Source organism: Biomphalaria glabrata, chromosome 4 (genome assembly GCF_947242115.1).
Source record: "Biomphalaria glabrata chromosome 4, xgBioGlab47.1, whole genome shotgun sequence".
Taxonomy (NCBI): domain Eukaryota; kingdom Metazoa; phylum Mollusca; class Gastropoda; family Planorbidae; genus Biomphalaria; species Biomphalaria glabrata.
In genome coordinates, this window is record NC_074714.1 from 47618270 (window position 1) to 47762448 (window position 144179).

The following is a 144179-nucleotide window of genomic DNA, read 5'->3' on the forward strand; positions in this document are numbered from 1 at the left end:
CTCCTCTTATTAGCTTGCAAACTCTTCATTGGGTTAACATGAAAACTGGACACTAGACGAGAATTTCGAAAGGGGTTCTAACAATCATCTAGATGTCCATATAATGTAAATATCAAGAAATAATCGCTAACTAATTGCCCGCATTGAACGACATATGTTCACTAAACTGGCGGTGTCAAAATCACGAGGTTTGATACCTAGTTTAAACCATATATTTTTTAAATTAATTATTGTAAAATAATTTATTACATATCTACCTGGAACATAAAGACACTGTCATTTACAAAAAAAAGTTATTTTTTAAATGTTTTTCTTCTTGTTTTTTTTTTGTTTTTGTCATTGTTATTTTGAAACAAACAAAAAGGCATATTTTATGCACATAGCCTAAACCTTTATGAAAACAAGATTTAAAAGGCAGCTTGAGTTCAACAACTGTAGCTACAGTCCGAATACATTAAAAGTGCATTAAATTAGTAAAACAGACCCGCAGAGTCCCCCTAAATGTTTGCGTGTGGCACAAACTCCCTTTAATATTTTGGTAATATGGCTAGATCTTATTTTATTAGTTCTTATCTACGTGAGTCAGCCAATGTGCTCATTTTCGAAAGACGTCTGAGTTAGTGCAGGCCTGACTTGCAAAAAAAAAATTTAACTCCATTTTGCAATGTTCAAATAAACCTAGATCCCGCTGCTTTAACCATAGTATCCAACTAAAAGCATGGACATTTTTTTTACCCGTGACGTCAAAATGTAATTTTGATCTTTACGTTTCTTGTGTGTGTGTGTGTGTGTCTCTCTCTCACACACACACACTTTTTTCTTCTATCCAACGTCAGTCGGTCCCAAACAATTTGTCTGACAACGTCAGTCGGTCCCAAACAATTTGTCTGACGGGTACTTTCATGGTACAAGGACATTTCAGCTATGTCCCAGGTCGTGACCTCTATTTTTCAACTGACCCGAGGGAAGAAACTGTTATAGCCAGTAAATCAACCCCGCACTATTTCATGGACCATTGTCCTTGACGTCAGTGGGCCAGCTTCCAAATATCTGTAATAACGACGAATGAAATCTTTTGTAGTCCTCCCAGAGTTTGCATTCAATTTCCGTTCGATATATGTAAACTACTGGCGACACTGTTGGAATACATTAGACTCTATATAATCTTTCTATCTGTCTCACTGTCTCTCTCTCTGTCTTTCTATGTCTCTCTATATATAGGCCTATATCAATCTCTCTGTCTCTGTCTCCCCGTCTTTCATCTCTCTCTGTCTCTCTCTGTCGATCTCTCTCTCTCTCTCTCTATGTCTCTCTCTCTCTGTCAATCTCTCTCTGTCTCTATAACTGACTTCTAAAATGCGTCTTAGCCATCTTTGTTGAGCCACATTTAGTCTTTTTCTATTTCGGCAGATGACTATTTACTTTATTAATGGAGGCCAGCCACTGGCGGAAATTTGTAACCTCTCTTGGTTACGCTCTTGGAATTAGGTGACTGTAGTTTGCTTTAGATTTTATATCGAAAAGGAAAGTTTTATCGTCAAAATCATTTTGGGGGGGGGGGGGTTAAACTAAAATATCTGTGTTGTTTGTTTTTTTTAATTCAAAAAACCCCTAAGCTAGGCTCATAGAATTTGGTGACAGTAGTTTGCTTTAGAATAAAATTGAAGAGAGAGGTTTTCAACCTCAAAACTCTCTGTATGGAAGTATTTAAACTCAAAATCATCAAGAGGGTTTTTTAACTTTAAAAAAAGACCTCTGGAGGAGGGGGTTTAACCCCTCCCCCTTTTGGCTTGGTTACGCTCATAGCATTTTGAGTGTGTAATTTGCTTTTTTTAAAATATTTTTTTAGCTTCCAACCCTGCAGGAGGGGGGGGGGGGGGTTAAACTCACAAACCCATATGGTAACGCTCATAGAATCTGGTGACTGATGTATGGATAGTCTTATATTGAAGAGGGGGGTTAATCGTAAATTTCTGAGGTTTTTTTTTAAATCAAAATCTTCATAAGCCATGCTCTTGGAATTTGGGATTGTCGTTAGCATTGTTTTTTGTTGTTTTTTTTTTGGTTTTGTTTTATAGAAGAGGGGGATTTCACTGCAAAACCCCCTGGTAAGGGGTTTTAAACTCAAAACCCCCTTGGCTGAGCTGGGGCAAGTGATGGTTTAGTATTAAAATCTCACCTAAAATAAACAGAATCAAAGCAAAAAATCATTCACTAAATTCCGATCTGAACCCCCCCCCCCCCCGGCTGCACCCATGGTTCTGAATATAATTGTTCATATATATGAAATATATTCTCATATTTATGGATGTATTTGTTCATTTTCAGAAAGAATCAGTGGCTTTAAAATAATTATTAAAAAACAACAACAAAAAAAACTAAAAAAATATTTAAAAGGATGAATGGGATAGCGCTACACTGTGAAACATGTTGAATAGTAGGCTATAACCATTTAGGCTACTATATCTTCTATGTCTTACCCTCCCCACCTCCTTACTTCTCTCGACCCTCTCTCTCTCTCTCCTCCATCTGTCTCACCCTCACTCTCTCCCGCTCTTTCTCTCGATCCTCATTATTTATCTCTCCAACCGCTCTATCGCCTTTTTTTTTGTGTGTGTGAAATCTGACAAAACATTTGTTGGAAGGCGTCAATGACACCCGGGCGTCAATAGAATTTGTTTCTTTTTTCTTTCTGAGTATTCAATTATGTATCTAGTTTCTTCCAGTGGCCAGATTTCTGGGTACAGACTATCACGTACGCAGCTCACATTCAGATGGCTCCTGTCTGAGAATAGCCTGTTTGTTACGTGTAGCGAACATCATTAAACACAATAGAGGGAACATTGGCACATAACTTGATTACCTCATACAGTTCGTTTAGGAATTTGGCTATAATTTGATTAAGAAGTTATATCAAATGATCTAAAAAAAAAAAAAGGTGGATCCAATGTATTTATACAGACATATTGCCAGAGAGATAGCAACGTAATCTTTCACTTAGATAGTCCGTTGTTAGAAACGTCTAAAGATTTTATATATATCTTTTTATTGCATCTTTTTTATTTATATATGTCAATGTATTTATCTTTTTGAAATCATCATTATCTTATCTTGTCTTATCTTAATATTTACAGAAGTTTGCCTTCACCTATGAACCGTTGGGGAACCAAACCTGATCTGTTGATCTCCATTCCTCTCCCTTTTGCCTTAGATAGAGCCTCTTTCACTGACAGGCCTGTCCACTCTTTTATTGTGTCCTCCCATCGCTGTTTCTGTCTGCCTCTTCATCTTTTTCCTGGTACTGTTCTTGAAGGAAGGTCTTTGCAAGCCCCGAGGACCTTGCAATATGGCCATAGAATTATAGTTTGCGTTTTTTATTTTGACAGTGGTCAGCGGGTCATCATGGGGCCCAGTTGCCTTTGTGATCCTGTTTCGAATCTCCTCATTGGTGATGTGGTCTTTACAGAGGATGTTTTATTTATTTATCTATAGAATTTGCTCATATTTCTGTACGTATTCGTTAAAAAGAAAATAACTTAGATAAAAAACGCATTCATTAAATGTAGATTAGCTGTCTTAGATAATACTTCTGTATTATTATGGCGCTTGACGCCCTATGTCTTCTCCTCATTCTTAAGAAAATATTTGATGGTCTAATTTGGTTTAAGGTATAATTTAACTGGTAATATAGAATTTTTTAAAAGTCTAAACCAAATACCCATCTTCTAGCTAAAGAGCTTTTCTTTGAAAATAGCGCATCCATAAAAAAAAATACTTACATAAGTTTGATAATCAAGAACAAATGAAGCACAAAAACCTATTAAAGAAGGTCAGAATGTTGTTTTTTTTTAAATCTAATTTTAGTTACTTTTGAATTACAGCGACGGAAGAAGCGGAGGCGAACTTAGCACGTATTGCGCAAGACTGAAACTGCGTTCTCAACAAACTATCGGAAGACACAAACGGAGTATCAAATGGGTGTCTTTATTTGAATGGCCTGTACTTATCTTCAATATTTCTGACAGTCTTGGTATGGATTTTACAGGGGCGGACTTGCCATGTGGGTAAACGCCTTTTGAGCCAGCGCCCAAATAGGTTGGTTGGATTTTCTACCGATTAAATTATGAAGTTTGCATGGAAAGCATGCGATGTGTGGCCCGATAGTGGGGTATTGCCATGGCGGATTTTGAGACCCAGTCCGCCCCTTGGATTATTGTACATTTCATATTGATATTCATTAGAAATAAAATTCTAACAATTTTAATGACAAAGGCGGCCCCAGCCAGTCCACTAGTGTCAGTATTAGATTGTATGCTTGGCAGATTCTACCTAATAAATGTTATAGTCAACACTTGGGCATGTGCAGTTTCCAATAGCCGCCCCTAATAATGACACACTATAAATTCGAATAAGTGACTGTTCCGTGATATGCAAATAAGCGATAAGCTGTTTACGTTTTGTTTGTTCGTTCGTATCTTCTAGGATAGAAGAGTTCCACAGTTATCTCTGTAATTTAGTTCATGAAAATAAACAAAGATTAAAAAGATATCCCACAAACTCTTAGTCGGCCCCCGAAGTGGTCCACTCAGGCAGGTAAAAAGACATGTTCCAATATTTTCAGCATGACTATCAGAGGCAATGAACTACAAACTACCAAGAAACATTGGAATGGGGGAAAAAATGCATAGTTAATTTAAACAAAAGTAAACTTTTCAATTTCAAAAAAGAAAAAAAGTAGCCGTTGCATCAAAACTTAGAAAGATCTAAAAATCATCATGTTTTCTAATCTCTTTTCTAGTTTTTGTGATCTAAACGTTTTCAAGGCCGGAGTTAGACCTGATAAGGCCCTAAGCTTCATGAGCTTGTTTTGTGTTATCAGCCTAAGGCCATTTATTCTTTGCTCCTTTTTCAAAATGATTGAAAATCTCCCTGGAACCTTTTTTTTTTGGGGTGGGGGGGGGGGCAAACAAGTGAGGATCCTATGCTATAGCTTCTGCTTCCAACAGGTAAATCCAGCAATCATTGTTTTCCGTTTGAAGTTGGTCGTGACATATTTCTTCCAATATGACCAAGCCATAACGTCTGCAGGCCTTTGACTCTCCGGACATTTTATCAGTTTCTTCGACCTGAGAAACCTTTTTTTTTTCCAGTTAACTTGACCTTCCGGGCCTTGACCAAATATTAATGTTAATTGAAGTCTGCGTGACCGGCTAAACTATGTGCCGACTCATGCCTTGACATTTTTGCCATTACACCCAGATCAAAAGAAGAGGAAGCATTAAGGCAGAGTTTCCCTGACTTTCTCTTTAACAGAACACTTCGCACATTCTAAGTATTTACTGGAACATTTTGCTTATTTTTTTTTAAGAGAGATAAATTCACCTGTCGGCCTACTAGTTAACTATCCCAGTAGTTCACCTAGTCAGGCCTCGCATAACACTAGGGTACCGCGGAACACAGTTTGGGAAACATTGAATTAAGGAAAGAGTTGAATGCAGCTAGTATTGAAACAAGGCAAGCGAAACATCTAAAATGATAGGCCTCTTCTCTAGCATAACAAAAGAAGGAAGTGCTGGGCTTTCAGGGACATTTCGACCCCGTGCTGTCCTATGTACCAGTCAACAAAAATAGCATGAGCGCAAGAGAAACATCTGGGTTTTTTTTTCGTTCACAACTTAAGTGAATGTATTTTATGTATTTTAAAAGCTAGATCAAGTTTAAACTGGATTATATTGGCTAAATGTTGCAATCCTACGCATAAGTCGGAAGTCGTGAAAAGAGAAGCGGGTCGTTAATGTGGGTCAAGATTAGTGTGTGTGACTAGATCCTTCCGGAAGTTATACAGAGGCCCATCTGAACTTGCAAACAGCACGTGACTTTGTAAGATAAAAAGTGTAAATGATAGCGTGAACAACACCACGTGACAATTAACAAACTGAAAGTTGCAGGTCATTTTTTTTTCGTTTGGTACAATGTTTTGTTTGGGTTCAGGTTGATTGAAAGAGACAGACAGAGAGAGAGAGAGAGAGAGAGAGAGAGAGAGAGAGAGAGAGAGAGAGAGAAAAGGAAGGAATAAAAATGAAAAAGAAAAAGACAGAGAATGAAAGAGAGAAAGAAAGAGTAAATAAAAGACAGAGAGAGAGATTGTAAGAAAGAGAAAGAGAGAGAGAGAAAGAAAGAAGGAATAAAAGAGAAAAGGAGAGAGGATGAAAGAGAGAAAGAAAGAGTAAATGAAAAACAGAGAGAGAGCAAAGGTGAAAGAGAGAGAGAGTGAATAAAAAAGAGAAGTAAAACGTGAATGAAAGTGAAAAAATAAGGGTGAAAAGTTAAACAAGACAAACATACCAGGAAAATGAGGCTGTCAACATGTGCCTCTTCCGAGTGATTTAAAGCCCCGGCGATCGATTCGTCTCCCAACTTGTAGTGTTATTAACTCTTTAACTCTTTGTAAAGAATTTGTCTTAATAGACATCTTAATAGTGCTCGTGTTGGCCTGGTGCCTGGCTAAGGAAGAAAAAGGTTAGGGTTAAAATCATCCAAAGTAATGATGTTTGGGGAAGGGGCGCTGAAACGACCACAGGAGGTTGTGAAGTGCTCGCATGAACTCTGTTCAAAAGTGTGTTGTAACTTTTTAAGTTGATTTTGTTTTTTAAGAAAAAGAAACCAGCGATAATAACGGTTTCGTTTGACTGTGCGCGCGCTACGAATAAACCTTACCGCCAGAACAGGCTCATACAAACTAGTTGCGTTCTATTATTAATCATGATCAGTGTCGTACATCAGTCAAACTCATCCTGCGGTCCACGGGCCATACCCAGCCCGCTGAAGCTTTAGTCTACACGGCAATGAATAGAATGTTAAAAAGAAAACAAAATGAAAAAAAAAGAGTGTTGAATCGAGGCCGTGATACTGTGTCGGAAAGTGATAGAGTCCCGTGCTGAAAAAAGGTTTGACATCTTTGCCGTTGATCTGTATGGAAATCTTTTCGCCTTGTCTGATAAAAGAAGTTTACTTCCCTCGCTGTTCACAAACTTGACCAACTCCAATTCCACAGGTCAAGGGAAGCCACTTGCACTTGTATGCAAACATACAGCACCAGTGTATTTTTATCCAGAGGGTTTGAGTTTGAGCCTCTTGAGCCGTAACTCAAGACTAGTTTGGTGAGGATTACGAAATAATGAAGTCAGCAATAAGGATGGCTGCCTGGTTGTGCGGTTTGTGCGCTGGACTGTCGTTCAGATTTATCGATGGTCCAGGGTTCAAACCCTGCCCGCTCCCATCCTCCGTCGTCCTGAGGGAGGTTTGGACTAGGAAGTAATTATCTTCAACTCCTAAGGAACATCCGAAACATGTAAAACATTTTACAAACAAACAATAATCTACGTCAAAATGAGTTGTTATTGCAATAGTCATTAGCGTCAATATTGAAAAAAAAAAAAGATTGCCCCAGACTAAACGACAAATTAGCGCTCGCATACACAAACACAAATCTGAGTTGATTGTGCACAAGTTCCATTCATTTTTTCACACCTGCATATTGAGACGCAAAAAAAAATAAAATAATAATAATCTCTTTCCGCCGACAGACGCTGAGGACGAAATGAAAACTTAAATTGAACCCCGGTGATATTTTGGAAGATTTATCTTCTCTAAATTTAAGGGGAAAAAATGCACTTTTCCAGACATAATTGAGAACCACTGAAGGAAATTACTGGAGGGTAAACAAAAAATTTGGGAATCAATTAAAACCTGCTTTTGGTTGTCATAGTTACCAGTCCAGTAATATATTTGCTGTTAACCGCCCCTTCCATGGGCGTAGCCAGGGGGGGGGTTGGGGTTCAAACACCCCCCCCCCGAAATGAAATCCCCTCCCTGGGGGGGGGGGATCGGAATTTAGTGAGTGATTTTTTCCTTTGATTTTGTTTATTTAAGGTGAGATTTTAATACTAAACCATCAATTGCCCCAGCACAACCAATGGGGTTTTTAGTTTAAAACCCCTTACCAGGGGGTTTTGAGTTTAAAACCCCCTACCATGGGGGTTCGAGTTTAAAAACCCCTAACAGGGGTTTTGAGTTTAAAACCCCCTACTAGGGGTTTTGAGTTTTAAACCCCCTACTTGGGGTTTTCGCAGTTACCCCCCCCCCTTCTATAAAACAAAACAAAACAAAAATGCAAACGAAAATCCCCCAATTCCAAGAGCACAGTTAAGGGAGATTTTGATTTTAAACCCCCCTCCGAAATTTACAATTAACCCCTCTCTTCAATATAAAAAAAAGTTAATTACGCACTCAAAATGTTATGAGCGTAGCTAAATGCATTTTGACTTAGTTTTTAGTTTAAACCCCACTTCAGCGGGGTTTGAAGGTAAAAAATACCTCTTTAATAATAAAAACAAAGCAAATTATACACTCAAAATGTTTTGAGTGTAGTCAAAGGGGTTTTGAGTTTAAACTCCCCTCCAGTGGAGTTTGAAGCTTAAAAGTACCTCTTCAATATAAATAAAAGCAAATTACTCACACTAACATCTATGAACGCAGCCAAAGGGGTTTTGAGTTTAAACCCCCCGCCAGGGGGGTTTGAGGCTAAAAAATACATCTTCAGTGTAAGAAAAAAAGCAAATTACGCACTCAAAATGCTATGAGCGTTGCCAAAAGGGGTTTTGAGTTTAAACCCCCATTCAGAGGGGTTTAAAGCTAAAAATACCTCTTCAATATAAAAAAAAAGCAAATTACACACCAAAATTATTTGAGCGTAGCCAATCCATTCGGGGGTTTTGAGTTTAAACCCCTCTTCTACAGATGGCGTTATTTTAAAGTTTAAAACCCCTCCAGGTGGTTTTGAGTTTATGATCCCCCTACAGAGCATTTTGAGGTGGAAAACCCCCAACAGATGATTTTGACGATAAAACTTCTCTTTTCGATATAAAATCTAAAGCAAACTACAGTCACTTAATTCCAGAGCGTATTCAAGAGTGGTTACACATTTTTACCAGTGGCAGGGCTCCCTTAATAAACTGCAGTGAATAGTCATCTGCCGAAATTGAAAAACACTAAATGTGGCTCAACAAAGATGGCTAAGACAGATTTTAGGATTCAGTTATAGAGATCGGGTTTAAATCAAGGAAATCCTATGCCGAACTGGGAGTCGACCCTTTAGTAAGATTGTGAGAGAGCGACGCATGAGGTTTGCGGAACATGTTCTCCGACAAAATGAATTACGCATAAGAAGAGTTGCAATGATATCCTAGTACAACTTGACGCCACTCATTCATTGAGGTCCTCATGGCAGGTGGGAAGAGGCTTCAGACATTACCAGTGACAGATTTTATGGAAACAGCTTGACGTCAAATGCTCCGAACGGCGCGGTAGGGTCTAAGTCAGTAAGAATAGCACATTAGGTTTTGGAAATAAAACTTTTTAATAGCAGGAAAATGCACTGTAGATACCTCAGAATATGCATTTTGTTGGCTTTCAATACCAGAAATAGTGCTTGGAGGCGGGGCTTCGCCCCGCGCTGGGGGAGCTCCTAGCGCTCCCCCAGACCCCCTTGCTAATATTGGCGCGGACAATTTTATCACTAACTCATGGAAGAACCTATTCTAGGGCACAATAAACGTCTTCCGAAAGAATGAAGGGTCAGAATGCAATAAAGATTATGTACACACACACACATAAATACATATTAAAAAAAAAATTCGGGGGGGGGGGGGGGAGAAAACACCCCCCCCAACCCCCCCCCCCCCCGAAATAAAATCCTGGCTTCCCCCCTGGCCCCTTCCCCTTTTCCACACATCACCATTTTTTTTTAAAACTTTAGACATATCATTAGCTCCTCATCTCCCCTCATAGGACTCACACGTGACATCCCAACTCTCCCGAGACAGCCTCTCCTTTACCTCCCTTGACTATACTGGTACTTCCTTATCTCCTATAACAATAAACTCTGCGCGTGACTCTCCCAGGGAACAGATAAACGGAGGCGAGATGTTCTTTCTGCTCTTCTAGCCACGGTCACATAGTATGTCTTTTGAAAATAGATGAGTTCGTCTTCATTCGGCATTAGGGCCTAACCTAACTCAAATTCAGGGACGGATTCGCTGAGTATGATCATTTTGTTTGCAGATCTTGACCTAATGCCCTACTCGGCCACTTCTTATTGAGTCTACTATAGCCCAAATTAATTCTTTAGGACTCCAAGGATTTCATTATTTCTAAAGCAGCAGTATTGAGTTCAAATAACCAAGGGGAAATAACTGGCTTAAGAAAGTTTATCGAAAAGTCATATTAAATTGCAAGAAAAAAATTAATTGTTCCCTGCTTTGTGTAAAATCTACCACTAGAAACTAGTTTGACTTATCTGTTGATGAACTCTGGGATCAACGTTAATCAATAAAATAAACTATGGGTTAGACAGTAAAGGAATAGTTTTAAAAACTGATGGCCGAAATCTTGCAGAAACCTCAAAAACTCATTTATCCACTTTGTTAGTTTCTTTGGCATTGGATAAGTAGGAGAATGAATGTAGCTGGTCAAAGGAGTGAGAGTGTATGTAGATGGTCAAAGGAGTGAGAGTGTATGTAGCTGGTCGAAGAATATTATGTACAAATGGCCATTGTTCACCAGAGCTGTGTTTTGTTTTCAAAGTCTGTGGTAGCCACTCATCCCAAATGTTTAATTTCATGCAAACCAAAGATCTTTGGTATTCTTTGGCAAAGGATATACTTCATTTTTTCTCCCCCATCAAGCGAAGCGGACTATCTCTTCAAAAAAAAGCTTTCCATTGTTTGATATCTACATACCTCCATGTCCAAGTCATTATTGAATAGTTCTCTATGAACAGAGAGACCAACACAAACCTGATTGGTACAATTTGAAATCAAGTTTTAATTTAATACATAGGTATTTACAGCAAAACAAGGGAAATAAGATGTAAAACGTACAATGATATATTGATCTCTGACAGTGTACTACATAGAGGACATTAGTCACAGCCTACTTGAACACACACACACACACACAGTTTGATGACCAAGAAATGAAGACCACCACCAACTACAATCACAGAGAAAAGACAAAAGTTGCTGCCTCGAGTATCACACTAAGTAGTAGAGTACAAACAATGCTCTGTACTTCCAGACACACTCACAGAAAAGAGTCAAAAGATTGTCACTGGGAGCCAAAGGGGCCAGGTCACACAGTTTGTTTTTTTAAGAGTAGAAAACAAAAGAAGGTTTAGAGCTTTGGTCTCTAAGGAAATCAGAAGACAACTCCTCATCTAGAAATCAGAAGATTCTACCTCTAACATGTATGGAGAATATAATACAAAATAATTTAACATATAGATTATTCATATATAGATTGTTTAAAAGCTTACTTGAATCATAACAGCACTAATTAAAATACATATATATATACTGTTTGTAAATAAACATTTTTATTTAGTATCAGAAAATGCAAAGATTCTTACAGCTATTTATTTTTTATTGTTTAATGCTGAAAATGTTTGCATGTCTGTCTGAGTGTAATTGTCCAGAAAGAAAAAAAAACAAGACTGTAAAAGCTCAAGTTTATAAAAAGAATAAAAGAACACATTCTTCTAGATCAATGACAAGGAAACAGTATCAAATGGTACTTTCTGTCATCAAATGTATCAACCAATGAAGAGACAACACAAAAACAGTACACACACACATTTTGAAATGAAGTTAAACTAACTGAAGAGAATAAGAAATTCTTTCTAAAAAAAGAGACCAGTGGCATAGCCTGGGTGGGTGGGAAGTCCAAATTCGTAAATCCCCCCCCCCCCAGATCCCCAAATGAATGTCCTAACTTTATTTTACATTAAATATTCAAGATTACACCACTGCCATGTAATCTTGCTATGCACCTTGATTCAAAAAAATACTAGACAGCATTGATCTAGATGTTATAGATGACCTTTGCTGCACAGAAAGCACCACGTGAGGCGATATGAATGGACCTCATTCACCAATCGTAAACAAACAACATTTAGTCACGTGATCTTATTGATAAAACAACGAAAAAAACTGTCACGTGACAACCATCATGAATTAAACATGAGATCGTAAATTATATAGAAGAGATAGAGCACCACGTGGCTAAATGTTGTTTGTTTACAATTGGTGAATGAGGTCCATTGAGATTTGTCACTTGTGCATCATCTCACCACTTAACAATGGTATTACTTATTAAGAGTCTTAATGATTATTTCTTGTTAATTTTGCTTTCATCTTGTAGCAATTGGAATTTAGATGCATATTTATTAAGTATATTATTTCCTGTCATGATGCTGAATGCCAAAATGCAAGGATGCCTAAAAAGGTAAACTCCTGAGCTACGCCACTGAAAGAGACTAACATTTTGTAACATTTCATAAACCCACACATATACTTCTGTTGTGCATACAATAATTTCAACGGTATAGAAACAGAACAGGAATGCCACTAACAAAAAGATTGAAATGTCAAAAAAAAAAAAAAAAAAAAAAAAAAAAAGGGGGGGGGGGGCAGTAGAATTGAGATACATCTCTTCAAGAATTTGTCTTGCTGTTCAAAAGATCTGAAGACAAACTAGTGAGAGCCAAACAGGTGGACACACACACTGGTCAAACTTTAACAACACACAAGTCTACACTTCAATGCCTTATAGTCACTTAATTGTGATTTTTCTACTCAACTGAGGCCTAAGCCTTATACATGCTTTAATGTTTCCAGGTCAAAACTGTTAATTTCACAGCCTTTGAGAAAAGAAAAAAAAACTTTTCTTATAACGATTTATTTCTAATTCACTTTTTAATGTTATTTTAAAATCTATTTCTGACACCTTACAATAAAATTTACATGTACTTTTGATACATACATTTTTAAAATCTTTGCTAAGGTTTTCGAAGAAGAATGAATTTGAATCAAGATCCAGTCTAATTTAGAATTCAAGGCAAAAATCATGCTTGTGTAGCAAACTGCCAAGAAATGTAACAATTCATGGCAAATTCAAAGGAAAGACAATCCATCACTCCTACTTGAATCAAGCATTTTATGGTCCTTTGAAGCCTAGGTGGTCAGATAGATACTGCCAAGACAGAGTGACAGTTTCAGCCTCATTGCAGAAGTTTTAAGGTAAACCAACATTTTCATTTAGAAGTACGACAATAAAAGTAAAAAATAGAACAAACATTAAAAAAAAAAAATAACAACATGGGAAACAACCATCAAAAAAAAAAAAAATTGCACTGGTGTCTGGCCTGTGTGCTCCTGACACCTATAAACTAAATATCTAACAGCTTGACTCACCAAAACAAGAAAGTCAAGTATGCATATAATTTGGGGATCAAGTCAAACTACATCAACTTCAAATCAAAATAGATCTCTATTTACAAAATTTGTAAAATATACATGAAACATTTCTGGCACTAAATAGAAACAAGTCTTGCAATTAATTGTGGATTTGAGAACAAAGTTGGCAATAGAAAAACAAACATTTCACATCAATTGAGAAAATAGGTAACAAACAAAGCAGATTGATTGATAAACTATTGAACAACTTGAAATACAATGTACAATAAATAGAAGTAATGAAACAAATATGTACAGTGGGGGTTCAAGTCCTTGGCTGGGTACACATTTTCATTAGACAGAAGCTCTGATTCAATACAAGAGTGCACAGTGTGTATATTTTTTTTTTCTGTGTCATTCTTTATATAGTTCAGGGACCAAAGTTGTGGACTAATTTTAATATGTGGGTTTGGCTTTAAAAAGGACAAAATTAAATTTTACAATGCATAAACAAAAAAACTCCTAAAGAAAGTCATAATAAATAAAGAGAGTTTTTAATTTAATGAGCATATAGATTTTCCAATTTCTACAACAAACTAACTTTCAATTGTAGGTTTGAGATAAATAAAAAGATGCTACTAAACTTCTTCCACACTTGAAGAAATAACATTAAAATAGTCTGATTGTTGTTAAATTTAGAAAATCTTTTAAGAATCGAATACAAATGATGATTCATTCCTAATGACTAGAAAATTATATACTATTATCACTGCTATGTACATGTGGTGGTTAGTAAATGAAGACCCACAAAACTTAACTCTAAGATAATCAAATGTTTTTTTTTTAATTTGTAAAATTTGTTATCCATTTGTCAATACATTTTAAAATCTTTTTTTCTCTCAGAAATTACTGTATAATTTTATTAATTTTATGCATAAAATCTATTACCAATTAATTCGATTTTAGATGTTTTCAACAATTGAAAGATTACTGAAATCATTTCATGAAATTACATGTTCTTCCTTCTGGTGACTTCAGTATCATCCTAAGGGGTATATGTATCAAACGTCTATGTTTTTTTCTTGAAAACCATTTCTTAATGTTAGAATGACTTTTAATAATAGCATCAACGTATTGGTATGTCAATGTAGATAAGATAATAATACAAAGTGTAACAAAAAAAAAGTCAACAAGTCTATTGCCCAATGCTATACATACACAACAAATAGTAGATACAGTTGACATAGCTGTGGCCATCAAGAGAGCGTCTACAACACATAACATATGGCCAGATGTAACAGAGTGTGCATAATAGTTCCATAACAAATGACAAGTTCAACCTTACAATGATGAATGTGGGGTCATGTTGACCTCATCGGAGGTCATCTGAGGGATAAGGCTGTCTTGTGATTTTGATATTTTATAAGGAATGCCTTCATCACAAGGGTCCTCTGGCAAATGCTTCCGTTTTTTAGTTTCAGCTGAATCTGCCTCGTTGACTGTCTTTTCAGCTATGGTCTCACTATCACATCTGATTGGGTCACCTGATCCATATGTAGTGGGAGGCACAAAACTAGCTTTACAATCCAGAATGACCGTGCTGGGTGGGGAGATGCCTTCACCTGGCTGCATAGCAACAGAGTTTGGGAGTGAGCCAGGTTCAGAGGTGGACATGACAACATCAACCTTCTCATTAGAAGGCTGACTTACATGAGCTATTCTATGCACAGGTGTAACCTCAGCACTAGTTTCTGTTTCTTTGTCTAGAGGTAAGTTACAGCCATTAGTGATGCTTGGTTTTTCATCTATATTTTTGGGGGATAAGTTATCTTTGTCTCCAAGTGAGAGGTCATTTTTGTTTCTCTGTGATGTATCATCATTGTCTTTACATGAGGGTTCATCTTTACTTTCTTTGGCCTGACCATGATGCAATGACTTAGTGTGATCCTTTGAATGGCATGAGATTCTATGCTTATCAGATCTATGTTTATCAGATGAGGACGATGGCTTGGTTTTATGATCAGAACTGGACTTCACTGAATTGTGCTCACTCTTCTTTCTGTCACTAGACTTTGAAGAAGTGCTGGAAGTCTTACTAAATTTATCACTTGAATGTTTGTCTTTCTTGGCTGGACTTTCTGGCTTGGTCGTCTTACTGGAGGAGTCTTTCTTGGAGTCACTTCTGATAAGTGTCTTATCACTGCTGCAGTTAGTTTTTATAACCTTCTGGGTTTCCCGGTCTTGGCAGTTTTGTTTATCATCACTGCCCAATTTTATTTTAACATGCCCAGAAGATTTGTGATCTTTGATTAAGTCTGGCAGTTTGTGCTTGGCTGATTTGTCTGATAAAGACGTACTCTCGCCGTTGGTCAGCGTCTTTTTCTTGTCAGAATCAGATGAAGTTTTGGATTTGGATGAGCTATGCACCTTATCTGATCTAGATGATTGTTTATCTTTCCTGCTAGACTCTTTGTCAGTCTCCTTGCTGCTTTTTGAAACAGCTTTCAACTTGTCTTCATTAGAGACTTTCTGCTTTTCAAGATGACTGACTTTAGGCTGCTCTTCCTTAGTGAAGTTCAACTTATCATCAGGACGAGGTCTATCACTTTGATCTGATTTCTTGGTGACACCATGGTTTTTGTGTTTATCTGGGGTCTTTAAGTCAGATAAAATAGCTTGTGAGTTGATTACAGAGCTTGCTCCTTTATCTTTAACTGGTGAGGAATGGCTACGAGCAATGTCTTCCTCAAGTTCACATTTAACAGGTCTGTCTAGTGTATCCTCACTGACCTTGGTCTCCTCAGACTGTAGCAAATGTTTGTAGTAGGTTTTCAGTCTGAAGGAAGACAAAAAAAAAATGTCGTAAACAAAAATAAAAAAAAAAAAAAAAAAAAAAATTCTCACCTATCTAAGCCAAGAGCGGAGAACTTTATATTTTAGTTCACTACAATGTATGTATACAAATATAAGTCGTATAAAAAAGGGTTTCATTTTTCCCAAAGGCTTCTTTGCATTGACTTTGTTTACTTATCAAATACAGGTAGTAGTAATTAGCATTTACTTAATAAGTTTACCACAAGTGTTAACAAACAGCATGGAACAAAATGTTGAAATGATGGGCTTCTGACTCAAATTTGGACTGGCAACACATAGCATAGTGAAAAAAGTAGAAACAACAAAGCCAACAATAACAAGTAAATATGTAGGGAACTACTTTTATTGCCAAGTGTCCTGGGCTTAACCACTGTTCATGAAATCTTCTATCAATGAACAATTTCATTTTCAAGACCAGAAAAAAAATATTTGAAAGTTACCTAATGTGCCAAGCAATACTGGTGACGGCCGAGACAGATCTAAACTGGTGTATGACATTGCGGGGAATAAAATAGATGTCATTGTCTCTCAACTGTATGCGTGCATAACGAATCCCATCACGGCTTAACTGGTTAAGCTTCGCTTCTTCTACCCAAGTCACACACTGCAACAAAGTAAAACAGAAACTAAATGACTTTGACTCGTCTATTTCAAATTTATTATCAATTTGTACAATCCATAAAATAGCCATAAATTCTATACAGAAAATATAGCATACACAAAATATATATATTGTATAACACAAATTAACTCGCTTTGAAAAATAAAACCAACAACAAAGCAATTGGCTTGTGTGTAAAGAAAGATTATGTTGAAGATATATTAAACTATGTCTACTAAAGTTTTACACAAAAACAACAACAGACTAGCGTGAAACCAACCTGTGAAACTGGAGGCTCATGGAGGTCAAGTTGGAGAAGGTCAGACAGCTGGAGAAAGTCCCCCGGATGAAAACAGATGACATCCTTGACAACGCGACCTTCTGGAGGATGAAACTCATCACTTGAAGAGGAAAAAAAAAATGAAATAAACCAATTGATGTTAACTTTAGTCGAATAAATATTTAATGTTATTAATGTTAGGAAATTTTTTCATTAACATTAACCTTCCTCAACAAGAAAACAAAAATCAGGGAAAAACACACCAATTAAAACAATAACTGTTGTGTCATCAATGGATAGCAAAACCAGAATACTTGTGTTATAATTGTATCAATGACAGACCAGATGGGTGTGGGGAAGAGAAAAAGTGACTGGTCATTGTTCTTGTCTTAATAAAGGGATGATACCAACTAACAGCCCAGAATAGCCTCTACTCCTATGTTTGCTCTACCATTTGACCACATATCCCATTCAGTGTGTGACCATCATGAAAAGTAGCTTGGCATTAAGAAATTTTCTGTTTTCTGCAATGAGTGAAAGTGTTTTTAAAATTCTCCAATAGAATGTTTGAATTTAAAATGTCAATATAGTGTCACTTTGTAGCTGACTTCCAATGTACTCCATCACTGTGGTACAACTAGTTCATTGGGGTAATGTTAAAAGGTCAACAGAGTTCTGAAGAGCAAAGAGCATTTACTGTTGTTTCTTTGAGGGGGATAACTACCTAGCTAAAATTGAATTTTTTGCCCAGTTCTTACTCTGCCTGGCAACGCCTCATCTAAACTATTGCAACGTCTTGAAAACATCATTAAAAAAGCATCAACAATTACACTCACAACATTACCACATTTAAAGGATCTTTTTGAACAAAAGTGCCTAAGAAAAATTGAAAAATCTTGGAAGACAATGGCCACCTGCTACATCAGAACTATGTCAGGTCGCCGCAAAGTGGGCAACTGCTGTCAATCAAAACAAGAACAGGGCGGTACAAAAACTCGTTTGTCCCTCACTCGGTCAGACTCTATCACCGCCACTCATCTTATCTTATCTTATATAATACAGACGTTACTTCAAAAAAGAAGATGATTACGTCCTACGCGTCATGCATTTAGTCATGCATATTAACCAATGACTTAAATTCTGCCAAGTCACTGGTTTTCCTGGCTAGCTCAGGCAACCCATTCCATGCTCTAATAGCACTAGGGAAGAAGGAGTATTTGTACAAATTTGTCCTAGCATATGGGACGAGGAATGTGCCTTTATCTTTGTGTCTTTCAGAGTATTTTATTAAATTTTGTTTTTGTATTTGAAGATTATGGTTCAGTGTTTTATGTATGATTGCTACTTTACTTTTGAGCCTTCTGTCCTGAAGGCTTTCTAAATTTAGTGATTTTACTAAAGGTGTTACTCTAGTCAAATGTGAATATTCGTTTGTTATGAATCTCACTGCTCTATTTTGTGTCTGTTCCAGTTTCTTAATGTTTTCTTGAGTTGAGGGGTCCCAAACGGAGGATGCATATTCTATTATTGGCCTAACCAAGGTTAAGTAACATTTTAGTTTTATGTTCTTATTTGATTTATAGAAATTTCTTTTAATAAATCCTAATGCTTTGTTTGATTTTTTTGTAGTTTCATCAATATGTGGATTCCATGATAGTTTTTCATTTATTATAACACCTAGGTATTTTGCGTTTTTAGTCTGTGATACTGGTTTGCCATGAATAAGATAAGTGGAATTAATTTGTTTTAGTTTTTTTGTTACTCTTAACAACTGACATTTTTCTGGGTGGAAAGACATGCTCCAATTTGATTCCCATTTCTGTAATTCATCTAATTCTCTTTGTAAAATATCTGTGTCTTGTGTTGTTTTTATTGTTCTATATATTATGCAATCGTCTGCAAATAATCTGACTTTTGTTCCTGAACTAATGCAATTTGGTAAATCATTTATGTAAATTAAAAATAGTAGTGGACCCAAGACTGTACCTTGAGGTACACCTGAGTTTACTGTTATCGGTGTTGATTTAGAGCCATTTATTATTACAGTTTGTTCTCTCCCTATCAGAAAGTCTTTAATCCACTGATGCAGTGGACCATTAATGCCGAAATATTTTAATTTTTTAAGCAAACTATGGTGGTGAACTTTGTCAAAAGCCTTAGAAAAATCTAGTAAGATAGCATCTATTTGTTCACTATTATCTAAACCTTTTGAAAAATCATCAATTAGTCCTATTAGTTGTGTTTCACATGATCTATATTTCCTAAAGCCATGTTGGTATGGTGTGAGGACATTATGTTTGTCTAAGTGGTTTATGATGTTGCTACATATTATGTGTTCTAGGATTTTACATGTGATGCTGGTAAGTGATACTGGTCTGTAGTTCCCTGGGTCAGATTTTTCTCCTTTTTTAAATAGGGGGGTGACATTAGCTTCTTTCCAGTCCTTTGGTACTCTGCCCTGGTTAAATGAAGCCTGAAAGAGTATTTTGAACACTGGGGCTAGCTCATTACTTAGTTCTTTGAGTAATCTAGCTGGAATACCATCAGGTCCAGAAGCTTTATTTGGTTTGGTGTTGGCTAATAGTTTCTGAATTCCATTTTCTTGTACTACTATATCTTCTATGTTGTCTACTTGGTTCAAATTCAGTAATATGTCTTTGTCTCCTGGGGCTGAGAATGCTGATGCAAAGTATTTGTTTAGAATGTTTGCTTTAGTTTCATTATCATTATGTATTATGTTATGTTCATCTTTTAATGGCGCTACGCCTGTTGTTTCCATTTTCTTAGACTTAATGTATGACCATAGGTTTTTGTTGTTATCTTTAGATATTACATTGTTTATGTATTCACTCTGCAGCTGTCTGCTTACTTTTTGGGTTAAGTGTTTAATTTTTATATACTTTTTGTAAACTCTTTCTGCATTAGTTTCTTTAAATTTTCTATAGAGGTTTTCCTTCTGTTTACAAAGCTTCTTTAGTCTATTATTAAACCAGCATTTATTTATTTTGTTTGATGTGTATTTAGTTGGTATATGATTTTCTATTATGCTTTTAAGATGGTTTTTAATGAAATTCCAGAGGTCATCGACTGGTTGGTTAATGTCTTTTTCTAATAAGAATGTTTGTTGAAAGTTTAGTGCAGCTTGGTGTAGTTGTGTTAGGTTACATTTATTCCAGAGTAAGATTTTTCTTTTGAGTTTTGTATTGGCTACTGCTTTTATCTGACTGTGTATTTTTATGATCTCATGGTCTGATAGACCAGGGATAATTTCATAATCAACTACTAATCCAGGTCTGTTGGTTAAGAAGAGATCTAATGTGTTGTTTAATCTAGTTGGCTTTTTAATGATTTGATCTAAACTTAGGTTGTGTAAAGTTTCTATGAAAAGCTCATTTATGTCCTTAAGGTTTTGGTGTTTATCTATGGTTAGTGTTTTCCAATTTATATCAGGTAGGTTGAAATCACCCATAATCCAAAAAACTGCATTTTTATTTGTCTCTTTAAGTGTAGTAATCTGATTACATAGTTCCTGCATGTATTCTAAACTAGAATTTGGTGGTCTGTAAATGCTGCCTATTATTAGGGATGTTGAGGTGGTATTAATTTTACAAAATGTTGATTCTACATTTTTTGAGTTAGGTAAGGTAATTTCTTCTGCTATAAGAGTGTTTTTTATTGCTAAAAGAACTCCTCCATGATTATCAGCCCTATCTTTTCTAAAAATTTCATAATTACTATTGAAAATTTCTGCATTATAAATTTCAGGATGCAGCCAAGTTTCTGTTCCTGCAATTATGTCTGGTTTCTCACATTCTAATAAAATTTCTAAGTCTGCTGTTTTGTTCCTAATGCTTTGAAAATTTATAACTAAGGTTTTAAGGTATTTTGGTATTACTTCTTTAGTAGGTTTGTTTAGTGAGGCTGTTGTATTAATTTTAGTAGATTTAGGTTTAACAGGAGTGGATCTGGCTAGTGGTTGGTGAGTTTGGTTCGGGATGGTGTTTAGGATGTTGTATGGGTTAGAAGTGTCCGCATCAAAGGAATCAAACAGTCCTGATGTAAACTGAGGTAACCCACACGGTACACAGTGCCATGATGCGTCTTTGTTGCCTAAGGCATAATACACAGGTGTATTCATATGGAGACATGATGCATGATACCATTCATCGCACGTGTCACATTGAATGGCTTTCTGTTTCAGGGTGCATATTTTTTTGCAGATGTTGCATCTATCTTTAGATCTAGGCCCTGGATTTGACTCTACATCTCCTGCCATTAATATTAACAGTGATAGGTATTTATTTCTGCTGTGTCTGATTGAGAACTTCCATTTGTGATGGGTAATCTTCTTTAATGTTATAGATGTGTATGTTAGGTTATTTTTGAAGTTGCATTGTTCTAAAGTGTGATGATTGATTATGACTGTTGTTTCCTTTTTAAGTTTAGTGTTGACAAAGGTAGATCTAGTTCTGTGTTCAGCTAGTGTGCATTTGGTGATTATTAGGATAAATAGCCAGAGCAATTTCATGATGACTGTTCTTGATTTTAGTTTTTAAAGGAGTCTAGTCTAAATCTAGTTTAAGGTTTACAATGCCTAAGTTAAGTCTAAATCTAAAGTGAAAGCTAGTTTACAATGACAATTAAATCAAATCAAATGGTTTATTAAATTCAAAATGTGGACCTAGACTAGATTCTAGATCTAATTCTAGATCAATATATTTACGTGTATAACTAACTACATAGAATATTACTATTAGTTATTATTAGTAGTATTAGTAGATGATTAGTAGATCTAAAGCCTTAATTAAAGTCTAAGTCTAACACTAGACAGACTAGATCTAAAATCTAAGGATATAATAATAATAAATTTTTATATATAGACTAGATTCTAGATCTAATAAATTATAAGGATTAGTGAGGATTAGTGAGACAAAATAGTCCTAAGCTAAGAATTGTTAATTTGAATTAATTAGTAGAAAAAATGCTGAATTAAGTTAAATATATAATTTAAAGATATTAGTTTATTAGTTAAATAGCTCATGAACATGAAATGCACCAAGATACATGTGTGTGTAGTCGCTGAATGAACTCTTTATGTTGTCTGTTGTATTTATGTGTATTTTTCTGTTGTGTTGTCTTTATATGAGAAAAGAGTCCTTGTAATCACAACAAATTTCCGTAAGGATCAATAAAGCAATCTTAGTCTTAGTCAACAGAAATGTTATTCACTGTAAAAAACACTATCTCTTTTGAGTTATATAACACAGATTTTGATGTTAGCATAGTGACACAACATAATTGAAAGCTTTTTATCTAGGATTTTTAAAATGGAAGAATAGAGCGTTTCAAGCCAAAATTCGTATGATGATTAGGATAAAGTACTTACTTATCTCCCCTTTTATAAACTGCTTTTAACATGCCAACAGCAGCTGTGGTTCTTCTCTCTGGTCCATGATCAACATGATCAGCGTGACATCTAGTGCGATCTTCAAAGAGAAACTCACGAGGTTCAGATGCACGTGGTAAATAATGCAAATTTTTTAATTCGTTAGCTCCCCTGGAATGTAGAAACAACATTTTTAAAAAAATGTTTAATAAAATGTGTGAACAATCATTTCTCTCTTCATTTTAGTGTCCAAACATTTAATGCAAGTTGGAGTTTAATGACTAAACATCTCTACTAGATTTTAATCCCCAAAACCACATTCTCTCCATATACCAGAGTTCAATAGGGACAAGCCCCCCACTTTCATTTCTTTTTAAATTACATTTGTTTAATAAAAAGCCAACACAAAAGAAAATTAAAACTAGCGCTGTGTACCAATTGCTATTGCTATAAACCATACCTTTTCCTTTTCAAGGGGGATTTGGACATTTCAGCAGGTGGTATCATCTGTTCACCAGGTCTGGTCCATAAAATGGGACCATCATCACTTTCCTTACGAGATGCCATCTTTACTTTAGAAAGACGACCCCAAGGTGTCACAGCTCTAATGAAAGCATCTGATTCAAGTGTGTCAAGTAGCTCAGGGAAAAAGTCACCAGCTTCTTCATTGACTTTCCCGACAAGACTGACCTGGTCAAGGCCACCACCACGAAACACACCTCCCTTGTAAGTTTGATCAATCTGGAAAAACAGATGCAGATGTATCAAAACTTTTAGATCAACAATTTCTTCATATTGCTGTAAAGTTGTTACTTTTCAACCAACAAAATGAGTTACCAAGTACTAACTCTGAATGCGCATGAATGTAGAATATCAACATTTTGGGTTTTAGTGAACTGTCATACATTATATTATACATAAGTCTGGATTTTAGATTTTTAAAAAGGATTTTCCAATGTTGCAATCAACATTTATATTCATAGTCCTAAAGCTTAAATGATCCATAGGTGTAATAAAACTGGAAGAAAGACTATTGGCAGAAACAATAATTAAAAGAAATTTAATAAAAAGGAAATTAAATGTTTTTTGGGGGGTTAACCTCATCAATCATTCCATTATACTGTCTTGACTGGCTCTGTGTGTGTGTTAATCAAAATCAGAAAATTAATTTTGGTTTAGTAAAGGGATCCCAATGAATGTATTGTATAGTTAGCTCCAGACTGACAATAAGGCCCATTTATGTACTTCCGAAAATAGGCACTACATGGACTTTAGTATTTGTTTCAATCATAGTCGAAGAACAACATTATTTAAATACAGTTGACTCTTGAGAATTGGATGGTTATGGGACCAGAAGGGTGTTGGTTAGAAGGGTTGGCTGTACTTCAAAGAATTTAACCATAATATATAATATATATATGTCAAGAAAATTCTATTTAAGATGAAATAATATATTCTCTTATAAATATATTTATCACTTACAAGACTATAGAACAGGGGTCTTCAACCTGTTTTGGCCTACTGCTCCCTTTTCATCTTTTTTCTTTAAAAAAAATTCCCCCAGCACCCCCCTCTAAGAAAAACACTTATGAAGAAGCATGAGAAGGCAAAGTTGAACAAAATGTCATTTATTTATTAATTTTTTTGCTGTCAATAACACTTATCCAGCACGGGAGACGACCGCATACCTGAGGCGATCTTCTTTGGCGAGCTTAGAGCAGGGCAGAGTTACAGAGGTGCCCCCCGTAAGCACTAAAATGATGCCCTCACTGGCATAGAGGAAAAGTAATTGGCAGCATTATCAGGCAGCAGATGGTCTCTCAGAGAGACAGAGAGCTCTCACAAAAGCTGCGAGACAAACATTTGAGACTCAAAGAAAAGCCATTATTGAAGACAGGATAGAAAACTTAAATAGACTGCAAGCAGACAACGGCTTTGTCTGCACACGATTCGGGAAAATATGAAGGTCGCAACTGGGTTTATGTAAATATGTGAAACACTGCACTCAGCCATAATCTTCGGAATCTAAGGCATTGCAAATATTATCATTATACAAAAATTATGTCAAATAATTTGCAGTGATTACACGCAAAAATTATTCTGATTTTCATGACTTTCTTTCAAATCCTAAGAATAGACCCCTTTTAAATTTTGGAATATTAGGGCCTACTGTTTTCAGGTTTGATTGTAAATTTAGTTTTATTTTTAATATACACATTATTATTGCTGAATTCACTACAAAATGAAATTAAGCTAATGGGAACCATTGTGCCTCCTGCAGTCTGACATTATTAGAAATTTCAAAGCTTTAAATTAGTCAAAGATAGGCGAAGGTCTAACCTCTAGTAGCTACATCCAATTTATTTCTTTGCTTATTCATTAAGTTTGTTATGCATTAAATCTAGGAAAAGCTAAACCATAATTCCATTTTCGACCGCAGTTTTGGAATTTTACTGATAGCGATAGCGCCCCCGTTGAAGACCACTGCTATAGAATTATAAACAATAGATGAAAAAGAAAAATACTTTAAAAGACATTTTTAAGCTTTCACACACTGTACTACTTTACAATTTAAGCATACATTGAAATTAATTTCATTTATGTCAGCACTGCATGGGATTACTGAGTATGTTGGATTATCAAGTGTCAGGCTATTAAGAGTCAGCTTTATTTCCAAATTTACCTTGATTAAAATATAATAATCTTTGATTTTCTGACATTTATGATTAACTTTTATTTTTGTAAAAATGATAAGAACAATTAAAAATTAGAAACAGACACTTTTATATGAGTTAGTCCCTGTCCTGTCAATAAAAGTTTTAAATCCAAAATCTCCTAGTCTTAGATTATAAAATAATATTTTTTTTTTACAGATTGCACTTGTATATTCAAAGACTGGCCTCTTTAGTCACAAGAGAGGTTGCAATGGGAAAAAAATCATAAATTGCCTAAAAAAAAATAGTTTGCTATCAAACCACATTTTTTGTATAAAAATAGTTCAAAGATCATGATGCTTTTTGGTTTCAAGAGATGGCATCAGACATACATGCTTATTATTTATATTTAAAATGTCTAATTACCAGAATATAAAACAAATTGTTAATCTTATAAAAAAAAATGTGAAGATGCATACTTGGTGAAAACTAATTTATAAATGGGTTATGAATCAATAGAAGAGAAAACCATTCTAAGGTCTCAGTAGAATGAGATGGTGAACCTGGCTTTTAAAAGTCTAAAGAGAATATATAGAATAAGTGGGATTTTAAATGTTAGATGTTAAATTATTTTAAATTTTATATAATATTCAATTTAAGTTAAATTGAATAGTTTCAAAAATAATGTGTTTTGATATCACAATAATTTTATATAGACCTACATCTGTCTATAGATAAATATGTTGTGTGTGTATGTTTATATAGAGAACTTGTCAATATTTAAGAAATATATGTTAAACTGAGTAAACAATGGTTTATGAACATTTTCTGGATTATGCTCTATTTTTTAGTTTGTGCACTAAATATTTGACATACAAACCTTAATAAAAATTCTTTTTCAAGTTAATTTTTAAGCACTAAAAAATTTTAACCAAATGATTTTTATCATTAAACTTGTGAGTTGTGTTTTAATAAGCTTTTGTTTTAAAGGAGTATTTTTTTAATGTTCTTTAAGTTGCATTAATTTTCAATACAAAAGAAAAGTTGGATTTTAAATATATATCACTGAGTTTGTAAAAATCAACATTTAATGTAAATTTCATAAATAAGAGACTTAGGAAATGCTGTTTATATAAGATCTGACAGTGTTATTTGGTGCATGAATCATATTTCTGTTCTACTTTTCTTAATACCTTAATTTTACTTGCTTCTTTATACTTGTGTATATATTCATCAAATATACATTAAAAAAAATAAAGACATAAAAAAACAAAAACAAATGTTAGCTTCACTTTAAAAAAGAATTAAAAAAAAAAGAAACAACTTACTTGTTCTCTGAATTTTTCTAAAGTTGTTGTCTCTATATCAGACTTTCCTTTATTTCCAGTTTTGACTGAAAGATGTGGATAATGATCCACCAAATAATCCAAGAAATCAGGCATAGGCCTAGAAGCACTGTGAACGATTCCCATGACAAATCTGCTTTCTCCTTCTACCACTTCTCCAAATACAAGATCAAAATAATGATCTACAAATTCTTCTAAAGTTTTGCTGTCCATTTCGGCAAGCTCATCGTGATAAGCATGAAGCACAAAAGCACCTCCATTAGTGTGCCTTTCAACGTATATATACTTTCTAAAACGTGGTTGAATAATGTCAAGAAAATAGTCTGTGCTCGAGTTGAGGCGATAGAGCGACTGGGAGTAGGTCATTGGACCTTCTTTAGGCATAACTGGATCATGTGCTAAATATGAGTCTGTCTGAACACCTCTGCTCTCCCTTGACCTTGAAGATCTATAGTTTGAATGCTTATGATCTTTAGAGGTCTTTGACGAGTGTGACCTGGATGAAGACGAGGAGGATTTCGTAGAGCTATGCTCTCTGCTTAAATTAGATTTGTGCTTGTCACTGTGGTGGCTGCCAGATTCACATTTGGACTGTTCTGATTTGGATGATAAATGTTTATGCTGCTTTTCTTTATTTGAAGAATCAACAGGTTTGTTGCAAACATGTTTTGAATCACCGTTCGACATTGATGCTTTCATTTTCTTATCATCTGGTTTTTTGTTCATTTCACTTGAGTGCTGTTCTATTGCTGTGGTATTGCTTAATGAATTTTTACAATGGCTGGCTAGCTGCTTGCTAGCAAATGTATCACATTTTATCTCAGCAGTTAAACTACTATTTTGAGAATCTTGTACTTCTAGCTTAACTAAAGTCTTTTGTTCATTATTGAATACATCTGTTTTAATTGCATGGGAGTGTAATTTATTTAAGGAATTAGAAGTGATGTCACTTACTGGTTCTTCTTTAAAGAACAGTTCTGTTTTAGTTTCTATGATATGTCCACTGGTTTCAAGTGGGATCATTTTCTGTTCCTGGCTCTCATCAAGTGAAACCTTCATTCCTTCTTGTGAGCCCAGTGGATTGTGAAGGCTAAGCTGTATGGGATTCTCTACCTGATTTTTATTCTCTTCTGAAGGTAGTGATTTTGGAGTTTCTACTTCTGCTGTGGAATTTGAAACTATACTGTGGCTGTCTATATGCAAAGCACAATCTGCATTTACATTACTGTCTGCAGCAGGTGCATTATCACTTATCCTGCTGGCAGCACTCGATGTGCAACTATTGCTTGAGGTATGATTCGATGAGTTTTTCCCCTTGTCATCCACTAAGCAAGCACCAGCTGATTTTGAAGCTGCTTTCAAAGGATCCCGAATCAATATTTTTAAAGGTGAGAGCTGCAACAGTTCACGCTCTCCATCCAAGTTATCACCTGGAGATTCTTGCTTTTTAGCTGAGTGCTTCTTATGATTTCCTTGATGATGGTGATGGCTGTGATGATGATGATGGTGGTGGTGTTTCTTGTTGTTTATGGGTAGCTCTGATAAAGTCTTGTCTCGTAGATCACTATTGCTAATAGGTAGCTTGTGTGCCTGAAGACTGATTGCTTTAGTCTCTATTTCTTTAACTTTCTCAGCCTTGTTTATAGCTATAGAAAGAAAAGAAAAATTGTAATTTTAAAACTTCACTTATTAAAATTTTCTACAATAGCTAATTATACATTTACCAGATGAATTTTTATCCTTTTTGAAGTTCCGCCAAAACAAATTCCTCCCAAATAAAAGATGCATAGATACAAATACGATAATGTGCTGTAAGCAGTGTAAAACAAGGGTGTGCAGTAGCAGTGTTTCCTCTAGTTTTTTTTGATATACTAGATTTACAGTATACATATATATTATATAAAATAATAATAATCGCGCACCATACTACCACAATTATCAATTTTAAAAACCATCAAAATAAAGACTAATTGATAAAAATAAGGTGAGGTGTTCAATATGGGAGGCAAAAGAGGGATGTTCCACCATAAAGCAGCTTTACTCCAGTAAAATCTAGCCTCAAATGCAGCTTTACATCCAATTTAAATTTAGATTTAATTAGGAAAAAAATTAAAGTATTGTCAATTTTAGAATTTAATTAGGCTAATAATAGAAAGCCTACCTATTTGCTCTGATGAATGTAATGAAATTTTTAAGCTTTGCACTGGGGATTTTGTCCTAGGTGAGACACTTTTGCTTCTTCCTGGAGAAATCGGTAAGATGTCAGCATCTGTGGGTGATGTAAAGCGGGTATCTTTACCCTTTTCATAATCATCAACATAACCAGAACTTGACAATCTACGATAATCATGTTGAATACGCTTTCGTTTACCTTCTGGGCTTGGGTTTTCACAAGTTTGGGGAGATACTGCATGAATAGCATGAAATGAATTGTTATTACTATTGTTATAGAAACATATTTGAGGTATTTGCAGTTTTAAACGTTTTGAGTTCTGCCCTGAGAGTATATTGTTATCCTCTTCATTATTGTCACTGGTGAAAAATGTCTCCAATTGACTTCTTTCGTCACCTACGTGACTAAACACATGTCTCACTTTGGAGGAATCGCCGGAGGTTTCGGAGTCTACTGCCAGTGTTTTTGGTACACATTCTGCAGTATTATTGACAATAAATTCACCTCCTTTTGATAAATAGTGAGTGTCTTTTACATTATCCAAAGTAAATGAAAGGTCATCATTTTGTAAACTGAAATCTTTTTGTGAAATCGTGACACTATCAAATGTTGTTTTATCGTTTTGTAAACAAATTTTTTGATCGTCGGCCATTTTGATTAGGCCTGCCAAATGTTGGTCAATAAACACAATAAGAGACATTTTTTGATTGGTCAAAATATTTTTTTTCTGGGAGGATTCCCCAACCTGGTAACCAATGAAAGAGGTTATCATAAATAATCCACTTTAAAAGATACACTGAAATGCGCAGGCGCAATATTTTTATTTCATCCGCCGCGGAAGCTTAAAAGTTTTTCATCTCTAAGCCTACCGACAAATTTTAAAGTGCCAGACAAGAGTCCACACTGACAGTGGTTTAGACTCAACTGGCGCAAATAAATTAGATCTAAACTTTCTACGTACCAAATGAATTTTAAAAATTCTCCTTATTAAAAATTTTTATGCAGCAAAAAATATATAGGATTAATTAAGCTATTTTCATTGGCATGACTTATAAAGCATTTATAAAATTCTAGAACTATATATATTATAGCCGATATTATTTCAATAAGCGAATAATTTTTCATGAAATAACTGAGCCTATGCTTGTAACTAGAAAATTAAAAATAAAAATGAAAAAAAAATAATGTTTTGTTTTTAGCTATATACTAAACAATGTAATTAAATAAAAACTTGTGGGGGGGGGTATATTAAATCATTAGCATTTTAATGAACTTTACGATATGATGATTACAGAAAAACTTTTTCTTTAAAAAAGTAAAATAAATAAATAAATATATGCAAACAAGTCAACACATTTCAATGATAAGATAAGATACATGTATTAAGAATTCAAATACGTTTCCTCTGATCGTACCTGGCAAGCTTTTGTTGCCGCACTACTTCAGTCTACAATTTGGCGTATGAAAACTAACGAGGAAAAAGTAACGAAAGACGAGAAAAAAGGAAGTGTAGATAGCATTGTTTGTGCTTTCCTTTTTTCCATTGTTTTTGTAGTGTACATTGTAACTTGGAGTCTAGAATTTAGATCGAGACTAGCCTAATTTGCATACTATCATAATTTTAAATAAGTCATTAAAATGCCCGCATCTAAAGCGAAAGAAGCCAAACTGGAAACAAATGAAAATAGTTTAGATGTCAGCGTAACCCAAACCGCACTTGAGGATATTGACGCTTGTCAGACAGACATCGACACGCTGAATGAAAAAGCAAGTGAAGAAATCCTCAGCGTCGAACAAAAGTATAACAAACTGAGAAGGCCACACTACAGCAAAAGAAATGAAATGATTCAGAAGATACCAAATTTCTGGTGGACTGCAGTATCCTTTTTAAAATGCTAGATCATTTGAATTTTGATTATTATCTGGATTGTACATAAAAATTCTGATTTTTATTAGCCTATAATTAGGCTAGGTCATTGATTGAATAGTATTGATTGTCATATTTCAATTTGTAATATATCTCATGGCATGATATATAGATCTAGAATCTAGAGTAATCTAGACTCAATATGACTATGTACAATCTGTCCTTTTTTATTGCTAGATCTAGATAATCTAGATTTGTAATTTTAAGGTATAACAATCTAGTCTAGTAAATCTAATCTATTGACAAGTATTGGTTATTGCCATTGGGCTGAAGGAACAATGTCACTAACAGAGGTGGCAAGGGCAAGTAGCTAGCAGCATCTTTGGACAGGATAGAAGTTCTTAGCATTGGCTGACTAACCAACCTGTAGAGAAGGAAAGCTGTATATCGGAAAAGCTTTAGGAGTCAACCATGAGGAAAAATCGACCCAGTGACCCTTCATCATCATCACTCCTTTGAGTTCCTCATAGAACATAGGGCCTCGACAAAAACATGCCACTCTCCATGGTCTGTTGCTAGTTTTTTTATGGTTTCCCAGTCCTCTCGGCTTCTTCAAGTACACTGCGTCGCTGTGTTCTTTTTGGTCTTCCTCTGCATATTGTTCCCTGGGGGTTCCACTCTAAGGCCTGCCTAGCTCTGTTGCTGGTATCTTTTCTAAGGGTGTGACCAATCCATCTCCACTTCCTCTCTAAAATCTGCACTTCTATATTTTTCTGTCCACTTATCTCCCAGTTTCAGTGACCCTTAGCCTGCCTAAAAGATACAGCTTGCAGTACACAGTGCTACACCCTGGCAGAATGTAGCTGATTCCAAACTGTATTAGCACTCACAATTATTTTATCTTTCTACAGGGTTCGTAGCCACCTTGAAAACCTAGAAAACACCTTGAATTTCATTATTAAATTCAAGGCCTTGAAAAAGCCTTGAATTTAGAAAAAAAAAACGCAGCAAAAACCTTGAATTTTAAAACTGGACCTTGAGTTTGTTCTCTCCTGATAAAATGTGTTTATTTTCGCTATTTATCACTGCGGTAACCTTCGTTTTTTCTGTTACATTGAGCTGACCAGTGATGACATATCTACACCGCCTTTCACCCACTTGTGAAGCGCGACCTTGTGATAGAAAACGGCCTTAGCCTTGGCTCGAGTAAGCATTTCCCTAATGTGTAGGCTACACCACTCTGGGCCCTCTCTCACCTAAAATCTTCTTGTTGTAACAGAGTGACTTCACGTGGAAAGTCTGTATATCATCTTATTACGCCCTACGTGTCATGCATCTAGTCTTGCATGTTAGTCAACAACTTAAATTTTAAAAGTCACTGGTTTTCCTGGCTGGCTCAGGCAACCCACTCCATGCTCTAATAGCACTGGGGAAGAAGGAGCACTGGTACCAATTTGTACTAGTCCATGGAACGAGGAATGTGCCTTTATCTTTGTGTCTTTCTTAATATTTTATTAGATTTTGTATTTGGAGATTATGGTTCAGTGTTTAAGTATAATTGCTACTTTACTTTTGAGTCCTCTCGATTCTTCTCATCTAGCTAGAAATAGTATCTAGATTTAGATCTAGTGAAGATAATTCGCGCTTAACCTGAAAACTCTGTGAATTTTGGTCAATTTAAGGATATATCGAGAGATACATCTAATGTCTAGATTTCTCTAGAAATATGCTAAATCTAGATTTACGCTAAATCACTAGAATCTAGTGAAGAAATCTAAAATTCTACCTTCAATACCTGGAAAATCATTCATGAAATTGGATATGGACCCTGTTTCTAGGTTTCTGTCTACTGTAACTTGGTATTCAGTGTCATCATGTGGGAAATGCTGAGGCAAGCTTATCATGTAATTTAATCTGGTCATGGAAATTATTTAGATTAATAGAAGTTAAAACTATTTCTATTTTAATTTATGTTTGTCCAACCTAGTCAGATTGGAATACTTTCATACAATAATAACTATATTATTTAAAATATTCTTTTATTTTATTCTCTTAAATAACCCATAGATTTGTGAATATTAGTATGCTTGTCTTCTATTATTATTACTAAGTTGGTTATGTTTCTTGACTGTGAATTAGTTCACCAATCATCCACAAATATCAGCCATCTTGACCAATGAAGAAGTAGACTGTATCCAGAGCTTAACAAATGTAAGTAACGATATTCAATGATTATAGAATGAACACAAGGGACAGATAGGGCAAGATATTTTATATCTACATTTAATGTCTAATTTATTACATTTGCGAAATAAAAAAAAAAAGCTTATCTAAGGGAAAGAACTCTGCACCTACAACTCTATCTATAAAAAAATGTAGATATATCCCTTATTCTATGCATAACACAAAATTTATTACTAATAATTAATAGACTAATTGGTTAATTTTTTAATTGATTTAATGTTTTGTTTTGTAAAATAAATAATTGTTTGCAGCTTCAACTTGATCCGAGAATGTGTGTGAGAAATAAAGGGTTTAATTATCTTAAGGGAGAGTCAAAACCCTTCATATTTAGCAGTATCTGTTAATACAGAAGGATTAATTTCCCTTGTTGGCATAAAAAAAAATTAATTACCAGTAATTCATTGACTTGTTTTTTTTTATTTTTTATTGATTCATATCTTGTCTATACCAATGAATAATTGTTTCAACTTGATCTGAGAATGGGTGTGGGAGAAATAATGTGTACAAACGTTTTACCTTTACCAAACAGCCTAGTTCAACTTTTGGAACTAGGGTGTGCTTGCTGTATAAAATAGTCTTAGAAGTTGGTTATGATTTCAGTCATCACATCATAGCTTACTCGATTGTGCTCTACCTTAAAGCATTTTATTTTATGATTATATTCTTTTACAGGTGGATGTTGAGGAGTTTGAAGATATAAAGTCGGGCTACAAAGTAACATTTACATTTAAACAAAACCCATATTTCACTAATGAGAAACTTGTCAAGGAGTTTCACCTAGCCAGTTCAGGGGAACCACAGTCTAAATCAACTGAAATTCAATGGAAAGAAGGGAAAGATCTTACTAAGGGAAGTGCATCTGAAACCAATGGGCGCAAAAGAAAGATTGAGCCAGCTCTGAGTTTTTTCACTTGGTTTACTAACAATACAGATCCTAATGCTGATGAGATAGCCGAGGTAAAATTGATAAAAATAGAGCTATAGCTAATAAGTTATTTTTATTGTCTTTGCCAAGCTTCGTGGATCTCTCATTTAACTCCGTAACTATGAGCCCATGGTTGATTTTACCCAGCTGTAAAGCTTGGATCAGCACTGGCAATGTGGGTGTTTTAAAATTTTTTTATTCGTTTTTTTTTTTTTTTTTGTACCATGTTTTTCTGTGCTTAAAACATTATCTTGGATAGTTTCCCTTTGCTAAACATCTGAAATTCCCTTCTTTGAATGTTTTTTTTTTTTACAGAGAAAGATTTTTTTTAAAGAGAGGTCTTAGATTTATGTTCTGGGGGATAGTGATGTAGAATAAAGAGCTCAGAACAATCATTTTATATGTTTCATTGGTTTTTATATAAAGTTATGTCGAAATATGAATAAGTATCAAATAATAATTTTTTTTTCTACTTTGGCTCATAATATATTTCCTAGATTATATCTAATCTAGACTTGACTTGTCCATAGTGATCAGTTTTCATTTTTCCAATAGTAGTGATATGGATAATTAGCACAAAATGTCCATTTTATGTGGTTTTGGATGAGTTATCTCTATAAAGTTTTGTAACAACATAGATAAATATGATAAAAAAAAACTATTTATATTTCCAATATGGATCATAAAATTTGTCTAAGAACAGGTCTAGATCTATATCATGGCTTTTTTGCAGTCATTAAGTTTTTATTTTAAAATTTCAAAAATTAATACCGGTATGAAATAATTATTTATTTTTTTATTACTTTGTGCTATATAAAAATGACATGCATTCCCCCCTTTAATTCTATACCAAATATAATAATATCATTTTCTAATAAAACAACAAAAAAGTTATACAAGTTTAATCAAAGCATTCTTCACACTCCAAAAGGGTGAAAACATTAATTTCACCCAAGTGTGGAAAATAATTCAAAAAGAGTTAAGTACCCCAGTATTTAGGTAGTTACTGACCTAACATTCTTTTCCATTGATGAGAATAAAATCTTACTATTTTTGTTTCTGGTTGTAGAGATTTATCTTTAGCTGAATAGGTCGGTGAAGTGCTCTACCAGGTAACTAAATAGTAGTTTCAAAATGTATCTTATAGGTGATTAAAGATGACATGTGGCCCAACCCCTTACAGTATTACTTAGCCTCTGAAGGTGGAGCAAGCAGTGATCATGGAGAGAGGTGAGAGTTTGTTTGTTTTCTATTTATGTTGCTTTAATTTTGCAAAAAAATTATCAATATGCTCAATATGAACTGGATATTGTTTCATTGACATAAATAGTGATGAAGAAGATGAGGATGATGAAGAGGATGATGAACAAGATGGATCAGCTGTTGTTATTGGAGATGAGAGTGAGGAGGATCAAGGTATGTTTAAAATACATTTTCTCAGTTTTTGGTTACCAGTAGTATCTTGAGGTAAATGCTCTTAAGACTTCTGTTGCTGACTAACCCTAACCTTCTGTTTCTGATTGCAGATGTTTTAATTGATGTACACATTCTGATAGTCCACGCACTAGTGTAATAGTAAAGTTCATTCTTTGTTTGCATCAAAATTTATTTTTTCTGGGTGTTTTAATCCTAATTTCTATTTTGCATTATTAAAAATAAATTGTACTTATGTGATACAAAAGGATGGTAAAAAGAGTTCTTGATGTAGTTTTGTTTCATTCCAGAAGTCTACGTTGATGAAAAAGATGATGATGATGATCCAGAAGGAGAGGAAGAAGGTAAGATTTGCTTGTCATTAGACAAACTTTAGTGCGATGTGCTTCCTTTACTTGACAACTTCAGGTCTATATGGGAGTTAATAAGTCAAACGCCTTGTTTGTGTTGTTATTGCAAATGTATTCACTCCACATTACTAAATGCTACTTACAAGGTATATTTTTCTTTGTCATTACTTTGAGTACAATTTGATATTGTGACAAGTAGGCTTTGATCTTACTGTAATACAATTAAAACTAAAAAATGTATGAGCAGAAGTGAAAAATTCAGTTAATATTTTAACAGAAATTAAAGTTAAAATCTGTACACATTTTACTGAGGAAATAATGTTCACTAGATTTAATTCTCTCAGTTCTCTCCCTTTTCCTTTTTAAGATTCAGTGTATGGATTCCTTACAGAATTTGATAATTTGAAAGACCTAAGACAGAAGAAATTATTCTGTATAGGTTATAGGAGAAAAAGTTAAAGTTCCTCTTTCAGACCTTGCGATCTATAGGGAAGATGATGTAAAGGTTATCCCTTTCTGTGGCCAACGGTTAACGAGGATGTCATGTGGCCAGCGCTACAACCAACCACCTTAACTTTTCCTCAACTTATGTCAGGTACCCGTTAGAGCTGGATGGACTCAGGCATCCAAAGATCCCGAAATTAAAACTCCCAGTCTTCAGAGGGCAAGCTCTTTACCGCTCAGCCAGAGCACCTCCATATAGGTTATAAACTAAGTCACAATAACGTTCTTGTAGTCTAGTTGTTTTTTTTTAACAGGCCTTCTTTGGTTTTAATTGTTAAAATATGTAAAAGTGCTTTTCAGTTCCTGCTATACAGATATTTTTTTTCCCATAACTCTCGATAGGTCATTGAATTTGCTAAGTAATGTTGACCAAACAGCCAAAGCTTTTTTTTTTTTTTTTAATGAGGCTTGGTCCTAGAAATCTTTTTATTTTAATAGCCAGAAAAATACTTTATAAATGATAGGTTTGATATTAACTTTTTTAAAGCAAATTAATACGCTAGTATAATATAAAAATAATAATAAAAACAACAAAGCTTATATGAGTGAAACTGTATCAATTATTTTGAATCAGTCATGCAATTAATTTTTAATAAATCTAGACTAACAATAATAAATGTATGCGATTGGAAATATTTTAGTTTTTGTTTAAGGCAACATTTATGCTTTTAGCATGCTCACTTTTGTGGGGGGGGGGGGGGGAGTATAAAGGGAGTATCTCCCCAAAGCTTCGTACATTTCCAATAGTTAAAAAAAATTAAGTAATTACTACTATTAGCTGAACAAGCTTTTTAAAAGAACGTTTTAAAAATTATTAACTGTATTCTCTCATACATTAGTAACATTACAAATCATTGTTTTTTTTTTATGTTTACAGATGAAGAGGAGGATGGAGAATAAGCATGCTTTGAGAATGTTTGATCTGTATGGAGATTCTGGTGTAGCTACTGTTGTTGTGTATGTACATTTGAGGCTGAGGCTGTAACACATTGACTGTGTATGTCTACAATGTTGGGAAGAATTTTTAATGATCAAGTCAGGCAGCAGAAAGTGTTTGAATTGTACGAACACGCAAATGAAATTTGTAAAAGCACTTGTCAATGTTTAAGAAACCATTGGTATTATTTTTATTTTGAATTCATTTCATCTTTATATTTTGATCATCTTTGTATTTTTATAGCTAAACCATTGTGTCTCAAGTGGTGTGTTTATAGACAAAGTGCTTTGTTGTTGGCTTTATTATTTTTTTTTTAAATATCAACATGTCATTGGTAGAAATATGAATAAAACAAAAAATAAAAACCCAGCTAAACCTAGATGTGTCTGGCGCTTATACTTTTATTACACAAAATGTTCTGCTGTTTGCTTTAGACTAGAACTAATCACAGGGTGCCTAATTGATATATTTCAAATATCATTTAACAGCATTCATCTTTAAAAATCATTAGGTTTTTTTTTTTTGTTTTACAATTTATCTATTTTCTCCAGAAAATTAATAAATTATGTTAATTAAATTGCATCGCCCCTCCCTAATTTTATTGGTCCAAACTATTGTCCACCTCAGCATTACTACTAAAGCAATAACAATACAGTTGCAGATACACACTAATAAACAACATTCCCACAACCAGTGCTTCATGAATTGAGAGCCTGTGTATTTCTTGACTGAAAAATAACCTTGAAACTTTCCGGCTGAAAGTGGAATACAAGCGTTGTTCTGCCAACTGTCCACGTTAAATGGAATGCTCTTTCTCGCCTCTATCAAATTTAAACTGCATACATGTTTTCATTACACTACCTGGTAAAGGGATCCATTTGGATGTATGGGCAGCCTACAAGGGAATCATCTATTACAGGGGTGGGCAACCTTTTTGTATCGAGAGCCGTATAAAAAAAATTAGGAATGGGAGGCCACATATATATATATATATATTCTGGTACGGTAGCTAACTTTGTATAATGTCTTGTAATTGACATGTATACTGTATTACACATTTACATTTCATTTTCTTACACTCTCGATTACAAGAGTTAGCAGTTTCTGAAACTGAAATATTTGTTTGAATTTCGTTATTGCCTTTTTTTACATCACACAAAATTTCTGTTGTGTAGTTGTACCTAATGTGAAGTGTTTGATTACTATCGCGTATAATGTTGGAACTATCTTACTAGTTGTTATCCGTGTAACTGGTGTCAAACTACACTCAGTCAGCATTGACCTGTTCTTACAATAAAAAAAACAACATTTTCATAGTTGTTTGTGGACCCAAATAATAAGTAAATTTAGCATCAGCCTTTTTTTTAAAGTGTGGAAATACAGTTTCTGGTACCCATAAAATTCCTGTGGAAAGACTGGAGCATCTCAGGTCATAATTTGCTTGGAGGTTTGTCCTCTGGAGCTGAATCAGCTTCTGCATTAAATGGTGAGCCAAGGGTTTTGAAAATTGGTTACAAGTTCTGGACGATTTAAAATTCGCTAATTCCACAATCCAACCATTTCACTAGAAATAGTTTCACCATTCAGAAAAGGGAAAGGACAAAATCTGTTTTCACTTGCTTGCCCAGAGAAATGGGGGAGGGGGGTAGCTTTGCTTGAACAGATGTCACATGCACGTGTTTCCTGTGCAACCAACCCACTGCAATACTTCCGATGAAAAAGATAAAAGTGTCTTTCACTCTTCATTAGAAATATTAGTAACAAAGTGTGTCCTTCAAGGAACATAATTTCTTCCCGTATTCTTCCCAATGCCTTGTCCATGCTAAGCCACCTGATACTACTGTGTTACCGAACATCAGAATGTTTTGTTTCCAACTCTTCAAGTACTTTTCGGAACTGCCTGTGCTTAAAACCCCTGGCTCTGATAGGTTTGATCACTGAGATACTTGGGTCAACAATATGTTCGATTTTCAATGCAGCTTGGCGGAAACTTTCCCGTTTACTCCATTTCGAGTTTATGGTTGGAATAAGTAGGCCTACTCTTTTATTTAGTACAAAAAAAAAACTCTCAGTAAAGCTCGTGTTCCATCGGTTGTTACACTTGTTCCAAGCCAACACTTTCAACACAGTTCTTCAAAGCATTAAATATATAATGGCTTGAGTTTGTGTCTTTGACTGAATGTTTCGACATATTGCCAATAAGAATAATCTTCAATTACTTTCAACTTTTTAGAATGACATGACATTTAGCCCCTTCATCAGAAGTGATAAGAAGTTTCAATAATTTATATAGACATTTAAAATTATTTATTTTTAATATGTGTAATATGTGGGCTGTTTCTGAAGGTGTCCGCGGGTCGCAATTTGCCCACCCCCTGATCTATTAGGATGTTTTGCCCCCATAGCAACGATGTTGTCAACTATTTGAAATCTTCTGTATATAATTCTCTACGTCGCCCAACCGTGCAGGATACCACGCAGACTCTCTAACCCTCGATGAAAAAGTCATGGAAAGATAACTCTTTTATTTCTTAAAGTCGGACTAGAGTTACCGGTACCCCATGTAACTTTCGCAACGACAGAAAGCCCGGCTCAGATAAAAAGAGGGGGGGGGGAGGAGAATAAGTAGTCTCTGTTTGTAACCGTACGGGACACCACACACACGATGTTTGCCCAAACCCACCCCATTTGGACAACTGTGTCTTTCAAGAAGTGTTCACCAGTCACTAAATAGCGGCATTTGCTACGCTGCGGGTTGGCTACTAAATTTAATTTCATCACATTCTTTATGATGCAAAACTGTTGAGTCCACAGCAATTAATTTATGAGAAAAATAAAGCCAAATTGTTTAAATCTATGTTTTATTGATAAGTTGCAAAACATCCACAAATAAACCAAACAACAACACATGGCTTGAATTATATAGAACTGCTTCAATCCTATTGCATCAGCTGAGGAGCCCTTTAGGTGGAATGATTGGATTTTGACTAGACATCTACTAGACACACAGCCACTGATGGCAACATATTAAACACAAGTTCTAAGTTGAAAATGATTTGATGACATTGAGAGTCCGTAGAAAAAAACAATTGACAGTTATTTAAAATAATGATCTATCTATACTTGAAAATGTCATGCTGACACTTCAGAGCTTAAACATTTGATGATGGATGAATGAGAAAACATTTAGTGTGGACTCATCAACTCTGAATTATTTCTTTAGACAATAAACAAAAATAAACTCTGTGCAAATAATAATGATGCAGAGGATGAATTAAAAAAACAACTCTTTATATAGTAACATATACATAAATGGTATAATGGTATGTATTTTATATATGCAAGTGATTTAAATGAATTTTAAAAAAGTGTTTTTTGTATATTCCCGCTTTAAAACAATTACACCATATTTCAATGTGTCAAGCAATTTTTTTGAATGATGTCACTTTCTGATTGAGTTCATTAATTCTAAATTTATTATTTTTTGAGTATAAATAAACATGTAGAGCATAGACACATGTAATGGTGGTCTGAGGGACAATAGCTCTGTATTTGAAACCTAGAATCAGCTTCTGATTGTGGATTGACATTATTATTCCTAACACTGTAAAGTTGAACTCAAAAATATAATAATGAATACATGTATATCAAAATTACAGGGTAATAGCCCACAGGTCCCAACACCCATGATTCAAATAAAATTTCTCCCCTATTGAATCTAGATAAGTTAATTAGTAGCTGCATATTTCAAAAGAAGATTTAAAAAAAAAAAAATAGATGAAGACATTCCAAATATCTGGCAAATATACAAATGGTTTAATCAATGACATTTACTAGTTTCACCACAACTTACAATGACAAATATTGGTTGACATATATACATATAGTTATCCATACACTTTACATATATACTCTAAACCATACTTAAACGATGACTCTATAAGCTACAATAGTTTGGGATCATGTTAACATGAAAGAGACGCCCAGGTTTACAGTACACTAAATAACTGAGTGGTTTATTTCCTTCAGAACAAAAAGTTGTCTACAAAATGATAACAAAACACCCCTTTAGAAAAAAAAACACACACACAAAACAAATACCTAGAAAACAAATCCATTAAATGTTGCAGTTCTAGATATACTTGCAAGTAACAAAAAAAAATGTAAGCAAAGATAAATGTCTTGTGTTACTTGAAACAAATCACAGCATCAAGAATCAAACTTTCTCAAAATTTAGTTTTACTTGTTCATAAATATAATTTTGGTTTGCAATTAATAATAAATTTGTTTATTTAAAAATGTACATTTATAAGCTTGTCATGAAGACCTAAATGTATTCATACAAATTTAGATTTAAAATTCAAGAATAAGCTGTTGTTTCCTGCTAGTGATGGTAATCTTCTCAACTTAAAAAAAAAAAATCTATTCTTGTTGTCTTCAAAGTTGGCAGGGACAATGAAAAGCTCAAAGTTGGTATCAAGCGGTACAATGAAAAGCTCAATGATAACCTGGAACAATGTATAGGAACAGCCAATGAGAGAAACAGCTTATTTCTAGCAATAAGAACATAAAATTTTATTTAATTCGACATCAAAAACAATATATTCTGGTGTTAGCAATTTTTAATTCAAGTAGGTCTAGTCATTACATAATAGTGAAAAGTGGAAACATAGAAGCACTATTCAGCTAACATTAACTAGATTATAGATTCTACCTGTTCATTACAAAATTAAAGCTTCTAAATTCAATAACTTGATCTTTTTAATCTAAGCAGTTCAATTAGAAGAAATGTCTTAATAAATGCAGCACCATTCTTACCTGAATAAAGCCACACCCAAAAAAAAAATTTAATGCAGTAAATTCATGTTAATACAAAATATCATTCTGTAAGGACAATGCAATATGCAAATAAGCTGATAGTGTAAAAGCGTGCCTTTCGAATAGTCAGAGTCTAGAAAAACATTGGTCCACTGAGTGTGATCAGCAAAAAGTTTGCCACATTTTGTATTATGTATGCACTATCAAGGGGTCCATCACATACGGTGACACTAAGCAGCCAAAATCAAAGATGTCTGTCCTCGGCAATCGCTAAACAGGTTTTATGGGAAAAAATGTTAATTTCTCTTTAGATTTGTTGTACTGCAAGTTCAGAAACATTGGCCTGCAATCTAAATGTAATGCAATAAAACCTTCAAACTTTAAAATGCATTTGTTTCTGTGTTAGTAATCATCCACTTTAGTGTACATAAAAACAAAATGACTAAAACAGTATAAGTCACAATAGTTCAGCTTTTCATGGTAAATGCTGTGTAGGGAATAGATGGTGAATTTCTGTGCATTTTTTGTAACAAGGGCCTTTCAAAATAAAAAAATATATGTACGATTCCTTTATGATTAAAAATAAAACTCTAAATAGTGTCTCAATATTTGAAATCAATAATTGAAAATTCAACCAAAAAAAAAAAAATTAAATTAAAAGACTCTTTCACGTACCATTACTTCAAACTTAAAAAGAACTACATTTGCCCCCTAAAAAGGGTATATCTATGTAGAATAGTAGTTTTAAAAGATCTTTTTGTCATAAATTATAAGTTCTCTAATTAAATTGACTATATCGGCTAATACAAATGTAACATGACTATAGGGGAGCAATATAATGCCCAGATGGTTCAAATATTAAAAAAAACAAAACTTTTTTAATGGGTTATATAATTTAACTTCTCAAATTAATATATTTATTGAGACTCCTAAGTGGTAATTCATTCAAAACTATAGGTTGGAAAAGAAAAGAAAATGAAGAATTGCTCAATTTGTTACTTGCAATGTCCATAGGTTACGTAGATCTATACTTTAATTTTAAGAATACATTTACAAGCAATAGAGTTTTTTGTTTTTTTTTGTAATATAAGCTATAAACCAATTCCTTTTTTAAACTCAATAAACCAACCTTTTAACCATGTAAGAAACATTTAAAAATGAACTGTTTTTGACTTGAATAACAATAAAATATTACAGACTTTAGTCCAGTACTTATTTTGGAAGTAGGAACTGGTCCAGACCAACAAACACAAGTGGAGGACAACCAAAAGACAAACTCTACACAGAAAAACAAACACAAGTGGAGGACAACCAAAAGATAAAAACCAACAACTAGACATAGTTCAGAAATAAATACAAGTTCTCTTTAATCTGTTTTGTTTACACACACTAAATCAAATATGTTGAACATTGCTATGTAGTTAATACTTGACATTAGCCTTTCTAAACATGACATTACATAAGCAATAGCAATAGTATAAGTTGTATACATTAGTAACATAGAATATGAATTGGACTGTGTTAAAACAAGGAATGGTAGAGGTAACAGAAACAAAACAAAATTTGAAGCCCATCTTCAACAAAAGCTCCAAATGAGTAATGAAGCAATCACACAATGCTAACAGTGGATCATGATGAGGCAGACATGCAGACACATGCACAGCATCGGAGAGTATCAGTATCTAATAGTTCTAAAACTAAAAGACAATAAATACAAACAGGTTTCCTTAAAACAAATAAATTAGCCACTAAATTGATCTCCTTTCATTCCTTTGTTATTTTCACAATTCTTTGGAAAGATTTACTGAAAAGTATGCTCTTAAGAAAGAATGAATTCACTATTTTCTTAAATACCATTTTAAAGTGCATACATCTGTTAATTAAATATTATTAGAATTTAGTATTTAAAGACTTGCTTCTCAGGTCAACAAACTAGCAGAATTTTTTTTATTTCTACAAGAACTCTAACATACAATAACAAGAAATCACATCTGAGGAAATATGCAACATTTGTTGCAAATCAAAATCTAATAATTATTGTAATAATAATAAATCAAACCACATAAAACTAAATTTAAATAATAACAACCCAAAAATACAAAAAAAAAAACACTTTTTAGCCTGAAAAAACTTTCAAAAAACAAAATAAAACACAACCAATCACCAAAAAAAAAAAAATCAGAAAAAACAAAATTCAACAAAAGCAGGAAATGTCATGCAACAAGATCCAAAAAGCACTGAAGCAAATTTTGATGTTTTGAAACAAAATTGAACTATAATAGTCTTTAAAGTTTGTTGTATTTTGTTTTGCTTAAACAGAAAAAAAAGTGAGTGTTTGCAATTATAAAGATGATATAGATTTATATTAAGTTATTTTATCTTAATCTTGTAATGGCAATAAATTCTTGAAATGGTATTTTAAACAAAAACTGAAGGAAGGTGGGGTGAGTAGAGTTGGCAACAAGTGGTTTACTTACACAAGATATGGGACGTCTGCTGACAGTTGACTTTACTTAGTAGTTATTTCCAGAGATAGGACTATGTTGGTCTGAGGGGGGAAATATAACATCATACATCATAGCATTGTCACAGTCAAATAAAGGGACAGCATCATACATGCTGCACGAGAGCGTTGAGCCCAAGTGGGACAGAGTTCAAGGCGGAAAAAAAAATATTTAAAAAACGCAAACAAAATTCCACACTTACCAGCAATTTAATGTTAGCACGAATACAAAGTAACATTTCAAAGGGTTCTCAAAAAAAAGATACATCCCAACACCTAGATGTTAGTTTAGAATAGTGCTGTTCAGAAATTGAATGCCTTTAATACCTTTCAATCTTAGGACCAAAATTTCCAGAATAGATCCCTTCCCTGACATTGCATTTAAGTTTTTAAACCAAAAAACTCTAGTTGGATTTCCAAATGACTGTGTGCATGCCCAAGATAAACAGAGTTGAGGAGGATCTATGTCTTAAAGGAAGGGGGAGGGGGGCTCAGCTGCATCTAACGACGTTTTTCAACAAAAAAAAACTTTATTTAAAAAGTCAAACTTCCTTAGAAACAATCAACTAGTTTTTTTTATATGCCTTTTTTTTTATTAGCTCATGGAGTGAGTATATCAGCAGTTGATTAAAATAAAATAAAAATTACTAATTAAAAAGACTAATAACTAGGTGTTGATCAGATCATGAAATACATTGAAAGAATTGTTGCAATAAATCAGCAACGTAAGAACGTGGAGAGAAAAATAATTCATTGAAATTTTCGGTCAAATGTAAAATCTCAACTGTTGAACCTTTGAAATGTTAGCAATCAATTTTAAAAATAAAACAAATCTTTGCATTACAATCAAAATGAAATTCATAATTTAGTGATGATGTATTTATAATGTAACAGACAAACAGTAGTATTCTGTGGAGACACAAACACACAAAGACTAGTCTAGTGCACACATGCCTAAGTCCTCCTCAAAGATCGTAAAAAAAAGGGTTGTCTCAGATGTGATTGATGCTGCTGTCTACAGACTGGGGGGTGCTGGCTGATGTAAAACAGAAGAAAAAGGGGTGAGTCCACAGTTTTACGATTTTATATGTTAAAGTACAATGTACAATGTAACTCATGATCTTTCAACTGGGTCAATGTCCTGTCTTGGGCCTGGTTAGTTTCATTTCACCATAAACTTAAAGCATCATCAACAATAAGCAAAACATAAAATGCATTTCCATTAATTCTATGAAAGAATGCAAGTCTTTGTATATCCATAATGAAAGAGCTACTTATCACAGCCAACTTAAAACTTTGATTGGTCGTAAAGAATTTGCCTATGAATATGTATTTCTATATCTCACTGTTTAAATAAAAAAAAAGAACTCAAATAATGGACTAAAATTAAAACTTATCCAAACTTCTGTTTAATCTATGTATATGAGCGGGAAAAAAAATTCAAATTTATGGGAAAATTTGTTATGGACAAGAGTAAGAAGACTTCAAATTCAAATGTTTCAAGCCATCTTATTAGTTTCCTCATATTGTTTCCTATCAGTAGCAGCTTATACAGAAAGAGAGTAGCACCACATGTTACAATGACAACATTCAGAAAGCAAAATTTTGCTAAGCTCAGAAATATCTTTTGGCACTCCTTCCCACCCCACATGACATGCAGTGATGATTTCAGAGTTCTATGTGCCAGTGATCACAATTTATAGCTCAGAGAAAGAAAATCTATTCACTAGACTGTTACATCTAATAAAAAATATTTAATTTCCTGAGTATGATACAGAAAAAAACAAAACATAGCTAGTTCAATGAAATAATAGTCAAATATTGCCGGTGGATTTCTTTCTAGGAATATGAATGATCTGTTAACAGTCTTAGTAAGTGCCAAAGAGAACTAAAAAAAATTAAGAAATGAGGTTTAAAGCTGTGGAATTATGCCATTTCTTCGGAGCAAGGACAAGTCCTTGTAAAGTCCATAAACATATAATCTAAATCTGCACACACACACACATATTTGTAAGTGAATCAGTTGCAAAATAAAGCTGAAGACTGATAAACAATATTATGAGCATACTTAAAACCATCTAGATGCTATTACTGCTTTATTCATTATATTCAAAGCTTTTTAAACCTTTCATCTATCACTGACATTAACTATTTAAAGACTAAAGCCTAAGTAATTGGGATACTGCAACTGAATGTGCATAATCAACTGCACTTTGCATTATTATGTATCATTAGATATAAGAAGTAGTGAGTATGTTTTTGTCTTTTAATGTGTATATCTTTTGTATAACTTTAATTGTTTTTAAAATAAAGAAAAAGGAAATAAGAGACACATAGATGCATTTTGTCTAATTAAATCTCAAGAGATTGTATTTTTGCTGGAGTTTAAAGATATTTAAAGATATCTTTAAACATTAGCCAAAATTTCAGTTCTGTTCAATTATAAAACGTTCTTGTTATTTCTCTATTTCATTTACTGAAAGATAAGCTTTAAAAAAAAACTGCTTCATTTACAAATAATTCAGCCGCTGGTGCTATCTATTCCTGAAGTCGAGTGGTTTTCTTGCAAAGCTATAGAAAGAGGAATGTGCCAAGACAATGATAATATATTAATAGTATTAGCATAGCAAGATTCAGTGACATACTGAGAAACAGCTATCATTTGCTGATTTGACCTGACTCACACAATCATTCAAAAGCTAGTCTATCCATAGAACAAATCACACATATCAACATCACAGAAACAAGTTCAATGCTCACCTACCCACCTTACCTACATCACACAAAAAAAACCCACAGTCAACAGCAATGCAAACAAACTAAATTAGAAGTTAGTATGACCACTGTCCTCAGTACACATGCGTTTTCAGTGGCTCAAGTCAGCAGAGCAGCAGAAGAAAAGGACAGGCGTTAGACCTTTTGTGGGTCATAGTCGGACACAGTACCTGGCTCTGTAGGTGGTTTGCTTGTCAGTTTAAACCATGGAGTCTCCTTGTAGATGAACCACAGGTTCCCAATCCAAACTCCAAAGTTAAGAAAACCAAAGATCTAGAAGCAGAAAAAATTGGTAATTGAAATAATCTACATATCTACCCAAAATGTTTAAAAATAGAAAATAAAACTTCGACAAAAACATAAAACTAGCAACATGAGAAAAGAAGACTGATGTGTAAAGCATGGGGAATGATGGACCACTAATCAGTAATAAATGATATAGCTTCTAATCTGAGCCAGATTTCAGTTAATGCTGTGGTAAGGATTTGGGATTTTAAAGAGATATCTATTTGAAAAAGTAAAACCAGTCCATCATACTGATGAAAATGATGACTTCATCCTCTGGCCCATAGACCACTAGGTCTGAAAGCAAACTTTACTAATGGCAGATCTGACGACATCTCAGGACATGGTCCGCAGGTTCTAACTTTTTATTATGTCCTGTAATCAGCCAAGCTAAATAAATAAATAAACATTGAGTCTAGTGCTAATCTATCTAACGTTTGTAATATAGGTCAGTGAGACTGTTTTCCACAACATGATTTTAAAACATAACTTCTCACTTTAGGTACATATTTGCCTTAAAGTGATTGTAGACAATTTTTTAGATTTCTCCTACGTTGGTACTCCAAATCTCTAAATTATGTACCATGTGTGTCGGTGCCGGTACTCAGTGATTAGGTGCGGTACTCAGTGATGAATTGCCTAACTTTTTAATTACTAATATATTAATAATAAATGTTAAAATATAAGAAACGTAATAATTTTTTCTCTACATTGAAAAAGGTGCCGGTACACCATACCGGTGTGTACGTCACAAAAAAAAAAGTCCTGATCTATGGTACATACCTATTTCTGGTGTACAGAATATAGGAAATGTAAATAAGCTAGGTATTTTAATAGGTATGTAATTTTTGTAAAACTTTTTAGTAACTTTTATTATTTAGTTGGCAAGAGGGATCTTTTAATACCAAATCCTTGACATTGTTTAGTGTAACTATTTTATTCTAAATTTCCACCCATCTTCCTCTTTATATTTTCTTATATTTTTTTCTCTCTTTAGGTTAACTTATCTCCTCCTTCCCACATTTCTTCTCCATCTATTTGACTGTATTTTATTGCCTAAATAGTATACACTGGGATAGTTAAAATGATTAAAAGTAAAGTTAAGTTCCCCCTTTCAGACTTTGTAATCTATAGGGCAGATGACGTAAAGATCATCTGTTTCTGTGGCCTACGGTTAACGAGGGTGTCAAGTGACCAGCACAATGACCAACCGCCTTTACTTTTCCCCAACTAATGTCAGGTATCTTTTAGAGCTGTGTAATCTCAGGGGCGACCAAAGATCCCGAAGTATAAAAATCCCAGTCGTCATCAGGATTCAAACAAAGGACCGCCAGTTCAGATGCCAAGCGCTTTACCCCTCAGCCACTACTTATTGAAATGCGTTCATTTATTATGTAAATCATCAATGAAAATATTTTGTAAAAAAGTAGAATTTATACAGAAATTTTGTTAGTCCTTGAGTCAAGAAAGAACTTAGAGACATTATACATTTTAGAATTGCATTTAATTGAAGCAGTTTTTGGAATAATATTATTCAAGTAGATTTACATGCCAAGTAACATTTATATATAAGTAATATAACAGCAAAGTTCTAACAAAGTGAAAATATCTTCACCAGTCTGTTGATTGTGTAAGAGGGAAATTGCATTATGATATATTAGTGAAACCAAAATCTCATATGCAGATATAAAAAATAAAAATCAAGCATATTTAAAAATACACAAAAAAAACAAAGCTTATCTAAGGGACACCTCTGTCAAATATCTCAATACTGCAGGTAATAGCTCCATTTTTCTCTATAAAACAAAATTAATTAATAAACACAAATTTTTTTATTGATTCAAGTCTTGTCATTGACTATCAATAATTGAGCAAAATTTGAACTTGATCAGAAAATGGGAAGTGGGAGAAAAAGCTTGAACAAAATGTAATAATAGAAATAACTGAACAAATACGGCCACAAAAAGTAGCATTTATTTCCCTTTTTTGATACCAAACACAATAATAAATTACCAATAAATAATTAGCTAATTGGGATTTTTTTTCATTGATTCACATTAAGTTGGGTACAACAAATACATGTGTAAAGTTTGAACTTGATCTGAAAATGGGTGTGGGAGAAATAACCTGTACAAAATTGTACCAGACAGACAGAATGAGATGATATAAGCTTTGAAACAAAAAAAAAGCATTAGAATGTCAAGCAATGGTAAATTACTTACTAAGGAAACATTAAGGCTAGCAAAGTTGCCTAAACTCTTGACCTTACAGAGGTCCTTTTGGCATTGGCCAGTACCAAAAATACCTCCTTCCTCTGGGTCAGTGTATGTTTTCACATCACTCACTCCTGCTGCCCAAGCAGAGGAGGCAATAATCCATAATAGGGTCAGAACAACAGAAATGATGAAGTCCTGCAATAGGTATTGTTCAGGTTAATAAAGGTGATGGTAACAATAACACAAGTAATAACACAATTTAGTAGCTCAAAGCATAGACATTTACTTTTCAAGATTCAGTATTTCAAAAATAAAAAGAAGAAAAAAAAAAAAATTTTTTATTTCTTTTAAACATTTAATAGAAGTAATTAAATGGCCTCCTCAAAATAAAAATTTAAACTAAATTCTACAAGCCATTTCTCCTTCCCTTCTAAACACTACTTTCTTCAATTAATTCTTCATTATCACCACAATTAATTCTTTTGAGTCTGTATAAACGAAAATAAAGAAATAAGGACTAAGAACTTTCATTCAACTACTATCAATCTCCAGCAGCTAACAACAAGCAGGACTTACCACAATGACCAGCCTCGTGTTACGTCTGTACAAGTCATCAAAGAATATGTAGAGGACTAGTGCTGCCAGACAATACAAGAAGACTATCACACCCACAAACACATAGAATTCAGCTGATGACTTGGAGCCAGACAACAGGCAGAACTGTTTGGCATCAGTGTCACAAAGCTTGAAGCATTCACTCTCTAGACTGAAAATACACAAATTGACAGACATTAGTAATGAAACTGAGTACATTCACAATAACTTCAAGACCAAGTATGGAGGAATAGAATCTTCAATAACCACTGAACATACCATAGTGTTCCCTACCTAAAGTTAGGTGAAAGTCAAGATATTTGTAGGGACTACAATTAAGGTGGTCATAACAAATCAAAGGGCTCTGACTCCTTGACACCTGACACCTATCACTTAGTCTGTTGGACCGTTGGGGCACCACACAAGATTTGTCTACCCTCCTCCTCCATTCCTCCTGTCTTTTGCTTTGGATAGAACCACTTTTAATGGCTTTTATTTTGTCTTCCCATTGTTTTCTCTGTCTGCTTCTTCTTTTTTTTCCAGGTACTGCTCCCTGAAGGAAGGTCTTTGTGAGCCCTAAAGACCTTGTTATATCATCTCAAATGAGAGAACCCATTGGTTCTGCTTTCCACAAAAGATGTCACATAACCATTATAACAGCATGGGCTAGGTGTAGGTATAGGTCTCAAAGACTAAAATCACTTCCTTCATCTCAGCATATAATAAGCATTCTATTTCCCTAAATTTTTATAACTAAATATGCATTATTGGTACAGTTTTCTATGTTTGCCAAAAAAGGCACACAATTAAAGACTTTTAGGTTTCAAAAACTTTGTATATGAAATTTGACTGAAAATTTTCCTCAAAATTTATACAGAAAAAATATTCAGAAAAAAAATGTTCTGAACAAAAGCTTAAGAAACAAACATTAACAAGTTTACAAAGACAGTTTGTGTGGAAACACAAACTCAAAATCGGCCCCCGAAGTGGTCCACCTAGAGTCTTCACCAGGATTCGAACACAGGACTTCCAGTTCCAAGTGCTTTACCCCTCAGCCACAGCATCTCCACATATTCATTTAGAGTACACTTATATTTTTTAAAATAATTATTATTAACCTTATCCATGCATTCAAAATTATTAACGTTACATGTAATAAAGAGAAACTAAAAAGATTTATTCTTCTTACAAAATGAGATAAATTGGCAACATGAAAAAAAAAAAATCTTGACCTACTTTAGCACTTTAGGTAGAGTACAGATGTATACAAATGACTTGACAAGCAAGATTTTCCCCTCACAAATAAAAATTAATATCTCCATTGTCATTTGTCATACAAACTAGACATAGATCTAGCTAGATCTAGACCTAGACTTAGATCTAAATCTAGATTCAAGATCTAAGTCTAGGTCTAGAACTAGATTTTTACTATATAACTATAATCTATATCGAAGTCTAGATTTAGAAATAGATCTAAGTCTAGATCTAGAGTTAGATCTAAGTCTATAGACCACTATAGTCTATATCTAGATCTAAGTCTAGATTTAATTATCTAGATCTAGAAATAGATATAGAAGCTTGATATAGAATCTACTATATCTAGACTAGAACTCGTATGAATTTACACATTTAATCTTAAAATTACTAGACCTAGGCCAATGTTATGACTTATGATCATGAATAGATAGTAGGCCTTTTGAGTTAGTTAATAAATGGAAAATCTATTTTATAATGATCCATTGATACTTTTTTCCATTGTGACCTTAGATGCAAATTTTCTGTACCAACGTGCGAATCTATGAATGAAGCTTGAATTATTAATGAAGAAGTCTGTGACCTTTTTAAAAGACTTACCTCCCCTGAAGTTATTTATTAAAAAGTGGTGTAATGTTTTGAAAAATCTGCTTGCATAGATCATTTTAAAATTTAGATAGTTCACTTTCAGAAAGAAAAAAGTAGCAGCTGCATCAGAACTTTGAATGATCTAAAATATCAAGATGTTCGATTTTCATTTTCTCTTCTAGTTTCTGAGATCTAAATGGGATGGACAGACGGACGGACAGACAGACAGGCCAAACAAAACTAACAGCTGTCTTTTCCCTTTTCAGGGGCCGCTAAAAATTAAAAAAAATACTTATAATAAAAGAGATAATATAAGTAACACACATACACAGACAAATATGTTTGTAGGAAGTAAGATACTAAACATAAACTACAAGACTCAAAGAAAAAATGAAAAATAAAAGTCATAAATCACAAGGGCTAGAAAGTAAAGAAAAGACAGATCAGATATTTTTAAAAAGCAAGAGCTATAAAAAAAAAAAATTGACCCCTTTTTTTTTCCCCAAGATGTCAGACACCTTTCTTTTTTATAACATATATATCCTTGCATCTAGTCAATGATTCCTGTTACAAAAAGAAAAAAAAAATCTTGCATGAGCACAAGATAGAATATTGCCAAAGCAACTTCTGTCTTTTGTTGTATATTTGAATGCAGACTTGATTCAATAACAATGTCTGGCCCAGGGTGGTAATTTGGTTTCCCCTTTCAGAAAGGTTTGTGATAACAGAATGTACAGGAAAGGGATGGGGGTTGGGTGATGTGCATTATGTCAGGGGAAACGCAGTTTTTTTCTGAGTTTCTAATGCGAACACTTGTTTTGCATGTTTTGTTAGACCTAATGATAATAAATAATAATAATAATAATATTTATTATCCATGAGAAAATGTGTCTTACAATTGTGCATTACACATAACAAATCACTATAAGAGCAAATGAATTATATTATAGCACAAACATATGCGCACAAACTATATATTCATACCACAGTTTCTCTTAAACATTACATTGGACATTTGCATCAGAAATCAGTGTTTCATTCTATGATTTAATTGCCAAGGGAACACAAAAAGAGTTCCTGTATTTGTTTTTGTCATCGGTCTCTTTGTATTAAAATCTTGACCCAAATTATGCATAAAATCATTTTAGCTTTCTTAACAATGTTTTTCTTGAGTAGGTGACCGAATGCGATTTTTTTTTGTTGCAAATGATCTTACTAGTAGCATTTAGGATTTTGTGAAATTTGTTATGATTTTTAATGTTCAGATTGTCAAAACAGGCCGACAAGTTAAAACTTAAAATACTGTAGATGTGATTATTCAACTGCCTCAAAAAAAAAAAAAAATTACAGCTTTCCAAGTCCTAACTTAGTCAACAACTTGTATATATCTATTAAATTTACAACAAAATAGAGCATTTTCTATATTTCTGGTCATGTAAAACTTAATAAAAGGCTTGTGAGTCAATAATAAAATTTACATTAAAAGTATGAGTAGATATATAAACATATATATGGCCAAATGAGATGAATGTTTGTGCAGCATTAACATTATTAAACATAATGACTATAAATCAGATCTTGAGTGTCAATGTTGTTTTGTAAGGTGTGCCAATGTCTATGATTTAAGACTCAAACTTTGAGCTATCATTTTGATTTATAATAGAAAATATGAATAGCTCAAAGGCTGGTCTGACATTTTTCTAATCAGTAATAGCTGGAGATCTAACAAAAAAAAAACATAAAGATATGTTTGAGTGGGAAGTTTGGTTTTAACAGAGCAATAGAGAGAACTGGTGAAGAAAACACTCGTGATTCCAAAACAGTTGGAATGACTTAAGAGGTTATTTCCCCAAGTGTCAGGTATCAGTTGCCCTTTTCAACTGGTCAAGAAAACACTCATTATTCCAAAACAATCCAAATGACTTAAAAGGTTATTTCCCCAAGTGTCAGGTATCAGTTGCCCTTTTCAACTGGTCAAGAAAACTCTCGTGATTCCAAAACAGTCCGAATGACTTAGGTTATTTCCCCAAGTGTCAGGTATGAGTTGCCCTTAGGCAATTATTTTGTAAGTATTCAAATTCACACTTAAGCTCTTTGAATCTATTTTGATTATTGTGCTGAAATTCTCTTAGTACTAAAACAGGTGAGCTGTAGGCACTTAAAAAGAATGGACTTGCCTCAGTGGCTGACAAGGAAAAGTGGAGGGATTCGGATATGCGAACTTTGAAAGCATCCCAACAGCGTAAGTCAAGGGACAGAAGATGATACTCTGTACAAACACCGTGCTGAAGCATACTGACTCCATCGCCATCAACAGTGCATAGGGATAAATAGTTCTTAAGTTTTATAACTTACTCATAGGGGTAGCTGTAATAGAAGGTGCGGTCTTCAGGTTGTGTTGCATTTGCACATAAGATGCTGAAGGTGGTGGAACTCTTATGGCTAGTGGTTGTAGCAAAGGCAAATATTGACAAGACCTGAGGAAATAGTAAAAGGAATAATGACATTAGTATACCCTCACACAGTACCACAATATCTATTACAGAGATTATCAACAATATGCACACACAATTTTGCAGCATTCATATGGTGACACTAAGAAATTCTGGCTTATCATTAGTATTTGATTAGCGAGGAACTACTATACTTTCTTAAATGTTTTATAATGTAATATGTGTAATAAAAAAAATAGGTCAGGTGATCTACACATTTTGAGATGTTTTTTTTTAAAGTCCTCAAAATAGAAGCAGCTAAGGCTAATTCATGATATATCACTAGCACTCTTCACACAAGAAGACATAAAATGAATGCAGCTATAAAAGCTAATGCAAATCAAGGCATGGGACATTTATTCCTTTTTTTTTATCTTCATTTCGATGACCACAAATAAAAGTGTAGAACTAAGAAATAACAAAACAATGCATTAAAGTGAAGGGGACCCAGATTGAGGAACAAACTAATTATGTCCAACGAATAAAGATTTTTAAAAATAACAACAACATACATTTTGATGTTTAGAATAGTATTTGTGAACAAATCAAAACCTGAATGATTGAACTGTATATTAGTTCTTAAGTACCAAACACTTGATTCAAAAGACTGGAAATAATAGTACATCTTCTCCACTATGAAGAGATGGCATGCATTAGCAATGACAGGAGAAAACCAGATGCAAGGGGAAAAAAAACAACAACAACAAGCCTGCATGTCTTGGTTATTAAATCAGAAATAGAAATTCTCATTTTTAATATCATTTCATTTCCCACCCCTAACACACACACACACACACACACACTGTGACACACTCACTCACAAGCCCAGGAAATAAATGAAAGCCAAAATAATGCTCACGTCTATTTAAAACCATGAAAGGGTCACATGACAGTGGACAAAAATATTTTGACATGTATTTCTTTTTTTTTTTCAAAAGGAACTGATAAAAAAAAAATTGTGTTCCGTTTCATTAAGTTGAAAACTAGAGCTCAGAAAATTAAAGAAACAAAATATGAAATATTTTTACTGGCACAAAAACTGAAGACAGACAAAGAACTAGTTAGAAGTAGAGAGAGCCAGAAAGAGAATTAGAAACAAGAGTTTCATTTTCAAACTTATTGTTACTGCATGTATACAGTTACTTCTACACTCAATCTACTACAGAACTCAAACCAGCAGGGACACTTTATACACAAACCAAACAGTAGATGGAAAGTGGCAATTTGTTTCCCACACACATGTTGGGATGATATTTGCCATCTCAATCAACAAACATTTAACCACTCCAAGATGCACAACTGTTCAGATCTAAACAGACACTTTGTATAGCTCAGCACTGCACACAATACACTGGAATTCTTCTTAGAATTTAAAAAAAAATAGTTTGGAGAACTTTGCAGGCCAGGGCAATTCAAATTAATTTAACTTTTTAAATTTTACATTATGTTATCCTAACCCCAAACCATCTTTAGTCCAAATTATCATTGTAAATTAAAATAAGACTTTTTATAAACGTCTTCAATGCCACTGACATCATAAAACCTTAACATCAGACATAAGTCAAAGAAATAGTCCTAGAATCAAAGACAATCAAGATGCAGCCGCTAGCCTTGACTTTTCATATTCATGAACCAAATAATCTCTGGACTCAGGACATCAGTTTGTTTGTTGGTTTGTTTTTTTCTCATATAATCCCATTTTCTAAAAGCACTTTTTGATATAAAATGCTTTTCTATACCCAATCAAAAGTCTAGAAATATAAAAATAAAAATAACAAAAAAACCTAAACAGCACAAAGAGAACAAACAAAAAAAAAAAGACGAGGTTTTAAAGAATCAGAATATAATCTGGAGCCTGGAATCAACATCAGGACCCATTGGAAGGGGAAGGGGGGAGGATTCTGTTACCAAACAGATCACAAGAAAACACACAGTTTGTTCATTACCGGATGAATAGATTAAAAGGAACATGAGCAGGGACTTGTGTTTCATCACTCTGTTGACTTGAGTGTCAAGAGATGGGAAGATAGGACGTGGCTAGAGTTATCTCAACATTCAACTGGTTTTTATTGACACTGCATGGACATATAACAAAAAAAAACCTTGAATCTCTCTTTATCTATGACTTGTGATATATTCATTGCATCCCTCCCACGGCCCTATGTGCCAAAGTGATGAGAGTCAGCTGGGGTCGCATGGCCAAAGTTCCAGATGTCATCTAATGATTATTGATGAAACGTTAGTGTGACATCTCTGTGGTATAATGGGTGAAAGGGAGAGCCAAGTGACTTTTCAAAGGATAGCGTTTTAGAAATTATTCAATGAATTATGAACATCGCCTATGTTTAGTCAACTAAATACTACAGAAGTCTCACCTACGCCTAAAAGCCTAAAGCCTCGCCTACGCCTAAAGCCTCACCTACGCCTAAAAGCATAAGAACGGCGAAGGAAGTTTAAAAGATGTTAATTGTCAGCAGGCCCGGCCTTAGGCCGATTGCTAAATTGGGCCCCGCAGTTTTAAACTTAGCATATCACTATCAGTCATGTCTCTTGTCACAGGCCAAGATGTAGGACTTAAAGGGTTAACATATTTAGTGTCTCGTTCAACTGAGGCAGCTTTATTTAACCCACTGGCGCCCATTAAGTTTGAGCCGTTTCCTATGCATGATGTATGTTAAAAGTTTATATAACGATCTAATTAATACTAATAGGGGCCTCGCAAACATCCATTAAAATGGGCCCCGCTATTCGTAAGGGCCCTGATTGTCAGCGAGAAAGAAGCAAATATTGGCTCTTTCAGGCTTCACTACAAAATAGGAATTTCCCGAAATCGGTTATAGAAAGTATTTTTAGATCACAGCTACGTTAAGCTATGTGCCAAGCAGCTATCTTAGTTTAGTTATTATACTAGCTTAGTCAGTGACACGTCATTTTTAACTATGTCTCGATCGACAGTCACCAGAAGAGACAGCGCATCAGTGAACGGCCTATAAATATGTCGCACAAACCGTGAACATCACAACACAGTCCACGCTAGTTACAGATCTAAAGCATACAGATTGTTCCCCTTGACAAAGTTTACACATTTCAAACCATGGTAAGTTTCTAGTTTATATTAAAACAGTGCTGGACAGCTCCAGTTATTTAGCGTCATGGGGCCACATATATTCGTTGAATAGTTTTATCTAGTGTAAATATTTGTAAAAAAAAAAAATCATTGATCTAGTTGAAAAGGGGGTGGGCCAAACTAACTTATGTAGCAAGCTACGTTCAAGTAAAGTGACCTTTTCAGACTTTGCGATCTAAAAGGCACATGATTTAAAGGCCATATGTTTCTGTTGAGGGTGCCATGTGACCAGCACAACGACCAACAGCCTTCACCTTTTCCCAAACTAACATCATGAACCCGTTAGATCTGACTGGACTCTCAGGCGCCCTAAAGGACCAGAAATTAAAAAAAAATCCCTTTACCAGGATTCGAACCCCGGTTCGGAAGACAAGCGCTTTACCACCCTCCTTCTTTAGGTAGACCGAGCTAAAGAGTTCAACTTTGCATAGAACTTCTTCTCCGCTATCTTTCGTTTGGAAACACTTCTTGGGAGAGAGGACGTGGATTACGGTGAGCTTTGTACTAATGTCATACTGCCAGTGTCCCCCAACGCTTCAACGTCCAGTCAATCAACAGGTGATAACAATCGAAAGTCTCCTTCAGGTAGAGACAAACTGGCGGGAAATCAATAACTTGTGTACAGGCGGAAAAATACCGTTTCTTAATGTTAAATAAAACTAGAGCTATAGAGCAGAGGTCAGTTCACACCGTTGACCAGATATTGTGGACATGTACTCACACAACACACGGTGAGGAAACAAAATGACACAATAGATCATTCCAATGAGACAAACATCGAGATTAGTTCACAGTGTGAATGGCAGATATTGAAGAGGACAATGATCGAATTTTTTAAAAACAAAGTAAGGTAGAGACCTAAAGCTAGTTTCAAATTTAAAAAACAACACAACAATAGCTTGTTTAATAGCAGAGCCAATAGTCGGCAACTAAACGTAACTTTCCTGCATTAGTATGTACTGTTTCTAGGGACGCAATTCTCGAGACTCTTCTCGTGTTGTGGGCGGTGCACTGCATGAAAAAAAAAACGCTATTTGGTCTTGTTTCCATGTCTACAGAGTCAGCAAGCCGCAAGCGAGTACATCTTCAAAATCATCTTCGTTGGAGACTCCAGCGTGGGCAAAACTTCCCTGATGTTACGTTACACTGAGGACTGCTTCAGCGACAGTTTCATCACCACCATAGGCGTCGACTTCAAGTAAGTTGTACTCTAAATATTTACTTCTGTCAATTTTCATTTGTATGTAGACCAGTTCTAATCAAATTCTTTCATAGATATTGTGTAATCAAAAGGATTGAATTACGAGTATTGAGATTATTAAACTCTGAGGTTCGAATTGTGGTAGAATTACATGTAAAAATTATAACTCCTACAGATAAGTTTGTCAGATGATATACTTGCACCATTTGTCTTGGATGTTCCACTCAACAATATCTCACTAATATAGAACCAAACAAAGACAATTCAAAGCATTGAACAGAAATCTTTGAACAAAATCCACACAGATATTACAGAGAGTTACAAAAAACTGAGTGGCCATGTGACTAGATCTCTATCACTATTTCCTTGTATTAATTACATGACTCACTCGTGACTTTCTGGTGTCAAAAGTTCAAACTCTTCATTAACGCTAACGATGAAGAACTTCTAAGCCATACTTCCACTATACTCCAGAGTCATCAATCAGACTGCAAGTATAGAAAAAAACAAACTGTTTTGATAAGATCTAATTCCTCTTTGTCTGTCATTAAGTTTTTAGAATGTTTTTATTTAGACCAAATTACTCTTAGAGTTCTTTGACATCTTATGTTTTCTCCCAAGTTTTCATTAAAATCTATTCCTATCAAGATCTTTTCTTTTCTTCTTCAGAATCAAAACTATCGATGTTTCAGGAGTTTCCGCCAAACTTCACATCTGGGACACCGCCGGTCAAGACCGGTTCAAGAATATAGTTTCCAGCTTCTACAGGGGAGCAGACGGTGTGGTCCTGGTCTTCGATGTCACCAACATGGACAGCTTCCAGAACATCGGGACCTGGATGAAAGATGCCCGCCACTACGCCTCTGACCAGTGCACACTCCTTCTAGTCGGTAACAAGTCAGATCTGGTCAAAGAGCGTGTCGTCTCCTTCGAGGCGGCCCAAAGTTTCGCGGACAGTGTCGGCCTCCCTTACCTAGAAACAAGCGCGAAAAGTTCCTTCAACGTGCACAACGCAGTCAACCATCTGGCAGAAACTCTGGTGAAGGAACGGAAAGAATCGTCCGTGCTGACTCCAGCCACTCCGGTTGGTTTTATTGACATCAGGGCCAGGCAAGTCCACACTGGATGGTGCTTCGGAAAAGACACCTGCTCAACATTATAAACCTATCACCGAACCTGTACCGGTACTCTAGACAGAAACAAGTGCCGAGAGAGGGATGTAAAAATATAAGAAGAGATACATCTTTATCATGTACACGATGATAACGACTAACAATAATTGTGTGGACATGAGTCTACTTCATGATACAGACACACAATAATTCTGTGGGCATGAGTCTACTTCATGATACAGACACAATAATTGTGTGGGCATGAGTCTACTTATGATACAGACACACAATAATTGTGTGGGCATGAGTCTACTTCATGATACAGACACACAATAATTCTGTGGGCATGAGTCTACTTCATGATACAGACACACAATAATTGTGTGGGCATGAGTCTACTTCATGATACAGACACAATAATTGTGTGGGCATGAGTCTACTTATGATACAGACACACAATAATTGTGTGGGCATGAGTCTACTTCATGATACAGACACACAATAATTGTGTGGACATGAGTCTTCTTCATGAAACCAGGTGTGACAGTCAACAATGACTAGCTGTCAACGTCTGCTACGAGTTGACTAAGTGCGAGCCACATTATATATTATATCAAATACGGGTACATCACTTTAACATTGGGTACAGTTCGTGGAGTCAGTGAATAGATTCTATACAATAGAATCAAATCTCTTTCAGCTCTCGTAACATTACAGAGACTCCAAAGGATTGTATATTCGTGTGTGAATGCAGGCGCATGGGCTACTTGAAACCATTTCTTAAATAAAACCGAAAGAAAACAACAAAAAATACTTCGCTCTATGAACTTAACTCTCCAAATCAAATCGCTTCTAAATAGTGAGTTGACAAAGCATCTAGAGTTCAACTTGCCTACATAAACAGTATAATAAGCCAACAATAAATGAATGAAAGCTCGACATCTGTCTATAAACTATACAATAAAATAATATGTACAATAAAAAACATCAACAACAAAGAAACAGGGCACTATTTGTATATGGCATTTGATTACCTTGTGATGAGATTGAAAACTAATACTGAAAACTGATAGTTTGTGTGTAAATACTAGTATCCATTAAATGTTAAATTGAAAAAAAATTATTTACGTGTTTCGTTTTGAATGGATTAAATCATTAGCTACAATGTTTGATTACAAAAAATATGATTCTGCTAGATGGGAGGAGTAGTCTTTTAAGTATTAAAACTGAAAAGTTTTTAGTCCCACAACATCTCGAAGACTTTCTAGCATCGATATGAAAAGAAAGTAAAGTTCCCCCTTTCAGACTTTGTGGTCTATAGGGCAAATGATGTAAAGGTCATCTGATTCTGTGGCCTACGGGTTTCTTGGGTGTCATGTGTCCGCCTTTACGTTTCAGGTACCCATTAGAGCTGGGTGGACTCAGAGGCGCCCAAAGATCCCGAAATTGAAAATCCCAGTCTTCACCAGGATTTGAACCTGGGACCCTCGGTTCAGAAGCCATGCGCATTACCGCTCGGCCACCGCGCCTCCACAGCATCGATATAAGAAAACAAAAACTCTTTGTCCTATGAGTGAGAATCGTACAATAGACATTCCATTTTTACACTCAGGTTAAGTACATTGTAAAATCAGACCGCGATGAAAGGTCGTTCCTTGAGAGTTTTCTGAAAGTTCAAGGATAACAAACGTCAAATCGAGTACACAAGTCTACTGTTATAAATTTGAGCAGTGCATTTGTCTATTGTCATTCCAGTCTCAGTTTCAAACAAAAAGTTTCTCCAATACAAATCATGAAATAGAATGCAATGGCAACAACGATCCAGATGTTGAACTAAAAGTGTCACAATGGTTAAGAATTCTTTTATTGACGGAGACATGATTTTGCTTACAAATGAAATCTACCAGAAGAGATATCACAACACGTGTGACTTAGCGATGATAGCCAGAGAATGTATGCAGTCCTTTCCATACCCTCGAAAGATTTTTTGAGAAGTCATGTTTTACAACCTCAAATGTTAAGTCCACGACCCTCTCCGTGGTCATAGCTAAACATGGACTGTGTCCACCTCCATACTGACCAGTTAAGAAAACAAACAAACCTAGGCTTTGTTTCTGTGCAGGTGAAGGACACATGGTCATTGCATTTCGCTCACTTCTCTGACGTCTTAAACAAGGATCAAAAAGAAAATAATACACCCTGAGAGTTGTCTATATAGCCCCTGGTACAATAAGTGAGCCACTCATTTGTCTATTCCGTAAATAGTACCTCGTAATTATCAACAACATATCACGTGTAGTAAAGTATAGACTTGCAATATAATTATTTAAAAAACACTAGAATCTAAGTGTGTGGTTACTATGTAGGCCTCAGTATCAGCAAGGCCTCAGTACCAATCGATGGGGATTTCCCGAAATGAACAAGAGATCTATTAATAGAAAAACGATGACGGAAGTACGCTGGTCTTGCCACGTCATTATGTCAACTCAAGGTCGCTTTCAACCATGCTGCTAATGCGAAGGGAAACGACAAAGGCGACGTACTAAATAAAATAGCTTGTGTAAAGTAGAACACAACCTTTTCATGGCACTTGTGTAACTTACCAACATAACCACTCAGTGGCAATCATAGCAAGCCATGGTAAGTTTTCAGTTCATACACAGAATAGTAACATACTTCTTAGTCGAAGATTGCGGCGCGTGAAAAAATGCAGAGGCCTCTACATCTATTTAGGTCCTTATGAAGCGAAGTCCAATGCCTGCTTTGCTATATCCAGAACAGACGGTGGACATCTAACAAGTGAAGGTCTCCTAGCTATAGTTCTACTTGACACAAGAAAGGGGACAGACAACAAAAGCTCCCGGGTAAAAACGTTGACGTTTAGAAGTTTCCCCTCAAGCCACACACACAGATGTCAACAGGTCTGTATAGAACGAGATGGTCAACTTCTTCTAGAGGATGTTGGATCGAGAGGCTTAACCTCTTGTCTACCTCATTGAGGTAGCTCGAGTTCGAATCCCGATGTACACTAATAACTCGAGATAAGTGGTCTATTCTAAGGCAGCGCGGATACCTTCAACCAAATACTCTTTCCCCCACACGCCCACATCCACCAAGAAGTTGGACCGAAACCATTCATCATAGAAAGCCTCACCACTGATCTGCGACGTCGCAACCTATAGGCTGTGGAGATCAATAGCTCTTTGCAACGTCATACAGACCTGAGACCTGGCAACACGCAATTGGTCTGAACTGCCCACAGGTTGTGACGTTGCAGGTCAGTATTCGGGCCTTCTATGACGATTGGTCTCGGTTGGACCAAAGCGCACGGAGCATGCTATAAGAAGAACGAAAGACGCGTTAAACAAAACCAATAATAACAACAAATCATTACAATCACGCTATCTGTAAAATAGTTCAAACTCCAAATGCAAATAACAATAATAGAACTGTACACTTAGACAGAACGTAATTGATAAACTATCCAAACCAGAGCACAACCTTTGGTCATAGCGATAAAATATTATCAGTAGTTGTTTGTTTTTACCACAATGGAATCTCATATGGGCTATTGAAAGTATTAGGCAACTGGCTATAGGAACCATTTCGATAGTGGTCAAGGCACGAACTTCCTGACCTCAAAGAGTTCATTTAGTAAACACCGACATCTCTTTAAAAAAAACGCATATAATCAAGGCTGTAATCTATCTCAAGTCTAAACAGAACTGTGAAGATTCTCCAGCGAGTTATTTCAAGGGAACGATTGTACTTCTTTCAATTCCAAATGTATTGACAAAGTTTGGTAGATATACGATTGTTAGACTATCTTAGTGACCTTACATATATCATAGAAGCGTACGGATTCTTGTTTAAGCTAAATTGTTTTGAAAAAAAAAAACACCATGCACTTTGCTTGTAAATACTAAAAAAAAAATAATTAATAATACAGCATAGTTGATCTAATCAAACTCAAACTTCATAATAGACCTACATAATGGACGCTACAGTGTGAGCTACTTTATGAAGACTGTTATTGTATTTGCTTCCATGTCTACAGAGTCAACAAGCCAGAGAGAATATCTTCAAAATCATTTTCGTGGGAGACTCCAGCGTGGGCAAAACTTCCCTGATGTTACGTTACACTGAGGACTGCTTCAGCGACACTTTCATCACCACCATAGGCGTCGACTTCAGGTTAGTGTTTACTATGCTGTACACAAAATATTTTTATCCCAAAATCCGTGCAAGTTTATCCAAGGCTAAGTAAAGTGTAATTGGCCTTAACAACATTTCATAGGACGAGAACTGTTTTTTTTTCAAAGACACTGCCCTGCTTTCATTTTTCATTGATACTTTTGGAAATTTGAGTAGAAATCAAAGCATAAACAATACAAAATCAATTTGACACTTAACATAACTTAATAGAAGTCAAAGTAAATGTTTTTTTATTTACCTAACAGAAACCAACCCACAGAGGTGTCAGGGATAAAAGTCAAACTACAAATTTGGGACACAGCTCCGCCTTACAGATTCAGACGTAAAGTGCCCAGCTTCTACAGAGGAGCTGACGGGGTAATGTTCGTGTTTGATCTGACCAACATGGACAGTTTCCAGAATATGAGCAGCTGGATGAAAGAGACTGCTCACGACCTCTCTGAACACTGCACGCTGCTTCTAGTCGGTAACAAGTCAGACCAGGTCAAAGGGCGTGTGGTCCCCTTCGAGGCGGCCCAAAGTTTCGCGGACAGTGTCAGCCTCCCTTACCTAGAAACAAGCGCGAAAAGTTCCTTCAACGTGCACAACGCATTCAACTCTTTGGCACAATCTATAGCGAAGAACAAAAAGAAACATGTTGAAGGAGGCAACTGCTGCAGGCCATGTGGACATCAGAGCCAGACCAGTGGACTACGACCAGTGTTTCGGCAGAGACATATGCTCTACTGCTTAGAAATCTGATCAGTGATTGCGATGACCGCGCGAGGTCTGCACACTTAGACGAGACAGACGGGGACATCACGGCTGTCACGAACCATTGGATGTCGCCACTATTTTTGAGTACCTTGATGTATGCAAGGTCATCTCTACAACGTCAGTATTCAGGGTTACAGCCTAGGCATCACTAAGAGATCGAAGGATGTCAAGTACCCTGTAGTGTAAGAGATGCAGACGTCAATGCCGCTTCAATGTCTGGCGTTAGTCCAGCCGCAATGCAGAATATTTTGTTGATATCACAAGCAAACAAGAAAGAACAAAAAATAAAAAGTTTTAGAAAGCAAGTGAACAGCTGATTAGGAACTAAAAGGTACTATAGTCTCTGTCAGGGGTCTTAAGTCCTCAACGTCTCTGTAAGGGAGCGCACGCAGTTTCATATTAAATTATTATTCAATTATTATTATTATTAAATTATGAAACATATTATAATAGCTGTTTACTTTGGTTGGCGACTTGTCGCAATGAGAAATTCAAACCAACATTAAAAACATTACTTGCTTAAGGAATTCAAAGCCACATTGACATGTGTAGTAAATTAGAGCACATCTAGACTAGTGTTCCACATCAAATCATTACAGGGGAGTATTTAAGGGAGGGAAGGCGGAGCTACAGCCCTGGGGGGGGGGGGCCTCCACAATAGAGATTTGAAAAAAAAATATCCGAATTTCGACAGTCAGAAATTTCCATTTTTTTTTAATTTTTTTTTTTTCATTTTTACGTGAAGCAAAAATGTTGTGGTTAAGAAGTGTACGCTAGTATCATGCTCGGAATAAGTCAATTCACCTCGGATTTACGACAATGCGTCTACCATGGTCTTACGCTCTAAAAAAAAAATACAATATTTTAAACTAAAATATAAATATTAAATATTTTTTCAAAAGGAAAGTGAGATTAAATGTACAAGAACTCTATTTCGTTCTTCTAAAATATATCTTGCTTTTAGAAGTAAGTATTTTCATTCATAGGTGAATCTTTATTAATGCTTTCGAAAAATTGTAGGGGCCTCCATAAAAATCCTGGCCCGGGGCCTCCACATGCATAAATCATTCTATATATTCAAATGTTAAATTAGTTCTGTCAGCCCACGCCATTAGGCGAGGAATTCAAATGATGACGATGGCCTGATTGCAAATTATAAAGATGCATCAAAGATAAACTGAACATGAATGACATTGCTAATCAAGATCACCTTATAATTTGACACAACTTACACGTCTGATTCATTATTGTGTTTTTACATGGGTCCACTTTATAAAAAAAAATGTCTCCACCTGCCAGTCAATTTATTCTTACACTGTTTCATTGGCATTTTAATTTGCTGTCAGGAAACTGGAAATGCAACGAGTTTTTAAAAACAAAATAAACTTAAGTTTACATTACATAATATTTTTTTTACGTTTTATTAGGGTTGGGGGAGGGGATTTAAATCTATTGCATTGGCAAGATCCCAAGTAAGCTCTTAGTGACCTTGACCGTTATTCCCATACAGGAAGTCTTGAGCTATGAAAAGACAGCTTGAATGATGACCAATAAGTCCCCAATGATGTTTACTTCTGGTGTAGTGGCCATTTGAAGTTGGTATCACAGGCCTGCCATTACAGAGGGGCTATTTTCGGCACAGCTAAAACAAAAAAACCTAAGACTAAGTTACGTATGAAGATTGTATTCGAACAGCGCGGTATCTTATCTTATAGACATACATCTATTCATGTTTGTAGTAATGGCACAACTAGTCATGACAATATTGCGAGATCTTGATCTCACCGGAAATTATTGTCACAATGAGACGTATCCAAACTAGACAATCGAGCCATTTCTTTTTCTTTTTTCCTTCCTAGCTTTTTATTCAACATTTCAGAGAGAGATAAAAAAAAATGTAGGATGAAATCCAAATAGCTTTTACAGTGTCAGTTCAATGGCGGATTTAACAAGTCAAATATAACAATAATTGCTTTAAGACAAAGCTTATATTGAGTGGCACTGCATAAACGAATGAATAATATAATTAATTTTCAATAGATCTAGATAAAATAATAAATGTGTACCATTGGAAATATTTGTATTAATGTTGTTGTTTTTTTGCTTAGCCCAACTTAGCCCTGCTTATAGCATGCTCAGTGTACTATGGTCCAATCACTTTTCTGAACCAGTTGGTTGGGGGGAGGGGGCTTATCTCCCATTAGGTAAATACATTTTCTATTTAAAAAAAATATTATTTAATTTATTACGACTAATTGATTAATTAATCGGTTCGTGTGTTGTCACCGACAATGAATTATTCTGCAGAATTTCAACTTGATCCGAGACTGGAAAGTGGGAGAGATGCCGCGTAATAGAGTCCACCCAGACAGACAGACAGAGTGAGTTTATACAAGGTTTGTAAACATATACATTCGTTTCGATAGAATGATAAACTAAGCTTGTGAGGGGAACAAAACCTTTGCCATAGATATACAAGTTTACTCAATGAAACAACGGTTTAGTTGATATTAAAAAAGGCATTTAAAACGAGTCTTGTAGGACGTGCTAGACCACTATCTATCGGTCCAATGAAGAAATAAAACCTGCCTTGTGGTCAGTATCGGGTTAAGCTAACACAAAGAAGAGGCCCGTGAAGAACACTTGAACATCTCGCTCGGCCAGCGGCGAAAGGCCACTTGTTTCAGGAGCTGACCAACAAAAGATTCCATTATGGGTCACTCATTGATCCAACAGTGGCCACGTATGGTCCCAGGGCTTCCAGGGGCCAAGCAGGTCGTGGATGAAAATGAAATGCTAGGTCAAGGCCGCACTTTTGTTGATACACTGGCTGCGAGACCAGGAAACATGTTTGTCTTCTCCGAGCCAAAACATACCAAGAGATTGGAGCGTGATGCCAAACGCCTTTAATATATATGACCATTGTTATGAAAGATGTGAACTAATGTTGTAGCTAGTTTGAAGCAGTAGATCTATTTAAAAAACGCAAGATTTTTGTATGCTATTAACGTGCAAAAAAAAAAAAAAGAATAAAATGAGGAGAATGACGTGATGCCATAAATGTCATGATAGTACATGTCATAGTGAAACACAGTCAGAAAAAATACAACAGAACACTGTTGCTGACTGGGGTCTGTGTTGTGTTGTAGCGTCATTCTAGTCCATCTAACGCTTATATGAGTATCAAAACACTTGAAACATCAACTTGAAGAAAAGAAGCTCAACAAATCTTACTCTATAACCAAAATAAACTTAAAACTTCTCTACAGATCTAAACTTCTTTCACGTAGAAATGTTTGCCAATACAAATGAACTAACAAGATTCCAACGATTTAAAACTTTATTTCACTCTTCGGTTCAAAACTACGCGTAGTTAGCAACCGCTTTAATTGATAAGACACTGATTCTCATACACTAAACGCACATGGTCCTGGCCCATCTCCGACTTCAAGTCTTCATTTCAACTTGCTTTCATCAATCCTCTATCCCCTTTTATCGCCTCTTGTGCAATAGTCGTACTGGGTGGCGCAGCTAGGGTTGGGGGGAGGAGGGGGAGAATTTGAAAATCCCACGGGTCCCCACTTCATTGGGGGAGGGGCCCAAATGAGTGGGTTTTTTTACATTAAATATTACGCAAAATGCAGGAGCTCCCAAAGATATCAAGCACACGGGCCTCCAAATGATGGAAAATTCATAGCTACGCCCCTGGTCTTACTCATGGTTACACCAGAATCTATTCAATGGCAAAGACTAACGGAGAGAATTCAACTGTTACATTAAACTGAACAAGCAGCAGTTCAATGACGTAATAAGTCGAGATATAGCCAACACTGAATAGCCGAGGAGACTGCTACGGTATTAAGTATCATGACTATCATCCCACACATAAAGCCTTTCTCACCTCTCCGGTCATCATCCACGCAGACTGTTACTTTCATGGACAGACCCTTCCCCCAGATTCCAAGATCTCTGGCCTGCCCACCCCCTACCTCCCATCGCCGCGGGGCAAGGACAGAGTCAAAGCAATCACCAAGTCATAAACCGGAAATAAGATGACATAAAGGGACAGTAATCATGGCCAGCCTATCACGACCTTTGATCTCGCCCGCCCATCCTCAACCCGCATGGGTTGTCTGAAACCAAAGAGAGAATATGACGTGGATTGGTTCACTATAAAGTGATTTTTTTAACCGAATTTTTCCTCGCCCCCACTCCCCCCCCCCCAGTGATGACTGACATAATTTCTAATTTGACCAAAAACATAAAAATAAATCAACTAGTGGAGTTAGACTTTAAATCGATAGCACTTTATAATGGCTACATTCCACAGAGGCATGAAACATAGGGAGACCAATAGTCAAGCTGATGTAACGTCGTCACGTCCACTAAAGTGTTCGCACGGAGTTGCACACCTTTGTTCAAAGGACATGCTTACAACAGTGCGCTATAAATGACGTCACAACCCAGCACCCAAGTATCTCTTGTTCCAATCCGCGTGAAGACTGAGAAGTTTAAACTCTGGGATCTTTAGTAGGCCACCCAACCTGACATTAGTTGGAGAAAAGTTCAGCCGGTTGGCCGTTGTGTTAGCCACATGATACCCTCGTGTAACCATCGGCCAAAGAAACAAGAAATTTCGTTACATCCTCTACCCTATATAATTTCAAAAGTCTAAAAGGAAATACGTCACAATGACAATCAGACCCGAGATTGCATTCACACATACACACATACTCATTTTTGGTTTCACTCTCGCACCTCCCTTACCCCTTTCCTCCACACAAATAAACTAACGCATGTATATCTCTAAACTTTTCAAGCACACTGCTCTCAAGAGTTTACAAGCTTCACAGCGAAGTTCTTCGTAGAACTGACTTCATTGCTTTTTTCCTTTCAGTGAGAAAACAATTGTAAAATTACTGACCACGTCATGACCAGCACTCTAGATCTGAAATAGATCTGAGTTTCGTCTTAAAGACACTGCCAGAGATACGTTCCGTGTAATACATTCTTTAACTACGCGATCAAGAAGGATTTACTGGCTAAGCTTTCTATCTTGTAGAATCTTCCATAGAATCTGATAGCTTAAGGTCGTTCCTGATTTCATCCCAAACCCTTCATTTTAGTTCTCTTCACGTAAAAAATATATCTTTAATCTAAAATATGAGAGAGAGAGAGAGAGACATAGCAAGGCCACTGGTAAAAAAAAAAGAACGCATAGGAATAAGCTTAAAGATCTTTACAATACAATAGCTTTCCTTTACATTGCTCTGGATTTACCTATAGGTAACAATAGCTATAGCTTGCTTGAGGGGCCCCTAAAAAAATTGTTTTGAATAAAAAGCAAAGAAAGAAATCCCCTACTGATAACAAGGGGCCCTATACCTCAAATAGCTTTGGGCCCTATCAAGTCTACATCTGGTCCTGGCTATAAAGAAACACACAGCTATTTCAAGCCTCCTAAGCATCAAATGACATGAGCAAGCCCTAATGATCGCAGTCAGACAAATAATCTTGACACACACAAAAAAACGCCCCATACACTTTCTACTGATGGAGAACTGAAGCGAGCTACTCAGGCCGGTGTACAATTGAAACAATAATAACACAGATAGAGAGCACGAAGAAAAGAAACTCATGGGCAAAGCTGCGGAGGTGGAGATGTGGTGGGGGTGCACCAGCAACAACAGCGGTGCTAATGGCGAGGAAGTGCGTGCAAAAAAAAAAACGCTGTCACAGAATACAAGATGCAATTTCCCATAATTGGATGGTGGGGGGAAAAACTCCATTTAGTCACGGACAAGCGAGGTTAATCTTACTTTCTATTGCTGTACCAGAACTTAGAAAAAAAAACAAAAAAACAAGGCAAGTGAAAAAAAAAAACCTAGAAAGAACTGAGAGAAACTTGAGCAATGTCTGGAGTGTAGAGTTCTGGTGAGCAGACACAAATGGACTCAAGTCTAATGCCAGGTACAAAGAGCTGTGTTCAGGTCTCTAATGGACAAATAAATGGAGCTGAAGACATCCAAAGTGGACTCCAATCATTTATCTGCTGGAGGCCAAGAGGAAACGAGAGACGAAAAACAACAACAGAGAGAAGGAAAAAACAAAATCACGTGGTCTACAAAAACCAGTGACGGTTCAATAAGTGTTTTAATATAGACAAGCTGCAGCTATCTGTGTCATTTACTTCTGTTGACGTCATAACGTTCATTTGGGGGGGGGGGGGGATTACCAAAGATTAGGGGGTAGTTAGGAAGGCCAGTAAGCAGAAAACCTTTTTTTCTTTGCAACGATCAACATCTATGTCACTTGCAAATTACAGGGAATGGGCAAAAAATTAGAGAGTGTAAACATACAACAAATGTTTTCATCCTGAAATATGTACTTTAACATTCAAATGGGCAATTCACAACATAATAACAATGAATCATGTACGGAAACTATCGACCCAATACATAGTCCTGTTTTTACAGACAGTTTGGGTTAAACAATATCAAAACTGCCAACATTTAAATAGCACAAGAGTTTTTTAAATTTTGATTTAACAGCAAAGTAAGCTAGATATGTTGAACATGAGGAAAGTCTATAACACAAACTAGGGCCCTGTACTAGTAAGCTTCCATGTAATGTTGAATTTAAGTTTTTGGACATCAGATATCGCATTTATCGAACTATTCAAATCGGATGAACTTCAAGAACTGAGTGTACTGGAACTATGAGCAAAGGCACAGAAAAAAACGTTCTTTTACTGTGTTGAGTGTGTCTATAAGGACAATTGACGGGATATGCTGTGTCAACAATATCATTATGGTAATGACGGAACTACATGATGTAACTAATGCACAGCTTTAGTTTGGTATAGGAACACGCGGGACATGTTTGGTTGTTCACTTGCACGAGCAGGGCTCTCATTAAGAATTGATATCTAGAGACCCTCGTCCCTGATCAATAACTGTCACATTAGCGATCAGGAGAAAAAACAATTCATCAAATCCTACAAGAGTGTATCAATGCCAATCAGGCTGAGCAATCGAGAAAGTTCTCAGGTGAACTTGATGACCATTACTAGTGCCCAGCTAGCCATTGCTAGACGCAAGTGAAACTGAAGCCTTGTGCTAAGAGGGGGCAATTACGCTGATTTTGGCATGCACAAACATACAAGCTAATTGAGTGTTGTGTGGGGGTATGTTTTCGCGCAATCGTACCAAATAGTACTATCTAGTACATCTAGTACCACGAGATTCACAGTAACAGTGACTAAGAAGTAATACTATTTCATTTCTAGTGTCTAGAAAAGTTTGAGTAAATGTGGATCTGGTAGTTGAAGAGATGAGAACTATCTATACTATAAAGCAGAAAGTAAGCGCATGTATGTATGTATTGTTACAAATGAACAGTGATAGGTAGAGGTCAACGTATGACCCCGGCGAGATGACACAGCAGCGAGTGTCCTCTGGAATCTACATGTACAAACAAAGACAGGATGTGACGTGCCCTCACGTGTTGTTCCAGGGGACGAACAGATCTAAGTAGGGGGACAGTTACTAATGAACAGTGACAGATAGAGGTCACTACGTGTGACCCCAACTTGATGACACTGCAGCCGATGTTTTCTGGAATCTACATGTATAAACAAAGACAGGATGTGACGTTTCCTCACGTGTTATTTCAGAGGATACTAGCCGTGTTTGTGCAACTTTGGACAAGCGATTAGGGACTCTATATAAGCCAGAGAGTTAATGTTAAAGTCAGTCGTATGGAGTCGTGAGTGAGCCGTTACAGTCGATACAGACGATGTAAGACGTGTGCGGCTCTGTGGAAGAGAAATGTGTACGACTCGATGCAAGTTAACTAGGGTAGAGTTAACTGGAGTGGACTACTGTCGTTAAAGTCTATACAGCGAACTACAGTGGACTTGAGCCGTTACAGTCGATACAGTCGATGTAAGACGTGTGCGGCTCTGATTCGGTAGACTTGAGTGCGACTTGGTTCAGCTTTAGGAGACCTGGAGCGACACTGGGAAGTGTGTCGTTGGTCTGTTCTGTGGAATACGGCTCGATGCAAGTTGAGAAGAGATGAATTGCAACGAAGTGAAGAGATGAATTGCAACGAAGTATAGCTAACTGTAAACTGACAGATATTGTACAGTCTTCTACGCTACATGTTACAGTGACGAATTATTAGAGTTAATAGTCATTAAAGTTATATTAAACTGAAAGTTTAGTCGTCAAGTTCTTTGCAGTGTTTTTATTTGTGTGTCTACTAATACTTCTAGCCAGAAGATTCAGAAATACGTAACAAATGGTGTCAGAAGTGGGATCTTTCTGGCTAGAATGTATTCCACCAAACTTCTTAATGAACTTGACATGAAAGAACTTAGACAAGAGCTTCGAGAAAGAGGTCTACAGCTTAACGGAAATAAGGAAACACTAACAGCACGTCTCAGACAAGCCCTGTTGGAGGAAGATGAGAATCCGTACACTTGCCAATTTGAAATCAAACCTAATACGATGGAGCTCCTGAGAACTTTGCAATACAAAATGAACTCGGTGAAAGAGAGCATTAAGATGGTAGAATCAGAAATCAACACTAGATTTTCTTCATTTAACCAGTTGATTAAAGTCATGAATGAAAATGAACAAATAGCTACCACGCCCAACAAGACAGAAGAACAAACCGATACGATAAAAGATCAAACGAGAATCATCATGAACGAGCTACTGAACACTCAGCAGTATCAGATTGAGTCGACACATGAAAGAGCTACACCATTGATGAACAGCGAACAATTATCCAACCAAGGATGTGGCGATACAGACAATTACGATAGGGATGCTGGTGATGGTTGTGCTGTCTGTGACTGTGATAGCAAACCAAACGAATGTGGCCAACAAGAAATGAAAAGAGACGGTAGCTGTTTCTGTTTCAACGAGAAGCTGAATGAGACAGTTGAAGAAACAAGAGAAGAGACCTATAGTTCAACCGAAGATTTTGCTAGAGATATACCCGATATGAGTACCTCAACCAGCCAGACAGAACAAGACAACGTTGGGTCTGCGTCCAAGCCTGTTGCTGTGGGCCTTAAAGACTTCTGTCTTCTATCTGCCAGTGTCTACGAGAGGAACTCGAAGTTTGATTACTGCACTCATGCGTTTGACAAGAACTGTACGTACGTAGCTATGCAAGAAGACTGTGAATGCTTAGAAATACACCAACAAGCTCTAGACTTAACAGAAGCTTGTACAGCTGTCAGGGTAGGCATGAGAAGCCCTGGTGATAGTCAAGGAATCACAATAGAATCTGATGCTGAAGTTGATGGACCTTTGCACGTTGAATGTTATCAACCTGCCCCACAGGCGAGTGCTCCAGACTCGGATGAAGGTGATGACATGTTTGACACCTTGCCTTCAAGTGGACTTGCAGATCATTCGCAAAGCACCCATCGAAGAATAATGCTGAAGCAACTTGTTAGATCAACAGTCTTGATGACTACAGCCATGAAATGCAATACCTTCCTATGTGCTAAGTGGCTGCCATCAGCATTGATCGACAAGAAAGCAAGACAACGACAACGACATCAACGCAACCAAAGAAATATCAAATTGAGGAGGCGGAGAAAGCGACATATGCAGAGTGCAACGTGGATGGCTCCAACAAGATCAAGATACAAACCCACCCCTTCTCCCACTGATAGACCCCCACATGCATTTATGAAACTCCATAGCCCATGTTGTTAGAAAACAAGCCCACCACTTCTCCCACTGATAGACCCCCACCTGCACTAATGAAACTCCATAGCCTATGTTGTTAGAAAAGATTATGTCCGGGACCATCAAACCAAAGAAGAAAGCCTTACGAATCAGTTGAAAGTGTGAAGCCACTAAAGAATAATCTAAGAACATTCCTCATGAGAATAGGTTGATGAAGAATAACAGAGGTTTTAGAAGAACGCTAATTAAGTCAGAAGCAAGAAGGACAGAAAAGAAGTAGTTTAAGATGTCAGAACTGTAGTGAGTAACCATCTGTGACAGAACTGTACAAGAAATCCACCCAACATCGTACAAACCCAAGTCAGTTGCTGTTGTTTAAAAGAAGAGCATGTGAATATTGCTGTACTGTGATGATCCTAGTTATCTCTGAAGAAGCTCTGTAAAAAGATGCTTGAAAATGTAAAACTCAGCCAGTGAAGCACGAACTCGTTAGAATGCTGATGAACTTTCTCGACAAGAGTGCCCAATGTCGTCATCTGAAGGTCGATGTTTCCATACCAAGATTGATGAAAACATTTGTGAGAAACTGTTGAAAAATGAGGATTTGGCTCCCATTCTTCTATGGAAAGAAGATGGACTGCGACTGCCAGATTGAAAGAACATCTCTGAGAAGGGGGCAACCACCAAAGCTTCCTTCTTGATCGTCGATCGATTTCATCAGTATCGTGGTGAAGTAGAATCTGTTCGGGACGAACAGATCTAAGAAGGGGGCAGTGTTACAAATGAACAGTGATAGGTAGAGGTCAACGTATGACCCCGGCGAGATGACACAGCAGCGAGTGTCCTCTGGAATCTACATGTACAAACAAAGACAGGATGTGACGTGCCCTCACGTGTTGTTCCAGGGGACGAACAGATCTAAGTAGGGGGACAGTTACTAATGAACAGTGACAGATAGAGGTCACTACGTGTGACCCCAACTTGATGACACTGCAGCCGATGTTTTCTGGAATCTACATGTATAAACAAAGACAGGATGTGACGTTTCCTCACGTGTTATTTCAGAGGATACTAGCCGTGTTTGTGCAACTTTGGACAAGCGATTAGGGACTCTATATAAGCCAGAGAGTTAATGTTAAAGTCAGTCGTATGGAGTCGTGAGTGAGCCGTTACAGTCGATACAGACGATGTAAGACGTGTGCGGCTCTGTGGAAGAGAAATGTGTACGACTCGATGCAAGTTAACTAGGGTAGAGTTAACTGGAGTGGACTACTGTCGTTAAAGTCTATACAGCGAACTACAGTGGACTTGAGCCGTTACAGTCGATACAGTCGATGTAAGACGTGTGCGGCTCTGATTCGGTAGACTTGAGTGCGACTTGGTTCAGCTTTAGGAGACCTGGAGCGACACTGGGAAGTGTGTCGTTGGTCTGTTCTGTGGAATACGGCTCGATGCAAGTTGAGAAGAGATGAATTGCAACGAAGTGAAGAGATGAATTGCAACGAAGTATAGCTAACTGTAAACTGACAGATATTGTACAGTCTTCTACGCTACATGTTACAGTGACGAATTATTAGAGTTAATAGTCATTAAAGTTATATTAAACTGAAAGTTTAGTCGTCAAGTTCTTTGCAGTGTTTTTATTTGTGTGTCTACTAATACTTCTAGCCAGAAGATTCAGAAATACGTAACAGTATGTTAGGAATAGAAATAAAAACCGCTTGACCAATCTTGATAAAACCATATAGTTTTTTTTTACTTTGACACATGAAAATACAAAATCATTTCAATATTTAATAAAATTAACCTTCAAATGTGTGTTTCAAAAGCATTTTTACATAAATTCGTTCCATATATCTGCGAATTCAGAACGCCCTGACTTACTTATAATACCATTCATTAAACAAATCGGGTAAACCCGTTTTAATTGTACTTTATATCCTATTCATATATCGCTCCTTTCGTTTGTAATAGATATGAATGTATCGGCTTTGGGTAAACCCTTTTCGCAAAACTAATTTTATTTTCGTAGCGAAAGAGAAAAACTTGAAACGATCATTAGCTAAGTTTAACATACATCTAAATCCAATCCACTAGATTAGTAAACACAAACTAGGACCCGCAGGCCGCGGGTAATGTCAGGCTAGTATATATATATAAATAAATTCTAAAGGAATAACCCCACATTTACAACCACACACCTACACACACATTTCAATGCTGAAATATTTATTTCCCTTTTTCGATATTAAACAAAAATAATGAATTACCATCAATTCATTAATTGGTTAATTTTTAGATTGATTCATGTAATGAACAATTGTGTAAAGTTTCAACTTGATCCGAGAATGGGAAGTGAGAGAAATAACGTGTTCAAGATTTGTACCAGACAGACAGAGTTGATATAAGCTTTGTACAAATCTTCTAAACCAATAGAGAGTAAAGTCGCGACGAAGTCCTGCAACACCATTTCGCTGTATAGCCATGTCCAGTATATTTCAATGTTACCCTGAAGTTCATTGTATGTCCATATAAATACTAAACAGCTGTTTATGTAACGCAGTGGAGGTATATTTCACAGCGTCAATGTGTTGAATGTTCATCTTTGTAAACATTTGGGAACGGAAAACACAGCCTGCATTGGAAAGAACACTAGAAAGAACATCAATACATAGGTTTCAATGTATTCTGACAAATACCTTATGCCCCAGAGACAGGAGTTTGACGTGACCAAATAGGACCTACATAGTTGGATGATCCCCAGCAAAGAGTTGAAGTTCTACGCATCCAACTGAGAATCAGCTTTAGACAGCCGTTCATTTTATAACAATTAAGTGTAGCAATATAAGGAAGCTAGCAAGCTATCCGATAAAGACCTACGCTGCTAGTCAATAGAGTAGCTTTTATGTCATCACAAAAAGAAAAGATCTGGAAAAGATTGTAGTGACTATATAGGGATGCATGTTTCTCTATTTCAATGTACCGGTATTTGAAATATAAAAAAAAGTAACATTTTAATGCCTCCAAGCAGTGATGACCCGATGTGTTCTGATAAACGCGACTCTCGTGCGTTAATGTTCTGTATTACTTCTGGGTAGATCATTGAAGTAGACTTTACCTGGCTCCAGGGCACAAAGCTGCATGCAATCCTGATTACTACTAACAAGACTCGAGACTCCGTGGATGAAACTACATGACGGCTCATATCAAAGTAAATCACGGGCGAACTTTGGATCAATAGTACACTCAAGTCATTAGGGGTAGAGAGAGAGAAAGGGGGGACTGCACTCACATTTCTATTCCTGCGCCTAGGAAATCTATTAGCAGTTCATTCACTACGCTGTGCTGGACTAGCAACCAAAACAAAGACAACTTCCCAGAATTAAAAAGAAAGAAAATTGCAACTTGAAAGTTTGTAAACTTTAAAAAAAATCTAACTCACAACGTTCCATATTGAGACCAATGTGTTTGTAATAATGTGCAGAACAATTGAAAAGGCAGTGCATAGACTTTCTTTCAAAGAATTGCACGAATTGTTAAACTTCTTTATACACATCCGAAGACCAACTTGTTATAGACGTCTGCGTCTGCTCTATGCTTGAAAGAAACAGGACGATTATTCTGTTGGGTTCTGTTTGCTTTTGTTCCAAATGTATTGCCATTACCTCAATATAAGAATTGATCAGTCTGCTCCAATTTATAGAGAAGAACACAATAGAATAGTCTTGTCTTTATAGAATAGGACAGAATAACGCTATCAAATAGTCTTGTCTTTATAGAATAGAACAGAATAACTCTATCAAATAGTCTTGTCTTTATAGAATAGGACAGAATAACGCTATCAAATAGTCTTGTCTTTATAGAATAGAACAGAATAACGCTATCAAATAGTCTTGTCTTTATAGAATAGAACAGAATAACGTTATTAAATAGTCTTGTCTTTAAAGAATAGAACATAATAACGCTATCAAATAGTCTTGTCTTTATAGAATAGAACAGAATAACGCCATCAAATAGTCTTGCACTGAGCTTCCAAAAGAACTTTTACGCTAAAATGTGAGGTGCTCATCTTCACTATGCTGAAAATTGACAAAGCATGCGCAGATTTCACTTTGAGCTTCCGGAACATATGTTGTTTCATTCTGTTGTATCCGGTCCTGAGGCGAAAGATTAGATGTTGTTCTTGTCGGGATAGCTTATAGTGATTCGGATGAGAGCTTGTCCATTTCTCATTTATTCTATTCGCTATTAGCTTCTTCATTTCTTCTGGATGACTTAAGGTAACAATACAAATTAAAAGCCTAGCTTGTTAAATCAAAAACTGAATGAATCAACGAAACCCGCAATAAGGAAGTTTATACACTCCGCTTACGACTATAATCACAAAAAAATGTGGTCAAAGAGGAATTTTGTGATTGTTCCATTATACGTATGATGTAAACATGTACTATAGTGTCATGATGATATCACTACTATCATTTAGCATTGTACCATCATATGTTAGACATTTAGACTTGGACTCAATGTCTTGGTTATAGATTCATTTCTCATTTCCTTTCTGATGCTCTACTTCAGATTCAAATTTTCCGGGACCGGAATACTTTCCATGACCAGCGAGCGGAAATGACAATCTTCATCTTTTCAACGCGCCACAAAAAGCTGGCACAAAAGGAAACTTAATGACTAGCGTCAATCAATCAACTTTCACCGGATGTTGTCAGACATACAATCTTTGTTTTGTGACATCGTTTTCTGTCAGGCACTAACACACATTGTTTAGAATAATAGACAAATAGATCAAAGACCGAGTTAGAGACGAACACAGATTTGGAGCATAAAAAGAAAGGAGGGGGGTGTTGGAAACAGTTTGTAATATTATTGCCCCAATGTCTACGGATAAGATAAAAATTAGGTTATTTTGTTAAGATGCCCAGTACATCTTGAAGCACGTTCTGGATGATGGTATATCTTTATTATCAGCTTTATAAGTGACTCTCAAAATGCTGATAGAACTTTCTATTAAGCGAGTTCTCTCATAGTTCTTTGCCTCGCTACAAGGGTGTATATTTCTCTTAATGTGTTGTACAGGACAGATTGAGAATCACTGAGCTACACTAAATGAGATGGGGAGATCAGATGACTTCATATTTACAGCCTCTAATCCAATTACATAAGCGTCACGAGAAAGCTGCAATCTTCAGTTACACATCACTAGCCTTGCAGAGAAGACATGCACTGGCAGAGGCTCAGTGTTTGGCTAGCCTCGTAGAGACAAGAGACATTTTTTGATTACTTTTGTGACAGTGAACAGTTTGTTTTGGGGGGAAAATTTTCGCCCCAACTGATCAACTTTTTTTTTAAAGCAGCAACTTCTTCGGAAATATCCTTTTGCCATAAACAGACAACTATTCTTACAAGAATACCTGGATGTGTGAAACGAAAAGGGGGAGGGGGGGGGGGGCTAAAAATGACGTAACATCATTAAGAAAAAGGAATTTTTAAAAATACAATTAAGGATAAAAAAAACAACAATAAATTGAATTTTAAACGAGACAAAGTAAACGTTGTCTATATGGTGTGTGTATGGTTGATATCTCTGTGCAGCGAACCCAAAAAAAGGCACCATCAAGAAATACCACAACAAGACTTCTCCACCAATGAAGATCATTATGTCCTAGAAGCCCAAACCTTCCAGCAATGAAGATCATTATGTCCTAGTAGCCCAAACCTTCCAGCAATGAAGATCATTATGTCCTAGTAGCCCAAACCTTCCAGCAATGAAGATCATTATGTCCTAGTAGCCCAAACCTTCCAGCAATGAAGATCATTATGTCCTAGAAGCCCAAACCTTCCAGCAATGAAGATCATTACGTCCTAGTAGCCCAAACCTCCTGCGGGACGGAATGAGGAAAAGTTAGCAAGCGAAAACTCGGGACCATTCTGGCGACCGTTCCAAGCGCGTACCAGTCATCCGACTTGCAAAACAACCAAATCGCTACATAATGTGATTAGAACACAAGTCAACGATGTCCTTATTTTCTAATGGTGATATGTGCACGGTATGTACCTGTTATGTCTCTTTACTTTTGCATTCTCCACGTACGTGTATAATATAAAAATATTAGGCCCCCAGTCATTTATGAAGACTTGAGCGAACATTGAAAGAGAGCAGTGTTACTGACTGGAAACTACAACGACATCTGGACTAAATCTACTGGGTAGAAGACTTGAGTCAAATCACGAAACATCAAAATAGATTGGAGTAAACACACACACACACATACTGGTAGGCCTAATCACAATGTAAATGGAGATTCGAACCAAGCTACTTAGCTCAGACCGTAAACCGTAAAACTTATTCATGGCAGCCGTCTTTGTCCAATACTAATGGCGTCTCCCGACGATCAGGTCAATTGAGACTAGTCTCCACCGGAAGTGTCCACCTAATCTGTTGACCAGATAACCTCCACCCCCGCTCCCCCCTTATCTAACACAACAGTCAATCACTGGCTGGTCTGAGAAGAATTCTCAGTACTTTGGTTCTCAAAATAAAACCTTTGATACCACGTAACGCAAAGAGAAAAAAATATATATATTAAAAACACCCCGGTACAGTGGGAACCAGATCGTTGTCATTGATAAAGGAAACAGTGTGTATTTTTTTTTAAATAAATAGGATATCAAGAAACTCAGATTTCTTCAAAGACATATTAGAACGTGACAACGAGAAGTCTGATCCATCTTTTTATAACCATATCCTCGAGTCACTACCATCATCAGCAGTTTTAATTATTAATTATTGCAAAAAAGAAAGCGAGTTTGTTGGGGTTCACGTCCACGTGAACAATTAAAATTAATAACCGCATGCATGAGAGCCTAATGGAACAAATGAGTCTGCTTTAAACAAAAACACGAAAAGGGAAATAGGGTTAGGGTGGTTCTCTCACAAAGCGGATGAAGACTTGGTTCATTACAGCTGATGTTTTAAGTGCACAAAGACACTAAACAATGTCAAGGACGCTCAAATGAACTTTGAAGCCGACGAAATAAAAGCTACAAAGAGATGAGCTTAACACTGTTGAGACTGCAGTGCTCAAATATGCAGAAAGATTATCGTGTAATTTTATACAATTCATAGCTTATAAATACTTTCCCTACGAATACAATTATATCTGTTTTTACAAAGCTTAACTCACTCTGGTACAAAGTTTGAACACGTTATTACTCAAACACCCATTTTCGGATCAAGTTCAAACTTCGGACAATTATTCGTTGACGTAGACAAAACATGAATGAAAAAAAAAATCAATTAATTACTGATTAAAGGGAAATTAATCCTTCAGTGACTATTTGGATATTTCATTAATGCTTTTATAGATCCCTGTGTCTTATAATGAGTATCTTGTGATAATTAATGCATATATGTGGGTTTAACTAGTATTAACGTACATTAAGTGGAGGTACTAATGAAATGAGCCAAATGAACTCCCATGTTCATGAAGTGACACACGAATCACTCTCTAGAGTCTGACACGCGTGTTGGGTTGGAATCGCTCCACTGCACGTGAAGCAAGTTGAGTCCTTGGATATGAACCCAGTCTGGACCTCCTGGAGCAAGTAGGGTCCAGTTGGCGGTAATTAACAGTTTCTCGATGATCTGGTCTATTGATGACATCGTCCCTGTCTAGACCAGGAAACTGGCTTGCTGTACTACTACACACTGAGGTCACGTGCTTGTTTTTTCCCCCTTTCTCTTTTCAAAGCAGACAGACTGTTAGAACGCCATCGGCTTTAACCGGCCAACTGAATATTGGCCTTCTTTCTATAGTCATGTATCACCCCAGGGCCTTTTGCTTGGAACAGGGTTCTTTTTATAGACCCCTCCCTCCCCCTCTTCTTTTTTTTTTCTATTTCACTCCGTTTCCAAGAATTAAAAAAAAAAAATCAATTTTTCCGTGTCATTTTTTTTGTCCGAGGTCAAGTTTCTTGAACGGTCGAGTTTCTCTAAACAAAAAACCTAACTGTAACAAATTCATTCCAAATTATTTTATCATAAAATACGTTTTTCAATATATGTGCGGGTATATACGGGTATGTGCGTTTATGCAGTTTGTCATTCTGAGAATGATTACTAACAGTGTGGCTTCGAAGCTCTTCCCGAGAAGGAAGGCAAGAAAGACTCAATTTTTATCCAGATAGCTCCATACGTTGTTTTGTTTCCCTAATGTTAATACAAGCTTTGATCATGTAATGTAAGATTTGATGTTTATACGGCACAGAGCTTGCCGGTACAATAGCTGCCCTGTTTGAAAGGGATGCAACTAATATGAAATGTCTTGTGGAACTAGAGTGTTCTAGAACGATCAGCTTCTTAATTATGCGGGGCGTGGCCAAGTGGTGGAGGTTTGGCTTACGAACCGAGAGTCACTAGTTCGAGACCCAGTGAAGACGGGCATTTTGAACTTCGGAATTCATCCAACCCTAATGGGTACAAGACATTAGTTTGAGAAATTAAAAGAGGTTCATCGTGTGTTCTGGCCACATGACATCATTGTTAAGTCTTATGAGCATTACGGCATCTGCCCCATGGACCGCAAGGTCTGAACAGGGAAATTAGCTTCTTTTTTTTTTCCCATGACTACATGATACCCTCGCAAACTGTTGGCCAAGAAAAGAAATAAAAAAAAACTACACATTTCATAGGATTCGTACGGTAGTCTTATTTGTTTGCAACCCTGATTAGTATATCGACTCCCCCCCACACACACACACTAGCACTAAGTATTTAAGATAATCATTAAATTATTATAATTATTTTGTATCTGATAACAAGGAAGAAGAGTATCTATCCTGATCACTCCAGGGATAGTGTAGCAAAACTCTTGTGAGTTATATTGTAGTATGAAAATACATTCCATATCAAGTAGAAAAACGAATTTAATCCTCTTCTATTATGACAAATATATTCCGCTGATAATTAACTTGTTTTTCTCTCTGTGTAATTATAAACCTGCAGTAAACATTATTATGTTGTGCATAAAACAAATAGAAGAGGACATTATTATTACCCATTATAACATAGAATCTTTCTTTTATTTGGTTTTATCCTGAGCATCCGAGACAAAGATAATTGTAACAGACACACACACACACACACTATTCGTGTCCTTCCTGCCCACCAGCATTTTATATTGGCGTCATAAGCCAGGGGATTTTTATGCATTTTTTTTGTTTCTCTTTGGGTTTTCCGTTGAGTCTTTTCGGATACAGTTTCAAGATTGAAGCCTTTTGTTGTCTAGTGAACATTCTTTGGTCACAGTGACCCGAGACTTTGATCTCCAAGACGAGATAAAGGTTTAGATTTTCGCATTCGTCCCTGTAAAAGGTTTGGACCTAATCTCCGCGCGGCTACTCTACACTGTTCAGTGCACTTTGGATTTCGTTAGCTGATCTGTGTGTGTGTGAGAGAGAGAGAGAGAGAGAGAGAGAGAGAGAGATAGAGAGGGAAAGAGGGGAAAAAATATATATACATATATAATATTGAAATGACATCAAGTGACATCCTCTAGTTCCCTTTATACGTTATTAAAATGTTGCCCCATGGGAACGAAGTCTTGTCTATAAAAATGCGTTGCAAGTTTTAAAAAAAATTATCCTATAATTCTTTGTTGTTGTTTTGTTGACATAATGCATCTCCTAGAAAGTATATGACCGCATGAAATGTTAATGAGAAAACTGTCCGAAGTAACATGTTGTTTTTGAGCTGTTCATCCTTACATCCCAACAAACATCCAAAGATTCTGAGACTCTACTCGCACAGGTTTAGAGTTTATTAAATATTTAGAATAAATAAAAACTGTTTACAAGAAATATGTTTGAAGAATTGATGAAACTCTGAAGAGGAACGACTAAATATTTCATCCAGCTTTTTGTTTGTTTTCCAAAGCAGATCAGTGTTAAAAGCTTCAAGGGGTAAGCAAGTATCGAACAACTCGAGTCCTGAGACGTACGCTAGTGTTATGGACCGCATGATTGTTGTTTTTTAAGGATTTTTGAACGGCATAGGTAGACGAAGTTTGACTCAGGAAGACTTTAATGGTGACAGCATGAAGATTTGAGGTCTTTGAAAGTTGAAGTGAAAATCCATCAACATACACATGGGACATCAACTTAGGGTTAGATTTGCATACACCCTTCCATTTAGCTCGTAATCCCGCAGTATGGACGTCCACATATGTTAGATGCCCACTACCGGCTATTTTTAGACAGATTACTTTTTTAAAAAAAAACTTCATCACTTTATGTGGAAGTCATACATTCAACAATCTCGGTGATTTTCATACATGGTGGAAAATCTATAAATAGCAATCTTTTTGGTGTTTCAGGTGTACTTAATCAAAGGTACTAGTAGTAGACTACATTCAAGACCTTTTAGTTAGTAATTTGTATCAGAAATGGGAAAAGGTGTGGGGGAGGGGGAGCGATTTCGTTTCCACTTTGTAATGCCATTTCCCCTAACCTGTGATAATGGCTAGAAATGTTAACGTCCTTGGCCTACAGAGTACAAACAGAACCAAACTATATTAGACAATAGCATTTCCATACGACTTCCAGCACTAACACACGCTAAACACATCAGCAAAGAAATAAATGTCTGTCCATTATTTTTATAACATAGTTTCGACACGGAAGAACAGAAGTAAAGATTAGCTGGCGACCTAAACACAAAGACGTAGCTTCAGTGGCATCCTTGCAAAGCTCGACCCGTTCATTCGCTATGAGGATAAGACATTTAATTCAGCTTGGTTTCCCAACGAAGGACTGCAAGAGCCAACTAAGGTTCTCCCAACTAATTGTAGCAGTAGTTCCGCTAGAAGAAAGGTAATACAAACAAAAAATGGTTAAAAGAGATTTGAGAAGATGGCGGTAAAAAGGAACTTTTAACAACAGTCAGCAGTCAACTCACCACGTCAAGTATTTTTAAAAGAATGATGAAGATAATCATGACAACACTGGACAGGTCAACTGGCACGGTGTATTTATCCACAGGTAGACATCACATCGGAAGCAGGTCAAGCGTAGCAGCGATATCCACATCTGGCATACATGTGTCATAACACAAATCACGAAGCAACCCAGCTAATGTCGCCACGTCGAAACAAAATGGCCTAAATCATTGTATGCAACGTACAGGATCTTCATTAACAAGCAAACCACGTGACTTATCGTCTAAATCTGTCATTCTTTCCAAAGCTGAAAGTCTATCCAACTTCATCAAATATCTGGTGGATTTCAATCAGTGCTCAGAAACACTTTTCGCTCCGCAAAAGAACACCATGTAGTTGTTGCTACCATTCAGTGGTAGCTCCTCCGAGCGCACACATCAGCTGACCAGTTCGAAATCTAAGCCTCCACATCCGAAACGAATCAAACTGTTCACAACATAAAAAAGGGATTGTAATCCAAACTCGGGTTTGTTATCACAAGAAAGAAAAAAAAGTTTTCTAATCCGGGCCATGTCCCCTCATTAGGATGTACATCGCCGTCTTCAAGTCCGGAGGGCAGTTCGTTTTCAGGCGCCCATTATTTTCAAATACATTTTTTTTTTTACACTCGACTTTTTTGTTGTTCACATTTGTTCAATGATGATCTCACTAGGGAGATAGAGATGTAAAAACAAACAACGTATTCTGTTACAGAGAGAGAGAACATGTTGTTATTGTTCCACGACTTGGACAGAATTCCAAAGAAGTGGAACCAGACACAATGAGTTCACACCTGCGTCTTGGTCAGATCTCCAGAGAAGGATGCACGAAAGAAGACAGATCAACACGTCCGTCCACTCATTGATAGTCTGAATGTAGTATCACATACCACACGCCTTGAATACATGACAACACTGAATTGATTCACACATTTGGAGTCAGCTATTCCGAAAACAAAACAGAACACTATTAGACGGCTACAATTCTTAATACCGAAGTGCATCTTTAAACAATGGACAATCCATCAAAAGAAAGAAAAAAAGACGTCATTGATTTCCCAGGTTGTTTTTTTTCTTCTGGGTTGATCTTAAGCGCTTCCACTCAAACTAATAAAGTTCTGAAAGACTAAAGCACATGTATTAAGCCAGGTGGAAATAACTGGCGTTCTCGGTGATAAACATATACAGGAATTACTTCCCCTCGAGATAGACGCTGGTTGGCTGGAAGAAATCAATAGCTGGGCCGACTGTATCGCTTTTTTTTTTCCCCTGTCATAAGGGCAAATAATTCAATTTGGACCGCACAAATTATCGTAAATTTCCATGATTTCTCAATCTACTTTCATGTGCTTTGTTGTTTGTTTTTATATCTCTTCCAATTAAATAACGTTGACCACGCAGGACAGATAGACAGTAGCGGGGAAACTGTGTCAGGACGAGGCGGGCCGCGAGAGGGAAGACAAAAGGATGTGGCACAACAGTTTGCTCTCTGGTACCGGCGGGGGCGTCTTCACTTCCATCTTCATGGCACCATCTGCCCCTCACCAAAGGGTCGTTCGTCAAAACGTTTTCTTAACAAGATTTGTGTGAAGATGTATAACGGTTAGACTACAGAAACTGAATAGGTCACTTTCTGTAGTCATACACAAGGAGAATAGCCATTAGTCATCTCAAAGACACTGTCTACACTGTTTAATACATACTCTCTTTTTTTTTATCGAACTTATCTCAAGACGGCAAGAGAAAAAAAACAACTATGGATTCACTAGACATGTATACGGTGTGTCTGTGACAGAGAGAGAGAGAGAAAAAAAAAACCAGAGAGACGGTGTGTGTGTTGATAAATCGTTTTTCCTTAATCAAGTCGGAGCTGGATAAGCCAGGCAATTTACTTAACTGATAGTCATGTATGGCCAACATAGACTTCCATCAAATGTACTAAACTTGTGTTTGTATATAAAGTTTAAACAGAAGTACCGAAGTTGAAACTGGACCAGCACTACTGGCCATGTATCTGCACGAGTCTATATTTACGTGTATGGCTTCTGCACACTAGATGAGCCTCGCTTCTCCTCTGAAGCCAATCTTGTAACTAAAAGACAAACATGTATGAGACTTCAGTTGTCAGTCTGTACGTACTGTCTGTGCTTTCCTTCCTTCCATCTTAGACTCAGGAGAACTAACCGTAAGTACTTTTTACTCATGAACATTGTCAACGGGCCACAAAGTATCAACAGTAACTAACCCCACTCCTTCTCTCCCGAGGCCCAGTATTGGACGTTGTACTGGACAAGTGATGGCACTACTGACCAGTGGACTCTCTCTCTCTTTGATTACATCGTGCCTTTCTCCCCCCCCCCTATCTGTTGGATCAGTGAACTATCACACTGTCCGATGGAGCCCAGTACAAGAGCTACTCAAGACAGGACTCCCAATTATAAGAGCTTCCACTCCAACGCTCGCCCCAATGATTGATGGAGAAACTTGGTAGATGCAATCAAAACACTTGGAATCAGATTAGTGGACATTAAAGAAAGGAAAATTTACCGCGACCACCGAGCCGTCATCTTCAATGCCGTCATAAAATTGTTAGCTGTGATCCAACCCAATCTTCAATATCATAATTGTTAGATTGGGTCGAAACCTATCTTCAGTACGTTCACAACACTGTTAGCTGTGACTTAAACCTCATCTTCAATACTGTCATAATTGTTAGCTGGGACTTAAACCTCATCTTCAATACTGTCATAATTGTTAGCTGGGACTTAAACCTATCTTCAATACTGTCATAATTGTTAGCTGGGACTTAAACCTCATCTTCAATACTGCCATAATTGTTAGCTGGGACTTAAACCTCATCTTCAATACTGTCATAATTGTTAGCTGTGACTTAAACCTATCTTCAATACTGTCATAATTGTTAGCTGGGACTTAAACCTCATCTTCAATACTGCCATAATTGTTAGCTGGGGTCCAACCTCATCTTCAATACTGTCATAATTGTTAGCTGGGGCTTAAACCTCATCTTCAATACTGTCATAATTGTTAGCTGGGACTTAAACCCATCTTCAACACTGCCATAATTATTAGCTGGGACTTAAACCCATCTTCAATACTGTCATAATTGTTAGCTGGGACTTAAACCCATCTTCAATACTGTCATAATTGTTAGCTGGGACCCAACCCATCTTCAATACTGTCATAATTGTTAGCTGGGACTTAACCCATCTTAAATACTGCCATAATTGTTAAGTGGGACTTAAATCGATCTGTCATAATTGTTAGCTGGGGTCCAACCTCATAATTGTTAGCTGGGGTCCAACCTCATCTTCAATACTGTCCTAAGTGTCACAAGAACACTATCAAATCACAATGTTTTGAAGAAGACATTACAAAACACTCAAGTGATTCTTCTCGACTTTCTTGTGCACGAAAACCCTTGTGACTATCGTACAGAATTCTGTTCACGACTATTGCGTGACAGGCAGTGATGGGAACTTTCACAAACATTTTAGGAAAGTTTCCACACACGCGTGCTGAGTTAGCCCAAAGAAAGAGTCATCAAATATTTGGTAAACTATATATGAAATTATTATATTAAATTGAATGTAATTATAGAACAAAGTTGCATTGAGTATTTGAAATAAAATGTTGCAAATCAGAGTACTTGTGCTATACTGCATACACAAAAATATGCACGCAAGACAATTTTTATTTTAAATAGAGTACTTAAAAGACTTTCTTCTTCTTTTTTTTTTTTTTGAGTCTAACTTTGTAGCTGGTGCAAACCTGGACATGTTAGAATTGTGATTTCATGACATGGTTACTTCTCTTTTTCAAACAACCATGATACAAATGTTTCTGATTTTTAGAAAACAAAATAACTCTGGAAACACACACACACAAAGACACTGATGACACAAGATGTGTTACTTAACTGGACAAACACACACACGCACAAAAAGACTAATGACACAAGATGTGTTACTTAACTGGACACAGACACACACACACACACAAAGACACTGATGACACCTGATGTGATATTTTAATGGACACACACACACAAAGACTGGTGACACTAGATGTGTTACTTAACTGGACACACACACAAAGACTGATGACACAAGATGTGTTACTTAACTGGACACACACACACACACACACACACACAAAGACTGATGACACAAGATGTGTTACTTAACTGGACACACACACACACACACACACAAAAGACTGATGACACAAGATGTGTTACTTAACTGGACACACACACACACACACACACAAAGACTGATGACACAAGATGTGTTACTTAACACGTTTTTATATTGATAGCAAATTGCACCAGAAAAAAACAAGGCAAAAAATCTACGTATTTGAAAGAGAAGTGTTTGCTTTCTCTTTTTTTTTCCACTGGTGCTTCATTTTGATTTGGACATGATCACGTGATTTGAACATGAACGTGAAAGCAACAAAAAAAAAACGTGCGGACTCTCCGAGCCTTGTCAATCATCCGACACAAACATTGACATCAAGTTTGGATGTCAATTGATTCTGGACGACTTCCTTATTACGACCACTTAACAAGGGGGGACAAAAAAACAAGCGGAGTGGAAAGCAGCAGAGAGTAGACATCCTGCATAGACAGACGTCAATCAAACAGCTCTAGCAGCTCATATTGCATAGGTTAGGAATGAGCCTGGCAGGAAACGGAAATGCAAAAGTTTGAAAAATAGAAAAACAAAAACAACTAGAGGAATGTCGACCAATAGTAAAATTTCAATGCTAAAGTTATCCGCAGAGTCAGCCCAGCATAAAGCACACACAAAAATACATCAAAACGAGTCGCCAGTTCATTAAAAAGCAAGAAAAAAAAAAGCTTATATTATATTAAGTGTAAATGTATCAATTAGTTTGGTACAGCCATGTGATTAAATTTGTAATAGATCTAGACTGACAATAATAAATCTGTGCAATTAGAAATATTTTTACCAATTGTTTTTGTTTAGCCCAATTTCATGCTTTTAGTTTTCTCAATGCGCTACGATCCTATTCCTTGTCTGGGCCTGTTCAGAAAAGGATGGGTGGGGCAGAAAAAAGGCGTATCTGCGTTAATGTTACCGTGATAGCTTTTAAATGCATTTAAAAAAATTCACTTAGGCTTCGGCCTCCTAAATGGGACTAATACAAGTTATATCAAATCTGTCAAGTACGATTTCTTTCCATTGTTCAATGCCAAGCAAAATTATTATTTTTTTACCTTTACCTATCCCTTAGTCTGTTGGACCGTTGGGGCATCAAGCAAGACTCGTCTACTGTTTCTCCATTCCTCTCTGTCTTTTGCCTTGTTTAGAACCTCTTTTAATGGCAGGCCCATCCATTCTTTTATGTTGTCCTCCCATCGCTTTCTCTGTCTGCCTCTTCTTCTTTTTCCTGGTACTGTTCCCTGAAAGAAGGTCTTTGGGAGCCCCGAAGATCTTGTAATATGGCCATAGAGTTTGAGCTTGCGTTTTTTTTTGTATTAGAGTTAGCAGGTCATCATGGTGTTCGATCGCTGCAGTAACCCTGTCTCTAATCTCTATTAACTACCAATACTTGATTAACTAATTTTTTAAATTGATTCTGGCTGTGTCAGATACAGGAAATAATTGTACAAGATTTCAAATTGATCATAGATTGGGTATGGGAGAAATAATGTGTACAAACTTTTTCACCAGACAGACAGAGAGAGTGAGTTGATAGAAGCTTTGGAAAACAAGAATCACCCTACAATGCTTTCCCTGCCTAAGTTAGTTAACGTTGCTAAAATCCCAAAACGCGAGAACACAGTGAGATATGCGCTAAACTACCGAGGAGGTTACAATATAAATGTGACCTCGAGATTACGCGTTGTAAGTAAATCTTGTTCAAGAATCTAAGAGGGTTACAGGGGTCAAGAAGCTTGTGTAAAGAAAAGAAAACGTGAACTCTGACTTCGCCCAAACATTCAGACAGGGACGCGGGAAATCCAAAGTGATTCTGTCCAAAAAGAAGTTAAACATTCGCTTTGATTTCCCAAGGTGCACGCGAAGAACAAGAGCTGTCAGTCAAAGACAAGAATGACAATGATCTAGTTGACAAACATTCGGCGCAATGCCGCAAAGAGAAAGAAAAAAGCAATTTATCCAGAGTCTAATTAAACAGTTTTATGCATATCACAGAAACGGTGCATCTTACTGGCTATTTGGACTTGTGCACGGGTGACATGAGTTTAGGGCTCTATCCACTCCAGTTTGTGACTGGGAGAACTAAAGCACATCCTTAAAGTTGACATTGAAAGAAATACATCTATGCTCGTGTAAACACAGGGCCCTATGACATTCTTATGGGCCATTACGTTTGGACCCTTAGATTAAGGAAGAGTGCAATATTTGCTGTGGTCAAGTTGAGACCAATGCATGTAGATCGGGAGAGGGATGCGGTGGCTGAGTGGTTAAGCACTTGGCTTCCGAACCCGGCGTCCTGGGTTCGAATCTTGGTGAAGGCTGGATTTTTTAATTTCGGGCTTTTTAAGGCGCCCCTGAGACCACCCAAATCTAATGACTTTAGTTGGGGAAAGTAAAGACGGTTGGTCGTTGTGGTGGCCACATGACACCCTGCTCGTCAACCGTTGGCCAAAGAAACAGATGACCTTAACATCATCTTCCCTATTGATCGCAAGGTCTGAAGGTGAACGTTACTTTACTTTATGTAGATAGAAATGTATGAAACCGGCATTCAAACCTATTCGACTCCCCCCCCCCTCATTTCATGTCGTGCTACACCCCAGCTCCCTGGCCATAAAACCATCGCGTTTTAATTAACACTCACAATGACCTAATCCAATCAACTGGCGTTAAAACAATTCCACCTCGCCAAGCAACGTGCGCTAAGAAAACACTGCATGGCCTGGAGGGGCTGACAACGTGTGGCCGGCCTTCAATTATTGACAAGGTGGCTCATGTCCTTGGGGGGGGGGGGACTGGGGAATGCACCGTTTCGCTTGACCCACGAATGACAATCGTCACGGGTGTCAAAGTACTTCGTGAACCGGCATTGTCAGTGGCAGACGACCGGCAAAAGTGTAAAAACCTTACTCCCCACACACAAGAGTTCATCATTCTGAGCCCAACAATAACTGTTGATTCAAAGAGCTCCCAAGGAAAAGAAACAAACAAGACAAAACAAATGTTACGAGACTCGGAGAAATACAAAGAGAAGAAAAGAGCTTTTGTTATTTTCAGGAGAGAAAAAAAAATCAATTTTAAACACGTAATTAAAAGGGACGCAGCAAAAACAAAAACAGAAAAAAACACAAGGAAAAAAAAATAAACATCACTTAACCTTCAAGCCACAAAAACCACAAAAAAAAAAATAAAGGAAGTTTTTAATTGATTTGGGAAACAACATTCTATTTAAATTGCTTTTGCTGCTGTTAAATTCCGAAGAACCCCAACCTTGTAAGACATGGCTGAAGTCGGGAGAATTTTGTTTTCAATGTCCATGTCGATCCTGTGTATGTTCTAGCAGTGAACAAGTGTGACTGTCTGACTTGATCAGATAGATTTATTTAAATATATATATTAGTCAATAATGGTACAGACAATTTACACATTTGAAATGTTCTATACTTGGATTGATACTCGCTCCTCTAGTTACATAGAACAATCTATACTGAGATTCTTAAAGAGAAGAGAAAATCTACTTTTGGAGTATTGGCTTTTATAGCGTTTAATTTGATACTAAAATAATAATAATATTCAGATTTCATATACATTCTTATAACAACGCATTTTAATTTAGTTGTCATCTTTTTTCATTCAACATAAACTGGACGGTATTCTGTGTCTTTAACATCAGGCAATCTACCGTCTGGTGTTACCTACTAAGTACAGAACAAGACACAGTTTTATGAGAGGAATAAAGCTGATCAAAACTTGGTTTTGTCTTTTATACTTATATGAAGTGTAATTGTATCAATTACATCGAATCAATCATGTAATTAAGCTTTAATAGATCTAGAATCTAGACAAGTAATAATAAATCTGTGCGTTTGGAAATTTTTGCCGAATTGTTTTTATTTAGCGCAATTTTATTCTTTTATCATGCTCCACATGCTATGGTCCAATCTTTTGCGTGGACCAGATTGGAGGGGGGGAATAAACCCTCCTAAAGTTCCTAGCCTAGACACAAGTGCTTATGAACATAGTAACATAGTGTAAATAGAATGTTTTATAGTTATGTATATGTTAGTTTCAAAGTTTTAGGCGACCCCCCCCACACACAAATTCTCTACACAAGGTTTATCTCTAAGCTAGTACTGTCTCTTTATAAAACGAAATAAATTTTGACTGATAAAATAATAGGTCAATTTCTCGATTGAGTCATGTTAATGATAGGGGCAATGAATAATTGTGCAAAGTTTCAACTTGATCGGGGAATGGGGGAAAAAAACGAGTACAAGATTCCACAAGGTCTGAAAAGGGAACGTTACTTCTTGACAAGATTCCACAAGGTCTGAAAAGGGAACGTTACTTCTTGACAAGATTCCGTCCATCCAAAAAGTGAGTTGATCAAAGCTTTGTTAATGGAACTACAACACGGACAAACGAGACTAATACAGCAAAAAGCATTTTCTGACCAAAGTCATCTCAACGGTATTCCCAGCGCTGAAAGTAACAAACAACAAAGCGGCTTGAACAGAACGTGTAGAAAGCATACAAAACAATAAGTCAAACATATTCGAAAAACATATCGGTTTTACTTCATGTCCTTTCATTGTGTGCGTCTACTGGTCAGGTGAAATGAGGATCTATATCTTTAAGTCTGTACAGAAAATGTCTGCTATTACACGGCCGTAACTATAGAAAAGAACCTCCTCTTAACATCGCCGAGGCTTCACTCGCAGACACCCACTCAAGGGATAGATCTGCAATAAAACGGGACTTTATTAATGCCCCTTTCCCGCTCTGTAGCGTTCACTCCCTTTCGAATTTCAGACATCTAAATCTGTGCCCCCTATTAGCCCCGACATTTTTATTTCTTTCTCCCTCCTTCAAACCAAATATCAAGTTATGCAGATCTGAGGATCTCCCCCATCAGCTCACCCAGCCCAGCCATACAAGCCCCAGAGCTAGCTAGCAGTTATTGCTAATCTAATTGCCGCCCCGAGTTCACACCAGGGATGTAACGGAGTTGAGCCGGCCCGATGGAAAAATGATCCGGTGATGCAACGTCTGCTGCTAGGTTACTTAAAAGTGGCGCGGAGACAGCTTTCTTGAGTTTTGAATAGTGGGAGAAATGGACTTGTCAATATAATCAGCAGCAATTCAGCAATACTCTATTTAGTTCGCTGTTGAACATTCTGACTAGTTGTCTTTTGATTTTGGTCTTTTGATCAGCATTTTGTTTTGTTTTTTAAATCAGAATATAGTCTTTTCATCAGAATTTACGGGGGGGGGGGGGGGAGTAATCAGATTTTAAGTCTTCATAAAAGATTTTTGTCTTTTGATCAGAATTTAGTCTTTTGATCAGAATTTATCTTTTTAAAAATTAGAATTTAGACTATTTATTAGAATTGTATTAAACACATATTCACATATCTTAAATTTTTCTTTTTATACTAGAACTCCCCCCCCCCCCTCCCATATTGAAGTATTTCATGATATTAAGCTGTACGCTTTTTATGTCCAGATATTGAGTTCAACCAGGCAGAGGCTTTTTATTTTTAAATTCTCAATAACTTGAGTTAAACCACGCAGAGGCTTTTTGTTTTTAAATTCTCAATAACTTGAGTTAAACCACGCAGAGGCTTTTTGTTTTTAAATTCTCAATAACTTGAGTTAAACCACGCAGAGGCTTTTTGTTTTTAAATTCTCAATAACTTGAGTTAAACCAGGCAGAGGCTTTTTGTTTTTAAATTCTCAATAACTTGAGTTAAACCAGGCAGAGGCTTTTTGTTTTTAAATTCTCAATAACTTGAGTTAAACCAGGCAGAGGCTTTTTATTTTTAAATTCTCAATAACTTGAGTTAAACCAGGCAGAGGCTTTTTATTTTTAAATTCTCAATAACTTGAGTTAAACCAGGCAGAGGCTTTTTATTTTTAAATTCTCAATAACTTGAGTTCAACCAGGCAGAGGCTTTTTGTTTTTCAATTCTCAATAACGTCACTAGACCGGTATAACAAAAAATATTTACGTTTTTGTTCTTTTCTTTCTATTCCAGTCTAGTCTTATTTGAGCCTTATACGACTTGTAATGTCTTCGGGTTCTGAAAACAAAACGTATTTAACTCACTGCTTTTAAGGATAAACTATCTTTTTTCTTCTTTTTTTTTTGTCTTAAAACCTTTCAAAGATGGCGTACTCAGATGATTCTGTTCTTTAGTAGCGACATGTTCCAAGACGTCTTCTTTTCTCTATCTGTACCAGTATAATGTAACGGTCAAGCGAGCGGACCAGTGTGCTCCCTCCCTTCCCCCCCCCCCAACGGCAGAGATGGATGTCATGGTGATTCCGAGAAGGCTCTATCGAGTCCAGCCTGTGTGACTAATCAACAAAGAAGCCCACCGAAGAATGGGGTTGCTTTTTATTTTCATATTAAGAACTTGACCAACAAAACTAACGATACCAGCAAAAGTTTTAAGACAGATGAAAACAGAAGACAATTTATAAGTTCTTCCACTAAAGGCACACACAGAAATTGTCATTAGTTAGATCGGAAAAAAAATAATTTTAATAGAACGTCGTTGACATTATTTATTATGTTCATTGTTGTTGTTGTTTTTTTTTTTATTTCTCCCAATCTTCATCTTTTCAATGTCGTACATTGTTATTTGCCTTCCGTTAGAAAACAGTGGGGGAGAACTTCTTCAAACATTGACTGAAATTGAGTAAGAATTAGTGTTTTACCTGTTCTTCGCTTGATGAGCAGCTAGACATTGGTTATAGATGGTAACGAAAAAAACTTGTTTGTAAATGTATTTATGAAAAAAAAACTTTGTAAGCAACACTCGTTTCTAGGTACGCTTCACGTGAATACAGCACACATAGGTTTCAGATCATTGCACATGTCACAGAAATGATGCAGTCTTGAAACACATGGCACGTTCGCTTAATCCATTCAGCCGCTTAATAGGACATAAACGTCTCGGTCTGGTCCGATTAAACAAATTCGAGTGTAATAAGAACTGCCCGATAGCCTTTAAACTGCCCGATATTTCTATTTAAATACAAAAATAACCAATTTATAAATTACAGAATATAATAACTTGAGAAAGAGAGAGAGAGAGAGAGAGAGAGAGAAAGAGAGTGTTTGTGTGTGAGGGAAACAAGGGGAAAGAGAAAAAGAGAGGGGGGAAAAGGAAAGAAAGAGAGAGAGAGCTAAGGAGATATAATGACATGTTATTTTGTGCCAAACTCGCAGACTACAACAGGAGTTACTATTCCTGAACTTATCATAAGGGGACATAATACCAGTACTTATTACAGTTCGGACAACTCCAGGCGGCAACTTCAATCACGTCTGAGTATTATCAATGTTGATGCTTGGGGCGATCCGATGCCAAATTTAGAAAGACCGGGGCAGGTGAGAGACTTATATTGCACGGTAGCTTAGATTGCTTTGGGAGATTGGATCAATCTGTGCGAGAGTGTGGGCAAAGACGCGTGTGTGAGTGCGTGGTCAGTAACACATTCTTCCCCCGGCATTTCATACGTGAACACACACGTGGCAGAGAAAGATATTACTTCACCGGAACTATATGCCCATGCGCATGTACGGTGGGGGCCAAATTACGCCATCTCAGAACATTAAAATAATTCAAATTTTATCAACTGGAGATTCTCTAATTCGCGGTGAATCGCAATTAGTTGAGTTAGCTACGTAATCAAACTGTGCCCCCCACTAGAGACAATTCCCGGAGGAAGGATACGTTTATCGAAACAGAAACTCACAAAAAGGTCAAGCGAAAAGTCCTTCAAACACACATGACTTTTTACAAAGCTTACACCAGCTCTGGTTAAATGTTTGTACACGTTAGTTCTCCAACACCCATTCTCGGATCAAAACGTAACTTCGCAGAATTATTCATCGACAAAGACAATACATGAATCAATACAAAATTAACCAATTAGTCAATTGATTACAGGTAATTAATGTGTTGTTTTTTTGTCATACCGACAATGGGATTAATTCCTCGGTTGTAGAGATATGGCTAAATATTTTGTTTGTCCTCTTGGATAACTGTACACGTTATTACCCTCACCTCCATTGTCGGATCAAGTTGAAACTTGAAGCAATTATTTATTGCACCCTAACAAAACATACATCAATGAAAAATATAACCAATTAGTCAAATAAATTTTGATAAAGAATAATTGCGTGATATTAAAGAAATGAAGTAAATGATACACTTTTGAAATATATAGCTGTAAATGTGGAGTTCCTCTCCATTTTATATATATATATATATATATATATATATATATATATATATATATATATATATATATATATATATATATATATATATATATATATATATATATATATATATATATACAAATTTGAAATTTTTTCTTGTTACATTTGCGCTCAGTGGAAGGAGGTTTGTTGCCTATGAACGAAACTTTCAAGGATTATAATTTCTCAAGGCGACCTTTTTGATCAATTCCAAAAGTACATCTTAAATACTTCCTTAAAGATGTGTAACAGCGTCGGCCGGTTCTGAGCAGCCATAGTAGACAAATGTCAACAACCGGTGCTTTGGTTTTCACACTATTGTCAACTAGCACAGAATCGTTTTTATTTTTATTTCACACCCACACAGACCTACACACACACACATACAATGGTACCATTAAGTTCCGGGCTCTCATTTCGTGGTAAAAGTTAAAAAAAAAAAAGTAAGTGGCTTACACTTTAATTAGCCGGTTTTTTTTTTTTTCAAGCCAGCCATGGGTTGTAGGCCTTACGTAGATAACAATGGCATTTTCTTGAACAATAGTACATTTAACAAAGCTAATGAGACCTCCAGTGAGATAGAGAGAGAGGCGGAAGAGAGAGAGAGAGAGAGAGAGAGAGAAAGATGACTTGGTTGGGGAGGGGGAGTAAGAGAGAGAGAGAGGGAGGAGTATGTGGATAAATGATGTGAAATGATTGAGAGATTCAAGACCTATTAGAGTTCATTTCATTCCCGCTGGAAGAACAAAAAACTGAAGAGAGTAAAGGAGAGACTTCAGCTACTAATGACCTACTACAAGTCTGTGACTTAGACAATCAAACAAGCTCAATTAAAAAAATGATAATATGTTTGTCTCAATGAGGAGTGAGCAAAAAATGGTGGTGGTGGTGGTGGTGGTTGGGGGGGGGGGGGTTCGGGATAACGTAGACTGGCTGAACAATAAATCCTGAGGGAGGAAAATAAAGTGTTAAACTCATGATAAATAATTAGGTCCGAGACGCGATACTAATTAAGTTGAGCATTACTGGGTCTAATAAAGGAATCTATTCTGTCCGCCAGCTCTTCCTAAGACAATGTGCCTTGAAAAGCGTGGTCTTAAGTTGAAAAACGAAGCATAATGAATTGTCCATTCCCCCGAGTTGTCTGGCATTCCCGACAGCAGTGTCGTGTCAGAAGAACGTTACAGTACAAAAGTCTAGATCTATATTTGGCCTCTCTAGTGTAGCTGTTTCTTTCCGCGCTAGTAAATAATCCCAAAACGTCGACACTCAGACCAATTGTTGGATACACTCAGGGACCCCCTTACAAGCCATACGATGTTAACGGACCCCAGACAGCCTGATTAGTCTGCCCAAATGGCATATTTCTAAAGCTGTTGGCGTATCAAACTTTCGTTCGATAACGCATTGATACATGTGACACATTGTGGTTGTGGCTTTTGTACGATAGAACTCCGAATTGTAAATATTCAGGAGCATATTTACCTAATTTTGCCCTTACATGGTGCTGCCTCTGTTACGCATTGTGTTTCAGTTCATTGCCACCATTTCCATTACACTCTTACTCTTTTTCAAACGTCTGCCTATGCTTCAAATATTTATCCATAATGTAAAGGTTAGATGGGCGTGCGAAAAACAATTTAACAAGCACGAATTACGACTGTAAAATATAATAATTCATTATAAAATGTGCACGATTAATAGCCAGACTGATGTCTCTGGGTCGTCGGTTGGAAACTTTAAAACGAAGTTTGGTCTACTTCCACAGTTTGAGAACCACTGTTGTAGCGAGTAAGATTGTTAAGACATTGAAGCCAAAATCTTTAATGTATGTTCAAACGACACTTTTTTTTCCGATCTGAAATTCCTGATAAGACGGACTGTAAAAGAGCTTCATGAGTTGGCACGTGCACTTCAAACATCAGACGTAACGGCAGACTAGAAACAACTGCAAGGGATTTCAAACAAAACGACAATGAGGCAAAAACAAAAACAAACTGATGCCATTTTTTTTCTTGCAGACTCTAAGCGTCTTAAGCTGGAAATATATCAGATATCAGACAGCTCAAACATAAATAGGTTTCTGCCGACATATTAGGTGTAAAAAGGCAAAATGAAAAGTTTTTCAGTGACTTACAGGCTACATATTTAAAGTCCTATTTCGAAATGTAATAGTCCTCTAGTGCTGCCAAGGCAACAAGCTGACATCATTCACTGTTGCAGCGCTGATCTTACTATTTCTAAATTGGAGATTTAAAGAACATCATTGAACAAAACACATCAATCGGATGCTTCAAAGACACTCTGAAAGTGATAAGACAAAATCGGCACAAACTCAAGTACCTAGTGCTTGGGCTCTAAGTCAGCTGCATTGTTCTTTTTAATCATCTCCGACTCCGATTCCCACCCCCCCCCCTTTTCATCAACACAAGCGTGCAATGTTTTCACAACACGTTCCATTTTATTCTCTTTTTTACCTATGACTATCATATCTTAAACAAAAGCAACAAGCTACTGCGAGATCTTGAGCTAGTCAAAGTTTTTTGGGAATCGAAAACATCTGAATGCTGTGTTACAAGAAGATATTTGTTTGGGCTAGTTACTGTACATGAAGACTGGCCAAGATTGAGTGTTTTGTTCCTGCAGGGGAAGCCTCTGTCAACAAAATTCAGAGATATTGAACCAATCTGTATTTAGTACCCGCACCATCTCACTAAGACAACTAAGACAAATACCGGAGATACTACAGGAAAGAAAAGGAAGAAGAGAAGAAAAAGAAAAGTGGGGGGGGGAGTCAATTTCTTGTCTCTGGACCGAAATGCCTTTGACATAATGGAAAAGAATGATTTAAAACGGGGTGGGGGTGGGGGGAGGGAAATAAAAGGAAAAACTGTAGATGCGTGGTGATCTGTAATCCGCTACGCCATGTCTCTATGATAATGGAGGTTTTTTTTATTTGAAAGAATAGAAAAGGGTTGAAAAAAAATTTAAGGAGGATTTGCGCGAGGGGAGGAAGGGGGGTATGTCTGTGACTAAAGTTGGAAGACCACAGAGATTAGACTCTGGCCATTATCAATAAAGTTGTCTTTCTCACCGTCTGCTCATCGATGAGGGTCAAGGGCCCACTTGAAACTTTGAAAGATGCGTTCATCATAGTTACGCCCCGTTCTGTGAGGAGGAAGAGGAAGAAGTGGAGGCTGAAAGGAGGGGGCGGGAGGGTGGTGAATTCACCACCCTCACCCGAAGGAATTAGGTCTTTATTTATTCAATAAAATGAGATGGTCGGCCACCCAACTAAAGTAGCACAGGGGACAGGAGGCTCAGGACCCAACGGGAGAAGGAGATGGAAGCGAAATCAGTTCTTTCATGACAGCACACCACCAACACAAAGCAATGACTATAAATGACAGCACACCACCAAGACAAAGCAATGACTATAAATGACAGCACACCACCAACACAAACTAATGACTATAAATGACAGCACACCACCAACACAAAGCAATGACTATAAATGACAGCACACCACGAACACAAACCAATGACTATAAATGACAGCACACCACCAACACAAACTAATGACTATAAATGTTGGCACACCACCAACACACACTAATGACTATAAATGACAGCACACCACCAACACAAACCAATGACTATAAATAACAGCACACCACCAACACACACTAATGACTATAAATAACAGCACACCACCAACACAAACCAATGACTATAAATAACAGTCAGCCTAGGAGAAATGTACATAACATGGCAACATTTACAATAGGAAATCAGCTCTCCCTCCATTGCAAAGTCAGGCTAGTTTCACGTGTTTTTAAATCGTGTACAATGAAAATGTATGACAATTCTAATGGAAATTGACATTGAGTCAAAGATAAAATAGTTCAAAACAATGTCTCGCTTTCATGAACCATTGAATACGAGAGTTGGGAAAAAAAAAAAGGGGGGGGGGGGATAATAAGGAAATCTGACACACAGAACTCTACTTCTCTATCTCTACGCTAATGTGGATGGCGTCTGACCGAGAGAAGAGGGGCACATAGTTACAGAAAAGTTCACGGGCCAAAGATGATGACTGATGATGGCAACGTCTTTTTTTGTATCGAAAAAAAAAACAAAAAAACAATCTAAACCATTCTGGAAGGTAAAACTCAACCAATCGTAATGTGTTATGTTTTCGTAACATCGTCAGTTGCCCAGTGCTTCGTATTGTTAAATACATTATGGCCTTCTTTTTTTTTTTTGCCATAGCATTTGATTCAGAAACAAAGCAGGCAGACTAAGGCCATTAGAGACTGTAGTTATTTATATTATACACCCTGTCTTCTTAGTTTATTATCGTCATTGAAGCAGCAAACTAATGAGATTATATACAGTTCTGTTTCTACCACTAGACGACCATATTCAAACAATCTAGATCTGGTTTTGGTTCCTCAACTATAGAGATTTGAAACAATTATTACATTAATGATCGTTTGCTGACAATTCTAACCAATGAAGAAAAATATCCAAACACATTAATTATTTAAAAAAATACTTCTAAAAAACTTATATTGAGTGACATTGCATCAATTAATTTGAATCAATCTTAACTGTACACAATTGCGTACGCGTCTGGTATCTTGCATGTTGACAACAGTCCCATAACGCGCATTGATAACAACGAGGCAAACAAAAAATCGAATTCGAACCACCATAATGGAAGGCCGACGTGTTTAGTCATTGAGCTTACTTATAACCCCAGTGCAAAGCCCTCAGTCTTCTGGATGACAAAAGTGGTCATCATCGAACCACGGTGGACGAACTATAAATTGATGGTTTTATTAGTTTATTGTTAGTTCTCTAAACTAATGTCACCATGGTCACGGGTCCCCCGTCGCCATTTAGTACATTTTGCACGCAAAACAAAATTAATTAGTTACGACTAACTGATAAACTAATTGGCTAATTTTTTTTTTAATTCGTGTGCTGTCATCGACAATGAATTATTTGCGCAAAGTTTCAACTTGATCCGAGAATGAAAAGTGAGAGAAATAAGGTGTGAAACATTTTGGACCAGACAGAGGGACGAGCTCGGACAAGAGTTTAAAAATATGTTTCCTTTTTCTCATTCGTAAACTTGTTCCTACAGCTAAGACTTTTCATGATTTTGTTTCAATGATGGCTGATGGTTCCATTCCAATCACAAAGTTCAGGATTCGTTTGTCTTGCCCCCAACGCTAGGTGACGCCCCTACCGGTCAGGCCATAGAAAGTTGTTCTATCCTAGCATCCCCTGAATAACACATCAACGTCTGCGCCATGGCAAGATGACAGGGACAGAAGAAGAGTTGAGATCTCCTACCGGCGTGCATTAACTAACTGTCATCTTCTGACATCTGACCACACGAATCCGCCATTAGCTTTCAATGAGAATTTCCAAGCACGAACGCTGACGTGGAGACCCGTATCAGGGGCAAGGCTTTGAACGGATTTGACTCTTAACAAGCAGGAAATATAAAATGTTAAAAGAAAAGGGAGATAAAAAGAGAAAGTGTAGTGTGTGTGTATCGCAGAAATAGAAATAGAGAAGAGAAAGCGAGAAAGAGAGAGACAAGAGAAACCAAGCAAACTTTTTTTTTTCTTCACGCCAATAATTTCGTCATAAACATATGCTACGTGCTACCAAGTGAATGCCATCCAATCAAAAATTTGAACTGAAAACTCGCATCTTCAAACTTAGAGAGTTTTGTATGGATTTGGTTTACAAACCAGCAAGAGACATTCCCCGTCCTTGTGAAGTGAACCCTTGCGTGCACCAAGTATACGCTTTTAGTTCACATGTAAAAAAAAACAAAAACAAAATGGGCGGCGGGGGACTAAACTCAATGGCGTCGATCATTAAGCAAGTAATCTAGGACACTAGTCATTAGCAAAGTATATCGTCCTGATAACTCAACTAGGGCCGGCCTTAAGTAATTGGAGGTCCTAGGCGTAGTAAATTTGGTGGCCCCAAATGAAAATAGATAAATAAAAAATAAACATCGAAAAATACTAATAAAATCATGCAATTTATTTTTTAATTAAACTAGTGTGCTCCAACAATAACAAGGAGGACAAGTTTCGCTATTTCTTCTCTAAACAAACAATTGATAAAGAGTCCTAAGGGAGATCCCCAGCAATCGGAGGACCTGGGCGGCTGCCTAGTTTACCTATGCTGTCCCTGACTCCACGTGCTAGCATATTAACGCCATGTATATTCATGTCCACCGATACAAATAATGAATAGCCTACATTTGGAAAAGGGGAAAATAGATCTATATACTCTTCTAAGTTTTTAAGTCTTTTTCTACACTCCAGCAAGGTCATGTGATGAAGTCTTAGCAAAGAAGTGCTTGCTGTCACAAAGAAGACTGGGGATGTCCACGCTAATCAACACTATAGACGGAATACGAACAAAACAAAAAAATCTCAATACAAATTCTAGACTCAATTACAAAGATGTCTTCTTCAATTCTGTTCTTGCCTATCTTAACGTCTGATTAAGTTTGTTAAAATCAACATGACTGATGTCCCCTTAATTATAAAAAAAAAAAGCATTCAAATAATAAATGAACAAATAGCAAATTTAATATAAACAAGAAAAACTTTAAAAAAAAAAACATTTTTTTAAAGGAAATACATCCATTATACAACTTAAAATATATAATAAAATTAATTTTAAAGATACGGGCGTGATTACAGAAATCATTAAGTATACAGCAAGTTGTGGAGATCTTGGACAGGATTCAGTTGGAGCTCTACATTCTAGGTCTAGAATTACAACGTCAAATGATCATACTTTCATGTATAGAAATGACAAGAAATGTTGACCATTCACTTTATCCATGCGTGCGCGCATGACTTTCAAATATAGACTTACAAATGCTATAAAAGCAAAATAAAAATTAAAAATAAAGAGGAAGCACACCAAAATTACTGCCATGTCTCTCAATTCTGCGAGGTTAAAATACTTTTTTTTCTTTATAAAACAAACATTTTTCATTACAACTATTTGGGTTTTTTTTTTGATAGATTCATGAATTGTCAGCGACTCTGAATAATTGTGTCGGAATTTAAATGTCATTCCAGAATGGGAAGTGAGAGAAAAACATGTAAAAAAAATGTGTTCCGGACGGACGGACAGACAGACAGACGAAGTGAATTAATAGAAGCTTTGTAAAAATCAAAAGTAAACTTTAAGGACAGAACCAAGTGATATTTGTGTGTGTGTAAGAGAAATTATTCATACAGAGTATGTATTTTAATGTGTTTTCTAGAACCATTTTTTTAAACATTTACTTTTCTTGTTTCTTGTAACTAATCGGTGGTGCACTCATAGGTCCAACTGCAACGTCTCGATGTTTGTGTGTTGTTTGAAAACAAGCAATGTGTTATATATATATAAAGTAAAGCTCCCCTTTTAAGATCATGTTAAGGTCAATTTATTTTTTTTTTATTTGTACTAAGCCTTATATCTAGGTCAGTATACTATACTTTAATGCAGTCTAGGCTAATTGAAACCAGACATAAGTTTGGGTTCGAACTACATAGCAGGAAAAAGGAAACTCCAAGAACTGATTAGCGGAGAGGAGAAACAAAAAGCTTCAGATCCCAGCGGGGAATGGAAGGGAGGGAGGGGAATGAAGGGACGGAGAAAGGAAGCGAAGAGAAACTTGAGAGAAAAAAAAATCAACCGGGGAGGGGGGGGAGGGTGCTGCACAAAATTTATAGAGGGCAACAATTTTGGTAAAATTCATTTCACGCTGAACGATTCCATTAGGAGCAGAGACAATCACGATGTACGCTACACGTGACATCGGGTGACATCAGGAAGATGGGAACCGGATGTGACATCATGAGATGCAGGGGGAACACCACCCTAAGGGCTGTACATCTCGGAGCCTGTTTCTTAGACACACGCTAAAGATGCAACTTTTTGTTTGTTGTCCCTACTGCCCATCGCGTCAAAACAAACAGCTGGCTTGACCCGGGGGTTACTTTAAAATGCGTATAAGCATTGATATTTGAAACAAAGAGTCATTTTACAAGAGAAATTATAATAGGACTCTTCCAATCAATGCTGATCGAGTTGCGCTCCTATAAATGTGAGACATTGAAACGTAATGAAATAAAACCAAAAAAACATTTATATTTTTTTTGTTCTTATCCACCTTATGGCAAAGTTGTCTTTCTTTTAAGTTTCAACAAACTGTCAGAAATTTAAGATTTAAAAAAATAAAATACAACAAACTAAATGGATACTTAATTTGATCCGTTCACACCAACAAAACGTTAAAAATGCACACTTTTCAAACGTATCTCTTTACACCAGGGTAATCCTATCCAACGATGAAGCTGGAAAGCCCCAGATGTAGAATGGCTAGAATAAAACGGGTAATTTGAGCAGACTAGCTTTTAACACTGACAGACTCCATTTAGAGTCATAACAACACACTAACAAGGCTTTGGGCATTCTGTAGAGCTGTATTTATGTCGAAGAGTTTAGAAAGGAATTAAGCGGAAATAAGATTTAAAAAAAAAAGTTGAATTCCTCTTTAGCATCAAATCGTTGAATGTCGTCCCATAATTCCCCTGCCAACATTGAATTAGAGTTCTATCATTGATTCAAATCTGATTCCCATGATCAGTAACGTTTTATAAGCTGTGTGTTTCGTTTACTGATTCCTTTCTTTTAATTCAAACTTTTTTTTTTCGAAATGGACCAGACAGTCAATATATATATATATATATATATATATATATATATATATATATATATATACATATAATTTTTCATAACAAGTCAAAATAAATTAGCTTTAATTACTATTAAATAAGTTGCATACTATTACAGTGGAAATGATGAAAGGCAGACTCTGGCTGGCTTCTAAAACAAATTTCGACTGACAGGGAGGTGAAGAGATGTAGATGTCTTCACCTGGTTCGTGTGTGTGTGTTTATTTGTTGTTCTTTGATCAAACGTTCTACAGTGAACAGTGCAAGGCGAAAGAAAGCAAGGAAGAATAGTTGACACATTTCATTGAGAAAAAAAAACAGAGGACCGGTTCCAATGGTATCTGAATGTGCAAGCACTAGGCTTATCTAACATCGGAGTTACGGGGTACAAAAGAATGAATATGTTCTGCCCCTGTACCTTTAGGACTGTCAGCTACCAATTACCAAGTGAGTGTGGCCGTTACAACAAAATGTATTTCTTAGTTGAAAAAGTTGACGAGTTTGGGGATGGAGAGATCAGAATAAAAAAAAAACACACAACACATTTGCCAGACAAGGTTTCACAGCACGATTGTGTCACATAGCACAACATGATTATCTGTCACATAGCAACATTGCAATCTGTCATATAAGACCAATCAAAACAAGACTGTCAGTCACATGACACAGGGTTAAAAATATGGAACCAAATAACTAAGGAATCTGATAGGACCTCGTCTATTGATTCATTGACCATAAGCTCTCGTGAGCTGAGCTTTAAGGCCTCCTCCCCTCCCTACTTATGTTTTTTTCCCCTCTTCCTTTCTTTTAGATCCGGTAGTAATACAAGGGAAGATTTCAATCTACCTTTACCAGGTGACAGCCAAAGTGATGCCACGCTTGTTACGCTTTAGATGTGCTATTCATTTCGTCTCCACGGCTGATATCACTGTATTTAGGAGCTCAAAGATTCAACAAACAACACAACAAGAGTGCAATAAAGAAATAATGGCATTCAAACGTCCCCAAGCACTAGCAGGGAAATGTGTCGACTTAGTTCTCAAACACGTCCGAAACTATTTTATGGTTAAAAAAAAATTGATTGTAAGAAGGATTTAGAAACTATTTTTTTTTGTAATTGAAAGAAATGTAGAACCCAGGCTGAAACTCCTTCCTTCCCCCCTTTTGTTTTAACCTAATCGATATTCAAATCCCCGGCATTGTCCTAGGAAGAGATTACGTTTTGTTTTTTTTAAACTTCTAAACAAAGGAAGAAACACAAACGATTTGTTCCGTGGCAGCAGACAAGCCGTGAAAGTAGGAAAACATGAGTAATGGCTTTGGAAGAAAAGATTCGGATAAAACGTGAAGATGTGGGGAAACAAAAAAAAACCCAGGCAGCTCTGTGTTTAAGAGCAGACGTTTAGGAACGCTCTACCCAAAACGTCATCATTGGGCAAACCTGCAACAGCGTTTCGTGCCACTCCGCTCCAGGCTCTGTAAGAATGCATCCAAAACAACTAAATAGGGCATGTAATAGCAACAGTGTACTGCATGTATGTAGTTGAGTTGTATTGTTACAGAAACATAGATGCAATTGAAATGATGATCTTTGTTTGTCTTTGGAAGAAGCCTTATGTGTGTTGAACCTAAATATACAAATGTTTGTGATAACGATTGTGGAAGGAATGTGGGCCAATCTCTGGAAGGGGCGCGCAATCAGAGTTTTGTTTTTGCACGGACCTGGATGGTCAAGTAAAATGTTACTACTACTACATGGTCGTACAGAAAACGACAGAGAAGAAGAAAAGACATTGAACTACAATTTGTCAGACTGTCGCGTCTTACACGATACTGGTCAAGGAGTTAACAGAGGAAGAACTGGTCCATGCTCGGCCACAGGTTATTCCTTGTACGGGAACAAGGGAATCCATTTTCTATCAGGTGCTCTAAGGAAAAATCTCAACACATGGCTCGTCACAAAAGGGGTTTCAGATAAGGTACCAGGTCGCTGCTAGGCGAGGGGACCTGATCCTCTCGAGGTTTTTTGTTTCGCCATAATTTCCTGGACTTCTTTTCCCTAATAACCTTTAGTGCTGCTAAATTACATGCCACGCTCATTCCTTGGCTTCAGCACTAAAAGTTTCAAAATCTATCCAAGCAATATAGGTATAAAAAAAAAGTAAAGTTTCCCTTTCAGACCTTGCGATCTATGGGGCAGATGATGTTAAGGTCATCTGTTTCTATAGCTAACTTTAGGTACTAGCAGTGCTTTTTTTTTTTTAAGAAATAGGTGCCGGTACTCAGTGATGGAATGTTTAACTTTTAACTACTAATAAATTAATAATAAACGTTAAAATCCAAGAAAAGGAAAAACAAATTCTCCACATTGAGAAAGGTGCAGGTACGCCGTACTGGTGCGTACCGTCACAAAAAGCACTTTATGATCACGATATGTCACAGACAAAAGAATGGGGATAAAATAGATTTTCTTAAAAGATTCAAATCAGATTATTATAAAAGGTAGGAAGATTAGATGGGGGGAGGGGGGAAGACAAATGTATGAGAAGAAAAAAAAAGGATGGGGGATGGGGAGGAGGAGAAGGCCTCGAGACATCGTTCAAAACGAATCAACTGACATGGCAGTGAGCTGGGGGAGTATTTCAACTTACAAAAAGGCCTTGAAGAAGCAGATGAGTGTCGACTGGTGCACACGTCTGCCATCATTACAGCGGATGTAATGAGTATACTTCTACAAACTCCCTGGATTGGGAGGATTCTTAATGAATTCTAAACCATCAATTAGGGTGTAGGGCCAGCGTACCAAAAGGTCTTCCCTCGTCAGCTAGTCAAGCCAGCGTTGAACCAAACGAACAAATCTGCATTGATTTTGAGGGCCAAGGATTAATTTGCATTGAAAGCTAGCGGCCAATGAACGGCGCGTTAGGAGAGATGAAAAAGGGAGGGGACTCTGATTAAATTACAGGGGCTTCCCTTCCCTAGATACTGATTGTTTGAGCGCCATTATTTACCGCTGTCCAAGTAGATGAATACATAAGTTGGTTAGTGCTAGCGGTAGGATTTTCAAGCTTATTTCAAAGCAGGCCCTTCTTTCTAGCAGAATTTATAACACAGGCTTCAACGGGGATGTAACAATATACAAACATGGGACTCTGGTGACTTGGTTGCAATGAAGACGGGGAGAGCCTAAGAAAGACGAGTAACTTAATAATAGTTACATCACCACGTACTCTGTATCTGGACTGTCAAGTCGAAACTAAACAAGGAGGAAACAGAATCTCTATGTGTCCATAGTCTATTGTATGAAAAGTCTGCATCACACAGTCTATACCACCTTACAACAACTAGAGGACACATTTTTGTTCATCAAAGATGCCTTTCCAAAACACACACGATCCTTAAAGACAACCTGCACCCATTAAACCACGGTTACTTCAGACCTGAACGAAGTGGTCGCCTCTTTTCCATTAGGACTAGAACAGAAAGATTTAAGAACTCCTTTATCCCACTATCGGTCAGAGTGTTACAGGTTTTCGGTCAGAGTGTTACAGGTCTTCGGTCAGAGTGTTAAGGGTCATCTGTCGTCTTCGAGAAGTACATAGGAGTCTAATTCATAAAGCGCTGGTTGTGAGTGTGTATGTGTTTCGTGTGTGAATGTTGTTCGTATCAGCATCTATAGTGTTATTGTTACAGTAGTTACGCTGAGGTGGTCACTTGTAGTCTACATTTCCATTTGATTGGACCAATAAAAATTATCTTATCTTATATTCCTGGGTCTTTTAAACTTGCTGTTGACACTCACGCTTTTGAAATCATTAGAAATATACTTTGTGCCACTTCTAAGTGTAAGCAGAAGAAGTCAAAGAGCATGTTTGTTGATGTATTGCTAAATGGTGCTGATTGACCGGTACTTCGTGAATCGGAGCTCCACATCTGGACAGTGTCCCTACATGCAAGATTTCAGTGGTCGTCAGAGACGGGGGACAGGCCATTTAAATGTGACTGTGAAATTTAGAAAGAGTCATGCTGTTTGAAAAGTGTTGTCATATAGTATTTTAAAATGCACTTTATCACACAAGTCACAAGCAGAAATATAAACTTCAAAGGTAGAAGAGTAAGCTTACTATAAATATAGTAATATGATATTTGGTTGGTCTTACTGTACTTCATTTGCAAAACTTCAGTAAATAAACGTTGTCAGAATCTTGTAACGGACGTTGTTGTTGTTGTTTTTTTAATTAACGTCTTTAAAAAAAAAAAAAAAAAATTGTGAACCATGACACAGTTATATATTAGTGCAGAGATTTCTATGCAAATATCTATAACCACTATTGTGTATGTTGTTCATTTGATTACGACAGACTAAGTTCAAAACAAAGCCTATACAACTGAAGTAAAATTGTTTTTTTTAGACAACCTCTAGGGGTGGGGGGGGGGAGGTTGGCTGAGGGTGGTAATATTTCTTCAACCTCCGCAACGAGCTAAGAGCTATTAATGCCAAGTTCCCCCAACACTGGTCAAAAGTTGTTTATTTATATATAAAGGAACATAAACGCACATCTCTTACATTTTTGTTTGTTTGTAAGATTAATGACTACTTATAAGAATGTAGTCACATGCAAAAATTTAGCTCAGAGTTGCTTGTGTCTTGAAGTCGCACAGGCTTGTATCGTCTGGGAAGTTTTGCGCTAATTGTTTATCCTCTAAGAAACCGGCTTGCACTGTCCCGGTGCAGAGACTCTAAAACCCAAGGAGTGCGCCGAAGAGAAGCGAAAGAGAGAAGGCCGGGTCCATTGTGCTGCAGTAAAGTGTGAAACCTAATGATTTACTAGCTCAATGGGGCGGAGGACTGCTGGGCCAACACCATGTCTAGACTATGTCATCAAGCTTGGCTGATTACAGAGAGAAGGACATTGACTCACTTCGCCATTTCGTACAATCAAGTTGGAAGAGCAAGACCAGAGAGAACAGTGCTTCGCTACAACCGATGACTATTTGGACACTAGACCTGGGATTGTTTGGCCTCTCACCAAGAAACATGTAGCTTATATTGAAAATGTTTATTGTCGAAAAAAAAATATGATAACTTTCTTTTTCATATTATCTGTCAATTCATCTAGGACGAAAAAACAAAAAAAAAAAAAGATAGCTTCTTTATGCATTCGACAGAAAAAAAAAAGGGAAGTGTTCATAAGATATGTTTTTATCAGGTATATGATATTTTTGTGCACTTTTCAGCGAATCAAATTGTCTAAGCTCTTGAGTTTCTAGCTCAATTTAGTTGGCAACATTGAAGTTCAGTTTAGCGTCCTAGAAATTGCAGAGTTAATCGTGCCACTAAAGAAGGACAGGTTTCTTGGAACCAGTACAACAGTTACAGTTTCTATTTCTATCCACGTAATAGCTACCTTCGAAGAAAAGAAAATGATTGAGAGGTTTAGTTTGAGAGTTGTCAGATAGCTCATTGACCCATTTCAAAAGAAACATAATAAGAAGTCGCATGTGATCGTGCTACTTGCTGTTACATTCCAAGCTGCACTAGTATTATACGTACTACAGAGTCATCAGAAAGGAAAAAGAACTTTTCTTATCTCAAATGGACTAAACAAAAATTAGAAGACATTTTTTTCTCTGTATGAGTTTAAAGCAATAAAATGCTATATCTTATGTTAAAGAAAAAAAAAGCATTATAGAACTTAATGTTATGCCATCGTCCTTCAATGTATATAATAGTGTAATACATACATATATATTGTATATCCACTCCTCTAAGAAAAAAAAACGATAACTGAAATAGAACAGCAAAAAAAAAAAACTGGCAATCTGTTAATATCAAAATCTATTTTTAAATGACTAAAATGACTAGCTAGGAAATACATTTGGCAAACCAGTTAAACTGCAGACAAAAAAAAAATCACAGAGGGGGTTCAACGTCCCCCTTTCTCAACCTTTACCTTTTTTATGTATATACCTTTATTTTTAAAGACAATGAACCTCTAATAAATTATAGCAGAACTTTGTGCCAAAGGTGCGCCTGGTGGAGAACTTGTAAGGAGTAGCGGGCGGACACATTGTGCACACAGAGATAACAAAAACGTATATACTCAGGACAGCCATTGGATTGTCAAATATTATTGGAAGCTGTCTGTCCTGCGCCCGTTTCAATTATTGATCAAGGATGGCCATGCATCAAGCACAAGTACCGCATTTCCACGAACAAAAACCTTACAAAATGTCAGACAATCTATCAAAGTGAAGATGGCAAAAATCTGGCACAGAAACAGAAGGTTTTGGCAGACGCAAAAACAAAAAAGAGAAAGCAGATGATGGCCACACACACTAAGGGAAACAAATCTAATTATATTTTCTAAATCTGAACCTTAATTTTGCTACTGAGTGTATACATTCAAAACAAAAACGTATTTGTACTTTTGTTTCCAATTTTACACCGTTAAGATGTTCAATTGTTGCTGCAGGCCTGATTTAGTTTCGATGTATTGGCTAGTGTTGAAATCACGTCAAACAGAAATGAACAAAATGACTTTTAAAGCACTACACGTTTGTAGGATGAAGCCGTATCTAGATACAGCAGAAACAACTCTCAACTGGCAATGTCCAGTGTTCGCTGGGACTTAATGAGTTGTGAGCCCCATCTCTCCATTAGTTTCTTTACGTGATAGATTTACAAAGATGTCCACAACTGTTTGCTCAGAAACCCAGCAGGGCCTAAATAGAACTAGAAGCGTTCTGCCATTCTTTTCGTTCTCTCTGCCTACAGTCTGGCCAAACAAAACAAACACAACGATAGAGGCTTCATGGTCTAGTATATATAGTAGGCCTACACAAGTTGGGGGGGGGGGGATAACACAAATTTCATTTCAACTAAAACTTGTAGAGAGAAAAAAAAGCAGTCATTAACATACTATATGGTATTCTGCATATTTGTTTGTGTTACACTAAAATGTTTTGGCAGTGTGAATACATAATGCGTTACACTTTATGATTTACTCTAATGTTGTTGTTAAATCCTTCAGTGACTATAAGTAAATAAATCTGGGTAAGCGGTATCATTAAAGTTGCGTGTATACATACCTCTTTGATATCGTTACAACCAGGGCTACTAGGCTATAACAAAAAATCATCGGGAATAACGTTTACATGCGTCTGTCTTAGCATAAATTCAATTTTTGAAAGAAATTACTAATTTAAAATATTGGTCATATATTAATACACATATATTGGCAATGAAATTTTAATGTGGACAATAAGACAAAAACCTTTTAATTTTATAATGTATGTGTTCATATAATTGTAGGAATATTTTTTAAAAGTATTATTTAAAAAGCAGCTACTTCTGGACCACCCAGTACATGTTTATTTACAGTGCACCTACTTTTGGATCACCCTGTACAATTTTATTTACAGTGCACCTACTTTTGGTCCACCCTGTACATGCTTAGAGTGCACCTACTTTTGGATCACCCTGTACAATTTTATTTACAGTGCACCTACTTTTGGACCACCCTGTACATGTTTCTTTACAGTGTACCTACTTTTAGACCACCTTGTACATATTTACAGTGCACCTACTTTTGGACCACCTTGTATATGTTTATATACAGTGCACCTACTTTTGGTCCACCCTGTACATGCTTAGAGTGCACCTACTTTTGGATCACCCTGTACAATTTTATTTACAGTGCACCTACTTTTGGACCACCCTGTACATGTTTCTTTACAGTGTACCTACTTTTAGACCACCTTGTACATATTTACAGTGCACCTACTTTTGGACCACCTTGTATATGTTTATATACAGTGCACCTACTTTTGGACCACCCTGTACATGTTTATTTACAGTGCACCTACTTTTGGACCACCATGTACATGTTTCTATACAGTGCACCTACTTTTGGACCACCATGTACATGTTTAGAGTGCACCTACTTTTGGACCACCTTGTACATATTTACAGTGCACCTACTTTTGGGCAACCTTGTACATGTTTATATACAGTGCACCTACTTTTGGACCACCATGTACATGTTTATTTACAGTGCACCTACTTTTGGACAACCCTGTACATGTTTATTTACAGTGCACCTACTTTTGGACAACCCTGTACAAGTGCAGTGAAATTGGGGATGGAGGAATCAAATATGGTTTCAATTTTTTTTGTTTTTTGTTTGTGTATTTAGAAAAGCTCAGCAAATATAATAATAATAATCATAATAATCAGCTAAATCTTCTCATTTGGATTCAAATAGATTTATCTGTTAAATCACAAGATTAATAAAGCAGCTGAATAAAAAATAAATAAAAAAAAAAGGGAAATATAGAAAAATAAAAATGGATTGAGTTTTAGAGAGAACATAAAAAAAAAATATTCATTAGCTCTCTGCATGGAATTATTTCTGTCCTAATTTGGCTGCCAGCAGACCAGAGGGACAAGGGAAAAAGTGAAATGTTCAGATTTTTTTTTACAATACCTCTATTCAAGTCATAACTTTATGGAACCGGGAAGGTGGAGGGTGGAAAGTGGAACATGGACACGAATCTCAAAAAACAAAAAGACTGTAACAATTTTCCTAGACATTAAACAGCTGATTTATATTTCTGCAAAAAAAATTACTAGCTTGTTGGACACACAGGGAAAACTCAAGTTTGACCATTTTAATTTTACAAAGTAAAAAAAGAAAGAAATTTTAAATTGGGCTTGAAAAAAAAATATGGCGTAGTCAGCCATAGTGTAGCGATAAATGAGTTATTTATTGAATTTTAAGTTGATTTCAGTTTAATGATACATTATCGAAGCTTTGCTAATATTTTTACATCAATGTAATATTGATTACATCTAGATTCTAAATCTAGAAGTATATATAGATCTAGACTAGATCTTAAGAGATCTAAATCAGAAGTCTAGATCTCTACATCTATTGCTAGATGTCTATAAAATAAAATTATCAATAAATCATTTCACAATTATACAATGCATTCTGGCTCACTGGGTAATGTAGTTAGTACTTTGAGTTGACAGTGCCAAAGTTATCAGGCTAGAGAAAAAAAAACAAAAAAAAAACTAATATGTTAATTTCATTTTAAGTTTTATAATGTTATAATGGAGGTAAGGTCTTTTTTTTTTCAATTATTTTTTCTTTGTTTTTCTTGTTTTTAGTATAAGTTCAGTGAGCCACACTTCTTTATAAACAAACTTTAACTACTTTCTTTTTTAATCATTTCAAAGACTATTTGAGCTTTTAAAAGACTTTCAGTCAAGTCTAACAAATATGATGTCAAACAAATTTAAAAAAATAATAAAAAAAAACAGGAGAAAATGGATAAGCCTTTCAATATGATATTTAACCCAGTATTTATCAAGTTGTCCAGATATCAATTTGAGAGCAAACAAAAACATGAAATAGATCATTAGAATCATCTTTAGATGAATCAAGATGAGTAAAACAGTTGAATCCGACATCATTACAAGAAAGAGTGAGAGAGAGAAGAGAAGAAAAAAGACAAAGTAACCAGTTTAATCAAACACAGAATGAAACCGATTGATTGCTTAATAGCATGGAATTAAAAAATTAGTTGTTTCATTGTGAAGTCATACAGGGGAGAGCACTTCCGATTATACCAATATACCGGTACTTTTAAAAAAATTAACATTTCGGAAACCTAAAGTAACTTCTTGTTCAAAACAGGAAATGATTTGGGAATGTGATATCTGCATTAAAACTAAATACATGTATTAATACAATTCTTAAAGATATAAAAAATGTATGCATTCACAAGTCGAGAAATATTCCGATAAACCAAGCCCACATTATTTCTATAAAAGAGAAAAAAGTTAATAGCAGGGTATAATAAGATTCTAGAAATGAACAATGATGTAATTTATAGGATTTCTTAACTATTTTAGTTTAAATATATAGTATTGTTGTAGATGTGTGAAATTTTTCTAAAGAGCAGAAAATAAAGAAAAGAATTTGACAAGCATTATCAGTATGTTGTGTACCATGTATCATTATCTTTGCTAAATGTTTTCATGTTGTTGTGATTAAAAAAATATATTGTACAAACAGAAACAGAAATTAGACTAATTATTAAAATGTATTCAAAGCTTTAAAAATGATATTTTTTTTAGTGTAAAAAAAAAGGGGGGGGGGGGAAATAACAGAAACAATATTTTGAAACTAAACATCAGCATTACTTCCCTTCTGTATTTATTGCAAAAATGCTAATTACTTTAAAAAAAAAAAATCTATGAAGTTATGTTCAATCTGAAATAGGTGTATGTGAAGTTTAGCACATACCTTAGCTTTCTGAATACATATTTCAGTATATTTAGGATAATAGCACCCTATATCATTATGTGTTTTTAAAAAATACTTACAAATTCCAAGACTTTGATGAACCCTCTAGGCTCTTTAAAAACTCCAATATTGACTCCAGATGTAACCTATAGTCAGAAAAAAAACATTTGAACTGGTTAATTGGACTACCGGTTAATCAAATCAGCTGCTTAATTGAACCTAATCCTTGACTACCTAAACAAATTCTAGCATACAGTCAAAGCCAGTAAATTAGTGATACTAGGATATATGTATGTAAAAACAACTTTTAGGACATTTGGGCCCACGAGGCCTTCATCTGCTACAAAACAAACAAAAAAAGACAGACAATTAACACAAACTAGCCCTAAGTTAACTTATCTCTCCGATGTTGTGCTCTTCTATTGAGGCAGAAAATTAATGAGCTACCCTGGTGTAAAAGCGAGGGAAATCAGAAGAGGCAGTGTTGTCTGGCAAAGATGAATGAGAAAAGGGTGGAGTGTTAGTCCCCATCTCATTTTCAATAAAAATGTGTTGGTTGTTGATCCTGTGAGGTTGGAGGGTGCCTGACATGTAAATAAGTTTTCAACCTGCAACATGAGTTTTTGTCATTGCATTGTTGTATAGCGGTGATGAGGAGATCAGTGGTACCACTATGATATGTGTTTTAAAATAAATTAGAACGTAGCTCATTTCTTTTCAGTCTTGAAAGAGAACAACATCTGACAAATAAATAACTGAAAACCAGTTTAGCTTTGTGATGTTGGGACACGTCAGCGTTAATAATGCAACCCATCTAGGAGAAGGAAAACTCTGACTCCAAACCTCGACTTTGTGACGATACTCGTGTGGGTACGGGGTCTTGGAAAGGACCAAGAGTAATAATAACCCCCACTGCCTTTCCACTTGCACTAGGTGAATAATAGGTGCTTTTTGACGCAGGTCTGGATTACACTACTCCAAATAGATGTCTATGACCAACTATGTTCTACTTAGGATGCTAATCTATCATGAAGTTGAATGTGATACCGTGAAGTGGCTTGGATCCAGGATGCGACATTTCCCCAAGGTATACCCAGGTCACAGTCCACTTAAAGTGATATTTTCATTATAAGTATAAAAAAAAACGTAAATAACTTTTTTTAAAAAATCCTCATTAAGAATTAATTAGGCCATTGTCTAAAGTAATCGATAACACAACTTTAAAACTTCTTACATTTCATTCAAAAGTGTAAGAAATTTCCAAGTGCGGACTATGTAAAAAACACATCAAAAATGCTATCTCTAAATTATCTGTCGTTTTTCTTCCGCACTTCTGTTTTTTTCTGCCTAGCTAATCATAGTCATACTCAGTATAGTTAGTCAGCCTCAGTCCAGAGTTAGACTAGAGACTAGAACTAGAATGACTAGACAACTCTCTAGAGTTTCCTAGATCTATCCCTCTTCTGAAGACCCCCATTTTTTCTGACATTAACAAACACCCCACAATCTTTGTTAAAATGAGCCTCTGTTTTGACAGCTATGACGAAACTAGTCTATTGTTTTTATTTATACTCCATTTCTTTAATAGTTCAGACCCCTTTAGTTTTGTTTACTCTAAAAAACAGAGGTTTTACACGGGTTCAAAGAGCACTGGTAGAACAATGACATTTTTTTTCTTCTAGGACAGAAGGAGGGTAGGTCCGGGGTTAAGTAAATTTTTTTAGAAAATTTAAATATCAGCTAAACATGAACTATCTAAAATGCTTCTAAATAGGCCTAAAAACACACACGTCATAGTCTATGTGTAAATATGGGATGTTCCATAATATTCGTTTGTCACAATCAATGACACTAACGAACAGTCTTTATTAGTATCAATGACACTAACGAACGCTATTTTTATGTTGAAAGTGCATATCAAAGGGATGTAACTCAAGGCCAGGAAACTGACATTTCTTTGATTTATTTTGTATAGGTCTAACATTTTCTTATTTAATTCTGCTTTTGTTTTACATGTTAAACCAAGTGTGATGTGAATGAGTAAAAAGAAAGGGAATATCGCTAAACATAGTGCTAATGAGGGGCAAAGTTGGATATAATGTGAATGAAAAAAATAAATGTTTTTGTGAGTGGTACAATCTCTCTTTTTTTTCACTCCTTGGCGCTCTAATTATTGATTGACCAGACTAGGTAGGTACCTAGCAAGGTATCATCAACACAGTACCAGAAGAAAAAAAGTAGCAGGAGGGACAATTATTGATCAATCAGGTGGAGTGGAGTGAGCAGACTAGAAGCACGGGGTCAAGAAGTTGTTTTTTTTGGGTCAACTAGATCTAGGTAGGTCACAGTATATGGCCCTTTGTAAAGTTGAGGGCTTAGCAGAGAAGGGTGCAATTAAAACAGGGAAAAGTTACACTTATCTGATGGTCATGAGTTGGTTTAAAAAGAAATTGATATTAAAATTTTAAAAAATTGAAGAGATAATATTATTTTTAAATACAATAACATGAAGTGTTGGTTAGTGTACAGAGCGGAGAATGGTGTTCGTTAATGTTAGCACTGGGCCTCATTGACCTGACCCTCTTCAACTTCATATTTTATTGTAACTATGCATAGCGTAACAAAACAATAGACTAGCTATTTTTATTGACAAATGGATGACGAGTTTATAGATGTTTGCAGTTTTTTCCTAGGACTAACCATTACGGAGCTATTAAAATTCAAACGTGCAAATAGCGGCATCAGCACTTAACTTGTTGGGAAGAAGGAAATTACCATAGATCTAGACTAGAGTCTTACTCTTACTCTGGCCCTGGCTAGGACTATAGACTATACTAGACTACTAGACTATAGTCAGTATAGACTATAGAGTATTAACAGTATAAAGTATAATGACTAATGACAATAATGTAGCTATGTAGATCTAGTAAGTATTAGACTAGTATGAGTATGAGTTACCAGTTACTATGAGTCACTATGAGATGATATATCTTAGACTTAGAATTACTATAAAAAATACTAAGACCTAAGTCTAAGATTACTATAAGTTACTATACTATTTACTTTACTCAATATCTACTGTACTAGTAACTAGATGATCTAGTACTAATTGTAACTAATAAAATTTCAAATATTTCGAAGTAGCCTATTCCGTAAAAATTTTATCTACTTATATGATGCTAGGGTCACTTGACCTAAACAATAAAGAACTTGAAAAACCAAACAGCGGACCTGGAAGAAGATGGATCTCCAGCTGTTCGGCGCCATCATCAGTACAAGGAACGTCAGGACCATTTACGAGACTGAGAAAACTGCAAGTGGCAGCAAAGATGAGAAACATAAACCTTCATCTTAAGAATCAGCGAGTCAAGTTAGACTCTCTCCAACTGTCCCCACGTCTTGCCCATCTGCTTGACATTTGCTTCCAAATTGCGGCACCATATATTCCTGGGCCGTCCCTATCTTGACGACTACAGGTATAAACAAATAGTTTGAGAACATCGTGCAGGATGGACAACAGAACAAACTGAGCGTGCTGGTACGAACCTCGCCGATAGCGAAAGAAATGAAGTTGCCATAAAAAAGGGGATGCACAAAAAAGCAGCCCTGTTAGATAGCCCTAAAACAGGAGCATTCAGACATATGAACAGTGGCTAACTTTGCCGCTTCGGAATCGGCTTACTTAGTAGGATCCGATTGTTCGTGGACTCAAAAATAAACACAAACTAGTTTTTCATGTGAGTACATTATTTACATCCTTTGTCTTTCAAGACAGAAGGAGACAGTCGGCAACCTCGTCATGGTTAACAAAATGTCCATTTCTAGCGTATTTCAATTTTGTTATTAGTTTTGTAATCTAAAACTTATTAGTCTACTAAGTTTACTAAGTTATTTACTAAGGCGTCTAAGGCTATACTAGAATCTAGATATTCTAGTAGATCTATATAAATCTAGATTTAGTCTCCTAATCTAGATTTGATCTTAATTAAACTCGATTCATATAAAACATAAACCAAACTATTTCAGGCTCTAAATCATTTTATTATAATTAAAATTTGTCATTGTTTTTATTTTTTTTACTTATTTTACCTGTCCGGCGGCCTCCATCTTGTTATTATTCTAAACAACTGATGCGCACTGAATGAGTAGTTTGTTCTGGAATGGCTGATTAATGCGAATCTAGACTCTGGATTCTAATTATTGAGAGAAAAAATTTATGTTTATCATCTATTCTTAGAAAACTTAGATCTAGTCCTCCGTTGTATTTAATTAGATCTTGTTCTAATGTTATAAAACAAAAATAATCATTAGTTTCTGTTTGGGGAAGGGGGGTATCCTAATAGACGGATAAGATAGAAATGGGAGTTTTCATCAATCATTCCTGGAACAGTACTTTATTTTAGTGTTAGTGTTAGACAACTATTTACTGCATTGTAGCTAGATTTTTTTTTAAAAATGCATAGGGAAGGCTGCATCAACCTTCGCTAGACTCAGACCAAGAGAAAACCAAAAGCAGCTACTGACTAGAAGCTCATCACTATGACTACACTGACTACAGTCACCAAAAATGGATTCGAGATCTACATGGCATGCGTTCTGAGCACGATACTGTACCGCAGGGAGTCGTGGAATACCTAAAGCAAGAGAGAAAAATAAACTCCTTCCACTTGCTGCCCCCGAAGCATCTTGAAAATCACGTCAAGAGAGAGTGTGCAATAGGCCTACTGAGATCCTTGCACAAACGGGTCTTCGTCATCCCAGCATCTTCGCAATCGTCAGACAACGACGCGTACGCCTGCACTTGCTTGTCCATCATGGGCGTAGCCAGGATTTTTATCGGGGGGTGGGGAATTTTTTTGTCTTCCCCCCCCCCCCCCCGCAAAACAAAAATAAAATATATATGTGTGTGTGTGTGTGTGTGTATGCGTGCGTGCTTGAGTACATAATTAATCTTTATTACATTCTGACCATTCATTCTTTCGGAAGACGTTTATTATACCCTAGAATAGGTTCTTCCTGGAGTTAGTGTAAAGATTGTAGACTCGAATCCCCGCCATTGCCAGCATTGTGAGTTCCCCCAGCGCCCCGCCCTGCCGCCAAACACTATTTCCGGTATTGAAAGCCAACAAAATTTAATGCATATTATGAGGTATCTACAGTGTATTATCCTACTATTAAAAATTTTATTTAAAAAACCTTATGTGTTATTCTTACTGACTTAGATCCTCCCGTGTCGTCTCTAAAGCCTCTTCCCACCTGCTCTAAGACATCCATGAAAATGTGGCGCCAAGTTGTACTAGGATGTCCTTGTTTGCGATTTCCTCGTAATGGCCACCATGTCATCGCAACTCTAAAATATGCGTTATTTATTTTGTCGGAGAACATGTCCCGCAAAACCGTATACGACGCTCTGTCACAACATTAGTAAGGGCTCAACTCCCAGTTCGGCATAGGATTTCCTTGATTGAGACTCGATCTCTAGAGCTGACTCCTAAAATATACGTCTTAGCCATCATTGTCACATTTAGCCACAATTAGTCTTTTTTATTTTCAGCAGATTCACTGCACTTTATTAATGGAGCCCAGTCACTGGTAGAAATTTGTAGCCTCTCTTGGCTACGCTCTTAGAATTAGGTGACTGTAGTTTGCTTTAGATTTTATATCGAAAAGGGAAGTTTTATAGTCAAAATCATTTTGGGGGGTGGGGGGTAAACTAACAAATCTGTAGAATTTTGATTGTGTAATATGCTTTTTTTTATAATGAAGGGGTATTTTTTTTAGCTTCAAACCACGCTGAAGGGAGTGGGGTTTAAACTCAAAATCCCTTGGACTCTTGGACTATGCTAATAGATTTTTGACTGTGTAATTTGCTTTTTTTTATATTGAAGATGTTTTTTTTTTAGGTTTAAACCCCGCTATGCTCTTGGAATATGGGGATTGTCGTTTGCATTTTTTGTTTGTTTTATTTTTATAGAAGAGGGGAATTAGACTGCAAAATCCCCCTGGTATGTTTTTTTTTTATAAACTCAAAACCCCATTGGCTGCGCTGGGGCAAGTGATGGTTTAGTATTAAATTCTCACCTAAAATAACCAGAATCAAAGCAAAAAATCAGTCACTAAATTCCGATCCCCCCCCTGCGGGGGGATTTCATTTCGGGGGGGGGGCGTTGAACCCCAAGCCCCCCCCCCCCACCTGGCTACGCCCTCATTGTCCATATAGCCTGTATGTTCGCCTGATATGACAATCGCATCCCGAAAGTAATTCTTTACGGGCAACGTATTCGACGCGTCTGGCTCAAGAAAAACTGGTCGATCCACCTCCCTTACGTGGGTGTAATCAAACGGTACCTCAAAACAGTAAACATATTGATACTGACCATTGGGAAGACGTAATATATAGCTCTAGATCGTACTACGTGGAGAGAGATGATGCAAGAAAGCTATGGACAGCGAAAAAACATGGGCCTCAGCTCTGGAAGAAAAGCGCGCCGAACGAAAAATGTCTGCATGGCTTCTACTACAATGTCTCTCTCTTCCGTAGCAGTCTTAGAGAGGATACCATGTCTGTAGTGGATCTTTCACTGTCCTGTTGGACATGGTCCGATTCTCAGATGTGACAGAGGATATATTACAGAGTTCTGGGTGCAGGAGAGGTTGGTTAAACTGTATTGCTTCAGATGCAATGCTATCGCTCCCTAGGAATGATAATGTATAATTATTTATTGATTGTCTATTTTAAAGATCATCAGTGCGCGGTAACTCATCCAAGTTTTCGAACACTGGAAGATCTGGCAGGGAGGACAGGAAGACATTGACTATGTATTCTGTGAGGCATAGATATCGAGGTAGTATTATTTTGTCAGGGTCAAACATAAATAAAAAAAAAATTGAGAATCTCTAATAAGATATTTAAAAAAATAAACGCTTGAGTTTGGCATCAATCTGGAAGTGTAGCACCAGAGCACTGTATAGGCCTATATATGCAAATCAGATAGCCGTCTAGGGTCTCCGAATGGTCGGGGTCCTCGCACAGGACTCAAAACAATTTTTTAGAGACCCAATTATAGCGAAACTTGTGCCCAATGCTTTTTTTTGCAGTCACTAGGTTTCAAATTTAGTAATTTTATTTTTTCGCTGTTTATTTTTTATTATTACTATATCATTCCTAAGTAACTTCGCCTATAGTGTCTTCAATTATCCAAGGCATGACACAAAATAGTAGTTTAAACAAATAGATTATAACAATAATATGCGTACGGCAATAATATTTTAACATGAAAAGATTTTATTTACAAGATAAGATGTTGTGTTTTTTTTTTTTTTTGCTTTTTAAAAAATTAAACGTCGCAGCTTATAGTGTTGTTGTTTTTTTTTGTGACGGTACTTTTTCAATGTGGGGAAAAATTATTACTTTTCTTGTATGTTAACGTTTATTATTAATTTATTAGTAATTTAAGTTAGGCAATCCATCACTGAATACCGGCACCTAAGTTATTAAAAAAAAAAGCTCTGATTAAACGCATGGGTTAATTGCAATACGAGGAAATCATACAGTATGATTCCCCTCGTCTAGCTTGGCGCCACACTTTCATGGTGGGAAAAGGCTCCAGACAGATCTTTGTGGAGAAAGCTTGTCGCCTAATTTGCCAAACGTTACGGGAGGATCAAAGTTTAATAATTAAGTGATTACCGTTTATGTGTAATGAGCCTTTATTAAAATTAGGCCTATTGTTAAGGAAAAAAAAATAGCTCATGCTTTATAAAATCTTTAACGATCCTCGAATCGTTGCGCATAGATCTAGCTCTATATTAGTCTATATAGTCTAGATCTAGATCTAGAATCTGATAGTAGATTTATAACGTTTGGAATATTTTTCTAATGTTACATTATTTAAAGAAATAAGTATTTGTTTTTTTTTAAACTAAAAATATTCTCCCAATATCATATAGTAATTTTAATTGTTTTGTCTTAAAAAAATAGTTTCAGTTTTTTAAGACGCCATTTGTAAACTATCGTTTCGTGCATTGTCACCGGGTGTTTATATTTCAATAGATCTAGACCAGAATTCTACATCTAGAGTGAATAGAGTCTAAAATCCAGATTAGATTTAGACCTAGAAGTCTATTCTAGTCTTACTGTACTTGAATTTAAATCAATTATTTTATCTTAGGTGTGTTGTTTTAGTAAGTAAATTAAAATAGATAAGAATTAGATCTAACTAAGTCTAAGTCATCTCTATCTATCTCATTTCAATTTTCAATCTCAGTGAGTTGAGTGAGTGACTCAAGTGACTGACTGAGTCCAGTATCTGAAAATAAATGCTATGATTATGAATTATTATTACTATTTACTCTATTACTATTAGTATTTGGACACCTAGACCTATAGTATAGAGTATAGTCTAGTATAGATCTAGTAAAGTGTGAAGTTCAATCGCATTAAGTCATTAAGTATGATTAAGCCTGCTGGCAGCAATTTTCACGTTTGGATTTTTATAGCACCGTAACGGTCTGACCTATGAAAAAACTGATGGTATCTCTGAAATCCTCAACCTTCTGTCTATAAAATAAATCTGATTAAATGTATTACTAGGCTTTGTTAAAATTAAATATGAGGTCAAAGAGGTGATGGGTGGGTATCGCCAAGCGTACTTTTCTTCCTGGATCGGATTTTTCCCCAGTTAGTAAGCTCGATCGTGTTGATCATCATCATCAAACTCCATTTGAGTGAGGGCTTGAGAGGCTCAAATCCTCTCTTGCAAAAGCCCTGGACAGAAACCCTGCTGTCTTGTGTTGTGCATAAATGTCACCATACAGGTCGGGTTGAATGGAAGGCTCAAGCTGATTAAAGAAAATATATCTTAAACATGTTTTAATCTTTAATTTTCACTATGAAGTCATTTTCTTTTTACTCCAGTGCAAGAACACCATCTACCGCCACCTTTCCCATGCTCTACAACTTCAAATAGTCTCTTTTTAGCTGATGAGCCTTTAGACTTAAAAATAGCCTTAAGCCCATTACCCATTTCCTTCACTACTGGGTAATAAAAAAAATAATTCCACACCTCTTGAGTTTGACCTCATCATGAACTTAGCCTTTACAAGGAAAAGGAAATAGTATGTGTTGGAAGTGAAGAAAAAAGGTGCATGGGCAGTAGCAATATAGTAGTAATTTGGTAAACATTCAAATAAAAAGTTTTAGCAATAAAAAGTGAACCGATCGAACCTCTATACAAATCGGGAATGTTCGAACTTCGCACTTTACTCTATAGCCTATAGGACAAAATTTCAAAGTTTGACTTTGACAGCACATTATTTGACAATGGTTCGACATAGAAAAGAAAATGAAAGTATCAAAATCTTCTTTAGTTTAAGGAGAATAAGGATGACTACTTATATTTGTACCCCTAACCTATATTTGTTATTATATTTAAGTTAAAGGTTTTCATTTAAATCAGACAAATTTGACCCACATTATTTAATTCCAGACACCATAATTTATTTCAGACAGTCTCTATATTTAGGTATCAATAAACTCAGATTTTAATTCTATATTAACAAAATTTTAAGATCCTAAGATCCCCAGGCATAGCACCTCACATGAAATCATTAAGATATTTTCAAATTATGCATAAATACGAACACAAAAAATAAAAACTTGAACACACCTATTCTACCAAAATTAGGTCACTGGAATAGTGACTTCTACACAGACTTTTAGACTTATTTTATGTTTGCATGATTAGAGATGTGTGTTGAATGTTTGTGTTTTTGTTTATTAATTTAATACATTTCTAATACAGATGATCTTTTGTAGTACAGTACAGGTTAGGATGTAGCGATTCTTGGCTTAGTAGCTGAATCCTCTAATATATTCTCTCTATATAAATCTAGATCTATCTAGTAGGTCTAGATCTAGGCATTTAACTTCATTCAATGTACCAAGCTCACTCCAAACATTTGCCCATTTACTCTCTATAAAAAAAAAAACATAATGTAAGATCATTAACCTTGATGTCCAAAACTGGCTGTTTGAAATAAATTTTGGTAAGAATATCGTTATTAAATTCGGACACCCTATTAATTTTATTAATTTTTTTGTATGAAATCAAACAACTTGGCTTATGAATCAAATAAATCAGCTCCAAAAACAGAATAAATATTGCCGAGCTCATTAGCATAGACTTAGCCAATCAAAAAATATAGTCTTAACCCTAGGAAGAGGTAAAGTCATCCGGGTAACATAGGAAAAAACAACGACCTGACTTACACATTTGAAATTCTTTTTTCTTACATAAAAAGACAGCTAAGTGGAAGGAAATTTGGTCAGAATCATTGGAAAATGGACAAGCACATTATACAGTATGCTAGTTTCATATTAAATATCAAAATAAAGATTTAATGACCACAAAAACAGCGAGTGTCCCAATTCATGTAATGTCCGGGTTAAATAAACTACTCTAGTACATTTTAAAAATATATATAATTTTATTTATAGAGTCTAGATTTCTAGATCTAGATAATCTAGGGATTTGAAATAAAAAATTTATCTTTGAAAAAAAATTTTTTTTTTCGATAGTACATCATTAAAATACTTTAACAGAACTTTCCAATGGTGTATAAATTATGCCTTTATGTTTAACAGTTAGAAAGTAAGGAAGTTAAGATTTTTTTGGTCGCGTTTTGTCCTAACATCGGTTGACATGGAACATAAAAGAGAGAGGAGAGCTTGTCACTGGCTAAGCCGGCAAGACACACCTCCAGCTAAAAAGTTAAAAAGTTGGAATTGAGTTTTGTAGACGATAGATCTACTTATTAAATCAGAATTAATAGTAGATCTAGTGTTAGTAGTAAATTTCTAGCTCATAAAGCTGATTTCATTTATATTTATGAACTTTACTTGTTTAGAATGTAAATATTGAAGGAAAGAAACAAATTATCCGGTCTTGAGCTTCAAGAAATGTCAGAGAGGTGTGGACAAAATGATGGCAGAAAATAAAAAATATTTAAAAAGTGGGATCAAAATCGTCTGAAAATAATTTTTAAAAAATTTGCTTTAAAATTCGTCACAATTCGTGCGTATATGTTTAATACACAAAAACTATTGGAATATATGCAGAATATTAGGCTTTACAAAGCCTGACAGGTTTTTATTTTTGTTCACAAAATTTTTCTTTATAGACTATCATCAAAACTTTCCATGGCCATTATTTTCTTTGTTAAATGGCATTTTCCACTTTGTTAGCGCCACGTAAGACTTACAGCGATAAAACTTGGTAGAATTATGGCCAGGCATGATATCTAATATGACTCATTTCTGTTTCTCAGCTGAAGTTATCACATATTTGTATGAGAAGATTTGTTATTCAAATCTAAAGCCTTTTATTTATTACTAGCTCATAATTTAACTGGTCCAAATGAAATGCAATAAATCATTTTGTGATAGTGTACAATAAAAATGTTTTCATTTTTGATTCATTCAGGTGGGCAACATGTTCCTAACTCGCTCCGAGTATGACAGAGGTGTGAACACATTTTCTCCAGAAGGTCGTCTGTTTCAAGTAGAATATGCTATAGAAGCAATCAAAGTAAGTTTAGCTTGACATATTTTATACCATTTAGTTAAAAAAATATGTTTCTAAATTTGGTTTGCTAAAAAAATTATTGCTCTATAAACAAATAGTAGTTTATTATGAATTTTAATATCTATTTTTGTATTGCAGCTTGGCTCAACTGCCATTGGCTTGAAGACTAATGAAGGAGTGGTGCTGGCTGTAGAGAAAAGAGTTACTTCTTCACTTATTGAAGCTGGAAGTATAGAAAAAATTATGGAAGTGGATAAACACATTGGTAGAGTTTGAATTGTTCTTTTTTAAACTCATAATTTGTTGTGCCCAATCTTAACAAGTCCATTGCTTCTTATAATAACATCTCACAGGTCCAATTTTTTTGCAATTTTGTTTTGTTTTCTATTGGGATTAACATATCTTAATGATTATTGTAATAAATTGAAAAACTATTTCTGTACTATCTTTCAATGACATAAATTTGTTTTCAAATATTTCAGCATGTGCTATGAGTGGTCTTATTGCAGACTCAAAGACTTTAATAGACAAAGCACGAGTTGAAGCTCAGGTAATAACCTCTTGGACCAACTACTTGTATTTGTATACTTTAAATGTTTTAAGCATGACTTTAATGCATTTGTTAATAACATTTGTGTGTTTACTTTTAGAATCACTGGTTTACTTACAATGAGAACATGGGTGTCGAGGGAGTCACACAGGCTGTCTCTAATTTAGCTCTACAGTTTGGGGATGATGACCCTGACCCTGGTGCCATGGTAATGATTTTTCTTTTTTTTTTTTTTCATAAGCCATTAGAGAGTTAGTGATTTTTCTCATTACTGTTTAGGCAGACATTGAATTAATTTGTTAGAATCTTATCACATTACAACAAAAATAATACATTTTATATGATTTGATGATAAGTAGGATTATCTTGTGCAATACTTCATAGTATCATTGAATAAATAGCCTGTGTAGATATAAATATGAAAACAAAAATTATGTGTTTGTAAAATAGGTTGCACTTATACAAATAAAAAAAAAATATTGAAGGTTGAGAATACAAAAAAATTACAAAACATTATATTGGTAAATTTCATTTACTGTAATCGACAAGCATTCTGACTGATATTCCATAAAATCTTTGCTTGAAAAAGGAGTCTATATTGATATGTAGCATAAAATCTGAAGAGAGGTGTAGTTTGTTAAACTTAACTCAGTTAAGGTGATTCTATGCATAATTAGTCACTGTTAAGTTTTCAAAATAGTCATTTTTTGTTTCTTTTTTCAGAGCCGTCCATTTGGTGTCGCCCTTTTATTCGCTGGAGTTGATGAGAAAGGACCAAGATTGTGAGTTTTCTTTCTAAAAAAACAAATGGCTGCCTCTCTTTCTTTTCGCAAAGAAAAATGTTATAATTTTAGCATTTTGATTATTAGTGTTAAAATTTTTTATTTGGCTGATAAAAAAATTTTGCTGAATGATTTTCAATTGTGATTGTTTTAGATTTCACATGGATCCATCTGGAACATTTATACAGTATGATGGTAAAGCCATAGGGTCTGGATCTGAGGGTGCTCAACAGGCATTACAAGAAGTTTATCACAAGGTACACAGTTTCTACACATTGTGTTTGTATAGAGAGCAGTTTCATTAAGTCTTAGCTTGTGATAATGTCACTACGTGTTTGTATAGAGAGCAGTTTCATTAAGTCTTAGCTTGTGATAATGTCACTACGTGTTTGTATAGAGAGCAGTTTCATTAGCTTGTGATAATGTCACTACGTGATTGTAAAGAGAGAAGTTTCATTAAGTCTTAGCTTGTGATAATGTCACTACGTGTTTGTATAGAGAGCAGTTTCATTAGCTTGTGATGATGTCACTACGTGATTGTAAAGAGAGAAGTTTCATTAAGTCTTAGCTTGTGATAATGTCACTACGTGTTTGCTTGTTGTCCTTGTTAGTATGGTCATACAGCCACAAAATAGTACCTAGACTAGGATCTATTTACATTTTAAACATTTCAAATTGAAATTTCTATAACTTTACTAATTTTTTTTTTTTTATTTTCATTCTTCCCCCACTTTATCTTTGTCATAGAGCATGGCAAGAACTAAGGGAGAATATTCATACATTAATAGTTAAATACTTTACAATTGGCAACATTAAACATCTAATTGTAACCTCTGTACTGGATTTGTACTGGAATCTCTGTCTCGTTTTGATCTTGGCTGTGCTCAACTGTCCTGGACTGACTTCACTTGGACTTGCTGTACTGAACTGGATTGCTGTGCAAACCAAATTGTCTTGATTTTGACACATGCTGCCTCTTTATATCAGCCTTTCCTAAAAACATAGAAAATCACATGACCATATCAGTAGTCATATTCGCTTGTAGTCTTCACAACTACAAACTGCCTTTGCTTTTCCCCAACTAATGTCAGTTACCAATTAGAGCTGGGTGGACCCAGAGGCGCCCTTAGATCCCAAAATAAATCTCAGTCTGCACCAGGATTTGAACCCAGGACCCTCTGGTTAGGAAGCCAATAGCTTTACCACTCAGACAATTTGCCTCCCACTCTAATAAAAGTATGTCAGAAACTGTTGTAACTGACTTGTGCATTGGTTTGTCACACAATAATGTCATTCAAAGATTATATATATATATTTGTTGTTTGTAAAGTTCTACAAGAAATACTTATAAATACATACAATCAATGGAAATTTGTTTATGCACAAATATCCTGTAAGAGATTTGAAAAAAATGAAACTGTTTTCATTCAGTGCGTTTATGACTTTGATTGATCTTTATAAATAAAATCATTCTTTCTTTCTTTTCAACAATTGAACCTTATTTTCAAAGTCCTATAAACATATGTACTGTTGTTCTAAATTATTGACTCATTTTTAAACAAAAGTATTTTTATAGTGAGTTCATTAGAGAATATTTCAATAAACAATCATAGATTTGTATATACAGTGGTTTAAAATTACAACATTCTTGTGGTAAATAGATGTTCATACATCACAATTAGGTCAGATTAAAAGTGTTAATCTTTTTTTTTTAGGCATATTTTTCTGTAAATGGTTCTTGACACTTGCATGCACTTTGTATCCCATATTTATTTTCTCCAATTATGTTATGTCACCAGTCAATGACACTGAAGGAAGCATGTAAAGCTGCTTTGACAATACTGAAACAAGTTATGGAGGAAAAATTAAATTCTACTAATGTAGAGGTGAGTTCCCTTATACTAGTCTCTCAGTGTGTCTGTGGACATAGAGAAACATTTCAGGGTGCGTAGTAAAAGAGTAAAGTTCCCCTTTCAGATATTGCGATCTATTGGACAGTTGATGTAAAGGTCATCTGTTTGTGTGGCCCACAGTTAATGCGGATGTTATGTCGACATCACAACGACCAACTGCCTTTATTTTTCCCCAAACTAATGGCAGTTACCCATTAGAGCTGGATGGACTCAAGAGGCGCCCAAAGATCCCAAAATAAAAAATCCCAGGACCCCCAATTTGGAAGCCAAGTGCTTTACCACTCAGCCACCACACCTAATGTAACCCTGCTAATTATAATTAAAAATGTCAGTCTTCACCAGGATTCGAACCCAGGACCAATCGGTATGGAAGCCAAGCACTTAGCCACTCTTCTATTGCATTCATAGTGGGCATAGGCAATTTAAGTTATAGGAATAAAGTGTGTTACTTATGTATGGTTGCCACAGTGTTTCTTAGCTTGCCTCTTCACTGGACACTTTTTTTGTAGACACTTCCATTCTGTCCCCTTCTTGTGACTGGACAACACATTATTCATAGGAATAGCATTCTGTTCATTTAGTTAATCACTTTATCAGAGCTTGCCTTCGGCTTACTCAAGGTTTGCACAATGAATGGGGCTCAATTCTTATGTAAAATTAAAGTTTTCCTTTCAGACCATGCAATCTATAGGGCAGATGATGTAAAGGTCATCTGTTTCTGTGGACCACAGTTATCGAGGGTGTCATGTGGCCAGCACAAACAAGCTTTACCTTTCCCCAACTAATGTCAGGGACCCATTAGAGCTGGATGGACTCAGAGGGGCCCAAGGATCCTGAAATTAAAAATCTCAGTCTTCACCAGGATTTGAACCCAGTACCTCTGATTCAGAAGTCGTGTTTCGCCACTCAGCCACCACGCCTAATGTAACCCTGCTAATTATACTATTTTTTTTCTTTCTTTTTCAGATGTGTACTGTCACTCCTCAAAATTTGTTTCGCATGTTTACCAAAGAAGAGTTGGAAGACATTATCAGGGAAATTTGATAAGTTGTTCTACATAATATGTCTGGAGGTGTTTGTTTTTACTTTTTATTATGTTTCACTTTTGAACATCATTGGACTTTGAGCAGTTGAAATGTTGTTTTTCACAAGCTATGTCCCCTGGATGTATCTGTTATCAATAGTATTCTTTGACTTCCATGTAGAAGAGTTAACACTACAACACTGCTCTGGTCTATATGAATAAAAAGATCATGCTAAACTGAAGACTTTTTTACAAAATTTATTCATTTATTGATTTTATTAGATGAATGCATTTGTTGATTCTCCTACTTGGTGGTCACAGCAATGGATTGAAAGGCTTCTTATCCAGTGGTGCCTGAATCAGTCCACTGCATAATCTGATGATAAGTGTAGATGCTATGGTCAGGCTGGTCTGGTGAAGAAATCTATACTGGCCAGCTAAATTGATACATTAATAGTAACAGATGGTGCAGGTATTATTTATTGTCTGGCTTGATATTGGTGTGTGTACTCAGCACATAGCGCACTTTTGGGACTTGGCAATCATTTTCTCTGATTTTTTCACTTTGCCTGTCAAGACCATTAAGAACTTGTCCCATGCCTTAATGAGCGGATCATCCAATGGTTTCTGCAGCGTTTCTGACATAAACCTGGGGAACTTTTCTTGGAATGGCTGAAATATTCAGAAGTAGAATTTAATTTTGCTAACAAAAATATATATGTATATATTATTTCAGCTTGTTCTCTGGCTGGTTTTGAGAAAGTACTTTTTTTTTTTTCAATAATAGTCAGGAATCTTCTTTAAGTCCAAAAAGTAAAGTTCCCTCCCTTTCAGACCTTGTAGTCTATGGGGCAGCCGATGTAAAGGTCATCTGTTTCTATGGCGAAGGGTGTCATGTTGCCATCACAATGACCAACCACCTTTACTTTTCCTAACTAATGTCAGGTACCATTACCCAATAGATTTGGGTGGACTTAGGAGCATCCTTAACTATTCCAAAATACAAAAATCCAGTTTTAAATGATATTCAAACCTGAGCCCTTGATTCAGAACAGAAACTTAATCACTCAGCCACCATGCCCCCCCCCCCTTTTTGATTCCAAAGATGGCATATTTTGTCATATCTAATCTGATGTTTCTTGGCATAACAGAGGTGCCCTCTTCTCTTCTGAAAGTTTCTATAAAGATCTACTCACTGGAATAAATAAAAACTATAAATGGCTTCTGAAAGAGCACAACTCTCACAAAGGTCATAGAGGAGGGATTTTTTTTTTTAAACCCCTAATGTCCTGGCAAAGTGTATGAGTAGCCTTTATGCCAATCTTTACTTCTACCTAAACTAAATTTTAAAAAAATAATAATTTAAGTACTACATACTATTAGCAATGTGCTGAATGGTGTGATTTGCCTAATAATGTATACTTTCTGATTTACATTTTACTTGAGCAATAATGCAATGTTTCCCAAACTTTTGACCTATGTGTACCCCTTTTATATTTTTTGTAATGCTGAGTACCCCCTCCCGCACCACATTTATATTTATCAACAAAACATAATCAATGGGTATTTGGGGTAATTAATTAGTTAAAGAAAATCAGCATAGCTAATGAGGTACAACGCGTACCCCCTTCAAAGTCTTCTGTACCCCAAGGGGTACGCATATTCCACTTTGGGAAACACTGACATAATGCAAAGAAACCAGGGGGAAATTTTGTCTTCTAATAACTATGATTTATTTGATTTGAGACAGTCCTATTATATGGATGGCGTGTGATCAAGTCAACTAGGGTTTTGTAGATTTGATTTTTTAGTGACATGAGTAATTAAAAAAAACATTTCCTTAGAATCTCCTACTGTATTTCAGTCTTTCACTCTAGTGCTGCTATTGCTATTATTCATTACACAAGGTAGGCACCACGTGATCTCCAAGTTGTGCCAAATAACCATATTTAGCGTTGTACGTTTAAAACAAAAATTACGCCCTATAAGCGTCTAAATCATAACAGATCAATTGAGTCCTAGGCCCATATCCAGAGCTCATCCATCTCTAGGCCTAGGGTTCAACGTAAAAGTTAATTAAGTATTTAACGTTTGTTTTAAGAATAAAATAAATTGATATAGAAGTTATTTATGCCGATTTGTAACAGCATGACATGAAACCTATTAGCATTACATTTTACGTCTCGAGAGATTATATTTTCCCTTTGCAACTTCTTGTGTGACTAAAGAGGCCAAATCTTGATACACAGCTGCGGTCACAGGTTGGGCATATGTAATCACCAGGCGCCGTTTCATTTTCACCCTTCTTTCTACTACTGTTGAGTATGGCATTTGCAATCCGAGACCCTTCCTTTATGCTCTCTCTCTCCATGCGAATCTATCCAGTGCTACTTTTTCGCCAGCTGTTAGTGTCGATTTTGAAGAGCTTCATGTCGTGTTTGCATACATCCGTATAACGTAAAAGTGGGCGACCAGCGGCTCTCCTGCCTTCTGTTAGATCGCCATACAGAATGTCTCCTGGCATTCTATGATGAACGTAGCCAAGCCAGCCAAGGCGTCTGCTGCTGATAAAACAGCGGATCTCCTGGCACCCTGCTCTTCGTAGCACTTCCTCATCGGTTATTTTATCTTGCCACCTTATTTTAAAGATCCGCCTTAGGCATCGGAGGTGGAAGACATTCAGCTCAACACACAGGTCCGGTAGACTAAGGCTTTAGTATTTTCAGACTAGTCATTAGAAGAAATATTTATACGCGTAACTATTTTGGACGTGAAAGTGCTAGAGGGAAATCACTCACATCGAAGTAAGCAGTTCCCACGCTAGGCTTCATGGAAAGATGGTTGATAGCTACCTGATGTGTCAACATCTCCAGCTCTACAGGCTTATCAAGGAGTTCGACCATTTGGCCGAGGTACATTCCTACCATCCGGCAATGATTGAGAAACACTGGATTCTTGGTCAGGCTGGCTTTGGTGACGTTGGCGTCAAATTTTTTAAACGGTTTTTTGGCGTTTGGCACATTGTCTAGCAACCTGGAAAACAGTTTGGGTGAATTTAATTGACAAAATGTTGCGATGGTCTCACGAGAAACACTGAATCAAGGGAGAGAACCGACAGGACCGGAAGAGTAGGCCTACGTCACTCTCCCTAGTCAAGGAAGGAGGTAACTCTGATCCAAGAAACAGACGACCATCACGTGTAAATTAATAGACCATATAATATCTAGCAACATCATAAACCATTGGTCCATCTTGATAGACATTATGTCCTTACTCCACACCCACATGGTATTAGGAAGTTGTTGTTTTTTTTTTTTTTAAAGAAAAGTTCCCATTCAGACATTGCTATCTATTGGGCGGATGATGTAAGGTTCATCTGTGTCCGTGGCCCCCGGTTAACGAGGGTGTCAAGTGACCGCCATTACTTTTTGCCAACTAATGTCACGCACCCATTAGAGCTGGTTGGACTCAAAGGTGCCCAAGGATCCCGAAATTAAAAATCACAGGATTCGAACCTGGGACCCCCTGGTGCGGAAGCCAAGCGCCTTGCCCGTCAGCCGCGCGCCTCCCTTTAGGAAGTTTACATTATGTGAAACTCAACCAATAGGTCTAATTGATGACTTTTCAAAGGGCTTAGTATAAGATGATAATGAGCAAATAGATGGCAGTTTATTATAATTATATATGTCTATAGACTTTTCAAATGCATTTGACATAGTTAACCACCACAGCTTCCTAAAGAAAATTACAATATTTCGGTCTAACTGGTCCAGTACACCAATGGATCCAGGATTTCATGATTAGGAGAGAATACATAAATGGCTCTAAATTAAAACCAATCATATTAAACTCGGGTGTACTTCAAGGAACAGTCTTACGTCCACTCACTAGTGTCTCTGTTTTACGTAAATGTCCAGGAACAAAAGTGAAAACTATTTGCAGATGATTGATTATAGGCTACATAGAAAAATAAAAACACACTACACCCGGTACTGACATTTTACAAAAAGAGTTAGGGGAAGAATTATAGAAGTGGGAATCAAATTGGAGTAACAAAATAATAATAATAAAACCACTTATATTATTCATGGTAAACCAGTGACGCAGGCAACAAAAATTTTATTTAAACTTGGTTAGACCAATATTTGATATTTTGGACTTTTGGTACATCGGCACAATTTAGGCCATGTCGTGCCCATAATCCTTCAAGGGTCATTCTCCCTTCATATCTCAAGAGTCTCACACAAGCAAGTCACCAAAAAAAAAACAAGGTCCATTTACAGTTAAGATAGTTAACATTTGTTAATTCAATAAAAACCTGTTGTAAATATATATTCACAATTTCTCTGCCCCATCACAAATAACCAGACAACAACATTTTTATTTAAACTTGGTTAGACCAATAAAAATAGAGCCGTGAAATTTATAACGAACGAATGTTCACATTTCGTTAAAATAATCCCATTAGTAGCAGAGACACAGAAGGCTAAGAAGTAAAGTAGCAATAATAAATACAATTCTTATTCCATATATGCTAAGAAAAATGTGTACAAGTGGCTCCTTCTTTCCTAGTTCCACTAGCGGTTCTTAACCTTTTATGCTTGGCGACCCTTTTTACAATCCCCCACTCTGCCGCGACCCCCCCCCACACACACATACATACAGCAATAGAAGAAAAGACAAAAACAATCCATATTTCTGATGGTCTTAGGCGACCCCTGGCTAATCGTCAATCGACCCCCAATGGGGTCGCGATCCACAGGTTGAGAACCCCCTGCACTAGAGTATGTAATAGATTGCATGAATCAGACAGAAAACAACGACAACACTGACTTAGTAGAGTTTGTCACTAATTAGTAAATTAATATGCAAAACTAGATTCACATGGCTAGGCTTAAGGCATAATTATCTTCCCATTTATGAAGTAATGTCTCTTATTTATTAGATGATGTAAGATGTAGTACATATTCCCCCCCCCCCCCCCCAAAAAAAAAAAAAGTTTTAAAGGTTTGACTACGGGTATTTCATTTATAAATATCGCTAATTTATAAACATCGCTATGTTTTGATTGGTCAGTTTCCAACCCGAGAATACGCTATTGACATGCTTTTGCCCCATTCCTTGTAAGCGAGGTGTGCTAAAAGCTTAGGATGATACCCATCAGTCTCGTATTTATAAATCGTGTTTTAATATTTAGTTGTAGATACCACAAATGAAATAAGCCATTTATTTTTTGAGTGAACAAAAACCAAAATTATTTTTTTCTATAAAGACTTTGCTTTTTGGAAACTATAAAAAACCCACACAACATGGTGACGTTAACTGACACGGGCCTAACAATAATTACAACAGACTCTGACCCAAAATTTAATGGACCAAAACAAAAATTAAACGCACATACAAAACAACATAGGTAAGTATTATTTTTCAAAAAATTGAGCGTCTAAATGTCCTGTGCCAACACGGATGAACCAAATTGTGCTGCTTCCAATGGAAACAAGCTTCGTGGAAGCGGATGTCATATTTTGTAAAGCTAAAAAAAAAAAGGAGACGATGATTAGAATAAGGTGAACAGATATTTGGGGAGCGAAAGCGGGACAAATGTCAGTCATGGGACCTAAAGGGAAAAAGGCTTATATTGCTTTCAACAGCTTAGACTTTATTACAATGCATCAGAATGTACACACACACACACACACATAACTTAGGCCTAAAGACAATAATTTAATTTTTTTTTTATGAAAGCGGGAGATTGGCTGTTCTGGCCGAATATTTTATGAAAAGCGTGACGATAGTACCAAAGCGGGACTGTCAGGCCTAAGTTGGGACCTCAGGTCACCTTAGATGACATATTGTGATGAAAGAGTGGGTCACAGGCAGGAATTTAACTAAACGAGGTTCGATGTTTGTTCGCCTGAACGACACGTCGTTTTCTTTTTTCGGTCGATGCTGCTAGCAAATATTTTCAATGTGTAAAAATTCGTTCAAATGTATGTATTATCAATAAAATAAAATAATAAAAAAAAAACGTTAAGTCCGATTGGAGGATATTCTAGACCAGTGATGCCCAACCTATTTCAACCTGCGGGCCATTTAAATTTCCGACACTCGTGTCGCGGGCCACATGACCAAAATGGTTCTTGTAGATTCTTAATTTCCTTTTCACAAAGGCATAAATGTTAAAGCTCTTGGTACCAATTTTACGTAGGTAAAGATACATTTTTCAACCTTATATATTTTTTAAAGGGGTGGGGAGATTTTCTAAACTTTATACCGACGTTTCGGCGGACCGGATGGAACCTCGTCACGGGCCGGATCTGGCCCGCGGGCCGTATTTTGAGCATCACTGTTCTAGACTGACCCCAGACCACTTCAGGCCAATCGTTATAGAAGGCCTGAACACTGTGACGCGGCCACAAGCTATTGGTCTAACACTAAACAGCCCACAGTTTGCAACGTTTCGGGCCAGTGATCAGGCCTTCTTCAACTAATGGTCTCGGATCACAGCATGGAATTGATGGTTTCTTAGACAGCATAAGTGTTTTATCGTTAAAGAGTCACGTTTAAGAGGATGAGACTGGAAGATATTAGAACAAAAATTTTGCGGTAAGGCTGGACTCTCCCGTCCTTAACGTGGCATCCTCGTGGTATTTGATATTTTGGTACATCGGTACACAGTTTAGGACATGTCGTGCCCAAAATCTCTCATGGGTTACTTCCCGTATATAGGTCAAGTGCTAAGGGCTACACAACTGGGCATCCTGGTGGAAACGTCCAACATAGAAGTTGGGCTGACAAGGGAACAAGGCTCACGACCTCCTGTGAGCTTCAGCATTATGTTCTAGCGTTAAGCCTTGCCACGGCATTCCTAAAGGGGGCTGTATCTGTGGCGGCTATCTCATGGTTAGTTGTGGTACATTTGTAGCAATATGGAGGAACCCCTCGTGGGGTTTGGCCTCCGGTCTCACCGATCAAGCGTAGCTCATGGAATCGCAACAAATGTTGCAAAATAGATAGTTGCAGTGGCGTAGCTAGGGATTTGGGGGCCCGGAGGGCTCAAATCCTTTAGAGGCCCCTGCATTTTGACATTTGACACCAAGACATGAGATAATGGCGTAATATTTAATAAAAAACACATTTCAACCCCCCCCCCCTTTTTTTTTCCAATTGACCTGGTAGGATTTTCAAATTTGAAACTCCCCTAGCCTAACTACGCCACTATCTAGTTGACGAGGGACCTCCGGACATAGGTGTAGAGTGTAGACGAAGAACCAATCTCTCACTCCTGCTCTGTTGCCTACATTCCTAAGGTCAAGAGTCACTTTGAATTAAAATAGTATACAATTTTAAGAATTTAAAAAAAAACGTTAAATGTGCTATAGCCAATTAAAAATAAAATTGTTCGACAATTACCATAACAACAAAAGTTTCCCGAAATCTTCTACTTTTTGATCGTCCACAATGAGTTGACCAACAACGCTACGCCAGCACTCTTTTAACATTTCCTTTTCTCTGGGGAGACAAAGTCGGTAGATCAAGGCTGTTAGTAATTCTTATTACAATAGTCATCCTTGGACGAGTCCTCTTTCACTGCATCTCTCTAGCCCCCCCCCCCCACTCATCCGTGTCTGCGCACCTTAGTTTTTTATTCCCAACTAATATTTTCTAAATGATTCACTTTGAAAAAGTGGCTTGGATGTCGAGAGGAGGCTAATAAAGGGAAAGTATGAGCGGTTATGCTGAAAAGGGGAAGTAACTGCTGCAATTCCACAACTGTCTAATGTCAAGATGACCTACGATAAACAACTTAAAAAAACAAACACGAAACTGAATAGTTTTGAGGAGCATTCAGTACGTACAGTTGGATTCCAAAGATTTTGTAAAATATTACATGAAAAGAAAAACTGGTAAATTGTGTTTCTTCTCTTATTCGTTTCATTAAAAATAAAACTTTCGTTGGGGGAGCTTGTTATGTCCCTTCAAATGTACCAGACACTAACAAAAAAGTGCACAAATCTTTTCTTTCGTCGACATGGTGGCGGGGGGTCAGTAGTCATGTCACAAACAAAATCAGTTAGGATTCTATGTGTGTTATAAATACTAACTAAGGCATAACTATGAGGTAAACAAAACTATAATGGTAACACAGTGATGGTTTAAGAGGACAATACAGTGCCGAAGCAAGAGGGCAATGCAGTGCTTAAGTAAGAGGGCAATACAGTGCTGAAGCAAGAGGGCAATACAGTGCTGAAGCAAGAGGGCGATACAGTGCTGAAGCAAGAGGGCAATACAGTGCTGAAGCAAGAGGGCAATACAGTGCTGAAGCAAGAGGGCGATACAGTGCTGAAGCAAGAGGGCAATACAGTGCTGAAGCAAGAGGGCGATACAGTGCTGAAGCAAGAGGGCGATACAGTGCTGAAGCAAGAGGGCGATACAGTGCTGAAGCAAGAAGGCGATACAGTGCTGAAGCAAGAGGGCAATGCAGTGCTGAAGTAAGAGGGCAATACAGTGCTGAAGCAAGTGGTGTGCTAAAGTAAGAGGGCAACACAGTGCTGAAGCAAATGGGCGTGCTAAAGTAAGAGGGATATACAGTGCTGAAGCAAGTGGGCGTGCTGAAGTAAGAGGGCAAAACAGTGCGCAAGTGGGCGTGCTGAAGTAAGAGGGCAATACAGTGCTGAAGTAAGAGGGCGTGCTGAAGTAAGAGGGCAACACAGTGCTGAAGTAAGAAGGCAATACAGTGCTGAAGCAAGTGGGCGTGCTGAAGTTAGAGGGCAATACAGTGCTGAAGTAAGAGGACAATACAGTGCTGAAGCAAGTGGGCGTGCTGAAGTAAGAGGGCAATACAGTGCTGAAGTAAGAGGGCAATACAGTGCTGAAGCAAGTGGGCGTGCTGAAGTAAGAGGGCAATACATTTCTGAAGTAAGTGGGCGTGCTGAAGTAAGAGGGCAATACAGTGCTGAAGTAAGAGGGCAATACAGTGCTGAAGTAAGAGGGTAATGCAGTGCTGAAGTAAGAGAGCAATACAGTGCTGAAGTAAGAGAGCAATACAGTGCTGAAGTAAGAGGGCAATGCAGTGCTGAAGCAAGAGGGCAATACAGTGCTGAAGTAAGAGGGTAATGCAGTGCTGAAGTAAGAGAGCAATACAGTGCTGAAGTAAGAGGGTAAACATGAATATTTGAAAAAGTTTTGATTCTGATTATAATACTTTTATTTCCATACCTTTAATCCCCCCTCCCATCCACTCCTCGCCCCTAATCTCTATGCATCATTGCGTCTCAACAGAGGAAAACTAAAACAGCAATTTTGTTTCAACACTCACGATGCGGTCAAGTTTGTAAAGACGCAGACCGAGTTTCGTTGCGCTGGCTCATTGATCATCTCTTCCATTCTATCCATCGCTGTTTGTAGGCGTCAAATGTTCAACTTATCACTGTGGACGTAGGAACTGTATGAGTCTTTTTCTTTACGAGAAAACAACGCACTTACTCTAGTCATCTAGTCATCTAGTCTTGTACGCAAAATATCTTCTTTACGTTTTGAACTATAGCATGTTGATTAGATTTGATTTTGATTTTAGGCACATCGGCACAATTTAGGCCATGTCGTGCCTGCAGTCCCTTAAGGACTACTCTCTCTCTCTAAACAACAAGGGCCAAATTCTATAGATTGATTAGAATACATTGTTCACACTAACACATTTTTCAATGTAAAAAAAAAAAAGATTTTTTTCCTTAGTTACGTTCATTATTAAATGATTTAAAAATGAAAGTCTTTGTAAATTTTCGGGGTCAGGGTAAGGCTAAAAAAAAAGAGAGAGAATGACCTGAATTCGAACTCATGGATCAAGCTTCCTCAAGCCAACATCTGCTTGTGAGGTTGTTATGAAAATAGAAGATTGTGTAGTTATCTTTTGTTTGTTTCTAGCTTAAAAGCGGCAACATATAAAGGGGACTAATTCAGCGTATACAACCACTTCAGTCAAGAACTACTTCCTTCCCCTGTTCGAGATACCAAACGAAATAATTTATTACAAATACTTAATTAACTTATTGGTTGTTGTTGTTGTTTTTTTTTTTATATAGATTCTTGTGTTGTCAGGTAAAAGAAATAATTGTTGGAAATTTCAGCTTGATCCGAGATTGGGTGTCGAAGAAATAACGTGAACAAACTTTTTACAAGACAGACAGAATGAGTTAATATAAGCTTTGGAAAAACTAATATAGTCAAGACTAGATATCTAGAGTCCTAAATCTAGATCCATCTATATATATTATATAGATTCTAGATCTAGATAGAGTTTTAACTTATTTGAAGATAAAGAAAAGACAAGATCTAGAGAAGCATCTAATCTTTGAACCTTTTATAATAACGGAACAGAATAGCTCGTTCTGATGTTGACCAGATTGGGTTTCATTTACCTCACACAAATGTTGAATAAGATTTCTTCAAAGTTCAGAAGCTCTTTGCTACTATTTGAAAAAAAATTTGGATGTAAACACTAGTCTGCACTTGTCCCTTAGTAACAGTAAGCGTTCTGGTTTGTCTGCAGTGTTACGTGGTGCACTACTCTAAATGTTATTGTTTTTTAGTATAATTTCTTTCGACCAAAATAGATTCAATAAAAAAAGACCATAAATAATGAATTTTTTAAAATTTATTTTTACCAAATATTGTCTACACAAATACTAAGTAGAGATTAACTATTTTAAAACCATGTAGTGGCAGTTACCGGTTAAATGCTCAATTGATTCTTGAAGAAAAACGTGCCACACAGTAAATGGCCAGCTCCTCTACCACCAAAGCGAAAGCCACCTTGAGCTGCAATATATGTGGACGGGAGTGTCTCTCCAAAATAGGGTTCCACAACCATATGAAAAAGTGTTCGAGATGAACCATAGTCGTTTCACGACTGAAGGAAGCTAATGAATAAATTTTGTTTACTTCGAGTCCGAAGATTATTGAGGAGTGCAGTGTTTCAGGTGTCTACGCAGCCCCAGCTGCGACTTACATTTTTTGACACATCCAGTGAAGACATAACCATTGTCCGCCAGTGATCGATTTAGATTCTCTTTTCGCCGTCTTTTCTTTTGGTCTCAAATAATAATAATACTAACACCCTGTAAGATACTAACACCCTGTAAGATATTAACACCCTGTAAAATACTAACACCCTGTAAAATACTAACACCTTGTAAGGTACTAACACCCTGTACGATACTAACACCCTGTACGATACTAACACCCTGTAA

The 144179-nt window shown here is 36.3% G+C and overlaps 7 protein-coding genes across 16 annotated transcripts; 4 read left to right on the forward strand and 3 right to left on the reverse strand.

Moving 5' to 3' along the window:
- Window positions 1–10864: 10864 nt before the first annotated feature.
- Window positions 10865–29275, reverse strand: LOC106074539 (uncharacterized). The gene is made up of 7 exons (XM_056027195.1): window positions 28595–29275; window positions 26416–28079; window positions 22894–23174; window positions 22434–22604; window positions 17048–17168; window positions 16607–16770; window positions 10865–16128 (listed from the first exon to the last, which is right to left on the reverse strand). The coding sequence occupies exons 1-7, from the start codon at window positions 29256–29258 to the stop codon at window positions 14634–14636; spliced, it is 4560 nt and encodes a 1519-aa protein (XP_055883170.1). The 5' UTR covers window positions 29259–29275; the 3' UTR covers window positions 10865–14633.
- Window positions 29276–30051: 776 nt separating this feature from the next.
- LOC106074538 (protein SET) lies at window positions 30052–37246 on the forward strand. The gene is made up of 7 exons (XM_013235314.2): window positions 30052–30484; window positions 32613–32684; window positions 33390–33674; window positions 34790–34872; window positions 34973–35058; window positions 35367–35420; window positions 36808–37246. The coding sequence occupies exons 1-7, from the start codon at window positions 30245–30247 to the stop codon at window positions 36828–36830; spliced, it is 843 nt and encodes a 280-aa protein (XP_013090768.1). The 5' UTR covers window positions 30052–30244; the 3' UTR covers window positions 36831–37246.
- A 2465-nt stretch (window positions 37247–39711) lies between these two features.
- Window positions 39712–121303, reverse strand: LOC106074534 (synaptophysin-like). 5 transcript variants are annotated; one of them, XR_008777615.1, is made up of 8 exons: window positions 121166–121303; window positions 117157–117222; window positions 54256–54377; window positions 50041–50230; window positions 49471–49659; window positions 47134–47236; window positions 44163–45224; window positions 39712–41375 (listed from the first exon to the last, which is right to left on the reverse strand). XR_008777615.1 is itself a non-coding variant. In XM_056027198.1 (8 exons), the coding sequence occupies exons 1-7, from the start codon at window positions 121181–121183 to the stop codon at window positions 44199–44201; spliced, it is 723 nt and encodes a 240-aa protein (XP_055883173.1). In that variant the 5' UTR covers window positions 121184–121302; the 3' UTR covers window positions 39712–41375; window positions 44163–44198. The 5 variants fall into 5 exon arrangements, 4 of the variants coding, with proteins under 4 accessions (XP_055883173.1, XP_055883174.1, XP_055883171.1 ...); XM_056027198.1 differs by having other exon boundaries at window positions 44163–44233; window positions 121166–121302; XM_056027199.1 differs by lacking the exon at window positions 44163–45224.
- On the forward strand, window positions 57297–60953 carry LOC106074535 (uncharacterized). The gene is made up of 3 exons (XM_013235312.2): window positions 57297–57489; window positions 58578–58717; window positions 59390–60953. Exons 1-3 carry the CDS (start codon window positions 57487–57489, stop codon window positions 59880–59882), a joined length of 636 nt encoding a protein of 211 aa, XP_013090766.2. The 5' UTR covers window positions 57297–57486; the 3' UTR covers window positions 59883–60953.
- On the forward strand, window positions 62305–66865 carry LOC106074536 (uncharacterized). 2 transcript variants are annotated; one of them, XM_056027201.1, is made up of 4 exons: window positions 62305–62472; window positions 62566–62753; window positions 63890–64026; window positions 64293–66865. In XM_056027201.1, the coding sequence occupies exons 3-4, from the start codon at window positions 63962–63964 to the stop codon at window positions 64786–64788; spliced, it is 561 nt and encodes a 186-aa protein (XP_055883176.1). In that variant the 5' UTR covers window positions 62305–62472; window positions 62566–62753; window positions 63890–63961; the 3' UTR covers window positions 64789–66865. The 2 variants fall into 2 exon arrangements, with proteins under 2 accessions (XP_055883176.1, XP_013090767.2); XM_013235313.2 differs by lacking the exon at window positions 62566–62753 and having other exon boundaries at window positions 64293–66864.
- Window positions 121304–125078: 3775 nt separating the features above from the next.
- On the forward strand, window positions 125079–133172 carry LOC106079355 (proteasome subunit alpha type-5-like). Of its 2 annotated transcripts, none has more exons than XM_056027413.1 (9): window positions 125079–125260; window positions 128560–128664; window positions 128800–128926; window positions 129144–129211; window positions 129312–129419; window positions 129935–129993; window positions 130148–130250; window positions 131793–131879; window positions 132873–133172. In XM_056027413.1, the coding sequence occupies exons 2-9, from the start codon at window positions 128569–128571 to the stop codon at window positions 132948–132950; spliced, it is 726 nt and encodes a 241-aa protein (XP_055883388.1). In that variant the 5' UTR covers window positions 125079–125260; window positions 128560–128568; the 3' UTR covers window positions 132951–133172. The 2 variants fall into 2 exon arrangements, with proteins under 2 accessions (XP_055883388.1, XP_055883389.1); XM_056027414.1 differs by having other exon boundaries at window positions 125079–125247.
- On the reverse strand, window positions 133173–143464 carry LOC106068846 (globin-like). Of its 4 annotated transcripts, none has more exons than XM_056027417.1 (5): window positions 143349–143464; window positions 142250–142360; window positions 140344–140442; window positions 135783–135963; window positions 133173–133602 (listed from the first exon to the last, which is right to left on the reverse strand). In XM_056027417.1, the coding sequence occupies exons 2-5, from the start codon at window positions 142324–142326 to the stop codon at window positions 133441–133443; spliced, it is 519 nt and encodes a 172-aa protein (XP_055883392.1). In that variant the 5' UTR covers window positions 142327–142360; window positions 143349–143464; the 3' UTR covers window positions 133173–133440. The 4 variants fall into 4 exon arrangements, with proteins under 4 accessions (XP_055883392.1, XP_055883390.1, XP_055883393.1 ...); XM_056027415.1 differs by having other exon boundaries at window positions 135729–135963; XM_056027418.1 differs by having other exon boundaries at window positions 135729–135963; window positions 142150–142360.
- Window positions 143465–144179: the final 715 nt, after the last annotated feature.

Bases quoted from the DNA above. Each gene is read 5' to 3' on its own strand.
- LOC106074539 (XM_056027195.1), bottom strand. From the start codon at position 29,258: ATGGCCGACGATCAAAAAATTTGTTTACAAAACGATAAAACAACATTT. The intron at 28,080-28,594 runs GTAGGCTTTCTA...TTCTTTCTATAG, and splicing joins ACATTCATCAGAGCAAATAG to CTATAAACAAGGCTGAGAAA. The intron at 23,175-26,415 runs GTAAGTTGTTTC...CTGTTTTTCCAG, and splicing joins TAGAAAAATTCAGAGAACAA to ATTGATCAAACTTACAAGGG.
- LOC106074538 (XM_013235314.2), top strand. From the start codon at position 30,245: ATGCCCGCATCTAAAGCGAAAGAAGCCAAACTGGAAACAAATGAAAAT. The intron at 34,873-34,972 runs GTGAGAGTTTGT...TGACATAAATAG, and splicing joins AGCAGTGATCATGGAGAGAG to TGATGAAGAAGATGAGGATG. The intron at 35,059-35,366 runs GTATGTTTAAAA...GTTTCATTCCAG, and splicing joins TGAGAGTGAGGAGGATCAAG to AAGTCTACGTTGATGAAAAA.
- LOC106074535 (XM_013235312.2), top strand. The intron at 58,718-59,389 runs GTAAGTTGTACT...TTTCTTCTTCAG, and splicing joins ACCATAGGCGTCGACTTCAA to AATCAAAACTATCGATGTTT.
- LOC106074536 (XM_013235313.2), top strand. The intron at 64,027-64,292 runs GTTAGTGTTTAC...TTTACCTAACAG, and splicing joins ACCATAGGCGTCGACTTCAG to AAACCAACCCACAGAGGTGT.
- LOC106074534 (XM_056027196.1), bottom strand. The intron at 54,378-117,156 runs GTAAGTATTTTT...CTATTTCCTCAG, and splicing joins TCATCAAAGTCTTGGAATTT to GTCTTGTCAATATTTGCCTT. The intron at 50,231-54,255 runs GTAAGTTATAAA...GTGTATTTTCAG, and splicing joins TATTACAGCTACCCCTATGA to TCTAGAGAGTGAATGCTTCA.
- LOC106079355 (XM_056027413.1), top strand. From the start codon at position 128,569: ATGTTCCTAACTCGCTCCGAGTATGACAGAGGTGTGAACACATTTTCT. The intron at 128,665-128,799 runs GTAAGTTTAGCT...TTTGTATTGCAG, and splicing joins ATGCTATAGAAGCAATCAAA to CTTGGCTCAACTGCCATTGG. The intron at 128,927-129,143 runs GTAGAGTTTGAA...CAAATATTTCAG, and splicing joins GGAAGTGGATAAACACATTG to CATGTGCTATGAGTGGTCTT.
- LOC106068846 (XM_056027415.1), bottom strand. From the start codon at position 142,326: ATGGATAGAATGGAAGAGATGATCAATGAGCCAGCGCAACGAAACTCG. The intron at 135,964-140,343 runs GTAATTGTCGAA...ACTGTTTTCCAG, and splicing joins GGGAAACTTTTGTTGTTATG to GTTGCTAGACAATGTGCCAA. The intron at 133,603-135,728 runs GTGAGTGATTTC...TGAATATTTCAG, and splicing joins TGGGAACTGCTTACTTCGAT to CCATTCCAAGAAAAGTTCCC.